Below are 144,179 nucleotides of genomic sequence, written 5' to 3' on the forward strand. Positions count from 1 at the left end.
TGAGATAGTAGTAATAGCAGCGGTGGTGAATCTTGTAGGAACTGGCGTCTTTGTTTGTGGTAAAATTAAAGATTATCTCTCCATTATACGATATACAGTTGTAATGTTGCTGACTGCGGCTGCTGACTGCAGCGTTGGTGGTAGTAGTAGAGATAGTAGCAGCAGCGGTGGTAGTAGTAGAGATAGTAATAGCAGCAGCAGTGGTGGTAGTTGAGATAGTAGTAATAGCAGCGGTGGTGAATCTTGTAGGAACTGGCGTCTTTGTTTGTGGTAAAATTAAAGATTATCTCTCCATTATACGATATACAGTTGTAATGTTGCTGACTGCGGCTGCTGACTGCAGCGTTGGTGGTAGTAGTAGAGATAGTAGCAGCAGCGGTGGTAGTAGTAGAGATAGTAATAGCAGCAGCAGTGGTGGTAGTTGAGATAGTAGTAATAGCAGCGGTGGTGAATCTTGTAGGAACTGGCGTCTTTGTTTGTGGTAAAATTAAAGATTATCTCTCCATTATACGATATACAGTTGTAATGTTGCTGACTGCGGCTGCTGACTGCAGCGTTGGTGGTAGTAGTAGAGATAGTAGCAGCAGCGGTGGTAGTAGTAGAGATAGTAATAGCAGCAGCAGTGGTGGTAGTTGAGATAGTAGTAATAGCAGCGGTGGTGAATCTTGTAGGAACTGGCGTCTTTGTTTGTGGTAAAATTAAAGATTATCTCTCCATTATACGATATACAGTTGTAATGTTGCTGACTGCGGCTGCTGACTGCAGCGTTGGTGGTAGTAGTAGAGATAGTAGCAGCAGCGGTGGTAGTAGTAGAGATAGTAATAGCAGCAGCAGTGGTGGTAGTTGAGATAGTAGTAATAGCAGCGGTGGTGAATCTTGTAGGAACTGGCGTCTTTGTTTGTGGTAAAATTAAAGATTATCTCTCCATTATACGATATACAGTTGTAATGTTGCTGACTGCGGCTGCTGACTGCAGCGTTGGTGGTAGTAGTAGAGATAGTAGCAGCAGCGGTGGTAGTAGTAGAGATGGTAATAGCAGCAGCAGTGGTGGTAGTTGAGATAGTAGTAATAGCAGCGGTGGTGAATCTTGTAGGAACTGGCGTCTTTGTTTGTGGTAAAATTAAAGATTATCTCTCCATTATACGATATACAGTTGTAATGTTGCTGACTGCGGCTGCTGACTGCAGCGTTGGTGGTAGTAGTAGAGATAGTAGCAGCAGCGGTGGTAGTAGTAGAGATGGTAATAGCAGCAGCAGTGGTGGTAGTTGAGATAGTAGTAATAGCAGCGGTGGTGAATCTTGTAGGAACTGGCGTCTTTGTTTGTGGTAAAATTAAAGATTATCTCTCCATTATACGATATACAGTTGTAATGTTGCTGACTGCGGCTGCTGACTGCAGCGTTGGTGGTAGTAGTAGAGATAGTAGCAGCAGCGGTGGTAGTAGTAGAGATAGTAGTAGCAGCAGCAGTGGTGGTAGTTGAGATAGTAGTAATAGCAGCGGTGGTGAATCTTGTAGGAACTGGCGTCTTTGTTTGTGGTAAAATTAAAGATCATCTCTCCATTATACGATATACAGTTGTAATGTTGCTGACTGCGGCTGCTGACTGCAGCGTTGGTGGTAGTAGTAGAGATAGTAGCAGCAGCGGTGGTAGTAGTAGAGATAGTAGTAGCAGCAGAGGTGGTGGTAGTTGAGATAGTAGTAATAGCAGCGGTGGTGAATCTTGTAGGAACTGGCGTCTTTGTTTGTGGTAAAATTAAAGATTATCTCTCCATTATACGATATACAGTTGTAATGTTGCTGACTGCGGCTGCTGACTGCGGCGTTGGTGGTAGTAGTAGAGATAGTAGCAGCAGCGGTGGTAGTAGTAGAGATAGTAGTAGCAGCAGAGGTGGTGGTAGTAGTTGAGATAGTAGTAATAGCAGCGGTGGTGAATCTTGTAGGAACTGGCGTCTTTGTTTGTGGTAAAATTAAAGATTATCTCTCCATTATACGATATACAGTTGTAATATTGCTGATTGCGGCACAAAACATCAAATAAACAAAAACCTCATATCCCTGATTCATCGGCGATAATTACAATGGTATGGCTGTGGTCGGATAAATAGACACAGGTCTCTTTATTTCATAAAGAGACATCGTCGGTCTGTATCGTTAATGTTGCTGTCTTCACTCGGTTTGACTTTTGACCTGTTCCCTGTGACGCAGATGTCACTGGTCTTCCCTGTCGTCAACGTCATTGCTCACTGTGACATTGTTGACAAATAGTCCCCGTCTGTTGCTTACATTACACATCACAACAATTATTCGGCTCTGGGTATAGGTGGTAAGGCCAGGTACTCTTGCTTAAGTCCGAGGTTGGATACAATATTACAAACAGTACATACATGCTTGAAACTGGAATTCCTCGTGTAGTCTTGTGCCCCATTTCATTTTGGAATTTGTTTATTTCACACTCACTTCTTATTTGATTTTCGGTTAGAAACTAAACTGAGGGGCAGAAGAAAGTTAACACCCATGTTTGATGGTGGCTAAAATGAATCAAAGAAAAAAGAAATGAATATTCGATGGAAATGTATAACAATTTGTTTTTCAAAATTTTGACACTGGCAAAGTAAGGTTAAATGGGACACAAACTGATCAGGCTTTATGTGACCCTCATTGGTAAGGCTAAACGTGACACACATTGACAGGGCCAGACGTGACACTCATTGACAAGGCCAAATGTGATACTTAATGACAAGGCCAAATGTGATACTCTTTGACAAGGTCAGACGTGACACTCATTGACAAGGCCAAATGTGATACTTAATGACAAGGCCAAATGTGATGCTCATTGACAAGGCCAAACGTGACACTCATTGACAGGGCAAGACGTGACACTCATTGACAAGGCCAAATGTGACACTCATTGACAAGGCCAAATGTGATACTTAATGACAAGGCCAAATGTGATGCTCATTGACAAGGCCAGACGTGACACTCATTGACAAGGCCAAAGGTTATACTTAATGGCAAGGCCAAATGTGATACTCATTGACAAGGCCAAATGTGATACTTAATGACAAGGCCAAATGTGATGCTCATTGACAAGGCCAGACGTGACACTCATTGACAAGGCCAAAAGTGACACTTAATGGCAAAGCCAAATGTGATACTCTTTGACAAGGTCAGACGTGACACTCATTGACAAGGCCAAATGTGATACTAATGACAAGGCCAAATGTGACACTCATTGACAAGGCCAGACGTGACACTCATTGACAAGGCCAAATGTGATACTTAATGACAAGGCCAAATGTGATGCTAATTGACAAGGCCAGACGTGACACTCATTGACAATGCCAAATGTGATACTTAATGACAAGGCCAAATGTGACACTCATTGACAAGGCCAGACGTGACACTCATTGACAAGGCCAAATGTGATACTTAATGACAAGGCCAAATGTGACACTCATTGACAAGGCCAGACGTGACACTCATTGACAAGGCCAAATGTGACACTCATTGACAGGGCCAAATGTGATACTTAATGACAAGGCCAAATGTGACACTCATTGACAAGGCCAGACGTGACACTCATTGACAAGGCCAAATGTGATACTTAATGACAAGGTCAAATGTGATGCTCATTGACAAGGCCAGACGTGACACTCATTGACAAGGCCAAATGTGACACTCATTGACAAGGCCAAATGTGATACTTAATGACAAGGCCAAATGTGACACTCATTGACAAGGCCAGACGTGACACTCATTGACAAGGCCAAATGTGATACTTAATGACAAGGCCAAATGTGATGCTAATTGACAAGGCCAGACGTGACACTCATTGACAATGCCAAATGTGATACTTAATGGCAAGGCCAAATGTGACACTCATTGACAAGGCCAGACGTGACACTCATTGACAAGGCCAAATGTGATACTTAATGACAAGGCCAAATGTGACACTCATTGACAAGGCCAGACGTGACACTCATTGACAAGGCCAAATGTGACACTCATTGACAAGGCCAGACGTGACACTCATTGACAAGGCCAAATGTGACACTCATTGACAAGGCCAAATGTGATACTTAATGACAAGGCCAAATGTGACACTCATTGACAAGGCCAGACGTGACACTCATTGACAAGGCCAAAAGTGATACTTAATGGCAAGGCCAAATGTGATACTCATTGACAAGGCCAAATGTGATGCTCATTGACAAGGTCAAATGTGATACTTAATGGCAAGGCCAAATGTGATACGCATTGACAAGGTCAAATGTGATACTTAATGACAAGGCCAAATGTGATGCTCATTGACAAGGCCAGACGTGACACTCATTGACAAGGCCAAAAGTGATACTTAATGGCAAGGCCAAATGTGATACTCATTGACAAGGCCAGACGTGACACTCATTGACAAGGCCAAATGTTATACTCAATGGCAAGGCCAAATGTGATGCTCATTGACAAGGTCAAATGTGATACTTAATGGCAAGGCCAAATGTGATACTCATTGACAAGGCCAAATGTGATACTTAATGACAAGGCCAAATGTGATGCTCATTGACAAGGCCAGACGTGACACTCATTGACAAGGCCAAAAGTGATACTTAATGGCAAGGCCAAATGTGATACTCATTGACAAGGCCATATGTGATACTTAATGACAAGGCCAAATGTTATACTTAATGGCAAGGCCAAATGTGATACTCATTGACAAGGCCAAATGTGATACTTATTGACAAGGCCAAATGTGATACTCGTTGACAAGGCCAAATGTGATACTTAATTATGTGACCACTGTGGATAAGTATGATACGCTTTGGTGAGAATAATTGTGACGTTTGAGGCTGAATGTGAACTCATTGATGAGGCTGAACGTAACACTCATATATGAGGCTAAATGTGACATTTATGGAATAGGCTAACTGTGACACTCACAAAACATATTCAATAGTTAACAAAATATATTGTTGTGATTTGGTGAACTAGTCAACTTGTTGCTCATAAAATTAAAGATGTAATGTCGTTCGTCTTCATGGAAAGCGAATTTATAAAGTGCTCCTCATTTTCAACAAATACTTGTACTCCACCCACAGACGAATCTTTAGTCGTATATTGCCGCAAGATTCCCAGGGTTGATGACCCTCAAAGAAGCTGTGCTGGTTCCTTTTTGTATTAGCGTAAGATGGGGGTGCATGGGTACAGTAACACGGTGTCATTCATTGGTTGAAGACAGCGTTCATTATAAGGAAGAAGTGAGTGGGGTTCAACGCCGCTTTGAACATTATTCCAGTTAAATCACAGCGTGTGTTGCAGGTCTCAGACGTTTACCACTTTGACGAAACCCACGAGCACGGGAAAGGTGCTGACAAACCTAGAAACATAATCGGAGCTAACCGGAATTCGAACCCATGCTTTAAGGTGTCCGGTGAGCCGCAGGACGGAACTCTGCACAGCGAATTGCGGCGCCTTAGACGACTGGGCAAAACGTGCCCCTGTTTGACAGGACTAATCTACCGAGTGAGTGAGTGATTATGGTTTTACGTCGCTTTTAGCAATATTCCAGCAATATCACGGCGGGGGACACCAGAAAAGGGCTTCACACATTGTACCCATGTCGGGAATCGAACCCGGGTCTTCGGCGCGACGGACTAATCTACTGAAGTACGTGAGTGGGGCTTAGCTCTTTCAACAAAGTTACAGCATTATCACGTCGGAGAACACAAAGGGCGGTCTTCACACTATGTACCTCTGTGTCGCAATGCACTTAAGGGACTTAATCATATCAAGTTGTACGCTATTGTACGAATTAGTACACAAGACATGGAATGCGAAAGCGCATATCAAACAAAAGCGACAAAACCCTTCCCATAATCCTAATAAAAAAAAATTCCGCTAAGGGCACAGTCCACTGTACGATCCTGTCTGGCATAATGTTTATGAATACCTATCAAATTGTGATGATACCAGTTGTTCGCGAAACCATGCGCGTATCCTGCCCCACTGGTGGCACTCGTCACAAACACACGTAAAGGCAAGGCAATTCATGTTCACGTTAACAAGACTTATGGTACTAAAAGTCAAAACGAGTTTAGGATTTAAACCAGAGACCACATACCGGCGTGCGCTCTCTGTCTAAACACATTATTTACACTGCAATAGACCCAGGCAGTTACATATGGCTTGCGTTATCTATCCCGTATATTGCCTTGATACATGTCACGGAATCAATACGTGCGATACATTTGCCACGTGTTGTTCAGTACAGTCATCGCCAAAGTGTTGCATTGGCAACACGAGGTCAAAACTTAATGGCCTTTCCTCGTTCGGGGCTGGTTAACGATATAATTAAGACCGTTTCCTGGTTACACAACTTGCATAACCAGCACCATTAAAGATGACCTATATCACAGCTACATAATATATACGTTGTAGACGCTCGATACGGGCTGGTACGCTTCACAATATCGCCATGTGTCATGCCAAATGGAAAGCTGGGGTCGTTAAAGGTACTACACCTCATGTTAAAACTGCTTGGTATGGGCTGGTGATGTAAATCATATAGCCCCTCCTCGCTTTAGTATTCGTCAATCACGGTTCATGGAGCACACATACAATAGGGAAAGACACATGTATTATACATCGTGCCAAAATCATTAATGCTTTGATGTTAAGGTCTACCTTTAATCAATAGTAATTAATCCATCTTTCTTGCCTATATCGGTTCATACGTTCATCCTTCTGGTTTTTGTTGTTTGGCGTTGGTATAATTAGATTCATACAGATCGATAAAACCAAACAGGTGAACTGTTCTGAAAGAGTATTTTCATTAATTCATGATTTCCCACTGACATTTACATTCTAAATAAAATATATCTGAAGTTGTTAAGTGCTTCTCCTGTTATTGAGTGGTTGGGTAACAACTACAACGTGTCTTTACACTACACTTACGATAATTTCCCTATATCTTCACGTACGGTAACGATATTTTTCTTATGCTTATGCTTCTTTTCTTATACACCTCAAAAGAAGTTAAAGGCCCATAGCAGATTAACTACAGTAAACTACTGTTATAACGAACACGCTTATAACAAACTGACCCATATAACGAACTTATTTTTTAGTCCCGGCCATTTGTTTTATATGTTTATAACGAACTACGGTTATAACGAACTAAAATTAGTGGTCCCATAGAGTTCGTTATAACCGTAGTTTACTGTATAGTAAAATGAAAAAATTGAGTGGTTTTAACTTCTTTTGAGTCGTAACGATAATTTCCGCACGTTAACGATAATTTCCTTATATGTACATGCATATTGACAATATGTTCCATCAACATGTATATTAACGATATTATGTCTACATGCATATTGATGATAATTGTTTGTTTGCCCGTATATATACGTTATTTCACTTATGTTTACACGTATTTTAACGCCATTTTTTACTTGTTTTACCCGTATATTTAAGTATATTTTCCGTGTTTACACATCCGCTTACAATGCTTCCTTGTGTTCAGTACGCTTGATTTTTCCCTGGTGTTTACATGTTCGCTAACGATATTTCCTCTATGCTTTCATATAAACTAATGGTGTTTCCCTTCTGTTAAGACGTATTGTATACAAGTTATACATTATTGTCCATGAAATTATTACGACACGCCATATCCATCTGAGGGATGAATAGCTGCATTTGTACTTTATCATCTCGTGGTCAGAGTAGATGGATTAGGTTTAACGCTGCGTTGGTTTAACAGTATTGCATTTATATCACGGCGTGTCATCTTGATTTCGGAGAACAGCCGGAAGTGATGCAGACATTTGATGAAAGCCACGAGCGCGAGTATGGTGCTGACACACCACTCTTGGTAATAAATAAAAGCTACAAAATCCTTTCCATATTCACAGGAAATCTCCGTTAAAAGCAGAAGCGATTGTACGATTCCGATTACATCATGCATGTGTTTTATGAATCACTATCGCATAGTGATGATACCAGGTGTTCACACTGGCGATTAGTGAGTGAGTGAGTGAGTTGGGTTTAACGCCGCTTTTAACATTATTCCAGTTATATCAAGGCGTGTCAGCTTAATTTGGGAGGAAAGCCCGAAGTGATGCAGGTCTAAGACGTTTACCCCTTCGATGAAACCCACGAGCACAGGTATGGTGCTGAAAAACCAAGAAACATAATTGGGGCGAACCGGGATTCGAACCCATAATCATAGGTTTCTGGCGTGCCTAAGGGACGCAACTCTGCATAGCGAATCGCGGCGCCCTAGACGACTTGGCGATTAGAGAACAAGGGCTAGAGCTGCAGTAATATTGCTAGACAAATGGGAAAGTTGACTATTGGAAGGTTGAAGTGATCCCTCTTGAGTTATGAAGAGTGTTTTGTCATTCCGAATCTTTATGCACAGATCTAAATGTGAGTGAGTGAGTGAGTATGGTTTTACGCCGCTTTTAGCAATATTCCAGCAATATCACGGCAGGGGACACCAGAAATGGGCTTCACACATTGTACCCAGATCTAAATGTGAAACAGATGAGGCGGTCTCACTGGTCTCCTCTATTTCTAGTTCAGGTGGGTAAATCAGTGGAAAGGAAAAAGAAAGAAAGGAAATAAGCTGTTTAAGGAGTGAGTGAGTTGGGGTTTACGCCGGTTTTAACAGTGTTCAAATTATATCACGGTGTGTCAGCTTACTGTGGGAGGAAAGCCCGAAGTGATGCAGGTCTTAGACGTTTACCACTTCGGTGAAACCCACGAGCACGGGTATGGTGCTGACAAACCTAGAAACATAATCGGGGCGAACCGTGAGTCGATCCAACAATCATAGGTTCCTGGCGTATCCAAGAGACGCAACTCTGCACAGCGAATTGCGGCGCCTTAGACGATTGGGCCACCTATGTCTTCGCTGTTTCAGGAGAAACTAAGAATAATCTTTATGGAAATCATCCATTTGTTACTGTTATTATCGCAGTTTTGCAAATACGACCAGGCAAACCACTGACTGAAAGCATGAGCACCTCTTTACGCCATCAGGGGACGATGACACACAACCAGTAGAGTCTCAGCTCCGGCCACCCGATCCTCCTTTTAAGTCGGTCATCACAGGGGCCTATTCTGATGACTGGTCACATACATAGCCATCTCCGATTTACTTCTCAGCGGACCGCCTCCGTGGTCTAGTGGTAGAGCGTCCGCCCGGAGAGCGGAAGTTCCGGGGTTCGATCCCCGGCCGCGTCATACCAAAAGACGTTAGAAGATGGTACTTGTTGTTACCCTGTCTAGCGCTCGGCATTAAGGGGCTAAAACAAGAACTGGTCGGCTCGGAGTCAGTATGCTGTGTCTGAGTGGGGTATTTATGTTAAACTGCGGCACGGTATCTCAGTGAGCTAGCACTATAAATCGGCATCAGTCCGGACTAGTCTAAGCAGCCACACACACTCACCTCACCTACTTCTCGACGAGAATGAGGCACTACGATCCTTTGTCATGGGACCATGAATCCGAATAAAGGTCCCAGCCCGATTATGATCTGAAGTCTGTCATCACTGCACCCGTCCTCGGGGTTAAAACAGCATGTAGACGTCTTCGACCTAAGTCACTCGGGATTTCCTCGCACGCTATAATTGATATATTTTGAAAAGCAATGTCAAACCCCATTGAATTAGTGCGTTTAGTTCAACTCCGCTTTAAATATTAAGATTTGCATTCATGTCAACGCGTGTTAGTGTGACGTGGATTGAGAGCCCAAAGTGATGCAGGTATGAGACTTGAACTTGGTGAAACTCAAGAGCACGGGAATTGCGCTTAAAGCCTGCACATGCTCGCCTGTAGATGTCCTTGACAACAGCAGTTTCCTGAATAACAGCGAACTTATATCCTGTTGCAAGGACATTAAAACTTAACGCATTTAAATTCAATTTTCTCGTTATCTCCATGGCGCATAGTAATTGAAATCGGTTTCTGTATTCTATTGTTTGGAGTTGTCAAATGTTTCCACGTGGCAGGTGTGCCTATTTGCTTATTTAGATAAGAGTATTGAGTCAGTCACGACCATGAAAGAGGTGTGTGTGTGTGTGTGTGTGTGGGGGGGGGGGGGGGGGGGGGGGGGGGGGTGAAGGAGGAAGGAAAAGGGAGAGAGATAGAGATGGAGAGAGATAGAAACGAGAGAGATGTGTGTGAGAGAGAGAGAGAGAGAGAGAGAGAGAGAGAGTGAGTGAGTGAGTATGGTTTTACGCCGCTTTTAGCAATATTCCAGCAATATCACGGCGGGGGACACCAGAAATGGAGGAAAGGAAAAGGGAGAGAGATAGAGCTGGAGAGAGATAGAAACGAGAGAGATGTGTGAGAGAGAGAGAGAGAGTGAGTGAATGAGTGAGTGAGTGAGTTAGTGAGTATGGTTTTACGCCGCTTTTAGCAATATTCCAGCAATATCACGGCGGGGGACACCAGAAATGGGCTTCACACATTGTACCCATGTCGGGAATCGAACCCGGGTCTTCGGCGTGACGAGCTTACGCTTTAACCACTAGGCTACCCGACCGCCCCACAGAGAGAGAGAGAGAAAGAGAGAGAGAGGGGGAATAGTGTGGTTAGACAAACTATGAGAGAGTGAGAAAGTATGAGATCTGGAGAGTGTGACAATAAGGGTGAGAGAGAGAGAGAGAGAGAGAGAGAGAGAGAGAGAGAGAGAGAGAGAGAGAGAGGAGCATAGGCTGAAGACAGAGAGAGACGGGGAGACGAAGGTAGACATATGAAATGAACATTGTATGCACACTAATTCTGTATGTCGCATTTATCACAGTCACATATGTTGGGTAGTTGCTTGTTTCGTATGACCTAGATACAATAGCACTGATTCTGATGTCAACACCTGATATCAATGTTTGGCACTTTAAGTACACTTAACTTCTATATTAACATCTGTGATGTGTGGGCCAAGTAGAGCGCAGATGAAGAGGGCCAACGCAGATCCTGTACCCGCCGGGTGGTCGTGAATTCATCAACACACCCCTTTTAACACAAACGCAATGAGGGATGTATGTAATAAGGTTACATGACATGATATGTATATTATATTATAATATATAATATATATTATAATAACACGAACTTTGTCATGGCGATTTTGTTACGTCTTATCAGTGTTACCATGGATACAAACTCGACGCAATTCAATGTCATCATGTGTCTGCACCAGGATGTAGCCGTTGTCGTGACTGGCAACAAGAGCACGTGACATACAACACAATAAAAATAATATTTAAAGGAGCAAGTATAGAGTTGCACTTTTTATAACGATGCTGTATTGCTGATGAAGAAATTATATTTATTCCACACAATCAATTCCAGCACACCCCACCCTGTTCGCCAACAGTCGTGACGACGCATGTGGAAGCACCTCATTATGCTCCACACAGCGGTAGGTCATTGTTAACCCGCGCTTTCAGATTAGGTCACGCGCTGTCGATGAGCCCAGCTTATAAAGGCTGGTTCAAATCGTCCATTTTGCAATTTGATGGCTGTTTTAATGCGTAGATTTGCGACCTTGCTGGTTCATATTTTTTTTCGTGCTGGGATGACTGTTTGATACGAGATATCCAAGCACAGTGAACGCATTTGTAACATGTAAGAATGTTGTTGTTTTTTTTGTCACATTTAACCAGAGACCATATATTATATGGTCTCTGATTTAACGTAACTCAGATGAAAGGAGATCTAAAACTGATATCTGACGCTGAATGTTTAACATATATTGTTCACAACATAGGAAAGGTCATGGTAGCTCTCAATCTCTAGTTGAACATCCGCCATGTCGGAAGTAAATTTCCTCTATTGTAATCAGCATGAAGATGGCCTGTTATGAACAAGAGGATCTGTATGGTAACTTGATACGGAAAGAGCCGATACTGACCGACTTCCACCGAGGAGAAGTTCAGGCCGACACTCGGACGGATCGTCTGAGGGTTGGATGCCGACTGTCAGATAATATACTTCATATGATGTCATTGAAGTAAAACATTTATTAAACACCATAACACTTTTTTATCGGGGAAACTATATTACGGAGGAGAGAAAGAAACTACACCTCTCAGTTGAATTTATCACGTGTTTGCTTTTCGATTGAGAATATCTTAAGTTAGCGATATTATATCTGCATATGAACTGCACTGGCGCTTAGTCAGCACCCAAAAATACTTATAAATATTTTTGTTACAATATAATTTGATTTTTTACTTAAAAATAAACAAACAAAAATATGGCATAATACACATCTTGATAAAACACGATAAAACAAAATTGGTATACTTTCTTTTACCCCTCAGTTTATTACGTTCATAGTGAGTGAGTGAGTGAGTGAGTTGTTGATTTGTTCAATTTGTGAGTGGTTTATTTGGTGAGTGAGTGAGTGGGTTTGTAAGTGAATGTGTGAGTTGGTAAGCGGTATATTATGCAGTGAGTGAGTGGTTTATTTGCTGAGTGAGTTGTTGAGTGGTACGTTTGGTGAATGAGTGAGTTGTTGAATGGTATAATTGTTAAGTGATTGGTTTATTGAGTGAGTGAGCGAGTGAGTAGGGTGGTTTTACTAAGTATTTAGAGTAAATTATTACAGATGAAAACACAAACCATAAAAGGATGAGTGTCTTACCTGAGATTTATTATCTCACTGTATTTATAAGCTGAAAAATTAATTCAGTTATATCTAGCTATATGTAATGATATGTTATGATTATGAAGGCTTAGACACTGAATAGTTTAGCCTACATTATGCAGTAAGCATGCCCTGCACTACAGGGCATTCTGTATATAGTGTCATTCACGCTGTATTTGATAACACTTCTTTCACCTTGGAGATTATTTTTTAAGAGCTTGAAATACATTAACACCACCGGCATGTGCATTTATCTCAACGGGGTTCTGGAAAGATTAAAGAGAGCATTTTTGTTTTCTGTTGCTGTTGGGCTAACGGACACGCACATTCCTCGATACGACCACAGTCGTTAGCTTGTGTGTCGGTATTATTGTTGTTGTAAATAATAAGGTAGCTTATAGTGATAAAAGCTGCAGTATGTAACTTGCACTATTCCTACACTTCTGTTTAAACTAAACACAATTCGAAATGTTATCAATAAACCCCTGGGCAGTGTTAAACCTCGTTTGTCCGGACTCCGGTCAGCCGAAACACACGACTTCGGGTCACGCCGTTGGGGACGTCATTATATCTTTTATGGGGCATGCGTTGTACACATTATACATTAATCAGGAACACAAAAATTGCAAGTGATTCCGTGGCATTTAATAAGCTACCAAGCATTTGTTTTTTGCGGTTTTTGAAGTTCATAAGGATTAAATCAATATGTTTTGTATTTTGAGCTCTAAACGAAGTGTAGAGGATTTACTCCAAGTAAACAAGTGAACAATACCGTCCGGATTAACGGGGGTTCGCTGTATTTACGTCAAGACATCGGCTGATGACACTGCACCAGGTAAGGCAAACAAGGAACACATTGAGGGGAAGATCGGAGAAACTCTTAGGCAACTGTCTGATCATTGCTAGCAAGATGTGTCAGTGCTGTTTGTCTGCTATACACAGATACACAGACACACAAAACTAGTGCAAATCCCATAATTTCAGTGTTTGTGAGAGTTGGCATCATAGTACAAAATGGGGACTGTCATAATGCATGTCTTCGTCAGAATGTTCCGTTGGTCCTCCCACAGAATCACAAAATATTTGACACATATATATATAAATCAGAAGTATATAACAACAACATGTTTAACATGCTAAAAGTACAAACTACATTTCATTCAGTTACAATATCAAGGTAAATGTCAAGAAAAAAATAATATACCATAATTAATATACCAAATGAAATAATCATAATATTCTTCTAAGATTTAGTATACTGCCTCCTCGGCAGTAATGCCTGATAAATACCAGCAACTCCCTTATCTCATTAATCTGATGAAGCTTTTAATGCAATAATGCTGTGTTGACTTGGTGTAGGGTATACAGCCTCTAAATCCAAATACACGGGTTAATATAACAGGATATGCATTTCAGTTGCAATATTTACCTAATCTTTACAAAACCTACAATATATTAATGTTCTTGTTTCAGTGCTGTGGTGTAATATATAAATATATAAATTAATACATTAATAATAAACATTAACAATAAATTAAACTGATTTATAATTCAGTATGGTTTTACGCCGCATTTAGCAATATTCCAGGAGGGAAACGAACCCGGGACTTCGGAGAACGAGCAAACGCTTTAACCTCTAGGCTACACCATTGTCCCTTATACCATTAGTTTGAGACATAAGCATTGCAGGGGCGGTCGGGTAGCCTAGTGGTTAAGCGTTCGCTCGTCACGCCGAAGACCCGGGTTCGATTCCCGACATGGGTACAATGTGTGAAGCCCATTTCTGGTGTCCCCCGCCGTGATATTGCTGGAATATTGCTAAAAGCGGCGTAAAACCATACTCACTCACTCATAAGCATTGCAACAGCAACATATTATAAACTGCTTCCCTATGAGTGCACATATGGTTAGTAGACAGCCTGCAATTATGATTCAGAAATACGATTATGGATAGTTGGGAACTATATCTGAAAACAAATTATAACGCTTACTAAGGGATAAATTTAAACTCAGCATGGAGGTCTGTAAGTTTACTTCTGTAAAACGTGTACCGCCTTGACTCGTTGAGGTCGTGGTTGACAAACAACACACAAACAACATTACTCGCACTGTAAATATTTTCAGTATCAGATTCGTACACACCTATGCATTCACACTATGCTGAATCAACAATGATCACTGTCAATGGAAAGTTACTGCGAGGGGTCACTCGGGGACGTGTTGATGGAATCAGTGCATTGCAGTGGAGGCGTATTATGCTACAGGAGGACGGAGCCAAGTCTCCATGTACAGGGTCACACGAGACCTCCAAGTCCAGGGACAGTGGAATATTGGAAAGTATTGCGTAGTCGGGGTCATCTGATACTGGAGCGGTGTATCTAATCTCACATCAAAACGTCCGTAGAAGGCATGGGCGGATACAGATAGATGTTAATTGTGCACCCCCCCCCCCCCCCCCCCCCCCCTCCCCCCCCCTTTTCAATAAAGCTGTATCCGCCCATGGAAGGGAACATGCTATTGCATAGAAGATTGAATTTCTATTTTCAGATAACCTTATTTCATACCGATCGAAATTGCTGTGCTCTAAACACAGCTACATTTTCATAGGGTAGACGTTTAGGCTGGTTCCGCACCAATCCAAGAGAGCTCCGGGGCAGAATAGACGTCGCGGCTGAAATATTGCGGAAATATTGCTCGAGTATTGCGTAAAATAACATGCACTCACTCAATTAAAGGAATACAGTTTCACGCCAGTGTGCAAATATTTGCCGTATTTGACGCAAATAACATACATCTCACAGTGTATTTAAATCGTTCGACCAGGTAACTTGTCAGTGAACGCGCAAACAACTGCAGTAAGAGACACAGGACAGGTTTCCACTATGTAAACAAACATTTTGAATTACTGGCGGTCCCAATATGTTTCTTCCTTTTGGTATCCACAGATACGTCTAAATATAATTAATACAGTTCACATATTAATGAATACAATCGGATCCCGGTATCTCGAACCTCTCGGGAACGTGTTATATAACATTCGAGACAGATGTATGTATGTGTACAGTAAACTACGGTTATAACGAACTCAAAGGGACCACTAATTTTAGTTCGTTATAACCGTAGTTCGTTATAAGGATATATACAGCATAACTACAGCAGCGGGAACGTGTTATATAAGATTCGAGACAGATATATTTATGTGTTTTGCAAACCTGTGCTCTTAGCATATCAATGAATATATGTATGTTGCACACTTACTGATTTTACTCTGCAGATAGTTTCACATATCAATGAATATACGCATGCTGCAAACCTGTTTGCTCTGTATGTATGTTAATATGTACACAATTAAATGTGGGTATCAAAACGTTTTATTTCATTTCACAATTAATATTCCTATGAGGTAAATATCGACTTCTGATACGGTTTGAAGCGACTCGCCCTTTGCACAGTTTGACCTGACAGTACCCCGCACAAGTTACAATGCATATCATATATTACGATGCGTGTTTTGAATTTCATCCCTGCTTGTAGTTCATGGTATTCGGACGAAACAATAGACAAAATCAAAACTGGTATAATCAGGTTACAACGGTAAGCCCCCAATGTTGGGATCAGGAATGTGACAATATTAATTAACGCCGCAATATTCCATCTATATGACGGCGGCCTGTAAATAATCGAGTCTGGACCAGACAATCCAGTAATCGATACTGCGAGCAACGATCCGCGCAAGAAGACAACAAAGTCACAGAGCCTGACCACACGTTCATTTAGTCGCCTCTTACGACCAGCAGAATTTGCTGGGGACCATTTCTAACCCGGAAACCCCACAGGGTTAGTTGGCTAGTATTCATACTACAGAAATATATGGTGTGAGAGTGGGTACAGTGCGATAGATGAAACATACATTTTACATTCTGTAACTGAATATTTTAAATTAATTGGAAATTATGCTTGTAACATGGGCGCAAATAAAAAGACGACCCAATACTGGAGAACAAGTTATGACCTAGGGAATCAGTTTATAACAGATTCATATCAGGACTGCCATTTACGACCGAAGGTTAATGCGTTTGAACATGAGTGGTGTCTAAAGGACGGGAGTTATGTTTTTCTCAAAAGCCAAACTCACTGCAACCGAACCTGTGAATATCCGGAATGGAATAGGTCTTCAGCAACCCATGCTTGCCGTAAAGGGCTACTATGCTCGCCGTAAGAGGCGACTGACGGGATCGGGTGGTCAGGCTCGCTGACTTGGTTGATGCATGTCATCGTATCCCAATTACGTGGATCGATTCTCATGATGTCAATCTCTGGATTGTCTGGTTCAGACTCGATTAGTTACAGACCGCCGTCATATAGCTGGAATATTGCTGAGTGCGGCGTTAAACAACAAACAAACAAGCAAACTGCAACCGAAAGTGATACGCGATGCGAAGCCACCGTAAAGAGGTGGGTCCTGGAGTTTTAAGTGTTGAAGGGAGGACTTTTAAGACGACCCCTGTCTTGGAGGCCTCTTGAGTCAGCAACAATACAAATGATCCAGAGAATGCACGATATGGTTATGACCAACCGGCGAGTTACTGAGCGTCAAATGGCTAGTTCAGTAGGCATTTCCCAGGAGAGAATACACATCATTATCACAGAAACTAAGAAATTATCCACTTGTTGGGTTCGAAACTTTCTTACATCTGATTAAAAAACGCACCAGACACAAAATGGCGGACCTAACTCTGTTTGTAGTTGATCAAGAAAGGTTCTTGCAACGATGTGTGACTGTGGCTAAAACCTGGGTTCACCACTTCCAGCCTGGGTCCAAACAACAACTAAAACAGTGACAGCAGTTGACATCATCACAATGAATCATCATGAAGGCATCTGTCCCATCAGCTGGAAATGTTATGGCCTCCGTGTTCTTGGATGCCGAGGGTGTCATCATAGTGTCATCATCGCCCAAACGTCCAGGCAATAAATGTAACACACTGTGCAACACTTTTGAGGCAATTACGTGAGGAAATGAAGACTGCGAGATGTGAGAAGCTTAGTAAAGGCGTGCTCTTCCACCGGGACAACGCAACAGTGGACAAATCAGTCATTGCCATGACTACAATTCACTCCTTCAGCATCCACCTTATTCTCCTGATCCATCTGTTCCAAAACATGGAAGAGGCTCTAGACGGAACCATTTCGACTGGAATCGTAGCAGTTGCGCAGAGCGTTTTCGACAGCCAACATGACTTCTAAAATCCTTTAACATAGTCCGCAAACGTGTATCAATGTGGAAGGGGATTATATTGAAAAGGAAATTATTTTAATGTATTTAGGTCAAGTCTCTCTATATGAGATTCAGAACGTATTAATCACCCTTCGCTTGTGTGGATGTGTGTACCGTGCATGATATATCTGTCTATTAACTGTCATCAATTCTATCAAATGTAAAGTGTTATATTTTCTCCGAGAATTAATTACGTAATTGTTTACATATGATTCTTTCAATTTTCTTGTTTTCTGTTTAGATTAAAAATACAGATTTGTGTTGTCTGTGTCACTATGAATGTATGCTACTTAGCATACAATGTTCAAGAAATAACGGTTCATTATCGCACTTTATTAGCGGGCCGTGGTGCTTATCCAGCCAGAACGGTTATATATAACTCGTTAGTCTGTTGGCATGGTTTCAGCTGATACGCCAAACAGCCAATACTAAATGAACAATGTTATAACATTAGGGCTGCAGAACAGGTTATATCAATATACATATACATTCACAATTAACAACAGTGAGTGCTTCAATTCGTTTCTAGCTGATTTAAATAAACGACATTCAATGAAAAAATACTTGTGATGTAAATATTAGCCTGATGCTAGTTCTCAATGCAGTTTTACCTAATCATGTGAACGAAAGCATTTTGAGGAATGTACATACATATATAAAGAAAACAAAAAGGTTTGAGTGAGCAGTGTGAATGTACACACGTTTCTCTATTGCTTTTCTTTCCTTTCTGTCATTTAAATTATTAACTTTAAATAAGAATACATGTAAATCTATGGGTGAGGGCGTTCTAAGTTGTGATTACTTGTGCCCAATCCTTTTCGTGAGAATAAAATATGTTTAAACTAAACATATACATTGAGGGCAGTCGAGCTCAGTACTCACATTGGCTCATCTGAGAGAAGACGTTAATTCATGCGTACCATTCACCATCGCCTTTTACGCTGACAGACCGCCTCCGTGGACTAATGGTAGAGCGTCCGCCCGGAGAGCGGAAGGTCCGGGGTTCGATCCCCAGCCGCGTCATACCAAAAGACGTTAAAAGATAGTACTGGTTGTTACCCTGTCTGGCGCTCGGCAATAAGGGGCTAAAACAAGGACTGGTCGGCTCGGAGTCAGTATACTGTGTATGAGTGGGGTATTCATGTTAAACTGCAGCATGGTATCTCAGTGTGCTAGCACTATAAATCGGCATCAGCCCGGACTAGTACAAGCAGCCACACACACACATATACACGTGCATGCACGTCGCTATATAAGTGCAATAATCTTGGACGCGACGTTAAACCCCATTTCATCTCACCTATACGCTGACATGCAATCAACATATAGTCCTCAACATCATATCGACTGTTATTGTTGGGCATTTTGTTTTCATCTTTACAAACACAACGTTTGTGATAATTATGCTATGTACACATTATATAAAACCCACACATGTTGCAATCTCCCGGTTGACAGAGCCTCGTTGAGCAGTGTCACAGGCCTGATACTTCCTGAGCTAATAAACTAACGTTTGAAGCTGTGTCTCATGAACAGCCAGAAAATAAAAGCGGCAAAATATTTCCATGATCACAAGACATTTCTTGTGAAAGCAGAGTCCATTTTACGATTACGCGTTAGGTGAAATGGGGTTTAACGTCGCGTCCAAGATTATTGCACTTATATAGCGACGTGCATGTACGTGTGTGTGTTTGTGTGGCTGCTTGAACTATTCCGGGCTGGTGCCGATTTATAGTGCTTGATCACTGAGATACCATGCCGCAGTTTAACATGAATACCCCACTCAGACACAGACTCCGAGTCGACCAGTCCTTGTTTTAGCCCCTTAATGCCGAGCGCCAGACAGGGTAACAACAAGTACCATCTTTGAACGTCTTTTGGTATGACGCGGCCTGGGATAATCCGGACCTTCCGCTCCCCGGGCGGACGCTCTACCACTAGACCATGGAGGCGGTCTTTTTTACGATTACGACTGATATAAGCATGTGTTTATGAATCACTATCAAATAGTGATGACACCATGTGTTCGCGTACCCCTGCCCTACTCAACAGCCAGCACACAGTGGTGTTCCATGACGCATCGGTTTCATTTCTGAAAGTATGAATACAGTTAATAAGTCAAGTTTTTATAGTCTTCTTTTAACTATTTGTAACAGCATGACGAGGCCATCAGTTCATCAAGGCAATGTAAGAGAGGCTTATTGGGCCGATCATCAAAAGATAAATCCACTGATAACGTTCAGTATAAACTCTTTTGTATGTTTTGGGACGGTGCCGTGGAGGCCCGGGGCTAGTTTGTTATTCTGTGATCTTGTGTTAATGCATCACATTTAAGGACGTCAAAGGCTGGAAGTAGAGCGTGACTAAAATACGTCACAATGGTATTTCTTATACCAGTGTAGAAATTCCCCAATGACGCTAAAAATAGCACCATAATGTAAGTGTCTTTCTGGGTTAAAGAAGCGCTTGGAAAGAGCGACCTATGACTACCTTTTACCAAGAACACAATATTCGGATGAGACAAGTGGATTATCACATCCAGGTGATTGCTGGATGTAGGTCCTTAACTGTCAGTGTGTCTGCAAACACACATTTTCGACACAGCAGCTAGATAGTGGAAGTTCGGCAATGGAGGCAGTCTCGACGCAGCATCAAGATAGTGGATTCAGTCTCGAGACAGCAACTAGACAGTGGAAACAGTCTCGACACAGCAACTAGGCATTTGGGGCAGTCTCGACACAGCAGCTAGACAGTGGAGGTAGTCTCGACACAGCAGCTAGACAATGGAGACAGTCTCGACACAGCAGCTAGACAATGGAGACAGTCTCGACACAGCAGCTAGACAGTGGAGGTAGTCTCGACACAGCAGCTAGACAGTGGAGACAGTCTCGACACAGCAACTAGACAGTGGAGACAGTCTCGACAAAGCAGCTAGACAGTGGAGACAGTCTCGACACAGCAGCTAGACAATGGAGACAGTCTCGACACAGCAGCTCGACAGTGGAGGCAGCAGTCTCGACACAGCAACTAGACAGTGGAGGGAGTCTCGACACAGCAGCTAGACAGTGGAGACAGTCTCGACACAGCAGCTAGACAGTGGAGGCAGCAGTCTCGACACAACGCTTGACAGGGTAGACTGTCAGGACACAGCAGCTAGACAGTCGAGACAGTCTCGACACAGCAGCTAGACAATGGAGACGGCCCGACACAGCAGCTAGACAGTGGAGGTAGTCTCGACACAGCAGCTAGACAGTGGAGACAGCAGTCTCGACACAACAACTAGACAGTGGAGGCAGTCTCAACACAGCAACTAGACAGTGGAGACAGTCTCGACACAGCAGCTAGACAGGGTAGACTGTCTGGACACAGCAGCTAGACAGTGGAGGTTCGTCAATGGCGGCAATCTCGACACAGCAATTAGATAATGGAGACAGTCTCGACACAGCAACTAGACGGCGGAGACAGTCTCGACACAGCAACTAGACAATGGAGGTAATCTCGACACAGCAGTTAGGCCGTCGGACTGGACCGAAAGCACACGATCACTATCAAAAGAACGTTCATCCCCGTATCTCTGTCACATCATACGGGTCACAGCTGGTGACCAGATCGATCACTCTCATCGATAATATATGATACTAAATGTAAGGTTTGTTTGTTTGGCAAAGCGACTTTGTATACACATAATTCATTATACACAAATCCATTTCGACTCAAGACACAATGATGTGCACTGTAGAACTCACTGTTATATACGAGTGACAAATATACAAGCAACTGGGATAAAGAGCTTTAAAACAAAACATCTTCAGCATGTAGGTAACAAATATTGACGGTTCAGCTGTGACATGCCACTGTCAATGTGATCATTGCAATTGTGCGGGGAAGGACAGTTACCCATTTCATTCACATATAATACGTTCTCCACATTAAAACAAGCACTCAGCATTCCAGCTGCACGGCGGTCTGTGAATAATCAAATCTGTACCAGACAATCAAGTGATTGACATCACAAGTATCGATGGTGGTTTGTTGTGGTTTGTTGTTTAACGCCGCTCTCAGCAATATTCCAGCTATATGACGGGTGTGTGTAAATAATCGAGTCTGGACCAGACAATCAAGTGATTGACATCATGAGCATCGATCCGCGCAGCTGGAAAACAATAACATGCATCAACCAAGTCAGCGAGCCTGACCACCCGATCCCGTTAGTCGCCTCTTACGATAAGCATGGTATCCTTTTACGGCCAATATGGCTTGCTGAAGACCTATACTAACCCGGATCTTGACACGGGTCGGATATATATGAAGATATTGAATACCCGTAACATGTCAAATGTACACGGATATAAAATATTCGCCATTGTTATGGTGATGAGGTAAAGAATGTCATCATAAAAAATAACGCATTGCATCTCCGTGTTGTTCTCCCTGCCGTAGACTGTCACTTCCTCATTATGGAGTAGTTATATGATCTTAACATTACAAAGGTTGACATAACCCAGGACGGATAAAGGCCATGTCACTAGGTGGTTTTTCATTTAGAACCGTCTAAAATGTGAATAGTGCGGTCACACTGTCAGCTTGTTTCGACGGCATGGATCGTTGACAACGCCGTCTGTCGTTCGCGTGCCTCATCTAATTTTAGTCTTCATATATCTCGATACACGTCATACAATGACATTCACTCTTTAACTCAATTCTCGTTTAACAAGATTGGTCTGTTGGTGTATTGGTACACTGGTAGCCTCGACTGATAGCGCGCTCGCGCATCACAGTCACAGACACAGTCACACTGTCTGGTCCTTGATATCACTTTGATCACATTGTTGGTCTCAGTCACAATAATGTGTTGCTGTAGAAACAGGTTATGTTTTTAAAATCCACCTTTTAGGACATATGGATCAATACACATATTGTGTGGTACACCTGCATACTCCTGTGTTTCAATCTACCATGAAAAGTATTCATGATTTAAAAACACATTTATCAATATAATACCCGCCTTGTTAGCAAATTATATTGAAGACAATTACAATTTTCATAATTAAGTAGTTATCAAAATAAAGTAATGTTTCCGATTCAGTAGTCCATAACGTTCAGTCTATATGTACTAGTATCCATATTACAAAGACGCATTATATATCTGTATACAATATGACAACAAGCCCCAACAAACACAGATCAATAGATTACTCGAGAAATGGCCTTGCAGACAAAAACACACCATGTATACAAACAATATTCTGACGTTGATAACAATACTGTGCACACCCCTGCATTTAAATCGGATGATATGACGAAACGCGGCGCTGAGCGTTCACAGAAAGCCATCTAGCGGCGACCAATGGATTGAAAACACTCCGGCAAATGAAGGAAGCTTTTGGAGTCACGTGGTCTCGAGAACCAGGCCGGTTATTTTCCATTACCAGGGCTACTTTGTTTCATTGACGGGCTGACGCTCCCTCATAATCGTGGAACTCTTGTAGCGGCAACTTCTCAATTCCACACCGTATATTGTTGGCACACAGAAACAAGGTAAGAGATGACTTTGTGAAATATATGCAGATGTACATCTTACATGCTACTTAATCACGCCTGTTTCTTTCAATTAGTGGTCTTGTAATTATTATCATGATTCCAATTCATAAATTATGTTGATTATTTCAGGATGCTTTAAGCACAAAGAGCATCCATGTCCTACTTATGAAGAACAAAACTGATTTCGTTAAGCTCATTGTTATAAGTTTATATTATTATTTTAAAACGCACACGTATCCATTGTACGCTTGAAAAAAAGCGGCAATGTATTACCGTATTATAATAATCAGGAATAGCTGCTGCAATGTTTTGCTTTCAAATACAGATTTATATTTACAATACTTTTAATATTATTTGATATTTGCTAAATTATAACGATAGAACATAGTAAATTGTGTACTTTTACATAGCGAGCGCGAATCTATGAAGTGATCGTTAACGTCTAACCCGCGTGTTCAGTTGCCGGTATTCACAAGCGAGCGCCACATGTTTGTGCCGGCTGGAATGGGCTGGCTCGCCGGCTGGAAAAAGCCGGCGAAGCGTGGAGAATAGGGAAAATCCCCAGTGTATGTATTCCCGCTTGCATTCAGAGCACGGTCACACCCACAGAGCAGAAACGAAATATGCATCAAGTGTATGCGTGTACCATAGCTGACTAATATACGACATTCGATGCTGAATATGAAATTAACCTGCTTATGCCGGTAATCGATACTATCAGGTACGCGTTATGTTCTGTGACTAGCCGCACCATCCGGTGGGCACTAGATCTGTATTGTATACATCAGAGGGCACATTGTATTATTGTATTCACGTAATGCTGTTCAACCGGGGAATGGGCGGAGTGCACGTGTGGCGTGTAGCTGTATAATGTTGCATTTGAAGGCTAGTCCATAGGTAGGTTTACAACCCTCAGGAGATACATCTGAAGGCCTAAAGAACGAGCTATTTGATTTGCAAGCAGATATCAGGATGGATGGGTTCCTATGGCAACGGAAGCCGGTAGTTGCTGGTGAAAGACGGGCACCTGGCTCAAATATAGACCGCCAGCTGCCCCAGGTACTGTTCGAGAATAGCGAGGGAGGGTGATAGTGGCGGGCTTTCTTTTCGCTTTTTAACTTGCCGGGGAAACACTTCTCAATAGGGTTCTAGTTTGATGGGCGCGGCATGGTTATGAATGATATCACGGACGTAAAGTGTTTTACGTGTTATTTTATGACGTGTCTTTACGTGGATATATCAATAAATCACAGACCTGTGACGTGGTGTTTTCTCTGGTATAGGGCCTTTTGTCATTTATGGTAACGCATTATACGAAAAGCTCGTAACACGCCGGTCGGCCATTTTCCGGCAAGTCAATGGAATATTCCCGGGTGAGTCACCGCGAACCGGGAAATTTAACCTGAAACCTCTACCCTGACACGGGTGATTAAAGTGAAATAGAAACGGGGCACGTTTTGTAATTATCACGACGTGGGAGTAAGGCTACCGTTGTCGTTATAATTGGTTAACAAATGTACACAAGATGAAATCCTTTTCGCGACATTGATTATATTTTCACCTCGTAACGTGGCTTTCTTGATAACCCTGGAAATACGATGCAATGCTGAATATTATCAGAGATGTAAAGTCAAATATTCTAACACACGTACAACTTGTAGAGAACGTGTTATGACATGTACTAGGGTCATGTATCCCTTTTTAATAAATACACACACATGTCCGCCATGACGTCACAATAAGCCTATTATGTTCGACACATGGAGCGTGTGTTGTTCGCCAGAGAGGAGTACTACCTTTATTCTCAGTGTTGGTCTTAATAGAATTATTGTGGTACGTCTGTTGCAACTCTGGATAAGCATGGTACGGCTTTGTGGACTGAAGATAATTCCTTGATATACAAAGCTGACGCTGTGGAATAGGATATATTCTTTAGGGCTTTTGGGGCTCTCGCAGTTATGTGACTAGCTAAATTGATTTTGGTTGGTACATGGTTTATGAAAGATTTCAATACAAAACAGTTTAGTATGCAGATCAGTTACTTGGAGAAGGATTAAGGTAATGCTCTCAGCGTATGTCAGACATTCGGGGAATATTAAGGATGGCTATGCATCTGTTATAGCTGAAACGATAAAGGTAGCGACTGAATGTATACGTGCTATTAATGTAACGACTGACGTAGTCATACAGTTTATACTCATTATTAGATGTTTGTTGGTTGGTTGACGCCGCACACAGCAATAATCCAGCTATATGACGTCGGTCTGTAAATAATCGATTCTGGACCAGACAAGGTAAAATCACAAGGCTGGTGCCAGAATGATAGTTTTCACTGTAGTGCCATTGTGGCTAGGGTTTCGTCTGTCATGACGTACCACGCAGTGTGCCTATGAGGGAAATAAAACCCGGGTCGTCTGTGGAACAAGCGAACGGCTTAACCACTGTGCTATCATGCCGTCCCCATATTGACTGAATAATACAGTTTCCGTCATATGTTATCTCCATGTCAACAGAACAAATATAAGTCGCCGCGTCTGCAACGGGAACGTTTCCTGTGTTAAATAGCGCATCAAATCGGTAGCAAATCATACTTCCTCCATTAAACGTCAGGAATCCGCCATACAGTCTACTCGAGTTTATCCTGCTTGGTGAGGTGAGGTGAAATTGGGTTTAACGTCGCGTCCAAGATTATTGCACTTATATAGCGACGTGCATGCACGTGTATGTGTGTGTGTGGCTGCTTGTACTAGTCCGGACTGATGCCGATTTATAGTGCTAGCTCACTGAGATACTATGCCGCAGTTTAACATGAATACCCCACTCAGACACAGTATACTGACTCCGAGCCGACCAGTCCTTGTTTTAGCCCCTTAATGCCGAGCGCCAGACAGGGTAACAACAAGTACAATCTTTTAACGTCTTTTTGTATGACGCGGCCCGGGATCGAACCCTGAACCTTCCGCTCTCCGGGCGGACGCTCTACCACAAGACCACGGAGGCGGTTTATCCTGCTTGGAATATTATTGTTATATTATCTGCAGGTTTTGTCAGCGTCATGCCTCGCTGTATTGCCGTGCGTGGATATAAACGGTGAATACACTGCTACGTGTTAATAGCTTATCAGGAGATATTTCCATATCGGATTCTACAAGTAAAATATTCATGGTACTGTTTAGTTTTAATTATTCATAAGGCACATTGACGTCATCCAGATGCTGAAATAATGGAATAATATGACTTACCAAGAAAACATAATTTAGAGATGTCACTATTACTATAAATATCATATAACTTGCCCACGTTGTATTTTATCGCATGATTCAAGTCAAACTCTACCTACAAAGTACAAAGAAAAAAAAGCAAAAGAATTAGGGAATACTTAACACATTAAGTGACTCTGGCTTAAACTCAATTTCAGAACTATTTTTAGCTTCAAAAGATTCTGACCTTTTGTAGTATGCTTTCTTTGGTATTATTACTGAAGAATGAGATTGCCCTTTGAAACAGTCAAGACAAAAACGAACTTGTCTGTCACTGTTTGACTTCGGGCTAGAAGTGCGGATACTCTTTAAAAGGCGCGGATGTGAGCGTTTCCTCGAAAAAGCGTTTGTCGCGTTTCTGCCTGACGTAAAAAATCGAAGTAGGTCATAGGTGTCACCCCGACATTTTGACGGATTGTTTTCCCTGTCCCCGATGTCTGCAAAGCGGAAAGATTCACTACCATGTTAGTCACGTGCTCCGCACGAGTGAAAGAGGAAGACGGATTGCCACACCGGCGGTGTTACAGGAGTATGCTGCCTGTATAAAAGTGTTGGCCACTGACAGCAGTGAAATTATGACATGACATATCCACATGGTACATACACATCTCGTATAAGTGGTAATTTATTTTCTTATATATTTTACCAGATGACAAGTGTTTTACGTCAATCACGTGGACAGTAATGTATCACCACTATTAAAACAGACATTGTCAAATAGGTCCAGCGGGTGCTATTCCTATTGAGGGAAGAACATTAAACTTCATGTGGCGTGAAGGACATATATTTGAAATCTAGACAGCAGCAGTGTGCCGGTATTGTGTGCAACGTTCCCGTGAAGTGACGGTGGAGGTTGGCTCCGTAGTTTTTGTCCTCCACGTGGTCATTGAATCAGTTGAGTCCTGCCAATGAGTATCCAACCATATGTCGTCTTTTTGACAATGGCCCGTCTAACATGCACCAAGTGTTCAGTTTTGTAATTGTTAACCTCGGACCTTTTGTGCATCGTCTAGACATTACGACGGTAACACGCAACGTGGAAATTCAATAACATTCGAATAAATGATTTATGAAAGCTTTAAAATATTCAAACTTCATGATGTATTTTAGTGAAATTCAATTTCAGATTCGCGTTAGGCTCTTAAAACATTTCATAAACTGAAAAACGAATTTAGTGTGGTTGTTTGACGTTTTGGTAAATCAGAAAATTAAGTGATTAAACGTCGTCTGATCATTGCCGATCTTTCATGCTGATTATGTCAGCTCAAGATCCGACCAGTGCCCTTGACTGCAACATGCCCTGATAACCAATAACAGGACAGTGCTGACACGCAGATCAATTCTCGTATTGCCATGGTTACGGTCAAATGAATAGTCTGTCTAGACGATGGCGAGCGCGTGAATCACGAAACGCACGTGCGATTCTCAGTTTAAATCTTGCAAAGAGAATGACACATTCAATGAGTTCATTTGTTCGTCTTTCGTTAGCTGCAAGTCGGTAGATGCTCAGGTCATATGTGAAGGTCAGTTTGCAAACATTTTGAATACATACTTTATTAACTAGTCAGTGAATTATCAATATTCAATTAACAACTATGAGTAGATAGTTTAACTAAACATCAGGATTTAATCCATTTTGCGTCTGCGTTTTTGCTAGGTAATATTTGCACGTATAATGCATCAATATTTCTTCACATACACAGAGCACTGGGATTATATTGGAAAAAACAACAACGTCTTATCATGACGTTTTTGCTCTTGTTCACACATTAATAAGCGTGAAATGTAATGGTGATTACACTTAAGAATGCAAAACAGTCGCTCGCTGGATCTAATAATTTGCACGCGCTAAAAGCATGATCGGCGAACGCCAAAATGGATGGCAGTTTGCGTATTCAGCAGAATGTTGCGCGTGCAAGGGATATGTTTACCGTGTAGGTATGACTGTTGCCACGGGTTGTCTGTCTTGGTAAACTTGTTTCGCCTCTCGGAAGGTCGCACATGTTGAAAGTAGCATTGCTAAAGGGGCATTCACACGGTACAACTAGTGGTATACAACTTGTTGTATGCAATTAGTTGCACAAACTGAAGTTGTATACAACTCGGCATTCACACGGCGGCGAGTTGCATACAACTCGGGTCTCGCGAGATCTCTGACAAAAAGCTTGTGATTGACTACATTATCGCTAGAATCTTGGTTGCCGAGTTAATGTTCAGACGCATTGCTTTGAAAAATCAACGCTGTGCGAGAATTGCGGTCGCGCGGTACTGGACCAACCTCTGACTTTGCAATTTAACGGACTTGTATATTATTGAATTTTTAACCCCATGATGGAAAATTAAATGTATAACGTGACACATTCGATACGAAAACGTACTTGTTTTGTGTCGAAAACAAATTTTCCGTTACATGACGTCAAAACACGAGGGCGATGCCCACATGTACAAAGACACAAAAAAACCGCAATTCCTAGTCATTGCAAAACTCAGTATCCGTCATGTCCGTGGTGAGCATCTGCTTTGGCTCAGGACAATATATTCTTTTTGTTTATGTGTATCTACAAAGTTCCCACACAGCTATCGATTTTAATAACCACATCGGTTCCTTTTCTGGGACATTGAATCATTGTCATCCAAAATGTCCTGAAGACATATTTCAGATTTTGTTATAATATAGAAGAAAGAACTATAAAAATCCTGAAAGTGCCCTTTGGCCAGTTGATATCAGATACTTTTAGCTTATTTCCCAATTTATAAGAAACGTTGAAATCGGTAACACAAAAAAGTAACAGTATATTAGCAATTATATTCGGTTATAGTATGGAAAATTTCGATTAAAAGAACAGAATGTTGGGCTTATCACTACAACAGCTCCACAACCCCTCCACCCCCCAGCGACGCACACCCAAACCCCAACAGACCATGACCCACCTCCACCCATGAATCTCAAATGGTCGGCCCTTATTTTGAAACGCGCACCTGATGCAATCTTTAGCTGTCAATGTTCCGCCAATTAAACGTTAAAGTCCAAATGTAAGACAAGTAGTTGTCCACACATGAGTAATACATTAATAAAAATATAACGTGGCGAATTTCCTTCCTTCAGGTATACATTTACTTTAACTTAAGAAATGAAGTGCCTGTTTTATTTAACCTATCTATATAAATTTGCCACAATGAATATTTCACAATTCTCCAAAGGAAATATGTATATGCTGCAGTGTGTTACACTTACAAAGCATCTTATGGGAAGGATAACACGATGAATGTCTATGACCAAACAAACAGCTGATTATTATGAGTTTCATAAATTCTATGGCATTTTAGATTATATTAACAGTACTGCATACATGTATCCATTTTGCAGCAGTGCATTATTTTGCTGGGTGAAACGATATTGAAGAGATATTCAAATTATAATTCAGGATTGAAACAGTAAACTACTTCATGAACTGAATGCGTTGTGTACTAGTTCACCCGCACCTCAAAGAAAATAACAAATATGTACAACGATGTTGATGCTGACGTATACTAATATGACATCACTACCGGTAACCTCCCGTCATAACGTAGCGAGTTCACTGATAGCAGTACGCGGAATGTTTGGAGTAGTTTTACTGTGATGCTGGGATCACATACATACATAAATGGGTCATGTAAGTTAAGTAATCAGAATCAATCTGATATCAACAAGTTCTGTTTGTTTTTATGTTTCCATTCTCGCCTTGATACTACGTGGAAAGGCAGACCAATACCGTCGTCAGTGTGCGTGATTTTGCGTCAATCATGGCGGCACGTTGAACGATTTCTGTTGACTTTTTCCAAATAAGTATCTGGACTCTAATTATTAATTCCTCAATTCTTGCAACGATTATCGACCCATGCATATTCGTAATAAACTGAGCTAATGTATGCAACAAATTGACGACCGAATCTCTCGGAATAGTAAAATGTTAAGTAAAACTAGAAGTTTGCTTTGTTTACATTTTTAAATGAGAAGGCCCACTGGTAGGTTTCAGAGCACAGGGTTTGGTTTCACACTTGAATATTGCGGTTTATTTCATTTGGACCGTTTGTATTAGTGACTTAGACAAAATGTCAATTGATTCTTAATGGTATGATGAATTCAGAGATGTATGTATGGTAGCTGAGTGTGAAATACATGTGATGTGACAGGCATCTCGCCTGACGCGAAAAGAACCGTGATTTTGCAACGCTATCCAACATTGAGGTTCGGTCCAGAGTTTTCATATTTCGAAAACGAATATAGGGTTATTGGAGTCTTTTCGGAATGATGATTGGTGTTTTGACAAAGGGCAGACACCTAATGGTTTTGTAATGGAACTTCTCATGTAGCTATACGTTATTTGAATAAATAATCACATTTAGAACAGTGAATTGGTAAAATGCGAAAATGGCATTTTTTTCGTTGTACACTATTTTCAGATGTCGTTAGTGATACATATGCTTTTGCTAAAATAGTTGTTAATGGCATCATATTATAGATACTTTCCCACAGAATCTAAAACTGTGACGTGTATTTGTGTGTATGATTTATTTTAAGTTTTAGAAGCGTATTATGGACCTTATCTCATCTTGGTCTACACTACAGTGAACAGTCACACAGCCATCGTCGTTTCAAATAACACCATGAACAGTTTAACCAGGAGAATTAGACCGATGCAAATCTCAAAATATATAATTTGGTACAGTGGTATTCTACGTACCTACTTTTCATAGGTCCTTTATTGAGTGGTGACACTTAGGATACCGAAAAACAGAGGTTACCGACGTGAATCGGAGTCGCCATTTTTGTTTACAAATTGACGTGTAAATGTCACGTGATTTTCATACGCGTTTTGATTGGCTGCGTTCATACTAGTCGCATGAAAATAGAGCATGTCCTATTTCGTACAACTCGCGTCCAACAAGTTGCATACGTCAAAAGTTGGACCGACTTGCCCGTTCACACGATGCAATGTGTTGTATGCAAAAAATTGTATACAACTAGTTGTACCGTGTGAATGCCCCTTAAGCAATGCTACTTTCAACTTCTGTACGAACCATAACATCAACAAATAGGTCCAGGGACACGTTGATTGATATACCATAGATGGGTGTTTGCCTGAGCCATTGGTGTTTGATCGCAACATAATGCAGCTTCACAATCACCTCCTTATTGATTTGTATACGCATGTATTGATATGTCATAACGACACAAGTACCCATTTTTTTCAAATTCTCTATTATTCGTTTATTTAACATCCTATATACAATGTTTGAATAGAACTATGACAGTTAATGTTAATATTGAATAAGAAATGTTTACAGACTGACAAAACGTTGTACATTTTGTGTGATTAGTGTTTGAGTTGGGTGTTCCATGATTCATCGTTATATTTGAATTTTGTCTGCTTATTGCAATAACGTCATGTATGAAAATTACGCAAAGAGCTTTTGTGTTTACATCGTTAAGAAACTCGCACACCTGCCGCAAACCTGTCACATGACGCGTAATCAGACCGAGGACGCACTCAGTACGCAAGTCTATTGATCAGACATGCAAAGGAAATACACACATTGACAGACATGCGATATACGACCGGCGGAGAAACACTACCAACCCCAGGCGACATAAATAATATCCAACCCTAGTATAGGAGGCCACTCGACACCTTTGATTAATCTGAATAATTTATTTTGATTGAACCTTGTCGTCTAGGAGAGCTGGCAACAGAGATTATTTTAATACCCTTCTATTGTGAATGCCAAGGTCGTTGCCACCCCTTATGGCGGAATGAATGGCAGTCATGGGCCGGAGTCAGGTGCCAAAATCTACAGTGGCGCAAGCCATTGTTATTTCGCCCGAATAAGTAACCAATGGGAGAACACAGTTGTCGTATCTGCAATATGTAGTATGACGTCACAGCAGTTCCGGTTGCAGCTGGCAGATTCAAGGTGAAGCGCCAGACTTTCTTCTGCCTGGGAAACAGATCAAACGCTATCATCTTTACCACATTTGGGGCCTGCGAAAATTCTCTTACGCCTAGCAGAAGTTTCCTCCTCTTCACATTCCAAAGCGCACACATTCCTTTACCGAGATAAAAACTCACCGAAGTACCGATATAGTCAACATCGTTTCTCTTTTCGTAAAATATCAGCATAGGATTGGCTAAAATAGCAGCACATTCGTTACACAGAGATAAACCTGGCAGGCCCTGTAACATGGTCAATCCTGTCAGAGTGTTAGGAGAACCTAGTACACCTGCTTCTACAACTCCAACACATAGTGCTGTATAAATACCATGCCCGTACATCATGTTATCAAATTGCCAAACCAGAAAATCTGATCTTGAGACGGAACTATTTACATGGGCGCTAAGGGCGCAGGATCGGTTTACTCCAAACCTACGTGTCCATCCGCCTGCAGTTGTCTGCTGGGTATTTTCCGCGCCGCCCGTTGAAAGGATCTTCACTTGATTGTCGGCATGGTTTTCTTCTCTGGAACACATACACATATCGCGCCGGAAAGTAATTATTTCTGAGATTTGTGTTGGCTGGAGGATTACCTTTCGCAGCTGACACTTCAGTAACAGTGTATCATAAATAACAGCCACAATGTGTGCTGTTGTATCGTATTAACAAATTACTTGAGCGTAATGTCAGCACTTAATAGAAAAATCAGATCAAGTATGGCTGTAATGTTCCATTAGTTTACAATTAATTGGCAGGGAACGCGTGTCCAAGTCACGTGTGTGAATCTTTACGATATGAAATGGGTTCGTTTTCCTTCTCCTGCCTCACTGCCAAAACGAAAATTAAATTTAGCATAGAAGACTATATTTGTACTCCCTTTGACTAATATAGCCTGGCACTATCGGTGTAGGCCACAAAGTGTCAAAACACTATCTTCCTCCATCCCACAAACGCTGACGTGTTGATGAAGACTGCGCAGATGCTTATGTAGTCTCGACAGCGTTACGAGGTGATGTTGTTTGTATTGGACAACCGTGCTGTATCGGATGACTGCCTTGATAAGAAATAACTATCTAATCAATTCAAACATGGAGATAAAAACAATTGGCCTGTGATGCTTCAGGACGCACAATCGGCGCTCTCTGTGACTAAGTACAATGTTATGGAGAACACTTAAGTATAGCATTGTTGACATGTTATACATCATTGACACCATCGCTCAGTATCACTTTAGTACTCCGTTCCACAAAGCGATCTTAGCGCTATGGTTATCGTAATACAAATCGCTTCGTGGAAGCGTCGAACTGAATGCCCCAGGTTGGCCGAGGTCAGTTAAGGTCAGTTAAGGTCAGTGCACAAAAGGGTTTAACACGTCCCATTTTAATTCTGGAAACCCAAAGTCCAGAAACTCTACGGTCTTTTCCCAGTCTCGGTCAAAGGTATTTACAAAAATAAGCATGCTGTTTTCATGGGTACATACTAAGGAAGAAAAAATGAAAAAAAACCAGGTTAAAAAACTCAATATTTACACCATCTCGCCCCCATCATGGGCCTGCCCATGGACGAGAATATTTTCCTTTACTCAAAACTCATGTTTTTGTTTCGCAAATACTTAACTTGTATTCCATCAAGTATCATACTTTGCATTTCAGTATTATCCGGATATGTGGTAGTTATCGATAACAGGATAAAAGTATCCAGCGATTTAATGGCGGCAATCGTGAAATAGGTGTCACTGCAGTAATAAATCAGTGAATAAAACGTAAACGCATAATAATCAGTCTCGATTATCCGCTCAAACAGATTCCATCGCGCGTAAAAGGCAAAAGAGTGGTGACAAATATAGAATGGATCAACGAAATCAGTGATGACGCCAGGTACGCATTCCTTAAACATGCTCCACATCGTTTGGAGGTTTTTAGAATTATGGCATCAGTCTACATGCTGGTATTTAATTCGAGCGGGGCATTATATGAATTATCTTTATCGTATATGTAACCTCCGTGACAATAATGCAGTTCATTCGAGAACCGCACCGCCTCTAGTCTTTAATTTCTGAAAACAACCAACAAAATGTAGCAGTAAATATATTTTCTATCTTGCCAATGTGAATATCGAATTTTGGATTAAAACGAACTGGTTGACAGTGTCCGGCGTTGGCTGTTTGTCAAACAAAGATCAAGCAGTGACTGTAAGAAATGTGACATGTGATATTTCATGGTTCAAAATGTGACCAACAGTGACGACCAAATCGTTGTCCTCGCCCACTACAGTTAAAGTACACAGCTGCCCGTAGGCCGATGTCAACTCAACACAACGAAAAAACATCACTGCGACTATTTAAACAGACTCGTAAACACATTTGTGTTATGGAAGACGCATGTTCATACTAATACAACAATAATCCTTAAACAAGGAACAAATATTTGTTTGGTTGTCGATCTGAAAATGTCACGCGCGATGTTTGCGTTGCTGCAGTCGTCAAGTGTCGCCTCTTTAGTGATCATTGCCATGTTTTTGCACACGGTGGCATGTTTGGTAAATAAAGGGAAACGTGTCTGTTCCTTTTGTGGTATAATTACACTCATAAACAATTGCCAACGTCTTAAACGTAAGGGAACATCCTCCGAATGCATGGATTTGCGTTGTGTCAAATGTGCTCCTAGCGCTAAGACTTAATCCGTCATAGAGCGTGTTACGGTGATCGTAGCGCTGACATTTGTCTGTCTGTGTGTCATCGTACCCCGATATGTCCTTGCTCTTGCTCCTGCTCTTGCTCTTGCTGTCAACCACGGGTCTGCCTCACCAAGTTGTCAGGTCGCCCTATGGCCGAAATAATGCGACGTTAATTCTACATAACTCACTCTCCAGTTGTCTGAGACACCACAATTCATATTGCAGATTTGCGCCATTTAGACGTATTCACAACCACACGTTCCACATCCGTGAACCCAAACCCCGTTTTTTTTATTATTTAAAAACACAACTATGTACATCGACATGTAACAACAACGAATTCGTTTTTTGCAGATGAGTACGGAAAAAGTTGATGCCTCTCACGTTCTGATGAACGGCGAATGCCCCGGATGGAATGTTAACCTAGACCCAGCGTCATCGGACGGGTCATCGTCGACGGCGGACGCGGGTGATGAGAAAATGATGAAGAGGGAGACATGGACCAATAAATTCGACTTCCTGTTAGCCTGTATAGGTTTCTCAGTCGGCCTAGGAAACGTTTGGAGATTCCCTTTTCTGTGTTACCGAAATGGGGGAGGTAAGCATCATATCTTATTCTAAATTACCATTTCGCAATTTGTTGGCAACATTTTCTTCAGTAATGGGTTTCATTACCAAATTCCATACCCGAGAGGGTTTCAAGGCAGAATTGGTTGCAATCCTAAACCACAACACGCACCCCTATCCACCACCCCTACCCACACCATAGCCTGTATACCAGTGAAGACCCGGGTTAGAATATGTCTTCAGTAACCCATGCTTGTCGTAAAAGGCGACTATGCTTGTCGTAAGATGCGACTAAGGGGGACGGTTGGTCAGGCTCGCTGACTTGGTTGATGCATGTCATCCTATCCCACTTGCATGGATCGATGGACATGATGTCAATCACTGGATTGTCTGGTCCAGATTCGATTATTTACTGACCGCCGTCATATGCTGGAATATTGCTAAGTGTGGCGTTAAACAACAAACAAACAAACCACAGCCTGTAAGGTAAACCTGGCGTTGCAGTCGCTATAATGGGTTGTATGATATATAGCGGCGTTAAACAACACCTTCCCATTTCTTATTTAGGGTGATGGGCACGGGTGGCTCATTCGTCTAAGGCGCCGCGATTCGCTGTGCAGAGTTGCGTCCCTTGGGCACGCCAGAAACCTATGATCGTGGGTTCGAATCCCGGTTCGCCCCGATTATGTTTCTAGGTTTGTCAGCACTATATACCCGTGCTCGTTGGTTTCACCGAAGTGGTAAACGTCTGAGACCTGCATCACGTCGGGCTTTCGTCCCACATTAAGCTGACACGCCGCGATATAACTGGAATACTGTTAAAAGCGGCGTTAAACCCAACTCACTCACTCAATTATCTAGGGTGATATGTTTAACTACTGATGTACGGCTGAGGAGTTTGCCTAGAAGCAATATTGAGATGTAATGGGTTGTGTTTAATATCAGTACTGCGGCTTTAGGCAACCCTCGTCCATTCACATCATAAGGGTATATTTATCTATTGATGTATGCTGTGGGAAGAGGAATCAGAGTTTGCCTGGAAGCAATACGTTTCCGGCCCTTTTGTGAAAACAGCTTTTCTTTCAATGTCCTCTGAAGCATTGGTGACGTCACCCGGTGACCACTCGTCCTGTCGAACTCTTCCTTTGCCATTAGCTTTGGCTTAGATAGTACCGATCAATATACACACCGCGCTAAAAGAGTAACCAATACCACCGTAAACTGGCAGAAACCGGTACTTTCCTGTGTATAGAATTATCATGCCTCGGCAAAATCAGTTCTGAAAGACGGTTCTTGGAAATTGAAATATCTTGCCTCAGCTCAGCTCTCGAAATATCGAAATGGTTTCATCAAATGATACAGGACACAAATAGTGTTCAAGAAGCCCTTGATTTCCGTATTGTTACAGGTATAAATTCAATTATTTCGTAGTTTTAAAAGATAACGCTGGTATTCTGTGTATGTCTGCCCATACGTCAATGTACTCGGCGTTGCAGTTAACAGACTATTGGCGGCATTCGGATTGGAATTCGTCCAAAAAAAAACAGTCTAAGAAAAGCTAGTAATTTGATTAAATGTAGATATTGCCTGCGCATCCTCTCTGACATGCTACGCCGAGGAGTGATTATTTGTCAGAATATCATGATCTGAACACAATACAATCCGCGTGACCCCCCTTTGGGAATTCGCGTTAGAATTGGTCCCTTGTAACCTGTGCTGATCGTGTGAGGCAGATTGGGTGGACAGGGTCGATCGATTTCGTGACACTGTACCCTGACGGCGTGGATCATTGATCACAATATTAATCATAATATCGATAACTGGATTGTCTGACCCAGTCTGTTATCTAAAGGCCGCCGTCATGTAGCTAGAATATTGTTTAGTACGGCGTTAAACAACAAACAACAACAAATAAACAGACTTGCGATGGCACTAGACCAGACACTCTCCGTGTCATCGACGTCAGCATGCACTAGACCAGACACTTGCTATGAAAGCGGCTGCAGCGTGCACTAGACCAGACACTTGCTATGAAAGCGGCTGCAGCATGCACTAGACCAGTCACTTGCTATGAAAGCGACTGCAGCATGCACTAGACCAGACACTTGCTATGAAAGCGACTGCAGCATGCACTAGACCAGACACTTGCTATGAAAGCGACTGCAGCGTGCACTAGACCAGACACTTGCTATGAAAGCGACTGCAGCGTGCACTAGACCAGACACTTGCTATGAAAGCGACTGAAGCATGCACTAGACCAGACACTTGCTATGAAAGCGACGTCAGCAAGCACTAGACCAGACACTTGCTATGTAAGCGACGTCAGCATGCACTAGACCAGACACTTGCTATGAAAGCGACTGCAGCGTGCACTAGACCAGACACTTGCTATGAAAGCGACGTCAGCATGCACTAGACCAGACACTTGCTATGAAAGCGGCTGCAGCATGCACTAGACCAAACACTTGCTATGAAAGCGGCTGCAGCATGCACTAGACCAGACACTTGCTATGAAAGCGGCTGCAGCATGCACTAGACCAGACACTTGCTATGAAAGCGGCTGCAGCGTGCACTAGACCAGACACTTGCGATGACATGAACGACCCATGCGACTCGGCAATAGCTCCCGCAGAATCGATTCTTGCATTTGCCGATGGTTCGGCGTTTTTGCAGTCGTGTGAATTTCGAGTGGTTCTAAGTTACTGTTGCCTGAATCGATCGGTTTTGTAACTACCGGTGACTATTGTTACTAGGCGACTTAGACGAGAGTTTAATGTATGTTCTGGTAAATCGGTGACTTCCGAGAAACGTTTTGGCTTCATTCCAAATGTAAAACCAGATCTGGACAAATAGAATGATATTTGTTGACACACATTCCTATTGTCTATACATCTGTGACACATATTCCAGGCTGTTTGTTTGTAAATACACGCACACTTTGTTTACAAACACACGAACAACTCAGCCAATTCAGCCAATCATTGCTCAGTTAATATTAGTCAATCATTGCACAACATAACAACAGCAGTACGGAATCTGTTGTATTCTAAACACAACCTCGTTGTACACACGTTTCGGAACTCCTTCCTCGATTGGTTTTTCGCTGTTATAGGTAGAATCGCTTCATCTCCATCATTAGACCATAACGCAGAATAGGCAGGGAAGTGTCCCCTGCTGGATTGTCAGTATCTAGGTGCTAAACAATGTCCCAACCAGCCTTTGTTTGTTGTTTAACGCCGCACTCAGTAATATTCCAGCTTTATGACGGCGGGTTGTAAATAATAGAGTCTGGACCAAACAATCCAGTGATTGACATCATGATCATCGATCCACGCAATTGGGGTACGATGACAACCAAGTCAGCAAGCCTGACCACCCGATCTCGTTAGTCGCCTTTTACGACAAGCATGGATTGCTATTCTACCCCGGATTTTTACGGGTCTTAGAAAGTCGGAGGCATTTTTAAACTAGTTCAGCGGAATAGTTGAAACCACAAAGTTTGTAGCTTGTAATACGTGAAGAAGAAAAAAAATAAATTTTTTTATGTTTACATTTTCGGTCAGATTCACTCAGTTCTGGTTTGTCGCAAAATTGAGTCAGTAAAAGCTAGTTCAGATTTATACCCCCACCCAAAGGTTACGAATCAATGAGGGCTACCATCAATGTTTTTTTTGTTTGTCCACAGCCAATTTGTTAGTCTCAGGATAGTGCACTTTTCTGTTAATGGCTATCAACGTATTGTCAAGGGGTAAACGCTTGAGCTCAAATAACCTCATTCTGTTCCCCGATATCTATTTCATGATAATTCTATCCGCTAATGATAATATAGTAATGTCAATATTTCCTTCACGTTCATCAATTGAATTCGTGCAAGCCATATTAATGTGCGTGTTATCACACACAAAGGGCGTGCCTACATATTGCAGAATGCTGCGTCAGCAATCTTGTATTGGTTTGTTTAACGCCACACTCACATCAATATTGCAGCTATGTGGCGGCTGCCTGTAAAAAATCGAGACTGGGGCAGAGAATCCAGTGATTGATATTGAGAACAAAGATCCACACCACCTCAGTACGATAACACCCAATCAAGAGAGCGTGCCTGATCACCCGATCCATTTTTTCGCCTCGTATGTGAAACAGGTTCCTTGGCACATGTTCTCAGCCGAACCCCCACGTGGTCCTTATTTAAATTTACGAGCAATTCGTGTTCTGATTTTGATATTGCCACTTGCAGTTCACATTGAAACACCAGCGATGATGTTGATATTAAAATATATATTGATGGAAAACAAATTTACATCGGGATAAGTTACTACCTTGTCTTATTTTATCTATAATTTCAACTTATAACCCTTGGGCTCGCGAGAAACCTATGATTGTGGGGTCGAATTCCGGTTCACCCCGATTATGTTTCAAGGTTTCTCAGCATCATAGCCTGAGACCTGCATCAATTCGAGCTTTCACCCTTTGACAAGATGACACGCCTTGATATAATTGGAATATTAAAAGCGGCGTTAAACCCAAATCACTCTTAACATTTGTTAATTTATTTGTTGTTTTCTTCCAGGTGCCTTTCTCATCCCCTACTTCATTGCTGTTGTTCTTGGTGGTATTCCGGTGTTTTTCCTTGAGGTCACTCTTGGTCAGTTCATGTCCGAAGGGGGCATCGGCCCATGGAAGATCTGCCCTCTTTTCCAAGGTAATACCTGTTTTCATACGCCTGTAATGTACGATCATATTTTAATCTGAATCTTGTATACTCAAGGAAATGGAGGCTGATGATCTAGACTTTAATATAACACATAACAGATTCCTCTTGTTGCAACAATAGCATTGCACATGGTGCAACAATATTGCTCTTAGTGCAATATTGCTGCACGGGTCTGGGATTTCCATTCCCGTGGAACCCCACGTGACGGACCTAGTTCTGGTTTAATTGTGTAGTCAATAAGTCTCCTTGTTCCATCCTCGTGGATTCTGTGAACTAATTGTGACGTCACAGACTTGTCTGTGTCATCCTCATGAAAACCGGGCACAGTGATTCTGATGGCTTGCTCTCCATCCTCTTAGAGCCCGGATGACAGACTACATCCCCATGCCTGTTAAGCAGGACATCGGCATTGCTCCAGTCCAGATCCAAATGGTCTGACAAAAAATTGCCAATCTCATGTTTAACGAGGCACCAGTGGAATACATGGACTGGCTCGTCATGGTGTCATCGCGCCGTGTTGTCCATGTGGACCACAATGAACCATAACATAGCTGAAAGACTGCTTCCTTAAGACTTCCCTCCCACTCGGTACCACTGAGCCGTGTTGTGGTATAATGAGTACGGTGGTGCTCAGATGTAGACCATGTTGACGTCGACAACGTCTCCTCCCCGCAGGTATCGGCTACGCCAGCACTGTTATCGTGTTCTTGTTGAACTGCGACTACAACATCATCCTTACCTGGGCGTTCTATTACCTCTTCTCCTCCTTCACGGCCCGACTGCCATGGTCACATTGTGACAACGAGTGGAACTCGCCTAACTGTTCCACTTTCCGAAGACATCCGAATGCATCGGATTCCGAGAACTCCACGGAAACCATGTTTAATGCAACGGTTGCTAACGCCAGCTACAGCATCTATAGCAACTTGACTGGGGCCGCCGAAGTGTCCGGGAAGTTGGCACCACTGATGGATCCTGTAACAGAATTCTGGGAGTAAGTAATAAATTTCTATTTTTCTTGATAAATTCATGTATACCAAAAACTATGAATACATCCTCTATAACGCCGTCTCACTTTTAGGGGATAGTTAACCTTCCTTTGGCATATTTATCATATATTTTGACTTTCTTGCACCACAATTCTCAGCTTTCAGGGTTTTAACGAGGTAAGGAGTCTTTAGAAAAACAACGTTTTATTTTAGTCGCTTATGTTTTTTGTTTTTGTTTATGTTCATGAATGTTAAATATATGATATCATATTGGCATATGTCAACAACTTCCCCCAAAAGATACAATGCATGACTTTCACGGGTAATTATCCGGAAAAAGTACACTTGAAATGTCCTTATTGTAAATTTAATAGATCAAATGAAAATTAATTGTCATTTATTTTTTTTTTTAAAGAACGCCATGTTTATCCTCTTATCTTAAATTATAGTCGAAGCATTGTATCGTTATCATTTCGGCATTCCTCGGTAGTTGTCGACAAACTCCGCAATAGCCGTCCTTTGATCTGGTGAAGCATTAACTTGAACATATTTCCATGTTAAACTTACAAAACCAGCTAAATCTTTACAGTTTCTTATTAAGGTTATCTTTCCACAAGTTCCATGAGATTTCTGTAACAAGATTCAAGTTGATGTTTCGCCACGGGTCAGTTTGTTAGGCGAAAACTACCGAGTTTTACCGAATGACTGAGTGTACCTGTGATATGTTTCCATAGTGATCTGCTTAAGTTCTTTATTGTTTTCTTGATGTACTGTTGATACTGTTGGATTTTCTTTTCCTGATATACACAGAACAAACAACAGATATGTCTGTTGGGATTTTGCGGGAAGTTATTGTCATACTGGCCACAGACTATGTTTTATTGATCCACAATAATGGATAACATTACTACTGTACGTTTTACCTTGTTTCATAGCCACGTGATATTTTTACTGTGATGTTTTTATTCTTACTTCTTTGATCAAACAACAGGAATCTTTGTTATTGATTGAATACTATGACATCATTGTTATGAAGTTTGTACACAAAGATCGTAATACATTTCACCATATATACAAAAAACTATGCTCAAAGCACATTTGCTGAAATTGCGTTTGGCCAATTGTAAATTATATAGTTATATTATTGTTAGAAACGTTTGCTTTTCGTTTTATCTATCGTAAGATATACTGACATGTGCTTTGACCATAGTGTATGAAATATATCACTATCATTTTGTATGACAGAACTGTTTGTAAAGAGGGCTTGTGTTACACTTGTGTTTTCACTGGTAATTTAGGTTTGTTTGGTAAATAATTGAGATAAACGTCAGGCCTATACCACACGAATTGTTTCTAAATGTCCAAACAAAAGAGTATTACAATTCTACCCTTGGTTTTCTTTCGTTTAAATTATGCAAGAATAATTTTTTTCTCTTTCACGTTTGATTTAAATGCTTTCATCTTGAACTTTTGTAAAATTGTATATTTGTTTCCATGCCAATTCAAGCTGTTTTCACTAACTACGAGAAAATATATTATATTCCTGCTTCCCTGCATAGAGTGAGTCATCTAGGATACTGATGTTAGACATTGTCCTTTAGTGTAATTATCTATGCTGTCGAAACCACCAGCGGCAAATCTTCACCAACGATTTACATGTAAAGGTGGACAGCACATTCTCATCAGGGCCGGTAACTCTGCTCAGAAGTTTACGGGTTTTGATGGGCATATGGATTGTATATATTACTTTTATGAGACTTGAAGAGTGATTTTATAACTTTTTAGGGTGTTTGTGCTACAAGCCTGCACCACCGGCCCAGCTAGTTTGGGGTAAAAGACGTTAGGTTATCTCCCCTTGTGGGAGTAACCGATACGGTTCGTGCTTACAGCTAATGTGCATCGTGCAATACCTTCATGATACAATACATTGTACAAAATTAATCGATTCTTTTTAACAGGTTTGGATTTAAGTTTGTTGGGCATTTAGTATTTATCCAAGTACCGACAATCAATTATCTCCCCTTACAGGCATTGCTTCTGCCCACTTCCTGTATGGGTCGTGGAAGCCATGTTTGGTAGTTGTAGAGAGTGGGGTCACACCATTACACCCGACCAGTTAACGATGGCCGCACTCGGTCCGGGCCCGATGGGAAAGCCCTCCTGGCGCTCCCTGACGGCTGATCGTGACTGGTCGGCTTCCCCATAAGAGGGTGGCTGATTAGGAACCTGTTATAGAGGACTCTTCAACGGTTGCACTATTACTACAAGTCAGCATCTAAACCTACACTTTTGCCTCAGCAATAACATTTGGAGTGCGGTTCAAAACCATCTTAAATCATAAACAGGTAAAATTGTAGGAAAATAATCATCTCCGCAAAAGTAGACTTCAGATTGACGATCTCTCACTCTAAGCCGCCATTTTGAAATAAGGAAAAACTAACCCTGCCCTGTGCATGGAACGCCGTGTCTCATGGGCAGAGTATTTAAATAGCCACTGTAGTGTAGCACTTTCTTCAGGCGCAAAGTCCTGCTTCTCTCCAACGATGTCGGGTCACCTGGCAGGATCAAGTGGGACCTGGCCCTCTGTTTGCTTCTCGCATGGATCGTCGTGTATTTCTGCATATGGAAGGGCATAAAATCCTCCGGAAAGGTGATCACTCACTCGCAGTGAGCGTGTGAAAGCTAGCTCATATTGCCCATACTCTTGTTCAGGTCGTCGGGCTACCTTTAGAATTTGACCTTGACCTACACGAGCTGTGGTGTCGTAGAATAACGGGAAACAGTATAGAACACGCCTCTTCTTCCATTCAATAATTCTCATTTACTATGGCGTGGGTAAGCTCTTCGTGGAATTTGAAACCAGACTTCCATTATTTTTTCCCCTATTGCACTGACAATCAGTTTCAAAAGGTTCACTTTCCTGAAATGGGGAATTTGACAGTAAAGGATGGAAATTAAACTTGTAATCACCTTGTTGTTCCACAGACACCACCAATCTAGAGACTCCATAATCTAAACTATCGTTTCATATATCGAGTCCCTTCCCCAAATGCTAACGTAGTTTATTTTGCAGCAATGATTTTGTAGAATTTCTTGAGAACTGCTCTTTTTTCCTTTCTTCTGTTGCTAGGTTATGTATTTCACTGCAACCAGTCCGTACGTCCTCATGTTGGTGCTGTTGATTCGCGGAGTGACGCTAGAGGGCGCTGTAGATGGTCTGAAATACTATCTGCTTCCTGATTGGAACAGACTCTTGGACACTCAGGTATGGAACTTCTTGATGTTTGTTTGTTTGTTTGTTTGTTTGTTTGTTTGTTGTTTAACGCCGCACTCAGCAATATTCCAGCTATATGACGGCTGTCTGTTCATAATCGAGTCTGAACCAGACAATCCAGTGATTGACATCAAGAGCATCGACCTACGCAATTGTGATACGATGACATGCATCAATCAAGGCGAGCTTGACCACTCGATCCCGTCAGTCGCCTCTTATGACAAGCATAGTCGCCTTTTACGGCAAGCATGGGTTACTGAAGGCCTATTCTACACGGATCTTCACGGGTCGAACTTCTTAATGAACGATACGGTCACACTGAATATAACAAGTATGACCGATGTCGCTACTTATCACATAAAATTAAGATATTGTAATTATACTACTCAAAACAAGTTAAGGACCACGCGATGCTTTCATATAAACTGTAGGTAATCTGTCATGGCATGAAACGGTAATTCGTTAACCTTATCGAGTAGTATATAACACGTGTATTTGGTATACTATAAAATATCACATTATTTAATTTAAATTAAGATTTTTGATTTAAAACAAATATAAATTTCGGATTCCATGTACGTGCTTAAAAGCGAGATTTCCTGGAACCTGGATTCCCCCATTTTCTGTCCTGCGGTGTATTTAACATTGCTGTTGCCTAGTTGTCACGGAAGGGGTGAACGTGGCGAGTGTGTAGATTTGGTTTTCATGAGACCATTCCGACATCTGGCTGATATATGCGTGTGTTATGTGGTCTTACTTGAACTGCAACAAAAACATGCTTTGTTGCCCTGCCCTGGGGGCTGATATAAACGCCCTATGCTTTAACCAGTATCTTTACGTTATCTGTGTCTTGATATGCTAATGTTGTTTTTATCTAACTTTATAAATTCGTTAATTGAATATTCCCACTACAAAGTTTCGTCTCGACATTATACATTAGCATTCCCCAAGATGGCAACCGTATTCCTGCAGTTGATCTAGTTCTTAAATCTTATGAGCATGTATTGTAATTTTATGAGATGACTGTCTGCATTAATTGCCACAATAGAGAAAGAGAAATGTTTATTACCGCCAAGAGTACGATCTTGTGGACACTAAGGACTACAGACTATGTTATAAGGAATATTATATCATTATAAGATTGTAAATATTGCATGGCATCTCATTCCATTGTTCGAAACAAGTTCTGTGTCATGACAAGTATCTCTTCCTCGGGCTATCCAAAATGTGTTTTAATTAACCATATACGGAAATATTCACAATGATTCCACACAGTGACATCGTTTGTTGAATGTTATCAAATATTATCTCGGCTGAGCCGGTACAATAGGTTTTTTCTTCCGCTTTGCGGTATTGAATGTCTCGCGTTTCTGTTTTGTCGTCTGCTGTTCTGCAAACGCAGCAGACGACAACAGCGCGCAGACGATCGGCAATTGACAGTTAGCTCCCGGGAAAGTCGCAGTGGAAATTTCCACTTACAAAAGGGCGGATTTTATGGAAAATACTAAATAGGACGCGGGCAAACTGTGAGATCGATAAAGCCGCGGCAAGAGAAGGTCGGCTGTAGTATGTTCTCCGGTTTGTCACAGATGCTCGAACCTGATAAATATATCCGCTACGATTGTAGTAGATCGATACAATAATCCGTTTTGTTGACAAGATAGTCGGTTACCTCACACAAAAATATCAGGACTAGAATTTGCCGCTCTGTACAGAGTCAACTGGCTTGCTCCGCTCTCCACCAGCAAGCTCCAACACCGCCGTCTAATCGATCATGTTTGAAGAGAATATGTTGATCGATGCGAAAATCCGTTTAATCTGAGCAGATGTGTTTATATGGATTCAACATCACGGAATGTAGGTTATAAGTCGGGGTCCTATTTTAGGCCTTCTTTTCAGATCCTTTGCGAGACATTATAACCCTTTGTAATTGGGACGACGAAAACATGACAGGTTCATTCGTATTGTTACCCTTGACGATGGTCTTGACATGTATAGCAAAGTTGAAGTTTAAAAAGAAACATATTTGACTAAGATTCAGCCAACTCCCAAAATCATTCAATTATTAATATTAAGCTCCAGAAAGCTCGATCGTAATTGTCATTTGAAATGGAACAATCTTAATCCTTAACCTATGAGAATCCCATTCTGATGACCAGCGGGCGCGGGCTACCCCCCCCCCCCCCCCCCCTTACGAATTGACAAAAGTAACGAAATAAAGAAGGGTTCTATACACCTACTTTTTGAGGGATGGGTTGGTGAACATCAACTCGATCAGTGATAATAACATACAGGACATCTGTCGGGGCTCCAAATGATATACGATGCAAGAGCCATCTGTTTCCGTCACGTATCAGAGAGCAGATGCATCTATGATAAAGAACACCTTATTAATGTTAACACCTGCCGCCATGCGTCCGATAATCATTCACAATCATGCGTTTCGTATATTCAATCAATTAATATAGAACATGAGTTCTAGAGACGTAATATGATTCTTGGTGCAGATAAGCTTAAAATGGTTATAACATGCATGTTTGGGTGTACTCCTTTTACAAACTAGTTATAGACTGAGCACTCCGATGTGTCATATTTCCATGTAACAGAGGTCACCTTGATATGAAGATCGATATGTCGTTTTAGAAACGCAGATATGGAGACACGAAGGATAACGACTTCTGTGTATGTTCTCCAAGTAAACAAGCTAAAACAAACCCTGTAACGATCAGTTTCGTGTTATGCAAATTTTTATTTTGTAAAACAAAGTTATTTTTCTCCTTATATATATAGTTTTGATACCTTTTTGATACTGTTTATGTTAAGGCTGGTTGTATCCTCATTTAACAATGCTATTTTCCTACGGCTATTCCAGGTGTGGGTGGATGCTGGAACGCAGATCTTCTTCTCTTATTCCATCTCTTTGGGAACACTCACTGCTCTGGGGTCCTACAACAAGTTCCACCATAACGCCTGGAGGTGAGTATTTGTTGTAGAAAACAATAACTTATAGGGTGGCCAGGTTAATAGTTGCGTCGCTTAGCTGCCTCAGGATCATATGCGGGCGGTGGGGTAGCCTAGTGGTTAAAGCGTTCGCTCGTCATGCCGAAAGCCCGGGTTCGATTCCCCACATGGGTACAATGTGTGAAGCCCATTTCTGGTGTCCCCCGCCCTAAAGTTGCTGGAATATTGCTAAAAACGGCGTAAAACCATACTCACTCACTTAGGGTTATGTTTTTTTCTTGATTTGTCATGTAGGACCCTTGTCCTGAACCTCATTGATTGACTGTTGGCGTGTGACATGTCACAATGTATGCCCTGGCTGATTGTCAGCGTACACTGCTTTGTCTGGCCCTGAGTCGATTATTTACAGGACGTGATATCATCATCATCATCAGCAGCAGCAGCATCCTAATGTTCATCTTCATCTACTGACACGGAGTGTTTTCTATTTCCAGGGATACTATATGTTTTGCCCTGGTGAACAGCGTGACCAGTTTCCTGGCTGGGTTTGTCATCTTCTCGGTGTTGGGATTCATGGCGTTCAAGCAGGGTGTATCTGTCGAAGATGTTGCAGAGTCGGGTACGTCCACTGACGTCTTTTGCGATGCCAGACAATGATAACATATATTTAGCTTTTTACTTGTTTGCTGGGAACACAATGACTCATCTTTACACAGGTGGAGTCTTCGGTGTGATTTGTGTCCAACACATGTTTGGATTTCCTGATGTTATACAAATAGCGAGAAATTATCGTTGGAAATGCTTGGCCCTGTCGTCTAAGGCACCGCAATTCACTGTACAGAGTTGCGTCCCTTAAACGTGACAGAAATTAATGATCGTTTTTTCGGATCCCATATTCGCTCTGATTATTGCTATTTTTCCGCACCATACCCGTGCTTGTGGGTTTATACAAAAGATGTATACGTCTAAGACCTGCATCACTTCGGTTTACCCTCCCACATTTAGCTGACAGGCTGTGTCATGACTAAAATGTGGTTCAAAGCGGCCTTAAATCAAAGTCACTGATTTGTAGCATATACTATGTCTGATTAAGGTTGATTTATTTCACGAATGGACTGTTATCGTAAGAAGAGAAATTGTTCATATGACCGTTCACATATTTCAACGGTGTTGACCGTAAACGTTGATAATTTAATAATACGAGAACCGAAAACATGGCGTTTACCGTATGGAAATGAGAGCAAACGTCATCTTGTGTGTCGGATCAATGTTTTATAATACATGGTAATTTTAGAATTTATGATTAGAAATACGTGACAGTCTCGGTGTGCATAGCGCAACAGCTGCAACTGATAATGTGTCTACAATGGATATTTCGTTTTCCTACAATTATGTACATATTCTTGAACAAAATAATTAGTTGACACATGCCTCCCCGTTCGCTCTTCTTCGAACAGGTAAAATAACAATCCTTCTTTTTGGTTTACCTCATGCAACCACGCTCGACTTAAATGCTGCAATAAACACGAGTTAATGCAAAATTGTAACCATTTATGTTTGAAAACAAACGAAAACGCATTTCGATGGCAATAAAGGCGTATGTAACGAACGTCGTTCAGGTGTGTGTCTGTTTATTGCATTAGATCAGATGCAGAGATGACTCGTGGAGCTATTTTAGAATATTGGCAGAAATGAGATCGTTTGAAGGATCGCGGTGCACGTGTTTTCTCATTAGGGAAATTATAACGGTAAATGGGGATTCACCCTACGATAACAGCTGATGAAGGGCAGGTAATTAGGAACATCTGCGCAAATATTTTCCCGCCTTTCATTTCATGTTGTTCTCTGACTTTGGCTAATGTTGCTGTAGCTATGTGTTTATGTATATTAGAAACATGCATGGCATGTTTCGTAAATTACAAACAACTTATGATTGCCTGTTTGGCTTGTTTATACTTTTTCGAGTTCTTTACAAATGTGCCCATGATTATTTCAAAATTGCCTTAATTTTTGGTATTTAAATTCTGTTAAGAGATTTGTTATTCTTCGTTTTCAATATTAAAAATCGGAAAGTGACTCATTTCATGACTTTATACACCATGTGTTACATACATGTACGTGAGTTGAATTCATGACAAACTCAGTATATCTGAGTCCTGTGAAGTTCCGGGATAGAAAAGTTAAATAAAATTATCCATAAATTTTTGAGTTGCTTACATGTTGAAGATCTGATTATGGACCAAGTATTGAGTCAGCAATTTTATTTCGCAGGTCCCGGTCTTGCGTTCATTGCCTACCCCGAGGCTGTTGCACAGATGCCCGTTGCCCCTCTCTGGTCCTGCCTGTTCTTTGTGATGATCATCCTCCTAGGTCTTGACAGCCAGGTGAGCTTCAGCTTCATAGGACCGGCTTCGTGGTCTAGTGGTGGAGCGTCCGCCCGGAGAGCGGAATGTCGGGGGTTCGATCCCGGCAGCGTCACACCAAAATACATTAAAGGTGGTACTTGTTGTTACCCTGCCTGGCACTCGGCATTAAGGGGCTAAAACAAGGACTGGAAGGCTCGACGTCAGTGTGCCTGCACTACAGCATCGGCATTAATCCGGACTAGACAAGCAGCCACACTCACATGTGCATGCACGTCGCTATATAAGTGCAATAATCTTGGACGCGACGTTAAACCCCATTTTACCTCACCTCAGATTCACAGATATTCCATGATCTTTGAAAATAAACCTTTCATCGTCTTGTTAGAACTTGATTGTTTTGGTGAAACTCCTTTTACAGAGTTTAGCGCGTGTGTCGGTAGTGTGCCCCTCTATATCAGAGTTAGGTACTAAGACACTACTACTGTACCATCCATGTCACACAGTGTCCAGGTAACCACATTTTAATTATGATTGCAGTTAGGATGAAGAGACTCATTTGACTCAAATGAATATTCAATATAGTTATAAAACTCTAAACACTTTGTTCAAATATCATGGTGACACTTTTAAGTTCATTGAGACAATTACAAATCAGATGATATACTACATAATTATCTTAAATGTGTTCTCACCAACATCTTCATCTATTTTGTACAGTTTGTTGGCGTGGAGGGCTTTGTCACCGCCGTGGTTGATATGTTCCCGCATTTCCTGAGACAGGGGCACAGGAGAGAGATATTCATCGCCTGTGTGTGTACAATGTCCTTCTTCATCGGACTCTCCATGGTCACTGAGGTACGTACCAGCTTCCGCATACCCCCAGCTTAATCCTGTCATTTATCCAGTTCCCAAGATAAAATGTTTACTAAAATTTATTTCAGGTTAATTCAACAAGACATTGAAACTTCCCGAGTTAATTCAAAAACATAAAGGCCCATTAAAAACAGTTTTTTTATTTGGCATCTAATTAATCCATTTCAAAAAAACAATTCCAAACAGTTGTTTCTCGAATTCCAAATTATATTTTCGGTTGAAACGAATTAATATAAGGCGATGCATTCGCCAGATTTCATGATTTAAAAATTGACATTTGAATAAAAAAAGGGGGTGGTATATGATACTGTTCAACATGATTTATCTGCTCTGGAACGTCCAGTATTTCAGCCCTCTTAATACCGACTGACCCATGATACCCGCACCTTTGCAGGGCGGGATGTATGTCTTTCAGTTGTTCGACTACTACTCAGCCAGCAGAATTGTGCTCGTTGTGGCTTTCTTCGAGTGCATCGTGGTCTCTTATATTTACGGTATGTTGAACAGGCAGGTACAGGTTGTATGTCCTACCCGACTTAGGGCTGCTCCCATGACCGGAAGGAAACACGGGATGCGCCCTCTGCCGGACAGTTACTTCCCCTTGCGTGATGCTTATCCCAATCTGAGCATGCGCATTTCCAGAGATAGAGTGTGCCTGAGTAAACGTAGGAAACATTCAACGTAAGATGCCCACTAGAGCCGTCAGGCTTAGAAGAACACGTAATCACCATGGCAACCATTGTTCACAAAGATCCGCCATTGATGTGCCCAAGGCCTTGATGTACCCGGGAATCAGATGAGGGATGTGTTAGACGGAGGGATACCATCAAACGCCGGCTTTGTAGAACCTTCCAACTAGCACCATGGCCTTCTCACTCTGAACACTCGGGGCCTCCCAGACCCTCCCCTCCCTTCCCCTCCCCCACATTTGACTGAAATGCACAAGAAGCACCTCTGAAATGTTCAAATCTTCACACCGAATTCCTTCTGGAAATCTCGTTAAAAACCTCATTGGTTTATTCACTTGATGCGGGTAATATTATGGTTCTGCGGAAACGTTTAGTACGTATTTGTACAAACTTAAGAAGGACTTCTGTGAAGAAAACGGACATTTTTGAAGTGTTAATTCCTGTTTTCGTAGGCTCTGGAAATGCTCATCAGTGCAGTTACTAAAGGGAGACATTGTACATCACGTGTATCTAGAGAGAGATTCATTCAATTCTTGTCCATCGCTGAAGTGCCATACAGTGTTCTATGTGCATGTACAGTAGTCATAGTAATTTTAATGCAACTTGATCCTCGTTGGGAGACCATTTCAAAATTTCACTTAACACATCATAATTAGTTTTTCTTAATGCTTTTGGAGACGGAAAAGGATTCTGATTGAGAAGCGGTGTATTTAATGTAACATGTTCGAAATTTATCACTGAAAGTTTTTTTGTGGTCGGTTTAATTCACTTTTACAAGTAGTATGGAAACTTGTTCGGAACATCAGCTGATTCTAGAGGCTTGAAAATGTATGGGAGAATGTTTTGAACAAAAGGATTCTGGATTATGACAGTATAGTTTGAATCATGACAGTTCGCAATCATGATAATCTCATTCTCGGTCCTTCTCCAAACTCATTCGGTTTTGGCCAACACACTTCCTTAACTTATAACACTCTAAATCCCGGAGAGGTCATCACTGATTTAACATTTAACAATCATGATAAGAAACATTACCCTTCTCCATCATCTCAACCTGGTCCATGAGGAAAGAGACATTAAACAGAGATTTGGGAGCCCAATTTTCAACAATCTGTCACACTGTTCTAGGACTTTCCCCCTGGCATGGAAGTATTAATTCAACGTAAATGTTGATTTCTGACAACATAGTTCGCATTTTTCGCATTTTCGCATTTTGATGTACATCCTTGTGAATACCCATACGCGATCGCATTCATTTCGCATTGTAATGTATTTTGGTTATTTAGAAACGTCAATAAAGCATAAAGTCATTGTTTGCAGTGACTCAGGACTGGTTTAGTGTTTAGAATAAGGAGATCGGCTTTGATCTCCAAAGCAACGAAATTTGTCATCAAAATCCACGTTTTTGTATTTCAGGAATTTTTTATATAAAATGTAAACAAATGGTAGCCACGAGCTTTGTATGTTTGCTTTTGTGTTGATATTGCTGTTCTAGAGTTGTGTCTCAGTTTAAGTATATTTGCATGGACTACACATTTTTTGTTTGACTAATTGTTTTTTTCTTGGTTTTAACAGTCTCTGTTTAATTTACCTACACGTTTCACAACATAACGCGCTCTATATTACCACGGATTTCCTTTCATCAGATCATGCCCACTAATTTGAATATTGGTACATATTTTTCTAACCAAACCAACGCGAAAATACGCAGCATTGCTGGATCGTATTGTAACGTACGTGTCCTCCCCCAGAGTAATATACTACGCCCGCGGGTTTTACCGCCGTGACATTGAAGTTTCATTTTCTACTTTTTCGTTTTTACAGGAGTGAACAGGTTTTATGATAACCTTCAGATGATGTTGGGCTTTTACCTGAACCCCTTTATGAAAATCTGCTGGATGTTCCTGACTCCGGCCTTTACTCTGGTAAGTTTGTAAGATAGTGGAAGGTAGCCTAGTGGTTAAAGTGTTCGCTCGTCACACCGAACGCCCGGGTTCGATTCCCCACATGGGTACGCTGTGCGGAACCTATTTCTGGTCTGACCCGTGAAGACACGGAGTAGAATAGGTCTTCAGCAACCCATGCTTGTCGAAAGAGGCGACTAACGGGATTGGGTGGTCAGGCTCTCTGATTTGGTTGATGCATGTCATCGCATCCCAACTGCGTTGATCGATGGTCATGATGTCAATCACTTGATTGTCTGGTCCAGATGTGATTATTTACAATACGCCGTTATGTAGCTGGAATATTGCTGAGTGTGGCGTTAAACAACAAACAAATAAATAATAGATATTTCTGGTCTGATATTGCTGGAATATTGCTAAAAGCGGGGTAAAATCATACGCACTTAGTGCAAGGTGAAAATTGGGATCAGGACCAGTGACACATTGAAGGCAAATTATCAGCAGTGTCATTGTTATAGTGTTTAACATAACACGAAGTGTGGCGGGACAATGAAATTTCTGGCTTCAGTGATGTTGAACTGTAACATTGTCCTTTCTTGGTGCGACCTTCATTGATTATTGAAATGTCCGACATCTATATGTAATTATACTGTTCCAGATCGGTCGATGATAATATTAATCCATTGTCCATTATGTACCATGTCTTTAAGGATGATTATATCACACCAATGATTGTAACAGCCTCTGAACCGGATAGTAACTGCAGTGATTCCTGGGTAGAACAAGTCCCCACACCCCATGCTTGTAACGGCAGACTAAAACGTGGGTGCACAATGTTTGGCATGGCAGATGGTGAAGCATCGAACATCGATGACGTGTCGTTGCTCATACTTGTTTGTCAAAAGGGCAGCCATGATTTAGGTGGAATGGTGCTGATACATGTATTTGAGAAAACATCCACACGCCCGTTGTCGTGGTGTTCTGTTAGCGTCATGACAAAGCATATACATGTACTTATATCATGTTAATTTCTGATCTTCAGGTGATTTTCATCATGGGTGCTATCACGTATTCGGAGTTGATCTACGAAAGGAAGACCGTCAATTACGTCTACCCCAACTGGGCTATCGCAGTCGGCTGGATGATGGCTTCATCGTCTATCGTCTTCATCCCCGGGGTCATGATCTTCAAACTTGTCACAGCCAAGGGAACGTTAATGGAGGTACGAACTAAGAGGACACTGAAACCTCCTTAAACTAAACACCCGTGAAGATCCGGGGTATAATAGGTCTACAGCAACCCATGCTTGCCATAAAAGGCGACTATGCTTGTGGTAAGAGGCCACTAACGGGATCGAGTGGTCAGGCTGCTGACTTGGTTGATGCGTGTCCTCGTATCCCAATTGCGTAGATCGATGCTCATGGTGTCAATCACTGGGTTGTCTGGTCCAAACTCGATTATTCACAGATCACCGTCATACAGCTGGAATATTGCTGAGTGTGGCGTTAAACAATCTAACTAACTAACTAACTAACACTATGACACTGGTCGTCATGGGATCAACATTTAATAGTATTCATATTTCTTGCAGAGAATAGTCACTCTGACCAGACCCAGACTAAGGAGGTACCAGATTCGTGAGAATGAAGATCTTGCCAAAATCGAAATTATCGATGATATTTACCAAAACACCAACAATGTGAGTTCTAGCATCGCTGGAGATCAGATACAGGTGACGATGAGCCTTTTAAAGACGTCCACAGGAGCCGACGATTGTGAGAAAAACCCAAGTCTGTTTGGTTCCAGGACAGTCACAGACTCTAGTCCTGCGATACAGAGCTAATATTCAAAAGTGAAAGCACGTGTTACAAACTCATGATTGATGACGTCATGCATGACGTCACATCCGCCGGTGGTGTAGACAGCTTAGGTACTCATTGCCATTATGAATAACAATTCCTGTTCAACACCTGTCAACAAGCTAGATCATTATTTGACAAAGGCTTTCTGTACTTTCAAAGTACTATCACACTGCAACGAAGTTCATTGAAAGAGGAGAATTTGAAAAAAAATGAAGTTGCCAAAATGTTATGAGGCAAAACAACCGTGACCTTAAACTTGTTAATTTTTAATGCAGAAATATTGTAATATTTACCCTTGCTGGCTGTACGTAATTCTGCTTGTATATGCAAATATTGTAAATATTTATTGCTGAAACAATCAGGTATTCCGATCCAATTAGAAGAAAAAACCCAGCTTGACAGGTGTTAGCCAGTCTAGCTATTTGTTTCCTAACGAAGGGGGCTGTTTCCTGACACAGGAGAAACAACTTCTCACAGACGCTAGCTAGTCGCTCTGCTATTCCAGTGTGACTGGTAGGTCATCATCCACCGGCCACCCATGTATTATGACACCGCCGTCAACTAGTCTTTAATGTCACGTGGGGTAAAATTTGGGAACCACGTGATAAGCTGCATACATGAATATTCATAAGATCGACACTACGTCACCATGACATTGCAGCTAAGTTCGCCAAAGAGAGACAACTCGGGCGAGACTTTTTGGGAGATACAAATTATTGAATTTGGCTGTAAATTTTGTACAAAGTATTCATGTCGATGTTTTTTATTTTGTAAAAAATGAAGGATTTATTTAAAAGCAAAAGTTCGATTTGGAACGATGTGATATCACTGGGAAACTAGATGCATGTAGAGTTGCAATACATTTGAATTCAGCGTTCTTCATTGTTAATATCATCTAAACCTAACGAGTTTTACTGTCTTTGTATCATCTAGACTACCGTGTTCACCAATATTAGACCAATTGTCTCAGATTTGGAACCTAGTACTCGACTACCTACAAAGAAGACATTTGAACACAGATGTAATGCAGGCGCATATCAGTTTCACGAGGGCAAAACAGGACATTTTTATACCGTTGTTATTGTTGAAACGAACAAAGATTTTATTTTTCTTTAAAATGTTTCGGACATTTGATCTGAAGTTCAACCCTAGCAAAAGTTTGTAGCATAACTAAACGAGGAATACACTTTCAGGCTTCAAAATTTAAAGCGATACATTCTCATTAATTTACTATTTTTGCATTTTTAGACTTTTCTAGAATGAACAAACGAAACAAACATCTGGAGAGTGATATATTTTAGCTTTTCTTTTTACGAATGTGACTGTTTTATTTGATAAAAAGTTGAACTTTGATGCTTTCTGTGTTTTTATTTACTCAACACGCATACAGTGTGCGGAGTTCGGGGGCACACATCGCCATTTACTTACGTATCATGTATCTGCCATATCATCCATATTCAAAACATTGGTCTCTCGGTTTACTGATAACTTCAGAGCATAAATTAACAGAGGTAGTGATGAAAGTTAAATGTACAGAATTTCCACGCCCTAACTTGGGATATCATACAAAGTAGCAGTGTCAATATACACTGCCAAGGACAGTACGATAGTGTCAAGGACAGTGTCAAGATACACTACCACATAAACAGACAGGGACAGTGTCAATAAAAAGTACCAATTATAGGACACTACCACCTAAACAGACAGGGATAGTAGGGTAGTGTCAATATACACTACCACATAAACAGATAAGGACAGTAGGACAGTGTCAATGTGAAGTACCAAGGCTAGTAGGACAGTGTCAATACAAAGTACCAAGGATTGGAGGGCAGTTTCAATATCCACTACCACATCAACAGCTTGGGACAGTAGAGCAGTGTCAATATAAACCACTTTCAAGTACCAATGATAGTAGGACAGTGTCAATATACACTACCACGGATAGTAGGACAGTGTCAATATACACTACCACGGTAGTAGGGCAGTGTCAATATACAATTACACTACCAAGGATAGTAGGACAGTGTCAATATACACTACAGCATAAACGGACAAGGACAGTAAGACAGTATCATTACAAAGTATCAAGTATAGGAGGACAGTGTCAATATGCACTACCAGATACATAACAGGGATAGTAGGGCAGTTTCAATATACACTACCACATACACAGGCATGGATAGTAGGGCAGTGTCAATGTACACTACCACACAAACAGGCAGGGATAGAAGGGAAGTGTCAATGTACACTGCCAAGGATAGGAGGACTGTCATTACAAAGTACCAAGGATTGGAGGGCAGTGTCAATATCCACTACCAAGGATATTAGGACAGTGACAAGATAAAATGCCACACAAACAAACAGGGGTTGTAGGACAGTGTCAATATACACTACCGCATACACGGACAAGGACAGTTGGACAGTGTCAATATAATGTACCAAAGATAGGACAATGATAATGTACACTACCACATAAACAGACAAGGATAGTAGGACAGTGTCAATATACACTACCACGGATAGTAGGACAGTGACAAGATAAAATGCCACACAAACAAACAGGGGTTGTAGGACAGTGTCAATATACATTGCCACGGCTAGTAGGGCAGTGTCAATACAAAGTTCCAATGATAGTAGGACAGTGTCAATATACACTACCGCATACACGGACAAGGACAGTTGGACAGTGTCAATATAAAGTACCAAGGCTGGTAGGACAGTGTCAATATACATTGCCACGGCTAGTAGGGCAGTGTCAATACAAAGTTCCAATGATAGTAGGACAGTGTCAATATACACTACCACGGGTAGTAGGGCAGTGTCAATATATAGCACCAATGATAGTAGGACAGTGCCAATATACATGTACACTACCACGGATAGTAGGAGAGTGTCAATATACACTACCACGGATAGTAGGACAGTGTCAGTATAATGTACCAAAGATAGTAGGACAATGATAATGTACACTACCACATAAACAGACAGGGACAGTAGGACAGTGTCAATATACACTACCACCTAAACAGACAGGGATAGTAGGACAATGTCAATATACACTACCACCTAAACAGACAGGGACAGTAGGACAGTGTCAATATACACTACCACCTAAACAGACAGGGACAGTAGGACAGTGTCAATATACACTACCACCTAAACAGACAGGGACAGTAGGACAGTGTCAATATACACTACCACCTAAACAGACAGGGACAGTAGGACAGTGTCAATATACACTACCACCTAAACAGACAGGGATAGTAGGACAATGTCAATATACACTACCACCTAAACAGACAGGGACAGTAGGACAGTGTCAATATACACTACCACCTAAACAGACAGGGATAGTAGGACAGTGTCAATATACACTACCACCTAAACAGACAGGGACAGTAGGACAGTGTCAATATACACTACCACCTAAACAGACAGGGATAGTAGGACAGTGTCAATATACACTACCACCTAAACAGACAAGGACAGTAGGACAGTGTCAATATACACTACCACCTAAACAGACAGGGATAGTAGGACAATGTCAATATACACTACCACATAAACAGACAAGGACAGTAGGACAGTGTCAATATCCAGTATCAAGGATAGGACAGTGTCAATATACACTACCAAGGATAGTAGGGCAGTGTATCTATGCACTACCGCATAAACATATAGGGACAGTCGGACAGTGTCAGTATATCATACCAATGACAGTAGTGCAGTTTTGTCTGTACAATAGTGTAAAGCGTGACAGACACAGTAGAGAGTGTATATATGCACTTACGTAAAATGCGCCAAGGTTACTAGGTCAAATTTTCCAAACACTGCCTGTGGTCTTAAAAAACTGGCGTCATGCCTTGCAGTGTATTCAATCATCAGCTTTTGCCCTAGTATCGATCGCCCTCTTGAACGTACTGTGTCCACAGTTCCTATTTTCTAACGTAATAAGGCTTGTCTCGGGAAATGTTCTTACACAAATATCTTCAGTGTCAGTCTCTTAGTAACAAATCCCTGTTGGACGATTTTCTCATTTGGGAGACTTATTTATTAACCTGATGTTGTGTAGACAGTATGTCTTGTGCCTGGATGACATACTTAACGCCAAGTCATCACGATACATTAGTCTAATACTGTGATGTCTCAATCTACACTGAGGACATCGCGTGTATCAGAGTATTTACGTCATCGTCCAGCATCGCTGACATGTCATGAAATTCTTACAGAGAACATCACGTCTACATTGACATTCAGTTTGATTAAAGACGTATACGGATAGTATCTGTATACGTCTTTGATTCTATATATATATATATATATATATATATATATATATATATATATATATATATATCCGTACCCTGAAATATAAATTGAGTGCATTAATGGGGATTATATTAAAGTCAGAAATGAAACATGTCGGACTAGTTTCATCGAATGATTTATCAGGGAAGGAAATTCACGAAATGTGAAATCTAGGTCACGTTTTGTGGCAAAATGCCCGATCCTTAGATCATGTAGAGTTAAAATGTCACCAGAAGCAAATCTCTGAGAGTGTTTACTGTATTGAAGGTTTCTCAAGGATTACTTGAGTTTACTGTATTGGAGGTTTCTCAATGATTACTTGGGTTAACTGTATTGAAGGTTTCTCAATGATTACATGGGTTTACTGTATTGAAGGTTTCTCAATGATTACTTGGGTTTACTGTATTGGGGGTTTCTCAATGATTACTTGGGTTAACTGTATTGGAGGTTTTTCAATGATTACTTAGTTTTACTGTATTGAAGGTTTCTCAATGATTACTTGAGTTTACTGTATTGGAGGTTTCTCAATGATTACTTGGGTTTACTGTATTTAAGGTTTCTCAATGATTACATGGGTTTACTGTATTGAAGGTTTCTCAATGATTACTTGGGTTTACTGTATTGGGGGTTTCTCAATGATTACTTGGGTTAACTGTATTGGAGGTTTTTCAATGATTACTTAGTTTTACTAATTTGGAGGTTTCTCAATGATTACTTGGGTTTACTGTATAGAAGGTTTTTCAATTATTACTTGGATTTACTGTATTGAAAGTTTCTCAATGATTACTTAGGTTTACTGTATTGAAGGTTTGGGTTTTATTGTGTTTACTGCATTGATGGTTTTTCAATGATTACTTGGGTTTACTTTATTGAAGGTTTTTCATTGATTACTTGGGTTTACTGTATTGAAGGTTTTTCAATGATTACATGGTTTTACTGTATTGAAGCTTTTTCAATGATTACTTGGGTTTACTGTATTGAAGGTTTCTCAATGATTACTTGGGTTTACTGTATTGAAGGTTTTTCAATGCTTAGTTGGGTTTACTGTATTGAAGGTTTTTCAATTATTACTTGGGTTCACGGTATTGAAGGTTTCTCAATGATTACTTTGGTTAACTGTATTGAAGGTTTATCAATGATTACTGGGGTTAACTGTATTGAAGGTTTATCAATGATTACTTGGGTTTACTGTATTGAAGGTTGTTCAATGACTACTTGAGTTTACTGTATTGAAGGTTTCACAATGATTACTTGGGTTAACGGTATTGAAGGTTTCTCAATGATTACTTGGGTTTACTGTATTGAAGGTTGTTCAATGACTACTTGGGTTTACTGTTTTGAAGGTTTCTCAATAGTTACTTGGGTTTACTGTATTGGAGGTTTCTCAATGATTACTTGGGTTTACTGTATTGAAGGTTTCTCAATGATTACTTGTGTTTACTGTATTGGGGGTTTCTCAATGATTACTTGGATTTACTGTTTGGGGGGTTTCTCACTGATTACTTGGGTTAACTGTATTGAAGGTTTCTCAATGATTTCTTGGGTTTACTGTATTTAAGGTGTCATCATGATTACTTTGCTTTACTGTATTGGAGGTTTCTCAATGATTACTTAGGTTTACTGTTTTGGAGGTTTCTCAATGATTACTTGGGTTAACTGTATAGAAGGTTTTTCAATTATTACTTGGATTTACTGTATTGAATGTTTCTCAATGATTACTTAGGTTTACTGTATTGAAGGTTTGGGTTTTATTGTGTTTACTGCATTGAAGGTTTTTCAATGATTACTTGGGTTTACTGAATTGAAGGTTTCTCAGTGATTACTTGGGTTTACTGTATTGAAGGTTTTTCAATGATTAGCTGGGTTTACTGTATTGAAGGTTTCTCAGTGATTACTTGGGTTTACTGTATTGAAGGTTTCTCAGTGATTACTTGGGTTTACTGTATTGAAGGTTTTTCAATGCTTAGTTGGGTTTACTGTATTGAAGGTTTTTCAATGCTTAGTTGGGTTTACTGTATTGAAGGTTTTTCAATGCTTCGTTGGGTTTACTGTATTGAAGGTTTTTCAATGCTTAGTTGGGTTTACTGTATTGAAAGTAGGGGTTTTATTGTGTTTACTGTATTGAATGTTTTTCAAAGCTTAGTTGGGTTTACTGTATTGAAAGTATGGGTTTTATTGTGTTTACTGTATTGAAGGTTTTTCAATGCTTAGTTGGGTTTACTGTATTGAAAGTATGGGTTTTATTGTGTTTACTGTATTGAAGGTTTTTCAATGCTTAGTTGGGTTTACTGTATTGAAGGTTTTTCAATGCTTAGTTGGGTTTACTGTATTGAAGGTTTTTCAATGCTTAGTTGGGTTTACTGTATTGAAAGTATGAGTTTTATTGTGTTTACTGTATTGAATGTTTTTCAATGATTACTTGGGTTTACTGTATTGAAGGTGTCTCAATGATGACTTGGGTTTACTGTATTGAAGGTTTCTCAATGGTAACTTGGGTTAACTGTATTGGAGGTTTCTCAATGATTACATGGGTTTACTGTATTGAAGGTTTCTCAATGATTACTTGGGTTTACTGTATTGAAGGTTTCTCAATAATTACTTGGGTTTACTGTATTGAAGGTTTTTCAATGATTAGCTGGGTTTACTGTATTGAAGGTTTCTCAGTGATTACTTGGGTTTACTGTATTGAAGGTTTCTCAGTGATTACTTGGGTTTACTGTATTGAAGGTTTTTCAATGCTTAGTTGGGTTTACTGTATTGAAGGTTTCTCAATAATTACTGGGGTTTACCGATTGAAGGTTTCTCAGTGATTACTTGGGTTTACTGTATTGAAGGTTTTTTCATGCTTAGTTGGGTTTACTGTATTGAAGGTTTTTCAATAATTAGTTGGCTTCATATCACAAGTTTTTCTTTGTTTTAATCTTCTGTGACCTGACAGCCCACAACAGTTGTTATCCTACATTGGCTGTTGGAAACTGACAGCCCTAACACTTACCACTTCAACACACGCGAGACTGGAAAGACGCTAAGTCATTTGACTGTTCATTTCGGCGAACATAGAAATAATAATTAAAATTCACCACGAAATTATAACTTGGACACGAATAACAATGGGGATTCTCTAAAAGTCGGATTTCAGAATATTGAAACGAAAAGCGAGTATCCGGATAATTTATGCGAGTACCGACCCTTACCTTGAAGTGGACACTACGGATGGAGTTGGTGCATACTTCTGTGTTCCTGGTAACGTACGAATTGTTGAGAGAGTAATGTTTGGATGTAAAAACGCATGACATTTCAGCATTTTCATCAGAACGTTGGATTTCTGTCGTGAGATTCGCCATTGAAGTAGTCGCTTGAGACCGGCGTCATGCTCAACTCTCCTGGCTGAAACAGGGTCGTCTAACTGGAGACTTTACAAATCAGCGGTAGACGAAACCCATTTGTCGTCTAAGGCACCGAACTTCACTGTGAAGAGTTGTGTCCCTTAGGCGTGCCAGAAACCTGTGTTCGCCCTGATCATGCTTTTCAGGTTTGTCACAACTACTGTATATGCGTGCTGGTGGGTAACACCAAGTGTGAAACGCCTTAGGCCTTCGGACTTTCCGCACACATCAAGCTGACATGCCGTTACGTTTTTTCAACTTTAATTGCATATCCGAGACAGCAATGCTGTTTCATTATGTGTTTAAAACACGAGCTAACTGTTGAGTGAAACATGTCATTCATAAATCAAAGTTATATATAAATATGACATACATATTTTTACACCACAGTAATAATTATTTCTTTTTAAGAACGTTTACAAGCCACTGGCAGCCAAAGCTAGGCCGCTTTGCTGACGAACGTAGTAGCCGTGGTTTGTAGTTAAAGAGTCCAAGGTAGGGCGGGACAACATAGTGAGAGTGAGATTTAACACAGCTTTTAACATTATTACAGTATTATCACAGCGTGTCAGCTTCATGTGGGAAGAAAGCCCGAAGTGATTGAGGTCTCAGACGTTTACCATTTCGGTGAAACCCTCGACCACGGGTATGGTGCTGAAAAACCTAGAAACATAATCTGGGCGAACCCGGATTCGAACCAACAATCATAGGTGTCTAGCGTGCCCAAGGGACGCAACTCTGCACAGCGAATCGCGGAGCCTTAAAGGACTGGGCCACCCGTGCCCCTCGGAACAACATAGAAATAGCCAGCTGTCCGACATGACTGTACCGAAGAAATGGAGCTTCATGAACATATTTCATATACAGTAAACTACGGTTATAACGAACACGCTTATAACAAACTGACGGATATAACGAACTTACTTTTTGGTCCCGACTACTTGCTGTAGTCATGCTGTATATGTACTTATAACGAACTACGGTTATAACGAACTAAAATTAGTAGTCCCTTTGAGTTCGTTAAAACCGTAGTTTACTGTAATTGGAAAGCTCTGGATGTGACGTGCTCATCTAAGTGATGTCTCAGTTTGTATTCGTGGCCATTTGTCCACATATGAGCTTAGTGAATATATTTCTTCAGACACATCTGGCAGATTTTTGTATTTATTTGTATAACTTACTTAGAAATATCACGGCAGTAATTTTGTTTATATATTTTGTTGAATAATCAGTCTCGATTGTCTGCCGAAACAGATTCATTTGGGCGTAAATAGCAAAAAAGAAGAAGATGACAATTATATGAATAGATCACTGAAAATGATGTGATGACACCAGGTATTCTTGACAAGGGTAATCTTGTGTTTTTTTCAGTGACTAGGGGCGGCCGGGTAGCCTAGTGGTTAAAGCGTTAGCTCGTCACGCCGAAGACCCGGGTTCGATTCCCGACATGGGTACAATGTGTGAAGTCCATTTCTGGTGTCCCCCGTCGAGATATTGCTGGAATATAGCTAAAGGCGGCGTAAAACCATACTCACTCATTCATTTCAGTGACTAATTGACTTGCCTTTGCATGTGTTTGTGACGGGTGCCACCAGTGGGCGGGATAAGCTCACCTATTCGTGAACCCTGGTGTAATCACTATTTAATAATGATTGATAAACGCATACTCATGATATAATCGGAATCGTACAATCATTCTTGGTTATGGAAAGGATTTTGGGGGCTTTTATCTAAATCCACAGTAACACCACTTATGAGTGACTTTGGATTAACACCGCTTTGAAAATTTTTTCACTTTAACTAGGCAAGTCAGCTTAACCCTTCTGTGACACGGGGTCATAAAGGAGGACAGGCAACAGCTCTTGTGGACAAAAGACCCCATACATCAAACGCCAACAGAGACATAATCTCCATAGGATAATCCCTAGCTCCACTGGGATAAAGCCGCTTATTAAAACATAAAACATAAAATATGTTGAAATCAGAGGTATTATGTTATTTTTCAACGCGGATGTTGTGCCATCATCAGTCTTCAACACAAGCGAATGTTGTGCCTCACAACATTCAGAATAAATTGTTATTTCATTGTCAACACGAATGCAGTGCCAACGAAATAACATTAGACAAGCCAGCACCCGATTCGTTATTCAAAGGCTGTGTATCAAAACAAGTACAGTAATGTGGCCGAATACGCAGTTAATCAGTACTTTTGAATGACGAAAAACAAGCCAGCACGGAGTTCGTTATTCAGTTTATGTCCTGAAAATCTATGAAATTCCAGACAGTCTTTCAACAACTGTTTAGTTATTCAGTACTTTTAATAACAAAAACGTGTTTAGCAGAGCGTGGTTTCGATCCACGGACCTCTGGGTTATGGGCCCAGCACGCTTCCACTGCGCCACTCTGCTGGTGTACCTTCAGGGATCACATACAGGTTATAGCTTAATCAGACAGGTATGCGTCAGTCGTCGACCTTCATATTGATGATGACGTCATTATTGTTTGTTTACAATTGATCATGGTAATCCGTCGCTTCGTTAAACAAAATCAAAGAAAGTTATAGAGAATATGTATAATCCCTAAAATAGGCATAATATTGTAAGAATTGACAAATTTATTTGTGTATAAACGAAAGGCATTTTGAATTACACAATGTAACAATAATATTGCTATTTTTAATTGAGGAGATACATATTTTCTTTGCATGAACATTTTGTAAATTAATGAAAGGAGACATCATTTTTTGCAGAAAGTATTATATTATATTAGTTCCAGTCGCAAGATCTTTATAAAGAAGGCATTTCTACAGAAAGTGTTCTTCATCTTAAAATTCTTTATGTTGAGAGTAGGTACATATTATTAACTGCTGATGATGTGTCAGAGTATCTTCATCTCTCAATTAAAGCCTTGTAAGCTTTTTGCGGTGTTCTAATGAGGTGGTTACATTTAGATATATACCTGAGGTGTCTGAGATTATGTGGTTTAGCGAAGGGAGCTTGGTCACTCTCAGTGATGTGCATGGCTTTGTATATTTGTAATACAAGGGAGGTCACTCTATGTTAGTTTGTTCGATGGAGCTAGCGTCAAAATGGTGGAAGATATTCAATGCTGTTCGGTTTTGTTTGTTTGTTGTTAAAAGCCGCACTCAGCAATATTCTTGCTATATGACAGCGGCCTGTAAATAATCGAGTCCTAACCAGACAATCCAGTGATTGATATCGTCGGGCTAACATAACCCTCAACCAACTGAGTCCAACTGGACTTGCGGATCCAGTAAGTCGTCTTGTACGGCAAGCACAAGTTGATTGAGAACTATTCTAACAAGCAATCCCAATGGCCATAATGGCAATGTGTTTACTCCTTAATAAAAGTAATACTGGGTTCAAATGCCTGCACCCATATATAATATAGATAGATATAGATAGATATATAGCACATTGCTGAAGCTTAAGGTAAACCTCGTTGATAAAAACGTATTTAGCAGAGCGTGGTTTCGATCCACGGACCTCTGGGTTATGGGCCCAGCACGCTTCCACTGCGCCACTCTGCTGTTAGAGCTTCAGGGATCACATACAGACTAAAGCTTAATCAGACAGGATTCCGTCAGCCGTCGATTTTCGTGTTGATAATGACGTCATTCTTGATTCATATTAACCTGTCGTTTCGTTAAACAAAGTCAAAGGGTGTTATAGAGAATATGTATAATTCCTGAAATATTGTAAGAATTAACAAATTGATTTGTGTAGAAAGGAAAGGTATGAACTTTTGATATACACAATGTAACAGAAATATTGCTATTTTAAGTGAGGAGATGCAAATGTGCTTTGTATGAACATTTTGTAAATGAAAGAGAAGGAGTAAGCATAAGCTCCGAAACGTTGTGTTCCTCACAATAAAGAAGTTGACATCCATAAATTCTCTTCCTTGTGAATAGTACTTGGTTCGAATGCATCCCGGGACTCAACATCGCAGATTACTGAAGGTTTAGATTGTCATTGCTGCTAAAAATGTTTAGCAGAGCGTGGTTTCGATCCACGGACCTCTGGGTTATGGGCCCAGCACGCTTCCACTGCGCCACTCTGCTCTTGTTGTTTCAAGGATCACATACAAACAGAAGGGTTGCATCAGCCGTCGATGATGACGTCATTATCGTTTTCTTACAAAATCGATGTCAAAACTGAACTCTTGTTCTTGTGGACAACAGATACAGATGCCATCAAAACAGTCTGTGTACCAAGGTTGTCTTGATTTGCCTTTCGAACAATGTTCATGTAAATCCGAGTACATTCATGTTACTTAAGTTTCCTTACTGTTAGACCGTGTCCTAGTCAAACCTAAACAACAATATATCAAGTAAAAGATAAGCGACCGGTGAAGATCCGAGGTAGAATAGGTCTTCAGCAACCCACGCTTGTAAAAGGCGACTATGCTTGTCGTAAGAGGCGACTAACGGGGTCAGGTGGTCAGGCTCGCTGACTTGTTTGATGCGTGTCATTGTATCCCAATGACGTGGATCGATGCTCATGATGTTAATCACGGGATTGTCTGGTCCAGGCTCGATTATTTACAGACCGCCCTCATATAGCTGGAATATTGCTGAGTGCGGCGTTAAACAACAAACAAACAAACTGCAACCGAATGTCGTACGCGATGCGAACCCTCTTTCTATGCCACCGTAAAGAGGTCGGTCCTGGAGTTTTAAGTGTGGAAGGGGGAGCTTTTAAGACGACCGCTGTTTTGCAGGCCTCTGACGTCAGCAACAATACAAATGATCCAGAGAATCCACGATATGGTGATGACCGATCGGCGAATGACCGACCGTCAAATGGCTAGTTCAGTAGGCATTTATTTCCCAGGAGAGAATACATAGCATTATCACAGAAACCAAGAAATTATCCGCTTGTTGGGTTCGAAACCTTTTGACATCTGATAAAAAAAACGCATGGATCGATGGTCATGACGTTAATTAACTGATTAATCAGTATATCTAGGCCGAATGGATTATTCACAGAGTCATAAAGCTGGGATACTGCTGAGTACTGTAGGTTCTTAACGGCGTTAAACAAACAAACAAACAAACAAACAAACAAAACCAAAATAAGCGTGCTATTTGGGAAATAGATGGACAATACAGTTATAATATTCTAAAATAGTTAGTCAGCCGGAACAAACAATACCTGTATCGGAGGTTTGTTATGAAAGCAAGGGTGGTGGTTCAGAGATGGGGGCTTGTGGTGGTACTGACTTTTTCTTCAACATTATTTGACATTGAGATTAAAAAACTCACGGAAATGAAAAAACCCTGTTTTTCTCAATTTAAAAATCGACACAAAGTGTTACGTAGCTGTAAATACGAAATAACAAAACAACTCGAAAAGTACTAGTCTGGATTTGCTAGTTTGATCTCAGTGAACAATACAAAATGTACTTTACAGGAGGTAATTTGTCGGCACTTTCAACATTCAAAAATAAAACTAAGTCCAAATTGACATAGCAGAAACAGACTATAGGCATTAGGCACCTGTTCTCACCTGTCTTCAAGGTGTCATAGGACACCTTGATCTACTTACACCTGGTTATGCCCTGTTTCACAATAGTCTGTTTTATTCACATTTTTACACACTTTTACGTGTAAAAAGGCATAAAAACATTTGATACGCTGTATTTGTGCCACGGCCCAATTAGTACTAATGTAGTTGTTTGAATATTTACATATTTTGTATATTAACTGCAATAATTTAAGATCTGAGGTCGAAAAAACAGGTTTTTTTCATTTCCATGAGTACTTTAGTGTCGATAACGATATGATTTGTATACTGTCCTTGCAGATGTATAAGAAAAAGTCATGATGCAGTCATCGACAAGTATCCTTTTTCACGGGAAAATAGGTAATTAATATACGGATACATAATTAATGTTAAAATGTTAATTTGTTAGTTTGTTATACATCCAGCTGTGTCTATTTATCATAGATATACATGTATGACCTTACGCAACTAAACTTTTTATTCTCATCTTTACAGGCTCCATACACACATATATATGTAACCATATTCATTTAACAAACATAAATTACCAAAGTTGCCCCTTTCTTTTCCGGGAGCATCGCAAAGGTGTCACTCGCTGGAAAGGAGTGTGCATATTTCTAATGCAAGGGAGGCTACTCTGCGCGTAGATGCTTTCGGTAGAGCGCACGTCTAAAAGCTTCTTTTATCAGTGGAGACAGTGTCTATACAATTTATGTCGGCGGCTTTGTTTGTTTACCCACAAGTGGCGACGTTCACTTTTGTTGCGTAAACTTGGTGATGGTCATGTGGTCGGTGTGTTCCTTAATCACATAAAGGTATCAGGTTTGAATCCCTGCGTAGAGGCAGTTCGGGAGCGTATCAACTCTAGTCGCGCATTACTCGTATTTTTACAAATTATTCGAAAACTAAATCAGTCCTTCCTTCAAGTCAGCTGTTATGACAACAGTTTCACTTAGATGTGCGACTAGTAGTTATAATGCTTGGCCACGGCCTATATACTAAACTGAGTTCTAGTCTGATATCTTTATTTCGGTGACTCATCAACACTAAAGGATAAGATACACATTGTTGCTATAAAAAAAACATTTAGCAGAGCGTGGTTTCGATCCACGGACCTCTGGGTTATGGGCCCAGCACGCTTCCACTGCGCCACTCTGCTGTTATAGCTTCAGGAATCACATACAGGTTAAAGCTTATTATAATCACATCGGATTGCATCAGCCGTCGATATTTGTAGTGACAATGACGTCATTGTCGTACTTTTACAAATTATTCGTAAACGTAATCAGTCCTTCCTTACTGTTAGACCGAGTCATTGTCAAAACTTCTAAACAAGAACATATCAAGCACCAAGATGAGCGCGTGCTCCTCGGGAAATAGACGGACAATACAATTACTAATATTCTAAAATAGTTAGTCAACCGGAACAAACAATACCTATATCAGAGTTATGTTATGAAAGAAAGGGTGGTGGTTCAGAGATGGGGGCGTTGTCGTGGTACTGGCCTTTTCGTCAATAAATTTGTCAGTGAGATACGTGTTCGAATAACGAATATGATTGATATATTGTCCTTGTGGATGTGGGAAACATTCAGGAGGCTGTCACCGACGTATTTCCCTTAGATGGATACATAGTTAAACTGTTAGTTTCATATACATGTAACTGTGTATGCACCTTGGATAAACAAGTATGACCTAATGCAAAGTAAACTCTTTATTTTCACCTTCACAGGCTCTATCCACACTGTTTATTTCAACCCATTCATTTAACAGATATAAATGACCAAACTTGCAAATAGGGAATAAACTGGATAATAAAGGTTTTAGGGTCGGCTTAATTTTTTATTTTTCCAACTTACATTTTTACACGAAAGATATATATTCAATCAGTTAGTCTTTGAGATTCGTGTTCATTGTCGAGCTTGAACGAAATGTTCATCGTTTGCTGTGTGTGGATCCTCGGGGAGCCATGATGTGTGGGTAGAGACGGTGATTGGGGTTGTGCTGTCGCGTGTAAATGAGCTTAAAGCCGATTCCAACTATATGACGACGGCCCGTAAATAATCGAGTGTGAGCCAGACAAACCAGTGATTGATATTATGACCAACGTCCCACGCCGCCCGGTTACGACACGCAATCAACCAGATCACCGAGCTTGACCAGACAGCCGGAGGACCCATCTTAACCTGGATCCCCACGGAGTATTCGCACTGACATCTTAACTTTGTCTGCTCCAGATTTCATCAAATATGTTTGACAGAGTTGAAATATCGCTGACTAGGAGAGAGAGAAAATTGCCACTGTCCCTTTCACACTCACACGACAGTGACCTAGAGATGAGGATGTTGAAACAACTCAAGACATGTACTGTAAAGATGATATATGGTTAATGCTATTTATCCCGCTCCTCACAGCGATAGGTCGTTCCCGGAGCTTTCTATAGTATCGGGATGATACTGATAGGGTAACGATGGGAAGGAGTGTGCATATTTCTAATGCAGGGGAGGTCACTCTTTAGTATACTTTGTCGGTAGAGCGCACGTCTAAATAGCTTTGTTTATCAGGGGAGACAGTGTCAATACCAAATGTGTCGGCTTTGTTTGTTTTACCACAAGTGGCGACGTTCACTTGTGTTGAGTGAACTTGGTGATAATCATGTGGTCGATGTGTTCCCTCATCACATAAAAGGATCAGGTTTGAATCCCTGATAAGGGGCAGTTCGGGAACTTATCTACTCTGATGGGATATTACTCGTATTTTCACAAATTATTCGAAAACTAAATCAGTCCTTCCTTCAAGTCAGCTGTTATGACAACAGTTTCACTTAGATGTGTGACAAGTAGTTATAATGCTTGACCACGGCCTATATATTAAACTGAGTTCTAGTATGAAAATATGTTTATTTCGGTGACTTATCACCACTTATGGCACATTACTGAAGGATAAGATAGACATTGTTGCTATAAAAACATTTAGCAGAGCGTGGTTTCGATCCACGGACCTCTGGGTTATGGGCCCAGCACGCTTCCACTGCGCCACTCTGCTGTTATAGCTTCAGGAATCATATACAGGTTAAAGCTTAATCACATCGGATTGCATCAGCCGTCGATATTTGTGGTGACAATGACGTCATTGTCGTACTTTTACAATTTTTTTCGCGAACGTAATCAGTCCTTCCTTACTGTTAGACCGAGTCATTGTCAAAACTTCTAAACAAAAACATATCAAGCACCAAGATAATAAAGGTTTTTGGGTCAGCTTAATTTGTTTTTTCCTACTTTCATATTTACATGAAAGATATATATTCAATCAGTTAGCATGGGCGGTCAGGCATTAGCCACAAGGAATGGCTATCTCTAGCTGGCTCTTCGATAAGAACAGATTTTTACAAATACATCATTCCTTTACCTATATACATTCAAGAGCCAGTTTGTGCAAGATGGTTTTGCCTTCATTGTCGAGCTTGAACGAAATGTTCATCGTTTTCTGTGTGTGGAACTTGGGGTAGCCATGATGTGTGGGTAGAGACGGTGATTGGGGTTGTGCTGTCGCGTGTAAATGAGCTTAAAGCCGATTCCAACTATATGACGACGGCCCGTAAATAATAGAGTGTGAGCCAGACAAACCATTCATTGATATTATGACCAACGTCCCACGCCGCCCGGTTACGACACGCAATCAACCAGGTCACCGAGCTTGACCACACAGCCGGAGGACCCATCTTAGCCCGGATCCCCTCGGAGTATTCGCACTGACATCTAAACTTTGTCTGCTCCAGATTTCATCACACATGTTTGACAGAGTTGAAATATCGCTGACTTGGAGAGAGACAAAATAGCCACTGTCCCTGCCACATTCACACAACAATGACCTAGAGAAGAGGATACTGAAACAACTAAAGACATGTACTGTACTGATAGATATACTAGTATATGGTAAATGATATTCATCACGCTCCTCACAGCGATAGCTCGTCGATACTGGGAGGGTAACGATGGGTGTCACACACTGGGAAAGAGTTTGCATATTTCTAACAACGCAAGGGAGGTCACTCTGTATGTATACTTTGTCGGTAGAGCGCACGCCTAAATAGCTTCGTTTGTCAGGGGAGACAGTGTCTATACACTAGTGTCGGCGGCTTTGTATGTTTTACCACAAGTGGCAATGTTCGCTTTTGTGGAGTAAATTTGGTAATGGTCATGTGGTCGATGTGTTCCTTTATCACATAAAGGTATCACGTTTCAATCCTTGATTAGGGGCAGTTCAGGGACTTATCTACTCCAGTCGCACATGACTCGTATTTTCACAAATGATTAGAAAACTGAATCAGTCCTTCCTTCAAGTCAGCTGTTATGACAACAGTTTCACTGAGATGTGTGGCCAGTAGTTATAATGCTTGGCCACGGCCTATATATTAAACTGAGTTCTAGTCTGATCATATCTTTATTTCAGTGACTCATCAACACTAAGGACAGATAACTGAAGGATAAGATACACATTGTAGCTATAAAAACATTTAGCAGAGCGTGGTTTCGATCCACGGACCTCTGGGTTATGGGCCCAGCACGCTTCCACTGCGCCACTCTGCTGTTATAGCTTCAGGAATCACATACAGGTTAAAGCTTAATCACATCGGATTGCATCAGCCGTCTATATTTGTTGTGAGAATGACGTCATTGTCGTACTTTTACAAATTATTCGAAAACTTAATCAGTCCTTCGTTACTGTTAGATCGAGTCATTGTCATAACTTCAAAACAATAAAATATCAAGCACCAAGATTAGCGCGTGCTCCTCGGGAAATATATGGACAATACAATTACTAATATTCTAAAATAGTTAGTCAAACGGAACAAACAATACCTATATCAGAGTTGTGTTATGAAAGAAAGGGTGGTGGTTCAGAGATGGGGGCGTTGTCGTGGTACTGACGTTTTCGTTAATATAATTTGTCACTGAGATTCGTGTTCGAATAACGAATATGATTGATATATTGTCTTTGTGGATGTGGGAAATATTCATGAGTCAGTCACTGACGTATATCCCTTTGACAGGAAAACAGGTAATGTATATATTGATACATGTTTAAACTGTTTGATATATATGTAACTGTGTATGCAGCTTGGATATACAAGTATGACCTTACGCAAAGTTAACTCTTTATTTGCACCGATACAGGCTCTATCCACACTGTTTATTTCAACCTATTCATTTAACAGACATAAATGACCAAAAACTCGCCAACAGGGAATAAACTGGATAATAAAGGTTTTAGGGTCGGCTTAATTTGTTTTTTCCGACTTCCATTTTTACATGAAAGATATATCTTCAATCAGTTAGCATGGGCGGTCAGGCATTAACCACAAGGAATGGCTATCTCTAGCTGGCTTTTCGATAAGAACAGATTCTTACAAATACATCATTCCTATACCTATATACATTCAAGAGCCAGTTTGTGCAAGATGGTTTTGCCTTCATTGTCGAGCGTGAACGATATATTCATCGTTTTCTGTGTGTGGAACTTGGGGGAGCCATGATGTGTGGGTAGAGACGGTGATAGGGGTTGTGCTGTCGCGTGTAAATGAGCTTAAAGCCGATTCCAACTATATGACGACGGCCCGTACATAATCAAATGTGAGCCAGACAAACCAGTGATTGATATTATGACCAACGTCCCACGCCGTCCGGTTACGACACACAACCAACCAGGTCACCGAGCTTGACCAGATAGCCGGAGGACTCATCTTAACCCGGATCCCCACGGAGTATTCGCACTGACATCTAAACTTTGTCTGCTCAAGATTTCTTCACACATGTTTGACAGAGTTGAAATATCGCTGACTTGGAGAGAGAGAAAATAGCCACTGTCCCTGCCACACTCACACGACAGTGACTTGGAGAAGAGGATACTGGTTGGTTGGGTGGTTTGTTGTTTAACGCCGCAATCAGCAATATTCCAGCTATATGACGGCGGACTGAAACAACTCAAGACATGCACTGTAGAGATGATATATGGTAAATGATATTTATCAAGCTCCTCACAGCGATAGCTCGTTCCCGGAGCTTTCTATAGTATCAAGATGATACTCGGAGGGTAACGATGGGAAGGAGTGTGCATATTTCTAATGCAGGGGAGGTCACTCTTTAGTATACTTTGTCGGTAGAGCGCACGTCTAAATAGCTTTGTTTATCGGGGAGACAGTGGCAATACCAAATGTCTCGGCTTTGTTTGTTTTACCACAATTGGAGACGTTCACTTGTGTTGAGTGAACTTGGTGATAATCATGTGGTCGGTGTGTTCCCTCATCACATAAAAGGATCAGGTTTGAATCCCTGATAAGGGGCAGTTCGGGGACTTTATCTACTCTGATGGCACATTACTCGTATTTTCACAAATTATTCGAAAACTAAATCAGTCCTTCCTTCAAGTCAGCTGTTATGACAACAGTTTCACTTAGATGTGTGACAAGTAGTTATAATGCTAGACCACGGCCTATATATTAAACTGAGTTCTACTATGATAATATGTTTATTTCGGTGACTTATCACCACGTATGGCACATTACTGAAGGATAAGATAGACATTGTTGCTATAAAAACATTTAGCAGAGCGTGGTTTCGATCCACGGACCTCTGGGTTATGGGCCCAGCACGCTTCCACTGCGCCACTCTGCTGTTATAGCTTCAGGAATCATATACAGGTTAAAGCTTAATCACATCGGATTGCATCAGCCGTCGATATTTGTGTTGACAATGACGTCATTGTCGTACTTTTACAAATTTTTCGTAAACGTAATCAGTCCTTCCTTACTGTTAGCCGAGTCATTGTCAAAACTTCTAAACAAGAACATATCAAGCACCAAGATTAGCGCGTGCTCCTCGGGAAATAGACGGACAATACAGTTACTAATATTCTAAAATAGTTAGTCAACCGGAACAAACAATACCTATATCAGAGTTGTGTTATGAAAGAAAGGGTGGTGGTTCAGAGATGGGGGCGTTGTCGTGGTACTGGCCTTTTCGTCAATATAATTTGTCATTGATATACGTGTTCGAAAAACGAATATGATTGATATATTGTCCTTGTGGATGTGGGAAACATTCAGGAGGCAGTCGCCGACGTATTTCCCTAAGACAGGAAAACAATTAATGTATTTATGGATACATAGTTAAACTGTTAGTTTGATATACATGTAACTGTGTATGCACCTTGGATAAACAAGTATGACCTTATGCAACGACATAAACGACCAAACTTGCAAAGAGGGAATAAACTGGATAATATAGGTTTTAGGGTCGGCTTAATTTGTTTTTTCCGACTTCCATTTTTACATGAAGACGGTTTAAATACACCAGGCATTGACCACAGGGAGTGGCTATCTCTAGCCGGCTTTTCGATAAGAATAGATTTTTCATATTGACCTTATTCCTATACCTATATACCTTCAAGAGCCAGTTTGTGTGAGATGGGTTTGCCTTCATTGTCGAGCGTGAACGAAATATTCATCGTTTGCTGTGTGTAGATCTTGGGGGAGGCATGATGTGTGGGTAGAGACGGTGATTGGGGCTGTGCTGTCGCGTGTAAATGAGCTTAAAGCCGATTCCAACTATATGACGACGGCCAGTAAATAATCGAGTGTGAGCCAGACAAACCAGTGATTGATATTAGGACCAACTTCCCACGGTGCCCGGTTACGACACGCAATATAAATTTAGCTTCCAGATGGGTATTGTTTTTGTAGCAGCAGATTTAACGATCTTCTAGTTGTTACCTGCATATGTAATACAACGTAATCAACCAGGTCACCGAGCCGCACCAAATAGCCGGAGGACCTATTCTAGCCCGGATCCCAACTGAGGGTTCGTACTGACGTACATACTTTGTCTGCTCCTGATTTCATCAAACATGATTCATACAATTGAAATATGCTGACTTGAGTGAGAAAAATACCCACTGTCCCTGTCACACTTAAACGACAGTGACTAAGAGAAGATGACACTAAAACATCTAAAGACATGGACTATAGTGGTGGATATATATTGTGAATGATATTTGTCGAGCTCATTACTGCAATAGCTTGCTCGCGGAGCATTCTATAGGGTGGCGATGATACTGGGAGGGTAATGGAGGTGTCAGTCGTTGGGAAGGAGTGTGCATATTTCTAATGCAAGGGAGGTCACTCTGTACGTACACTTTTTCGGTAGAGCGCCCGTCTACAGAGTTTTGTTTATCAGGGGAGACAGTGTGACAACAGTTTCACTTAGATTGTGACTAGTAGTTATAACGCTTGACCATGGCCTATATATTAAACTGAGTTGTAGTATGCTATTATTTGAATCATTTATCAACACTAATGGCAGATTAAGGAAGGATAAGATAGACATTGTTGCTGTAAAAAACGTATTTAGCAGAGCGTGGTTTCGATCCACGGACCTCTGGGTTATGGGCCCAGCACGCTTCCACTGCGCCACTCTGCTGTTATAGCTTCAGGAATCACATACAGGTTAAAGCTTAATCACATCGGATTGCATCAGCCGTCGATATATTATACTTACGATGACCTCATTAATATACTTTTACAAATTATCGAAAACTTAATCAGTCCTTCAAATTCTGCTGTTATGACGATAACTGCATTCAGATGTTTAACCTGTAATTGTTATTCTTCGCCATGACCAATACATTTATCTGAGTTCTGGCATATTATTTCAAAATCACACATGTTAGCCCGAATCATACTTTAGTATTGCCATGTACAATATATGAAATGGACAGGTATTTATCATCCAAAACTGGCTCCCACAGGAGATATCGCTTGGATGAGATCAAGCGATATCTACACTGTAGATATCGCTGCAATGAAATTACATCACAATGCTTTGCAGACCATTGTGTCGTCACTGGTTACCATGACGTCACAATCAAATGACACCACTAATGGCTCTGCTACTGAAGCTGTTAGCAGTACTTTTTACATTGAAGACACAGCTAATTACTGTCTACAAATTGAAAAGGTTGGAAGAATGATGTTGGATGATAAATAAAATCGCACCCTCGTGTCTTTTGATATCAAATATATCAACACTCGTTGATAAAAGTGGCAAAAATCCTCGGCAAGCCTCAGAATTATTCCACTTTTATCAACTCGTGTTGATATATTTGATATCAAAAGACACTCGGGTGAGATTCTCTATTTATCATCCGAAACTGGCTCCCACAGGAGATATCGCTTGGGTGAGATCAAGCAATATCTATACTGTAGGTATCGCTGCAATGAAATTGCATCACAATGCTTTGCAGACCATTGTGACGTCATTGGTTACCATGACATCACAATCAAATGACATCACTAATGGCTCTGCTACTGAAGCTGTTATTAGTACTTTTTAACACTTAAGACACTGCTTATTACTTTCTACAAACTCAAAAAGTTGGAAGAATGATGTTGGATGATAAATAAAATCTCACCCTCGTGTCTTTTGATATCAAATATATCAACACTCGTTGATAAAAGTGGAAAAAAATCCTGGGCAAGCCTGGGAGTTTTCCCACTTTTATCAACTCGTGTTGATATATTTGATATAAAAAGACACTCGGGTGAGATTCTCTATATGTTCACGTGTTAATGAAAGGAAAAATAGTTAAAATATTTTTTCAATATGAATACATTACACGATAAAACATACATAAAGGAATGGTATTATTTAGGGGGATCATTCAGAGGACAAGTTGAGTGGTTTCCGTGGTATTGACATTTTGTGTCAGATAGTCTGTTGTGTATATTTGTTGCAAATCTACGTTTCTTTGAAATCTGTTATATAGCTTTTATTGAATACAGTTCAGATTCCAGGTATGTGTTGTTTATTGCAACTGTGTATTGAATGCAATATAGACTCTGTGGGTGTATTTGCTATTATTACTGTATATTGAATGTCATCTAGATTCCAGGTGTGTGTTGTTTATTATAACTGTTTCATTGATGCAATATAGATTCAAGGTACATGTTTTGTTTAGCATAAATGTTTATTGATTACAATACAGATTCCAGGTGCGTGTTGTATATTACAACTGTGTATTGAATACAATATAGATTCTATGTGCGTATGTTTTTATTACTGTATGTAACATTTATGTTATGATACATGATTTAAATAATTTTATGTAAAAACGTGTAGCAGAGCGTGGTTTCGATCCACGGACCTCTGGGTTATGGGCCCAGCACGCTTCCACTGCGCCACTCTGCTGTTGTACCTTCAGGGATCACATACAGACTAAAAGCTTTAAATCAGTCCGGATTGCATCAGCCGTCATATATTAATGATGACGTCATTATCCATCATTCACAAACGGTAAATAAATAAGTCCTCTTTTGTGCAAAACCGATTTATATGATATACATTTATCATTCATTGAAACAAATCAACATTACATATGTCCCAATGAAATTAAGTTAGATATTAAATATGAACATTTCCGACTACATTCGTGATCAACTCGTCCCATTCCGGAACAAGCCGATTGTTGTAGGTTACGGAAACATGCGAGTTGTGACGAATGTTCCGACTGGTAAGACGATTTAAGGGAGGTAACTCTACACAGACTATTGTTCCTGCGTTCAGTTGGCCTATAAAACATGCCGCGCCGCTTTCAACTTATGTTGGTGTACTTTATTTAGCATTTTGTTTTCTCTTTGTGGTGGTGATGAGTATACGGAATGGAGAGTTATTATTGTTTGCATTAATTATATATTTTTTTATGTTTATTGTTTATATTAAGTGGTCTGTTTTATTTTTTTTGCTGCTTTATCACTTTAAGGACACTGATCTGAAGCAATTCCCCGGGACTGGTTGTTGCCTTTGTTATTGTTTTTCCCCCGTGAGTACCCGGATGATACGCAACGCAACTGAGTGTGACAAGAGACTGGGCTACCGTCTACAAGGACAGCTAAATAATCTCGGAGGCAATATTTGTTTTACTCATTTTTGAACACTGACTGGTTAACCGTGATCTATAAAGATTTCGACAAAGGGCGCATGTTAATTAATTTCTTTAGCCGAAACAAACAGACAAAGAGAACGGCGGAGCTCATCGGATGTCGTCTTTTTTTAAATATCCCTGATTGTTATAGTATAATAATAATTAAAAAAAGTTTCCATGCAGTGAAAGCATTTTCGGATTTCGAATTGCGTCGATAATACGATTACTACTCCCTTGTTGTCATCCATATTTTCTGGTATAACCCTACACTTGTGTATTTGTCGTCATTCACTTGATGTTCAGTTAATGAATTTATTACAGGTATAATTAGTGGTAGCACTACTCAGAATACCTGACAAAGGTTCCCATTTGGCATATATTGTGCCTGGGGCAATTATTTAATCTAAATCCAGGTTGTGGTGAAATGTGTGTTGTGTAATATGCACGTGGCAGCCCAGCAAGAGATGAATGATCAGTTGATTTACTTTTGTGTAAATCAACGGATCGTTCCTAGTCATCCAAGGATTAACAGAAAATAAATTGATTGATTAATCACTGTTATATTGCACAATTGATATGTCAAAAATGAGTGTTTACATGTCTAGGTTTACCAAAAGAAAGGGAATACATTCATATCATGGCGTGAAGTGCCGATGTAAAAACAACATACTTTGTTCAAAGAGTAAACTGATAATACGTTAATTGATTGCTCATTGTTATCTAACACAATGCTATTTTTAGGAACCGTGGATGTTATGAAAATAGTTGTCACGTGGGCTTTCTCAGCCGACCTTTGAGACTTGACACCTATGTGAAACACCTGAAACAATGTAAGTGACAGCTGAGAAACGAACACGGGTTTTAATATCCCGAAACGATATATATATTTTAAAATGTTTGATTGTTACAGAGACACGTAACATCGAATAAGTTTCTTTGTACAGCTACAGACGTATGGGATGTTGTTCCTTCGTGTTGGTATTCACGGATATATTCCTCGAACAAGGAAGCTGCCTAAAATCATAAATTTGGTAGGTTGTAATTATATTTGCATTTTGTTTTCCTTCATTTTCTGTAGCATTGGACAGATTCATTCTTGTTCCTCTGCGTCTTGGTTGGGAAATTCTTCGATGCGCGATAGACTATTTTTCACAAGTCATTTCCTTTGTATATTTTACAGTCAATTTGTAAAATGTGATTCTCGCAGGCAATTTATAAAATGTGTAAATATTTCAATAATTCTGACTGAAAAATCTGTCCATTTCATTAACAGACTGACTAAATTTAATTAAGGTGAGGTGAGGTGAATTTGGGTTTAACGTCGCGTCCAAGATTATTGTACTTATATAGCGACGTGCATGTACGTGTGTGTGTGGCCGATTTATAGTGCTAGCTCACTGACTCCGAGCTGACCAGTCCTTGCTTTAGCCCCTTAATGCCGAACGCCAGACAGGGTAACAACAAGTACCATCTTTTAACGTCTTTTGGTATGACGCAGCCGGGGATCTAACCCCGAACCTTCCGCTCTCCGGGCGGACGCTCTACCACTAGACCATGGAGGCGGTAAAAATATCGATTGAGGCGATCAAAAGGGCCTAAAAACATCACAATAGATTCTTATGTAGGATTAGAAACCAAACAATATAGAAATGTACTTTTCACCGTAACATTTTCAGTCTCTTGGTGATGATATTAAACATAAAATATTTGGAATTCGTTGTCATAATAATACAGATGGACATATTTTTCAGTCAGTTTGTAAAATAACTGAATATTCAGGCGTTTAATAAATTTCCTAAGTGAAAATTTTGCACATTTTGACTGTAAAAATATAAACACGATACAATAAGCAATGCTCAGGAGAAATATTTACTTTGTGTTGCAAGTCAAAATAGTGTAAGCGAAAATCGCACAGTTACCAAGCAAGTGACTTATCGAAACTTCGTCACCATTACCGATGCTACCCACAAAGATACCTACATTTCCTTATTATTTCCAAAACTGTATTTCATTTTGTTGATCAGTGTGACCATACGCCCTTATACTATCAATAAAAGTGACAAATGCGCTTGCGAATGGCGCAGCACAGGTCGCGAACTAGTCTAGGTTTCTGCTATATCATCCGGGTACTCAGGGGAAAAAAACCCCAAAACAACAACAAAGGCAACAACCAGTCCCAGGGAATTGCTTTAGATCAGTGCCCCTTTAAATATGAGAAGTGTTTACGGCTTCACGTCAAAAGGGGGGCGGTCGGGTAGCCTAGTAGTTAAAGCGTTCCCTCGTCACGCCGTAGACCCGGGTTCGATTCCCGATATGAGTACAATGTGTGAAACCCATTTCCGGTGTCCCCCGCCGCGATATTGCTGGAATATTGCTAAAAGCGGCGTTAAACTTCACTCACTCACTCACTCACTCACTCACTCACTCACTCACTCACTCACTCACTCACTCACGGGGGACACCAAGGATTTGCTTCACAGTTTGTATCAAAGATGTGAATCGAATTCAGGTCTTTGGCATGTCGAGGGGTTGCTTTCACAAGTAGGCCACCCACCGCCCATATAAGGCAATCGTGGTCCCAATGCAGTTGAGTGTAAGCGAGGACCTTTGAAAGTGTAAATTCTACAGATTTTGAAGGAACCCACTGAGTTCTTAAGATCTCGTCCCACTTTCACTTTGAACGCGCACATGACCTTCACTCCTTACACGCCTATTGCATCTACATCTAGGGCAGGTATTTTCGAAAAAGTAAATACTTTTGTCACCTGTCAGCGAATGAAAGACGCCTAGCATTTACATTTAACAGGCCCAGGGCATATGAATGTGTCCAAAATAATAAAAAAAGATGCATAATGAATGAGAGAATGTATCCTTTAATAGTTATCAGTGTAGCACTCATTCTATAGCTATTGGCATGGAGTATTATTCATTACATTTTCTGTACAACAATACCTGTAAGTCAGCAGGAGCCCCGATACACGGTAGGTACTGTACCCACACCCTCTCCAATGACACATCCTACATATTCTGTGTTGGTTTTAAAAATAGCCGTTACAATTGAGCCTAAGCTTATTGTGTATGTTCAGGCATGCAGCATACTACCCCCTTGAATCAAGAACGGTGACTTAAGGTTAACGCGTCCTTGTAGTGTTACATTTTCAACACTGCTTTGTGCACGGCGAGTAAATGACAATTTAAAACGATTCCTACTGGGGTGCCAGTATGTGGACCATGACGTATCGTTATATAATCAGTGCTCAATAAACAGCTTCTGAAATGCCCAATGTGGGGACATGTTACGTTAGCGACAGCGTTACAATAGAAGCGCTATAAATATTGCTTGGGTAGAACGACCGGTGTATAACTGTTAATGCGACCCGTGTATAACCATAGAAACGACCAGTGAAAATCTGTAGAAATGACCAGTGTATGACTGTAGAAACGGCTAGTATATACGTTTAGAAACGACCAGTGTATAACTGTAGAATGACCAGTATATACGTTTAGAAACGACCAGTGTATAACTGTAGAATGACCAGTATATACGTTTAGAAACGACCAGTGTATAACTGTAGAAACGACCAGTGTATAACTGTAGAAACGACCAGTGTATAACTGTAGAAACGACCAGTGTATAACTGTAGAAACGACCAGTGTATAACTGTAGAAACGATCAGTGAATAACTGTAGAAACTACTCGTGTATAAGTGACAAGTGTATAACTGTAGACATGACCAGTGTATGACTGTAGACATGACCAGTGTATAAGTGTAGAAACGACAAGGGTATAAGTGTAGAAACGACAAGTGAATAACTGTAGAAACGATTAGTGTATCACCATAGAAACAACCAGTGTATAACTGTAGAAACGACCAGGGTATAAGTGTAGAAACGACAAGTGAATAACTGTAGAAACGACCAGTGTATCACCATAGAAACGACCAGTGTATAACTGTAGAAACGACCAGTGTATAGCTGTAGAAACGACAAGTGAATAACTGTAGAAACGACCAGTGTATCACCATAGAAACGACCAGTGTATAACTGTAGAAACGATCAGTGAATAACTGTAGAAACTACTCGTGTATAAGTGACAAGTGTATAACTGTAGACATGACCAGTGTATGACTGTAGACATGACCAGTGTATAAGTGTAGAAACGACAAGGGTATAAGTGTAGAAACGACAAGTGAATAACTGTAGAAACGATTAGTGTATCACCATAGAAACAACCAGTGTATAACTGTAGAAACGACCAGGGTATAAGTGTAGAAACGACAAGTGAATAACTGTAGAAACGACCAGTGTATCACCATAGAAACGACCAATGTATAACTGTAGAAACGACCAGTGTATAGCTGTAGAAACGACAAGTGAATAACTGTAGAAACGACCAGTGTATCACCATAGAAACGACCAGTGTATAACTGTAGAAACGACCACTGTATAACTGTAGACACGCCCACTGTATATCTGTAGAAACGAGGGGGCACGGGTGGCCCAGTCGTCCAAGGCGCCGCGATTTGCTGTGCACAGTTGCGTGCCTTGGGCACACCAGAAACCTATGATTGTGGGTTCGAATCCCGATTCGCCCCGATTATGTTTCCAGGTTTGTCAGCACCATACCCGTGCTCGTGGGTTTCATCGAAGTGGTAAACGTCTGAGACGTGTATCGCTTCGGGCTTTCCTCCCACATTAAGCTGACACGCCTTGATATAACTGTAAAACTGCTAAAAGCGGTGTTAAACCAAACTCACTCACTCACTGCAGAAACGACCAGTGTATAAATATAGATACGACCAGCGTATAACAGTAGAAACAGCCGTTATATAACCCTAGAAACGACCAGCGTATAACTGTAAATAAGACATTTATATATCATGATAAACATTAAAACGACACGCGCTACCAACCTGTGGGTCATATAATCGCATTTGACTTCACTGTTATTGACAAAAACAATCCTTGTCATTTATTCAGATGGCTCAGGATATCGTGAACAGCCTGCTACCAATTGGGATCACAACATTAAAATAATTTCGGATTCCCAAAGAAGGGCCAATAGAGAAGGGGACCTGTTGGATACCCTTCAGAGTGGTTGTGTGATGTTACTTTTGATAGAACACACACTGAAAAGAGGAAACAGAATACACCCATTCTGACTGAGCAAGTCTTCCAAAATTTGGCTGCTATTCATGAAAGGTTTGTAGCTGTTCCGACTGACAAGGCCTCAAATAACATAACTGTTATATATAAGCATCACTGCAGTAATTGTTTGAGCAAAGAATTTCATAAGTAACATGTCATAATGCCAAATCCACGCACCCATACTATCAACTTTGGGCATGTACTCTCCCTTGTTGCCCTGGATTAAAAACTCCATACAAATCCGTACAAATAGTAATAAGTCGCTATCACAAACATCAACCTTAATCCTTAATACACCCAAAGAATGATTTCCTTCATACACTGTGAATTCTCAAAAACGCCATTGTCCTCCACTACAAAGCGAAGCGAAAACCTCATTCCGCGTTTCACGAGTCAGTTGTTACTAAACGTGGCGATCATTGCTATAGTTGCATCTCTATCTTCAAATGTTTAGGACAATTTATGAAAAATGAAAGCAATTGCCACTAGAAGTTTATCGCGATAACTGTATGTGAGATGATGGAATCGTGGGTGACTCGTAGGGCATTCAGGCAAGTAGTAGCATCCCTATTGGCACCGAATGTAGGAATTTCTGCTCAAAATGTCAACGTCAACTTATAAAATCTTTTTCTTTGTGTCAAGTAATATTCCTGCAGCTCCGGCCTTTGGTGTCTTCATTTCACAACTTTTGATGTAACACCGAGCAAGCACTTTCTACGAAGATGCGAACCCTGCTCAAACGTTGTTTGATCAGGTGAGGTGAGGTGAAATTGGGTTTAACGTCGCGTCCAAGATTATTGCACTTATATAGCGACGTGCGTGTACGTGTATGTGTTTGTGTGGCTGCTTGTACTAGTCCGGACTGATGCCGATTTATAGTGCCAGCCCACTGAGATACCATGCCGCAGTTTAACATGAATACCCCACTCAGACACAGTATACTGACTCCGAGCCGACCAGTCCTTGTTTTAGCCCCTTAATGCCGAGCGCCAGACAGGGTAACAACAAGTACCATCTTTTAACGTCTTTTGGTATGACGCGGCCGGGGATCGAACCCCGAACCTTCCGCTGTCCGGGCGGACGCTCTACCACTAGACCACGGAGGCGGTCTGTTTGATCAGGGTTTGATCAGGGAAGCACTTTCAAAATTTGTTATGGTTATTTCCAAATGCGACGCGCCAATGACACAAATTGTGTCTAATGCACTTCCCTAGTTTGACTTGTACCATACGTTCCCGTGTTGTGTTTCAGGTGAACAATTCACTTTCCTTTGCATGTGTTTGTGACTGGTGCCCCCGGTATCATCACTCTTCTTTTGACGGAGATTTTTTATGATTATGGAAAGTACCTTTCGCTTTTGTTTACTGTTGACACAAACAACCAGTTGCTATTGAAATAACCAGTGTTACTTGTAAAGACCAAAGATGGCGGGTTTATGGCTGCGGCGTTGCAGGTACACACACATTCATTGACAGCCTAAAGTCCTGGGTGCCGTTGTTCAAAACAACGTTAGCGCGACGCCTCTCGTAAGTCTATGTTAAGGTATGGGAGTTACGACCACCTTAGCGCTAAGATCGCTTTGTACAACGACACCCTGGGTATTTGCATATTTCCAGTCATGGCATTCCAATACTATAACCGGGTCGGACAAGCAGATGCGTTCTCTGAGCACATACAGTCACAACGCTCTTCCCACACCTTGAAACGCATGAGTGAATGTGAACTCGCCGGGTTAGCGTTGTAGTCATCTGGACAAACGTGTCACCCTGTGCCTTCTACACGCCACAGCTTTGACACATCACCTTGTGCAACAGTGCATGCAATTCACATCTTATTGCCGCACACAGTAATATATTTGTGTCCCTCTGAAGTGACTATGTATGTAACGCTTGGATTGAAGATGTGGGTAAAGTGTATGTCACTTTGACATTATTGACCGTATAAACGCATAGAGGCTTTCAGACTGTACAAGTCGCAAACATGCCATGTCATGCCGTTTGTATGTTCAATATATAGCAGGCCAGGGCTGAGCCCCTTAAGAACAAGCAACATATATGTATACGTCAATATTCCCGTCCAGTACTACCTTACATGGTCTCAGGTATCTGGCCAGAAAATATGCCCTTCAATTATCCGGCCACGTATATGCCCCTATAGTATCAGGCCATCAGCATCCCCTTTCTGGTATCCAGCCACGCATATACTCTTATAGTCCCCCCCCCCCCCCCCCCCCCCCCCCCCCCCCCCCCCCCCCCCGCACCCCCCAACGACAAACCCTCCACCCCCCACCCCCCCCACCCCCCACACCAGCATATACTCTTATAGGTCTGGGATCCGACCGGTATATGCCCTTCTCGAGTCCGACCCGTAAATGCCCTTCTCGTAGCCTTCCATTCCATTCTTCAACACCCTCAGATACTCTATAAGCATATTCGACTACATTTTATATGCATTGAGGTCAACTCCGACATGAAGTATCTGTTTCATCGTGTCAATATCCCTCTGTACTGAGGGGTCAACTTTGCTGTGCTTCCAATGTGTTGGCCCTGCGTGGTTGGAGATTGGGTTGTACATCTTCTTGTTGACGATAGTGTTACAAAGCTTCACATTTAACATCCCTACTACTTAATTCAGCTCTTACGTATCTTCTAAACTGCGGGGTGAGTTGACATGGGTGTATAGGTTGGACATGGTGGGGGTGGGGGCGGACATGGCTGTATAGGTTGGGCATGGTGGGGGTGGGGGCGGGGGTAGGGGTGTATGGGTTGGACATGGTGGGGGTGGGGGGCGTACATGGGTGTATGGGTTGGGACATGGTGGGGGTGGGGGCGGACATGGGTGTATAGGTTGGGACATGGTGGGGGTGGGGGGCGGACATGGGTGTATGGGTTGGACATGGTGGGGGTGGGGGCGGACATGGGTGTATAGGTTGGACATGGTGGGGGTGGGGGCGGACATGGGTGTATAGGTTGGACATGGTGGGGGTTGGGGCGGATAGGGGTGTATAGGTTTGGACATGGTGGGGGGTGGGGGCGTACATGGGTGTATGGGGTTGGACATGGTGGGGGTGGGGGCGGACATGGGTGTATAGGTTGGGACATGGTAGGGGTGGGGGGCGGACATGGGTGTATGGGTTGGACATGGTGGGGGTGGGGGGCGGACATGGGTGTATAGGTTGGACATGGTAGGGGTGGGGGGCGGACATGGGTGTATAGGTTGGACATGGTGGGGGTGGGGGCGTACATGGGTGTATAGGTTGGACATGGTGGGGGTGGGGGCGGACATGGGTGTATGGGTTGGACATGGTGGGGGTGGGGGCGGACATGGGTGTATGGGTTGGACATGGTGGGGGTGGGGGCGGACATGGGTGTATGGGTTGGACATGGTGGGGGTGGGAGCGGGACATGGGTGTATAGGTTGGACATGGTGGGGGGTGGGGGCGGACATGGGTGTATGGGTTTGTGCATGGCGGGGGTGGGGGCGGACAGGGGTGTATGGGTTGGACATGGTGGGGGTGGGGGCGGCAATGGGTGTATGGGTTGTGCATGGCGGGGGGTGGGGGCGGGCATGGGGGGGGTGTATGGGTTGGACATGGTGGGGGTGGGGGCGGACATGGCTGTAATAGGTTTGGACATGGTGGGGGTGGGGGCGGACATGGGTGTATGGGTTGTGTATGGGGGGAGACGGGACATGGGTAGGGGTTTGTACATTGGGGAGAGAGAGTGAGTAAAAGGTTTTCAACATGTTTTTAGGATTTTTAACAGATTGAAACAGATGAAAAAACAAATGTAATCTTTTTAATGAACTGTGTGTAAGATATGACAAATGTGACGCGCTTGACCGCAAGGAACTCTTGGTAGGAAAGTTTTATATACAATTACAAAATCCAAATAGTCTGTACAGTTTAAGAGAAGATATAACGATTGCCCATGGGGGTAAAGCGGGCGTTCCACACCGTGAAATATGGAATAGTCCCATTTAGCCGTAAAAACAATACTTATAACAGCTCTCCGTCAGATAGCTTTGCCATGGCAGTGTGGACACGGGATCTTACTTACACGGGGTTCATCAATAATAAGTAATGATTGTCGGCGGTGCAGGTTAGGAACACTTTTCATCACACAAAATGAGGGAGTTTTAAAGATTTTCGGACGGTATTTGTATACTACTTGAACATGAGCAGTTCGGGGTCATTTGGGAAAAGCCTTGCAGACGAAGCTTAAGACAGTACAAACAAATGGTAGAAATAGTCACCGTGGATCAGAGTGAGATACAGAGAGAGCGGAAGAGAGAGAAAGAGAGAGGGGAGAGATAGACGGGGGAGAGCGGGGGGAGAGGGAAGAGAGAGGGCGAGAAGGAGGGAGAGTGGGAGGGAGAGGGAAAGGGGAGAGAGAGAAATGAAAGAGGGGAAAGAGAGGGGGAGATAGAGGGTCGAGAGGGAGAGAAAGAGAGGGGAGAGAGATGGTGAAATGGCGTTTAACGTCACGTTTCTTATATAGTGCCGTCTATGCATGTGCTATGCGTGTGCGTGTATGCGCCTGTGTCCTGTGTGTATGTCTGTGTGTGCGTCTCTGTGTTTTGGTGTGTGTGTCTGTGTGTGTGCGTCTCCATGATTGTGCGTGTGTGTTTGTCAGAATATGTGTGTATGTCTGTGTTTGGTGTGTGTGTGTATGGATGCGTGCCTGTGGGTGTGTCTGTATCTGTGTCTGTCTGTCTGTCTCTGTGTGTGATTGTGTATGAGTCTCTGTGTTTGTGTTTTGTGTGTGTGTGCGTCCGTGCGTGCGTGTGTGTGTGTGTGTGTGTGTGTGGGGGGGGGGGGGGGGGGGGGGGGTGTGTGTTTGCGATTCAGATTCAGATTCTACGCCAGGCAGGGTAACAAAAAATACATTTAAACGCCTTTTGGTATGACGCGGTCGATGCTCGAAACACCTACTTCCAGCTCTTATTCTAGCACCTTATATGGGCAGGTGACGTCACAACTGTCCCGCGTTGTCAACGATTATTCAGCACTGATCACCTAAGCCTATTAATTACACTGTAACACGTGTTGCTAACACGTGGCCTCTTCTTCTTCTTCTCTTCTTCATCTCCATATCTATTTGCCTCTCACGTGACATTTCAGATAATCCCATCACGTGATTCCTGCATGCACGAGTACAGTACGCTTGCCTTGTGAGACTAAATCAACTCATCTTTATGAAATATAAGCAACACAGAGGTTTCCACAACAATAAGAAATATCTAACAAAAGCAGGTACCATTTTACGATTCAGCATTTCCTGGCCCATCGATGGCACTCGTCACAAACACATGCAAAGGCAAGCACAGTTTCGATCCCTTGCACATAAAATGTTCTTGTACCCTCTCTCCTGTAACGACTGTAATTTCCTAAATCACGTCGGTAGGCAGTCTGCGATAATATAGCTAAACTGAGGGGCAGTAAAATGTTCTTGTACCCTCTCTCCTGTAACGACTGTAATTTCCTAAATCACGTCGGTAGGCAGTCTGCGATAATATAGCTAAACTGAGGGGCAGTAAAATGTTCTTGTACCCTCTCTCCTGTAACGACTGTAATTTCCTAAATCACGTCGGTAGGTAGTCTGCGATAATATAGCTAAACTGAGGGGCAGTAAAATGTTCTTGTACCCTCTCTCCTGTAACGACTGTAATTTCCTAAATCACGTCGGTCGGCAGTCCGCGATATCATAGCTAAACAGAGGGGCAGAAGAAAGTATACAGAGTTTGTTTTTTGTGTAATTGAAAATTAAAAGAACGGTTGTTAAATTTGATTATGACTATTTAACCACCACTCATCCCTGCAACAGTTTGTAAAGTTTGGGTCATTTTGTTTAAAAACAAATTGGTTCAATGAAGACTGGGGTAAGAAATGAATTTTGCAACCACATGACCCCTACCATGTTTGAAACTTTGTAAATTGGTGTTAGTTTGATTTTCCAAGATAAAATGCCTAATTTACCAATCAGCAGTTGTGTATCGTGCGAACATGTTTTATATGTCACAGTCGTCTGTAGGCAGCTATATTTCATCTATGTAACAGTTGGGTAACTTCTCTATCTGCCCACGGTGCAGTCTTCGGTGTTTTCAAAACAACTTCATGGTTCAGGGCACACATTAGCAAAACCTTTATCCCTGTACTGTACTGTAATGAACTTATCCATTGTCAACAAACAAGGAATATTTTTAAACTTGTAGTTTATTGCATACATGTATACAAAATACATATTTGATAATGAAAAACATTTGATATTTTTAAAATCCTCACAATGAAAACATGAAATACATTTTTAACATTGAAAAGTATTTAAAATTTTAAAATCCTTACAATATTTAAATATCAGTGACACTGATGAATATTAGACACAGACGTTTGCAGACATTGATCACAATCTGATTTAGTCCAATTTTTAGCAGTCGCCCAGGTTCATCAAGGACCTGGAGCGGGATCACTCTTTCTTTGTCCCAACAAATGCACCGCCAGTAGTACATTTTCCAGACGGCCAGCAGTAACACACTTCCAGTGGATGCATGTGAGCCGTTTGACTAACATCTAGTCTGTGAAATGAACATATTCTACAGATAAAAAGAGATGTTAAATTATAGTTAAGAAATATATAAATATAATAAAAAGGAGCCTAGAGGCTCTCTTTAATTTCCGATACTGATATTTCAAGAAGCTAGACTAGCCAAATATTATAGATTTGGGCTGTATTGAATAATCCTTATAATCTATATAACAGTTGTCTGTAGTCACCAAAATAACATCTATATAACAGTTGTCGATAGTCAGCAATATTACATCTATATCACATTCTCTGCCTGTCCATCAAGTCAATACAACCACATTCTCTGTCTGTCCATCAAGTAAAGAGAACGACATTCTCTGTCTGTCCATCAGTGCAATACAGCCACATTCTCTGTCTGTCCATCAGTTCAATACAGCCACATCTTCTGTCTGTCCGTCAAGTCAATACATCCACATTCTCTGTCTGTCCATCAGTTCAATACAACCACATTTTCTGTCAGTCCATCAGTTCAATACAACCATGTTCTCTGTCTTTCCATCAAGTGAAGACAGCCACATTCTCTGTCTGTCCATCAGTTCAATACAGCCACATTCTCACTCTGACCATCAAGTCAATACAGCCACATTATCTGTCTGTCCATCAAGTCAATACAGCCACATTATCTGTCTGTCTACCGGTTCAATAGAGGGACATTTTCTCTCTATCCATCAGTTCAATACAACCACATTCTCTGTCTATCAATCAGTTCAATACAGAAACAGTCTCTGTCTGTCCATCAAGACAATACAGCCACATTCTCTGTCTGTCCATCAGTTCATTACAATCATATTCTCTGTCTGCCCATCAAGTCAATACAGCCACATTCTCTGTCTGTCCATCAGTTTAATACAGCCACATTCTGTCTGTCCATCAATTAATACAGCCACATTCTCTGTCTGTCCATCAAGTCAAGAGAGCCACATTCTCTGTCTGTCCATCAAGTCAATACAGCCACATTCTCTGTCTGTCCATCAGTTCAATACAGCCACAATCTCTGTCTGTCCATCAAGTCAAGACAGCCACATCCTCTGTCCGTCTATCAGTTCAATACAGCCACATTCTCACTCTGTCCATCCAGTCAATACATCCACATTCTCTGTCTGTCCACCAGTTCAATAGAGGGACATTCTCTGTCTATCCATCAGTTCAATACAACCACATTCTCTGTCTGTCCATCAAGGCAATACAGCCACATTCTCTGTCTATCCATCAGTTCAATACAACCACATTCTCTGTCTGTCAATCAGTTCAATTCAGCCATGATCTCTGTCTGTCCATCAAGGCAATACAGCCACATTTTCTGTCTGTCCATCAGTTCAATACAGCCACATTCTCTGTCTGTCCATCAAGACAATACAGCCACGATCTCTGTCTGTCCATCAAGGCAATACAGCCACATTCTCTGTCTATCCATCAGTTCAATACAGCCACATTCTCTGTCTCTCCATCAAGGCAATACAGCCACATTTTCTGTCTGTCCATCAGTTCAATACAGCCACATTCTCTGTCTGTCCATCAAGACAATACAGCCATATTCTCTGTCTGTCCATCAAGTCTATACAGCCACATTCTCTGTCTGTCCATCAGTTTAATACAGCCACATTCTCTGTCTGTCCATCAATTAATACAGCCACATTCTCTGTCTGTCCATCAAGTCAATATAGCCACATTCTCTGTCTGTCCATCAAGTCAATACAGCCACATTCTCTGTCTGTCCATCAGTTCAATGCAGCCACAATCTCTGTCTGTCCATCAAGTCAAGACAGCCACATCCTCTGTCCGTCCATCAGTTCAATACAGCCACATTCTCACTCTATCCATCAAGTCAATACATCCACATTCTCTGTCTGTCCACCAGTTCAATAGAGGGACATTCTCTGTCTATCCATCAGTTCAATACAACCACATTCTCTGTCTATCCATCAAGTCAAGACAGCCACATTCTCTGTCTGTCCATCAAGTCAATACAATAACATTCTCTGTCTGTCCATCATGTCAAAAGCAGTCACATTCTTTGTCTGTCCATCCACCAAGTCAATACATCTACATTCTCTCTCTGTCCATCAGTTCAATACATTATCTGTCTACCCATTAGTTCAACTGTGCCACATTCTCTGTCTATGCATCAGTGCAAGACAGCCACGGTCTCTGTCTGTCCGTCAAATCAGGACAGTTAAATACCCTGTCTGTCCAGCGGGTCAATACAGTCACACATTGTATCTCTCCATCAAGACATGGCAGCGACATTATCAGTGTGTCCATCAAGGTCATACATGGACTTACACTCACTGTCCTTTGGGTCAGTGCTGCCACACACTGTATCGCTCCATCAAGTCATGACAGTGGCATTCTATGTCATTCCATCAAGTCAATACAGCAACATCCTCTGTCTGTCCATCAAGTCAATACAGCCACGATCTCTGCCTGTCCATCAGTTCAATACAACCATATTCTCTGTCTGTCCATCAAGTCAATACAGCAACATCCTCTGTCTGTCCATCAAGTGAATACAGCCACATTCTCTGTCCGTCTATCAGTTCAATACAACCACATTCTCTGTCTGTCCATCAAGTCTATACAGCCACATTCTCTGTCTGTCCATCAAGTCTATACAGCCACATTCTCTGTCTGTCCATCAGTTTAATACAGCCACATTCTGTCTGTCCATCAATTAATACAGCCACATTCTCTGTCTGTCCATCAAGTCAATAGAGCCACATTCTCTGTCTGTCCATCAAGTCAATACAGCCACATTCTCTGTCTGTCCATCAGTTCAATACAGCCACAATCTCTGTCTGTCCATCAAGTCAAGACAGCCACACCCTCTGTCCGTCCATCAGTTCAATACAGCCACATTCTCTGTCTGTCCATCAAGTCTATACAACCACATTCTCTGTCTGTCCATCAGTTTAATACAGCCACATTCTGTCTGTCCATCAATTAATACAGCCACATTCTCTGTCTGTCCATCAAGTCAATATAGCCACATTCTCTGTCTGTCCATCAAGTCAATACAGCCACATTCTCTGTCTGTCCATCAGTTCAATACAGCCACAATCTCTGTCTGTCCATCAAGTCAAGACAGCCACATCCTCTGTCCGTCCATCAGTTCAATACAGCCACATTCTCACTCTATCCATCAAGTCAATACATCCACATTCTCTGTCTGTCCACCAGTTCAATAGAGGGACATTCTCTGTCTATCCATCAGTTCAATACAACCACATTCTCTGTCTATCCATCAAGTCAAGACAGCCACATTCTCTGTCTGTCCATCAAGTCAATACAATAACATTCTCTGTCTGTCCATCATGTCAAAAGCAGTCACATTCTTTGTCTGTCCATCCACCAAGTCAATACATCTACATTCTCTCTCTGTCCATCAGTTCAATACATTATCTGTCTACCCATTAGTTCAACTTTGCCACATTCTCTGTCTATGCATCAGTGCAAGACAGCCACGGTCTCTGTCTGTCCGTCAAATCAGGACAGTTAAATACCCTGTCTGTCCAGCGGGTCAATACAGTCACACATTGTATCTCTCCATCAAGACATGGCAGCGACATTATCAGTGTGTCCATCAAGGTCATACATGGACTTACACTCACTGTCCTTTGGGTCAGTGCTGCCACACACTGTATCGCTCCATCAAGTCATGACAGTGGCATTCTATGTCATTCCATCAAGTCAATACAGCAACATCCTCTGTCTGTCCATCAAGTCAATACAGCCACGATCTCTGCCTGTCCATCAGTTCAATACAACCATATTCTCTGTCTGTCCATCAAGTCAATACAGCAACATCCTCTGTCTGTCCATCAAGTGAATACAGCCACATTCTCTGTCCGTCTATCAGTTCAATACAACCACATTCTCTGTCTGTCCATCAAGTCTATACAGCCACATTCTCTGTCTGTCCATCAAGTCTATACAGCCACATTCTCTGTCTGTCCATCAGTTTAATACAGCCACATTCTGTCTGTCCATCAATTAATACAGCCACATTCTCTGTCTGTCCATCAAGTCAATAGAGCCACATTCTCTGTCTGTCCATCAAGTCAATACAGCCACATTCTCTGTCTGTCCATCAGTTCAATACAGCCACAATCTCTGTCTGTCCATCAAGTCAAGACAGCCACATCCTCTGTCCGTCCATCAGTTCAATACAGCCACATTCTCTGTCTGTCCATCAAGTCTATACAACCACATTCTCTGTCTGTCCATCAGTTTAATACAGCCACATTCTGTCTGTCCATCAATTAATACAGCCACATTCTCTGTCTGTCCATCAAGTCAATATAGCCACATTCTCTGTCTGTCCATCAAGTCAATACAGCCACATTCTCTGTCTGTCCATCAGTTCAATACAGCCACAATCTCTGTCTGTCCATCAAGTCAAGACAGCCACATCCTCAGTCCGTCCATCAAGTCAATACAATAACATTCTCTGTCTGTCCATCATGTCAAAAGCAGTCACATTCTTTGTCTGTCCATCCATCAAGTCAATACATCTACATTCTCTGTCTGTCCATCAGTTCAATACATTATCTGTCTACCCATTAGTTCAACTGTGCCACATTCTCTGTCTATGCATCAGTGCAAGACAGCCACGGTCTCTGTCTGTCCGTCAAATCAGGACAGTTAAATACCCTGTCTGTCCAGCGGGTCAATACAGTCACACATTGTATCTCTCCATCAAGACATGGCAGCGACATTCTCTGTCTGTCCATCAAGTCAATACAGCCACGATCTCTGCCTGTCCATCAGTTCAATACAACCATATTCTCTGTCTGTCCATCAAGTCAATACAGCCACATTCTCTGTCCGTCTATCAGTTCAATACAACCACATTCTCTGTCTGTCCATCAAGTCTATACAGCCACATTCTCTGTCTGTCCATCAAGTCTATACAGCCACATTCTCTGTCTGTCCATCAGTTTAATACAGCCACATTCTGTCTGTCCATCAATTAATACAGCCACATTCTCTGTCTGTCCATCAAGTCAATAGAGCCACATTCTCTGTCTGTCCATCAAGTCAATACAGCCACATTCTCTGTCTGTCCATCAGTTCAATACAGCCACAATCTCTGTCTGTCCATCAAGTCAAGACAGCCACATCCTCTGTCCGTCCATCAGTTCAATACAGCCACATTCTCTGTCTGTCCATCAAGTCTATACAACCACATTCTCTGTCTGTCCATCAGTTTAATACAGCCACATTCTGTCTGTCCATCAATTAATACAGCCACATTCTCTGTCTGTCCATCAAGTCAATATAGCCACATTCTCTGTCTGTCCATCAAGTCAATACAGCCACATTCTCTGTCTGTCCATCAGTTCAATACAGCCACAATCTCTGTCTGTCCATCAAGTCAAGACAGCCACATCCTCAGTCCGTCCATCAAGTCAATACAATAACATTCTCTGTCTGTCCATCATGTCAAAAGCAGTCACATTCTTTGTCTGTCCATCCATCAAGTCAATACATCTACATTCTCTGTCTGTCCATCAGTTCAATACATTATCTGTCTACCCATTAGTTCAACTGTGCCACATTCTCTGTCTATGCATCAGTGCAAGACAGCCACGGTCTCTGTCTGTCCGTCAAATCAGGACAGTTAAATACCCTGTCTGTCCAGCGGGTCAATACAGTCACACATTGTATCTCTCCATCAAGACATGGCAGCGACATTATCAGTGTGTCCATCAAGGTCATACATGGACATGACAGTGGCATTCTATGTCATTCCATCAAGTCAATACAGCAACATCCTCTGTCTGTCCATCAAGTCAATACAGCAACATCCTCTCTCTGTCCATCAAGTCAATACAGCAACACCCTCTGTCTGTCTATCAAGTCAATACAGCAACATCATCTGTCTGTCCATCAAGTCAATACAGCAACATCCTCTGTCTGTCCATCAAGTCATGACAGTGGCATTCTATGTCATTCCATCAAGTCAATACAGCAACATCCTCTGTCTGTCCATCAAGTCAATACAGCAACATCATCTGTCTGTCCATCAAGTCAATACAGCAACATCATCTGTCTGTCCATCAAGTCAATACAGCAACATCATCTGTCTGTCCATCAAGTCAATACAGCAACACCCTCTGTCTGTCCATCAAGTCAATACAGCAACACCCTCTGTCTGTCCATAAAGTCAATACAGCAACACCCTCTGTCTGTCCATCAAGTCAATACAGCAACACCATCTGTCTGTCCATCAAGTCAATACAGCAACACCATCTGTCTGTCCATCAAGTCAATACAGCAACACCATCTGTCTGTCGTTCAAGTCAATACAGCAACACCATCTGTCTGTCCATAAAGTCAATACAGCAACACCCTCTGTCTGTCCATCAAGTCAATACAGCAACATCCTCTGTCTGTCCATCAAGTCAATACAGCAACACCCTCTGTCTGTCCATAAAGTCAATACAGCAACACCATCTGTCTGTCGTTCAAGTCAATACAGCAACACCATCTGTCTGTCCATAAAGTCAATACAGCAACACCCTCTGTCTGTCCATCAAGTCAATACAGCAACACCCTCTGTCTGTCCATCAAGTCAATACAGCAACACCCTCTGTCTGTCCATCAAGTCAATACAGCAACACCCTCTGTCCGTCCATCAAGACAATACAGCAACACCCTCTGTCCGTCCATCAGGTTACAGACGTCATAATGGAGATGACATTGTGTGAGCTACTTCTCGTGGTATAACGTACGCTCTACTACCAGAACACCAGATTACAGCCGTCATGATCTTGGACGTCTGTCTGCATATTTCTGCTCATTAATCAGTCAAATGTGACGCAGGTCAAACAAGTCAGTAATGCTAAAATGCGCCACGCTTCAGTACAACCGGTTCCTTAGTCATTCGTGGCCACAACTATTTTTCTCTCACAACTACCCTAGGAGACCTACCCGTCTCACCACGCTGCACAACGACAAACAAACCCGCCCGTCACCTCAAGTTTACAATTTCAGAGACAGAATAAAACCCCTAAAATGAAAAAAAACACACACAAAGTACTTTACACTCCAAAGCAAAAAAAAGCTTGCTTAAAACGCCCAGAAGAAAAATCTCAGACAACATAATATGATCTTGGTTAACTATTGCATGTTTACAAATCTGATATACCTTTGTGGCTACCAAAACCAATAAGAGGCCCAGGCCAGTCAATTCCGACACAGAGGGGTGACAAGTCCGAAAGCCGAACCTAAATCTAATTCAGTCGACAGTGTCGTGACTTCCCGGTAATGACTTTGATTTACGCTTTGTGTACCTGAGCGGGCATTTGCAAATGCCTACAGCAGACATCACGTACACCGGGACAATTCAGCTAACCCATAACCCGTCACCCCCATGACGAATGGGACCTGCTTGAAGTTGTTTGACAAGCTTGGAAAGATCATCCTCACAGGGGCCAAGTCGGTGTAGTGGTCGTACATGGGTTTCAGTGTTTCCTTTTTCTTTTTCTGGTTCTAAGGAAACAAAGATATGGAGAAAGAGGAAGAGTCAAACAATCTGGCAGTAGCGACGCCCCCCGTTGTGGAACTAGAGGAAGAAGAAGGGGTTAACAAGAGAGAAACATGGGGAAGAGCTTTTGACTTTCTTTTGGCTTGTATTGGATTTTCCGTTGGCCTTGGAAATGTGTGGAGATTTCCATACCTTTGTTACAAAAATGGAGGAGGTATGTAAACTTTATATTCTTTATCTAACTTAACCAGTGCAGTTTTCGAGTTAAGTTAGATGCAAACGGATGATACACCTGCAGATAACATATATGCGTTCAACACGCAAATTTTTGCTATTGCCTCTGAGTACTTAATAGTAACAGTGTCATGTATGTGTACAGTAAAGAACAATCTTTTTCTGTACACGACTGGGGTTTTATCGGATACGCTGACACTTGAAACAAACTGACGAACGTAGCAACAACACACCACTTTCACGACATCACGTTCAAAGCGCTGTGCAACACATCCAAACTTATTGTCAGTCTTTTTCAGACCCTCAAGCCGTCACGCACCAACAACCACACCAATGGCAATGCAAATTAATAACCCCTGTTAATTTGTAGTGTTACACGGAAGCGTTGCTCATATCGTATGTAATTTTCTTACAGAGAATCGCGGTAGACATGAAAAGTACATTTGCAGCGATCCTTGCTATTTGATTAAAGCTTGTAATTTGATCTTATGCACATTTGGAGAATTGTTTGGAATCTCATATCACCACTGGATCTACATGCGGTGGTTGAAAAGAGCTCCTGTGACACAATGTGTTTGGTATAGTAAAGAACGTATCATGTTGCTTAAGTGAAAATGTTCATGATTATCTTTCACAAAACAACAGATTTACGTTTTTAAGTTTATCACCATATGGCAAGACTGTATCGCCTTGTTTGAAATCAAGGTCACATCACTTGCATATATCCAACGCACGCACTTGTTGCGGTTACAAACTAAAAACTCGTAAAAAAGTAGATAACGTGGGACTGCTGAAATATATCATTTTACTTTCACGTCACTATTAAACAATAAATGTAACTATTAAGCAAAGATATGAGTATAATAAAAGCCACCACAGCTTGTGAGAGTATGATTTATACCACAACAACTGACTTTAATAACATTGATTCCAAGCCATGCTGGTCAATTTGTACTTTCATTTATATATACATGAACGTCAAAGGCGTGAGGTCAACCAAACTGTCGTGCAGAGTTACGTCCCGTAGGCTAATCAGGATACTAGGTCAGAATTATAGATTCGACCTTCTTATGATTCATGGTTTGTCTTGGTAACTTCGGGTATCGACTATATTAATCCAACACGCCGTATTAGGATTGATATATTGTTTTCTTACGCAGACCATACCACATTCCAAGTTTGATGTCATCGGTTTCGTGACGGTAATTCATCAGCACGAATCTTTACCGCTAAATTATACATCCCAAGGTCACAGCGGCGGTTAATATATTCCCTCCCCAAGGAATAAACATTCTAGACGACAGCTGTAACACAACACCTATTTGAACAGAATAGCAAATATTTAACCGAGGTAGTTTCAATACGGTGTACATCGCCGAATACTGTTTCAGGCTAAGAATAATTTGGTCTAAGTTAACTAAGAGTTACATCGCTAGTTCATTTGTGTGTCATGTCAATTTGGATATTTTTATGATTGTACATATAATTTTCAAATTTTCTTTCGCGGATGTAAGGATGAGTTTGCCGCAACCCGACTTAATGGCGTCTCATGTTGTCGACCACAAGCTGAACGTGCGTTGTTCATGTCCCTGGGAAATTAATCTGCCACTGTTCTTGATGTTTAATGTTCTTAATGGCATTCAGGGGTGCAGGTTGGGGTCTTTGGGGTACACGGGGTCAAGATTAAAGGAGAAACCGACATGACACGTGGTGATTGTGCCGATGTTGTTCTGCATGATTGACGTGGTGATGTTGGTGATGTTGTTCTGCATGATTGACGTGGTGATGGTGCTGATGTTGTACTGCATGATTGACGTGGTGATGTTGGTGATGTTGTACGGCGTGATTGACGTGGTGATGTTGGTGATGTTGTACTGTATGATTGACGTGGTGGTGTTGGTGATGTTGTACGACGTGATTAGCGTGGTGATGTTGGTGATGTTGTACTGTTTTATTGACGTGGTAATGTTGGTGATGTTGTACTGCATGATTGACGTGGTAATGTTGGTGATGTTGTACTGCATGATTGACGTGGTGGTGTTGGTGATATTGTACTGCATGATTGACGTGGTGATGTTGGTGATGTTGTACGACGTGGTTGACGTGGTGATGGTGATGTACGACATGATTGACGCGGTGGTGGTGCTGATGTTGTGCGACGTGATTGACGTGACGGTGGCGGTGATGTTGGCCGACATGGTTGATGTGGTGACATGTCAGGACACGAGGAGTATATTCATGACACGGTGAGCTTTGAGTTGGGTTTAGCTACCGGCCAGTGTGTATGTGATTTACATGTCTTGAACGGCATGAACACAGCGGTTGTTATGAATGTGTGTCTTTCTGCAGTGTGCCTATGTCTTATAGTGAGGGAGTAGAGGGTACGTCCATATGTCAGTGTCATAGCGAGATTGCAGGCAGAATAGGCATTATTCTCATGGTGAGGTGGTAGGCTCGTACAAATATATCTTTGTATTATTGTGAGGTGATGGTGAGCTGTGACTGGTATGTAGTATTGGAATGTAATCCCTACAGCGAGGAACATAGATGACGTAATGGAATAAGACGAGAAAGTACATTTGATGATTGCAATGTTGAGTGATGGATGGATAGACAGGTCTGAATCGATGTGGGATGAATGGATTGACATACACATAGATAGGTATGACTCGATGTTGAATGAAAAACAACAGGCAGACAGTTAGCGGCAGGTATGACTCGGTGCTGAATGAATGGATGGATTAGCAGACAGGTAAATAGGCATTGTTGTTGCATGGAGACAGACAGATTGTTTATTTGAGTCTGACCGCACAAAAATATTTATGAAGTTACATATAACAGTACATACAAGTGAGCCATCCATTAAGGGGTTGCGAGGGACTTAAAATATATCACAGTATATACATCATATATAAAATATACTACCGGTCACTGGCCATATACAATATTTTTTCTTCGTTGGAGAATACAAAAGCAGGTTTTGGCTGTAAAATATACATACTATTAAAAAGGGTAAGAAGAATAAGTTTATCAGTATTACATAACTCGGAGAAGTTGGAATAGCTAAACCTGACCTTTTCGGATAAACTTTCACGTTAATCGTCGTACAAAGGGCAATCCAGCCATACACAACGTTCATCCTCAATACCATTACACTGAAAACACACTCATTCATTTACTTTCATATTCGTATATCTGGCTGTTTGCAACTTTAAAGGAGCAGTCTTGATTTAAATTTAAGAAGGCATATGCATACTTACATAACTTTCACACCCATACACATCTTTAAACATTCTATAAGTACGTAATTGATAACCATCCATTCTTCCGCCTGGCCTGCGTAACAGTTCATTCCAATGAGACACCTAACTTCCCCATGCATATATCATGCACACGAACATCTACATTTTTCACGCCAACATTCTCAGGAACATTCAGACCCCATTCGTTCAGCTTTGCTCTCACACGAAAATTTCAGTTTTCACACGTCCACCAGCATACCGTTCAGACCACATAAAACATATTTATATAATCTGAAGGACATTTTAGAAAAATGACAACAATGAATGAATGAATGTATTGATGCACAGGTTGGTAGGTTTGACTCGTTGCATGAATATTTTGACAAACAGGTAGATATGTTTGATTGAATGGATCAATGAATTAAAGGTAGGTAGATATGAAGCAGATATGTGGGATTATGTTTGAGTCAACATTATCTTCCACACACATAAAACAAACGAAACTTTAAAAAATAATTAAAAAAGCTTTATCAGACTTCTCCGTCTGTTGTTTAATGAGGACCGGTGTCAAGGAACATCAGTTAAGACGCGTGTAGGTATAAATCGGAACACACTGCGTTGTATATAGCGTGCAGTGGCCTAGAAGGAAGGAAGGAAAATTCCGTTGTGTCATAATAAACTTTGTGGACCTACAGGTGCAGTTTACCTCCAGAAAGCACTGACCCAGTAACCAATGCACGCCCCTCAGTACCCATTGCGCAATGCAAATATCAACGTACTAATTTATATGTAAAAAAAATTCCACTGGAGATAGACAGTGTGTCGCAATGCTGGTGAGGGGATTCCCCGTACTTTTGAGAAACATCCTTTGTGAAACCGCATGACGTAGGTGTTTTTCTCTAGAGGGAGTGACGAACTGCCATAATGATGGCAATAAAATAGGAGTGTGTGGTTTGCCGTTAGGTGGTGATTATAGGGGATGTAGGCACAGCTTGTGTGTGGGTTGGAATGAAACCTTTTGTTCTAAGTGTCGGGCACTATATACACCGGGCTACATAGCCTAAGTGAAAGATGAAGATGGAACAATTACATCCTACAAAAACTGTTTCTTCTGACAAGTTCAAATTGAATGGACAAGTAACTTCAATAAGGGCGTTTCCTGGTTTCATATTTAGAATTTTGCTATTGATATGGGTACATTTTCGTATGTAATTCTTAAGCTAAATGGGGTTCACCGTATATAATAAATACAGGATGATTCGCAATAAAAACAGCTGATCAGTCGGACAAAAGAAAGTACACACTTGAAAATTGGATTTGACCAAGAAACTTTAAACGTTTTCAAAAAGTTAATAGGCTGAAAGCAGCTGCTGAAACACTGCAAAGTCCAATGATACCCGTAGTTATCTATTATTATCTATAATCTGCCTTCATTATTATATGATGATTAACCGGAGTAAAACTAAAGTACTTTCTGTTTCAAATTCTTGACATTCCATCTATATTATGAAAAGCTTAACTGTTTGAACTCTGCGATCTAGCGAACCAAAGCGAGGTTTACAATTGGAAGGCCCGGGGTAGGAGGTTTGGGGTTGGATTGACGCGGGGTGTTAATAAAGGCATTGATGACAACTGACACCCGACGAGCAACTATCGAGCAAAATCCCCTCGTTACAAGGCGTATATCGGACGCCCCCCTCCACGACAGTAATAGGTATCGGCAGGTCGGCCATTCAATAAGGAATATTTAATTGCTTTTCTAGTGTCCATAACCCCTAACGTACTGTAAATTTCAGGATTTACAGTATTCGGAAGCACTCAAGATTTTACGCTTCTCACTGAAGATAAATCTGGTTAAGGAGGAGGCCTTTTGTTCAAAGATACTCTCACTTAAATCCAATGAATTCGAACCCCTTCGGTGAGCCTCGCGACTTCATCATATTTCTCCCGATGTCGAAAGACATATATGGCCAAGTGAAGTAACAAGTTCTTTTTCAATACTGTGTTGAGATAGAAAGTAATAATTAATACTTTAAGGCATGTAGTACCTGTGTTCAGTGAATGCTACATGTGTACATTGAACACACTGTGTTTGCTACAAGCGGCGCATAGTTTGTGATAACAATTAATATAAAGACAAGACTTTAAGGAAGCCATCGATGCCGTAAGACTTAAAGGTACACGGGACCTAAGCATCTTAAAATTAAATTCACTTTCTACACACGTCATTAGTGTTAAAACAATCTGTTAGAATTAAAGTGTTGAAAACACTGTGATGCTAACAAATCTTCAGAATCTACAATGTATGCCTTGGGGTAATGACAGCGCTTGCAAGGAGCTCACGATAGCTACTTTTATAGAGATACAGCTAAACCACGTCACATTCTTTCTCACATTATTATGACTTTACATTGCACGGTGACTGTCATCCCAAACAAGTATCTATTAAATACTCCATTGCTAAGGTAATTCAAAAAATAAACATAACAATACGCCCTAACCGGTTCCCATTACCCAAAAGTCCTGCGTTACCCACACTACTATGACTAAATTAGTCGTTTTAGATCAATATCAAGCAGAGCAAAGACACAAAGTGCATTTAAATTTACATCGGTACTAGGCGAGACCGTGGACCTTTAAATATCCTTATTATCCTGCGCTACCAACTGTGACAAACAAAGTAAGTAGGCCCAACAACAACGGGAGTGGGACATTTTCCAGTGTGGTGTACATCAATGGCGACTCCTTTGTCCTACCCTTTTCACCAACATGAACAAACATGAACCAACCTAGCTCGGGTTATTGACGTTGTGCGTCGCAACAACGTTCAGAGCCCTACTTTGAAGTTCGTGACAGTATTTCAACATGACAAAAGTGACAGTTACATTTTATTTTGGTGTGGAGAACATGTAGAGCGAGACGAACATGCTAATAAGGGGGGTTAGCGTGTCATAATACTGGAATAGTTTGAACAACGCTGTATTTCGGGTCGAGGGATAACGGTACATATATTACACCCGATGTCAACAGTAAGCATTGTGTTCGGCAGCGCAGTTATGCAATTTACCAAACCTTATTGAACAAAAGCACATTCTAAAGCCAAACTTTACTGTATCTTTGTCGATTTTAGAAACGTTTGACACTATAGATAGAAATAAGCTTCTCTATATACATGGCAAAATCAACACACTTCGCAAAATGTACAGTAACGTACAATAGCAAGTTTAAGGTGACCGAGATCTTTAATTCAAATGCTGGAGTTAGACAAGGCTGTATTCTGTCACCTGTACTATTTATTTCATACATAGATGAACTTGTAAATGATACAGTAATTGTAAACAGTGAGTATGTGGAGTTTTTATTGATGAAGTCGTAAATGCATTATCCATACTTCTATTTGCTGATGATGTCGCCATTTTTTCTCATAGTGATATATTCATTTACAGACAAAAATTGATACCTGGGCAAAATATTGTACAAACTTGGGACTTAAGAGAGATGGCAAATTTGCAAAATGCGAAGAATGGTCTCATATTACGTATACCTTCTAATAAAGAGTTCATGCAGAAATACATTCTCAAGGGCGTGCGATGTACTTTGTCGACAAGGAGAAAAGGCTCTATATCCTATCAACGATACCTCCATATGCACTATTTAGGATATTTTATGGTAAAATCCAACCAATTTTACGTTAGGGCGCAGAAAAATGTGGAACCATTTACTGATACAACAAAGAAAAAGTACATTCCAAATTCTGTAAATTTGTACTAGGTGAAGGCTACCGTTCACCAAACAAGGCTATTCTCTCTGAATGTGGCAGATTCTTTACACATTGATTACAAAATAAGAGTTATTTCATATTGGATAACATTACTTAGACCACCAAAATCACGTTATTCGAAACACTGCGACAAGTTAAAGCGTTCAGACGAGAAAAGAGATGTAAACTGGACTTCGTAGGTATCATTCAGATACGGATTTTCTTGGATTTCTTTAGATGTTGAAAACCGAGAATTATTTTTGTCTCTTTTTAGACATTTATTATCAAGAATGGTCATATGGCATAGCAAACTATTTAGTCTTACACACATACTCTACATTTAAATCTAACATTGCTCCCGAGTTCTATCTACAAGCTCTATCATCTCCGTAACTACGAAGATCCTTAACGAAGTTCAGATGTGGTATCTTTAATTCAAATAATCAACTGTTCATAACATCAAAAGTTGACGATATTAGTATAGCTATGTGTCAGTATTGTTTAAACTTGCAGGAAGATGAAGTCCATATTATATTTGAATGTTCTCATAAACAGAAAAAAAATATATTCCTAATTTCTATACCCGTAACCCAAACCAACCAAAATGTGTACATCTTCTAGAAACCCAAAATACCAAAATAATTGTACGACTCGTGGAGTTTTGGATTTCGACGTGCAGATTACGGTCGACTGCAGGATTTGCAAAGCATGTGTACCGCCGATTGGGCATTAACAGATATTTTGCAAATCTTTTCATGTTTGTAATCAAGATGTTCAAGTGATTTGATGCACTTCGCGGGTTAAGACGCGTTATATTACTATATAGATCTTGGTTATCAATCAGATCACGATTTTGTTTGAAGCAAATGCAAGTGATGTGACAGATGGAATCTGATTGGTCAATAGGACATAGAAGGGACGTAACTCGTAACTGCTACTGGTGCGCTACGATAAAGCCTAGAAATTCCATCCTAGTTCATCAAGGGTGGAATCTGGACATTTATAGTCAGTGAACGCCCTTGCCTAGGGAAGATGCATTAAAAACTGTGTGGTCACTGTCCGCGTAGTTCGTGTTGTCGGTGGAGTATAAGTGCACCAGAACTTGCTATGTTGACTAATACCCAAGCTAAGTCGAGGACACACGCAGACATTAAGCACTTTAGTTTTATATAGCACGCCTCCCATTAAGTTACAAGTAAGGTAAATATCAATAGCATTATTTTGTTGCTTACATTAGTTTTATTCGTAAGACTAAAGCTATATAAACTAAATGATGCATGTGAGAAATTAAGTCTGGGCCGGACAAAGTAGGGGTCGACATCATGAACAACTGTCCACAACATCTACACGATGACATTCATTGCCCAGCAACGCCATATTGTGACACTTAGTCGTTCTTGAGCCCCTTTATGCTATCACCATCAACAAATACAAGCACACACCTTGGTGATTCAAGTTTCTTCTTTAGAGGAAGCATTGTAACGCTAATGGTAGCACTGTTATGTGACACTTAAATCAAGCTATCATTACGTAGAGAATTGTATCTACACATGAAGATTCATCAGCCATACATTTCAAACGAAACCGAATCCACGAAAAGCCTTAGATACAAAGGAGACGAATAATAAGCTTGAGCCCACGCCCTTCACACTGTAACGCAACTCGTTCAAGAAAGAGTTTATCAAGTATGAACCCTCGTCTTTCAATGGGCATAGGGGATGCGCGGGTTAACATGTTTTGTTGCACAGTGGTAACAAAATAAGTACACCTTCTATCAAACATAAAGAGAAGTGTGCACCGAGTAACATCACTTATACAAATCGAATCTGTGTCTTGTTCAATGACAGCCATACAATGTTAAACACCAAAACGAGTAATGTCATTCATATCAAAACAGGTTGGCGTATGTATATATTTTAAACTGTTTGCCTTCTTACAAAATATTGATATTAAACTTTGGAGTCCATGTAATTGTCTTCAGACAGTAAACATGGATGTTATGCTAATCCTGGACCGAATATTCACCAGGCTGATTGACAGCTTTGTGTTGGTTTACCAGTCAGAGACTAACGCAACTGTCATCTCGTGTTCCCATGGAGCACACATGTCCGTTGTATGTCTGGTATCACATGGCCGCTTATGTCTGTGTAATCGCCAGATAGTATCATCCCTCACGCATTGTGTACCAGTACCGACTGCACACAATACTAGACTGCATCTACTGTTATGTGAGATGACATAAGGGAGGCCCTTCTAAACCGGAGGCTATACTCTCCTGAGAAACCATCCCGATTAACAAGTTGACGGATTAATGAATCGAATCGGAATGTTGCGGTATTGGCGTTGCCAACAGTGTTGAGAGATTGGCCAGATGAACGTATTTTAACTGAATATGGATTAATGAATCATATGGTGTTTTGTTCTAAAAATGGCTTTAGAACAAGTTTGGATAATAACTATATTGTCTATGTAAGCTTCAAACGCTAATTCATCTTTCAAGACGAACGAGGGTTCATTCTAAACTACTTCTCCTTACCTGCACCCATTAGCAATGTATCAATTAAGACCTTATAAATAAATTTAAATAAATTAATTTTAAATAAAGTTATTCCGGGGCATTTGATTGGCTACGCTGATTAAAACAGCATGCACACCAGGTTCACGTTTATGCCTCCATAAACGCAAAACATTGACGTAAATCTTTAATGGTTTAAAAAAAATAATTTTTTGTATGCTCCCCTTGTATTTCTGAATGTACACAAAGTATGAACACTAGGTTCATACTAGAACATGACCATGTGGCCCTTCAACTTATTGTCAACTAAAAGTCTTTGCAGCGCTTCAGGGAGAGCCGTTAAGTATTTTCATGTACGATGATCTGATACAGACACTCCGCTTTGCTCGAAGTACGGATGACTCGATCTACAATAGCTGCTCCCTAGGAGGGAACGAGGCTTCCTCAGTTGCCCTTTTGACCTCAACGCAAAGAGTTAGCAAAGCCATTATTGACACGTTATTCACGTCCAGCAGGACGAGACGTCCAGTGTACTGCTGCCTGTCTGATGGATCCTTGACACCTGGTCAACCCGGTCTAGTGTGTTTGTCCCGCTGTGCAATGAGTCACAACATGTTCCCTCATATATATGTAAGCCGCTTTTGCCTCGACTCATTGTGTGTGTTTCAATAGCTCAGTCAACGTCATGGGAAATGTCTAGCGTCGCAGGGACTCATGCATAAATATAGACAGTAAACTACGGTCGTAACGTACACGCATATAACGAACTGACTGATATAACGAACTTATTTTTCAGTCCCGACCATTCGTTGTATTGATGTCGTATATATGCCTATAACGAACTACGGTTATTACGAGCTAAAATTAGTGGCCCCTTCGAGTTCGTTATAACCATGGTTTACTGTATTCTGAATACAGGAATATATGCTCCAGTGTCAGCCTTTTGGGGCGTTGCTCAAGTGCCAGCTTTTGGGGGCATTTGTGTTTGCGTAATATCTATCCTATGCATGCACAATATCAATTGGGCGACATAAGATTATGTATGACGCACTTAATTCAACACTGGAGGTTTGGTTTGTTGTGAATCACATACACAGTCTATCTTTGTGGTCTGCCTAGTTTCTGTTCAAAAGGTTAACTCAGTTACCTAACACTGATACGAAGTTCTTTCACGGTGTGCAGTCAGTGCGACGAATCTGGCTGTATAGGTGTCGTATCAGATGGGATGCGGTTGTAACGACAGGAGTTCACTGTGACCACAGTTGTGCTTTTAACATATACCGATGTTATTGATACTAGCGATGAAGGTTCCTTTGATGAAGCTGGGCAAGTCGTCTTCAAGTTGCGTCTCCAATGCTTGCTAGAAACCAACGATTGCTGATTCGAATCGCAGGTGCGCCTTAATGATGATGGTTGGTTTTTAGGCCCCTACTCGTGAGCCTCACTGATGTCATTAACGTATAAAACTTGCATCGTTATGGGCTTTACGCCACATTACGCCGAGACGTCGTGACGGAACTAGATATGGCGGGAGTTGGAATATGTTTACTATTGTCTGAAGATCGAAGACGCTCTTTGAGGTGGTCTAACGGGTGACATACCAGAATAAATCTGCGAACGTAGCCCAAGTGTTACGAGACATACCACAATAAAGCTGCGTACGAAGGCCAAGTGTTACGAGACATACCTCAATAATGTTGCGTACGTAGGCCAAGTGTTACGAGTCATACCACGATATATCTGCGTACGTAGGCCAAGTGCTACGAGTCATACCACAATAAATCTGCGTACGTAGGCCAAATGTTACGAGACATACCACGATATATCTGCATACGTAGGCCAAGTGCTACGAGTCATACCACAATAAAACTGCGTACTTAGGCCAAGTGTTACGAGACATACCACGATAAATCTGCGTACGTAGGCCAAGTGTTATGCGACATACCACAACAAAGGCTGCGTGGACCAAGTGCTGCGAGATGTACCACAACAGAGACTGTGTCGGCCAAGTGTTACGAGACGTACCACAACAGAGGCTGGGTAGGCCCTACGTTACGAGACGTATCCTGCTTTAAAGCCTGCGTAGGCCAAGTATCACAACAAGGGCTGCGTGTTACGAGACGTATCACAACAAGGGTTACGTGGGACAAGTGTTACGAGACGTATCACAACAGAGGATGAGTAGGCCAAGTGTTACGTGGCGTACCACAACAAAGGCTACGTAGGCCAAGCGTTACGAGACGTATCACAACAAGGGCTACGTAGGCCAAGCGTTACGAGACGTATCACAACAAGGGTTACGTGGGACAAGTGTTACGAGACGTATCACAACAAGGGTTACGTGGGACAAGTGTTACGAGACGTATCACAACAAGGGTTACGTGGGCCAAGTGTTACGAGACGTATCACAACAGAGGATGAGTAGGCCAAGTGTTACGTGGCGTACCACAACAAAGGCTACGTAGGCCAAGCGTTACGAGACGTATCACAACAAGGGTTACGTGGGCCAAGCGTTACGATATGTACTCCAGCAAAGGCTGCGTAGGCCTGGTGGTGTCATTTTCTCCGAAGTACTGCGAGACCTTAGATTGAAAGGCCACAAGGGACAGTGCTGCGGGCATATTGCCACGCTTCCGTGTTCTGTACTCTGCATTTTTTAGGCTTCGAGTATACACGGTATGTAGCATTGCGGAAATATCGTAGAGACGTCAACACGGATCTTTCGCCCTAGGTCTTGTGTAAGAGCAGTAAAGGTTAGAGGCCCGACAGGATTGTACATAAATACTCACTGCCTTGGGCTGATCACAAGCCATTGTGCAACGCAACATTTTATATCCGCAGTCTCAGAAGCCAAGTTGGAGGGAAGTTGAGGAGGAGGTGGTATAAGTGCCATTACACAATATTTAACAGTAGTTCAGCGAAATGAACTCTTGGTGACTTCTATACTAGGATAACGTGCAAGAAACATTTCTCTTCATACTGCTGTACACACACCTACACACGCAACTCGTATGACCTCGAACAGGACTCCACCAAGACGTTCTCTGATCCAAACGTTGACATTTACCTTAACGCTCGTCCCGAACTCAAACCTAACCCCCACCTTGCTTCTACCACAACATCCACCCCAATGTCGAACCCGACGCCCCTCCTTCCCAAACTTCAACATCCACTCCTACTTTAACAACCACTCCTACTTCAACATCCTCCCATACTTAAACATCCTCCCCTACTTTAACATCCACTCCTACTTTAACATCCACCCCTACTCTAACATCCACCCCTACTTTAACATCACCCCTACTTCAACATCCACCCCTACCTTAACATCCACCCCTACTCTAACATCCACCCCTACTTTAACATCATCCCTACTTCAACATCCACCCCTACCTTAACATCCACCCCTACTTTAACATCACCCCTACTTCAACATCCACCCCTACCTTAACATCCCCCCCTACTTTAACATCCCCCCCTACTTTAACATCCTCCCATACTTAAACATCCACCCCTACTTCAACATCCACCCCTACCTTAACATCCACCCCTACTTTAACATCTTCCCTACTTTAACATCCACTCCTACTTTAACGTCATCCCTACTTTAACATCCACCCCTACTTTAACATCATCCCTACTTTAACATCAACCCCTACTTTAACATCCTCCCCTACTTTAACATCCTCCCCTACTTTAACATCCACCCCAACTTTAACAGTTCACAAACTGACGCCAGAGTATTTAGTAACATACTGTCTCAACCATGGCGCGTGAATCGTGACGAAATAGCAATAGAAGCAGAGACGGAGTTCCCTTGTTGAATGCAGGGCCTGGGAGTACCTGTTGTCAAAGGGTAGGGGTGAGGGTGGGGGACTCGAACCACGTTCCCCCTACACACCATACTCATGTAGTTACATATGTTTGGCTAGTACATTACTGTTCTAATTAACTAAAGTATCGTTTCATGCTCCCTCTTCCGAGACAGAATAATGTTCCTGAATAAAGATGTACACATTTTGGTTCCTACAATATCAATGTACAAAAATTGCAACTTGTCTGCAAACGTTAATTCCCAAATTGTATTTATCTCCTTCAGGTGCCTTCCTCATTCCATACTTTCTATGTGTCATCTTCGGGGGAATCCCGCTCTTCTACCTGGAGGTCGCCCTCGGCCAGTTCATGGGGGTCGGAGGCCTGAAGGCATGGAACTTGGTACCTCTGCTGCAAGGTAAGGGGTGATCACATGTGTATCTGTCTCATGTTCACCGGGGATACGGTTGGCCCAGTTGCCTAATGTGCTGCTATTCTCTGTATGGAGTTGCTCCCCTTAGGCATTCCAGAATCCACTGAGCGTTGGTTCGAATCCCACATACTAGATTATGATCCTTTGATTTCATCACCATACCCATGCTCGTGGGTTTCACCAAAGTGGTAAACATTAAGTTGTTGTAACCTTTCGGGCGTTCCTCTCACGTGAAACTGACACGCCTTGATATAACTGAAAATGTGTTCAAGCAACGTTAAACCAACTTGCTCTCTCACTCAAACTTTAAGGAATGTTCTTGAAACGTAGGGGCGGTAGGGTAGCCTAGTGGTTAAGGCATTCGCTCGACACGCCGTAAATCCGGGTTCGAAAATGTGTGAAGCCTATTTCTGGTGTCCCCCGCCGTGATATTGCTGGAATATTGCTAAAAGCGGCGTAAAACCATACTCACTCACTCTTGAAACGTTAAATGGTTAGTAGGGGTAGCGAACTGGGTTTATTACATTTGAACGTTTTCTACTAGGCTTTACGTTTGCTATTATTGACAATAAGTAACAGTTTAAAGTTTCAGATCGTTTACAAGTAATAACTTTGGAATCATTTCTGTGTACACATTGTGGGGATTCGGGGACAGAATAGATCCCCAGCGACTATGCTTGTCTTAAAAGATGATTGATGGGCATTGATGGCCAGGCTCGGTGACATGGACGATTGTTTAGCACCGTACCCGACGACGTCGGACGTTGCTTACGTTATCAAAGTATTGGCTTGTCTGGTCAATACTCGTTTATGTTCAGTTCGCCGACATGTAGCTGGTATATTGCGAAATGTTGCATTTAACAACAACAACAAAAACCACAATGTGTGTCAGTGCGTTACGCCCAAAAGTAATGTTTGCATATTACTGCACTCTTATTAACTTACTTTAATTAGCAGTTAAAGTTTTGGTTAGGTTTGTTTTTTTCGCCGCACTGAGCAATATTCCAGCTATATGACGGCTGTCTGTAAATAATCGAGTCTAGACCAGACAATCCAGTGATTTACATCATGAACATAGATCCACGCAATTGGGATATGATGACATGCATCAACCAAGTCAGCGAGCCCGACCACCCGATCCCGTTAGTCGCCTTTTACAGCAAGCATAGTCGCCTTTTGGGTTGCTGAAGACCTATTCCACCCCGGATCTTCACGGGTAAGCAGTTAAAGTAATTACCTTGTAAGAATCAAGAAATACGTTGTGAGATTATCCAGGGTTGTACATCTTCGTCCTATTATGATAAATACCATGGAACCATTCAACACCAAAGCGTCTTTTCGCAAGTGCTGTGGCCTTCTCCGTACGCCTTGACTCCTCACGCGCCCTGAGACTGTTTCCTTGTATGTGTACAGGTATTGGTATGGCCACCGTCATCATCGTCTTCCTCCTCAACTGCTACTACAACGTGATTCTGTGCTGGGCCTTCTACTACATGTTCTCCTCATTCACAACCGAGTTGCCATGGGCAACCTGCAACCACGACTGGAACACCGAGAACTGCTCCGAGAACTTCGTGACAGCAGCTAACATCGTCAACGGCACCAACTCCTCCGACCCTGGAAACATCATTACCAACCTCACTGACCCCAACATCACACAGTCCTTCGTGGACCCCGTCACCGAGTACTGGGAGTAAGTAGACGTAGGAGTAGAAATGACATTCATTCCGCGGGGGTTTCATATTGATATACTTGACATACATTCCGCGGGTAGTTCACAATGATATACATGACACACATTCCGCCGGGGTTGATTTTGATGTAACTGACACACAGTCCACGGAGTGGGGTGGGGGGTGGGGTATATTGATATAACTGACACACTCTGCGCAAGTGGAATATATTACGGTCACTAAAACACAACCAGCAGGTGGTTAATACTGACACGTCAGACACACACTGAAACAGGGGGTTATATTGATTCAACTGAAACAGGTGGTTTATGTTGATTCAACTGAAACAGGTGGTTTATGTTGATACAACTGAAACAGGGGGTTATATTGATTCAACTGAAACAGGGGGTTATATTGATTCAACTAAAACAGGTGGTATTATTGATTCAACTGAAACAGGTGGTTATATTGATTCAACTGAAACAGGTGGTTATATTGATTCAACTGAAACAGGGGGTTATATTGATTCAACTGAAACAGGGGGTTATATTGATTCAACTGAAACAGGGGGTTATATTGATTCAACTGAAACAGGGGGTTATATTGATTCAACTGAAACAGGTGGTTTATGTTGATACAACTGAAACAGGGGGTTATATTGATTCAACTGAAACAGGGGGTTATATTGATTCAACTAAAACAGGTGGTATTATTGATTCAACTGAAACAGGGGGTTATATTGATTCAACTGAAACAGGGGGTTATATTGATTCAACTGAAACAGGGGGTTATATTGATTCAACTGAAACAGGGGGTTATATTGATTCAACTGAAACAGGGGGTTATATTGATTCAACTGAAACAGGGGGTTATATTGATTCAACTGAAACAGGTGGTTTATATTGATACAACTGAAACAGGGGGTTATATTGATTCAACTGAAACAGGGGGTTATATTGATTCAACTGAAACAGGGGGTTATATTGATTCAACTGAAACAGGGGGTTATATTGACTCAACTGAAACAGGGGGTTATATTGATTCAACTGAAACAGGGGGTTATATTGATTCAACTGAAACATGGGGTTATATTGATACAACTGAAACAGGGGGTTATATTGATTCAACTGAAACAGGGGGTTATATTGATTCAACTGAAACAGGTGGTTAATATTGATACAACTGAAACAAGGGTTATATTGATTCAACTGAAACAGGTGGTTTATACTGATATAAATGACACACACTATGCAGATGCAAGCAAAATGGGGGCACGGGTGGCCCAGTCGTCTAAAGCGCCGCGATTCGCTGTTCAGAGATGCGTCCCTTGGGCACGTCAGAAACCTATGATTGTGGGTTCGAATCCCGGTTCGCCACAATTATGTTTCTAAGTTTGTCAGCACCATACCCGTGCTCGTGGGTTTCACCGAAGTTGTAAACGTCTGAGACCTGCATCACTTCGGGCTTTCCTCCCACATTAGGCTGACATAACTGGAATACTGTTAAAAGCGGCGTTAAACCCAACTCACTCACTCACTCACTCGCAAGCAAAATAGTGATGAAAATTATATGAATTGCTCGATGAAAATCAGTAATGACACCAGGTGTTCGCGAAAAGGGTAAGAGTATCCTGTCTTGGCTTCCAAGAACACTAACGCCATGATTGGATTATTCTCTCTCGTCAAAACTGCGTTTGTGTCTTGCAGGCATAAGGTTCTGGGAATCTCCAGCGGCATTGACGACATGGGCTCCATCAAGTGGGATCTGTGCCTCTGCCTCATCTTCGCCTGGATTGTCGTCTACGCCTGCATCTGCAAAGGCATCAAGTCATCCGGCAAGGTATGTGGACCCCTCACCCCGACTGATAGTATTTAATATGTCAAAGACAAGCGTGAATGTGATCATGTACTATGAATTCAATGTTATATTAACCAGATTTCATACTCCGAAACTACATCATACCATGGATTTGTTTGGAAACAAACAGTTAACCCCGAGCTCAGCAATATTCCAGCTATTTGACGGCGGTCTGTAAATAATCGAGTCTGGACCAGACAAACCAGTGATTTACATCACGAGCATCGATCCGAGCAAATGGGGATCGATGACATGTATCAACCAAGTCAACGAGCCTGACCACCCGATCCCGTTTGTCGCCTTTTACGACAAGCATAGTCGCCTTTTACGGTTGGGTTGCTGAAGACCTATTCTACCCCGGAATCTTCAGGGGTCATATGTGTATGTACAGTCATGTACTTTATTATATAGCAAACACGTGTACGCATTATTTTTGCAACAATGAAGTTCAGTTCATATACTCAAAACAGCGACGACCTTTATTTTTTCCGTCAACTAAATTGCATTAAATCGTGAATATAACCGTTACTAATCCCGGGTGTTCATGCATGTTTCATAGTATACCCTATACCTGTGTATTTGTCATCATTCACTTGATGCTCAGTTAACATATAACTTTGGTTGTAATAACGATAATTGCATTTTGATTACATTCATTTGCTGTACCATTGAACAGAATCACTCTTGTTCCACTTATTAATGAAAAAAGACAAAAAAATATTAGGAAGTTCAAAAGGATTTAAAAACATCACATTACACCAATTATGTTGGGATTAGAAGCCCAAACTATAGACATGTACATTGACTTTCGCTTTCATTTAATCCTATCATTTTCAATCACTGGGTATTGAAACTAAACATCAAAAGGCTTAGAATTCGTTATCTAAATGGACAGATTTTTCAGTCATGTCATTTTTTTAATAAATTGCCTTTGTGATTTTTTTGGTCATTTTACACATTGACTGTAACATTTTCACACGATACAATAAGCAATAAGCAATAAGAAATATTCATTAGTGTTACAAGTCAAAATAGGGTAAACGAAAACCGCACAAGTCCAAGCAAGTGACTTACCAAAACATCGTCACAATTAAAGATGCTCCCCCAAAAGATACCTACATTTCCGTGTTATTTCCAAGACAAAAGTGTATTTCATTTTGTTGATCAATACGCTCTTTTCTATCAATAAAAGCGGTTGGCGCAGCACAGATCGCAAACTCGTCGATATTTCTGAGATATCATCCGGGTATCCACAGGGAAAAATCAATTACAAAGTCCCGGTGAATTGTCAGAGATCAATGGCCCTTTAAATGCATGCCATCGTATCTCATGCGTAGATCTGATGCTTCTGATCGATGCTACTGGATTGTCTGGTCCAGAGTCGATTATATACCGACAGCGGTCATGTAGCTGGAATAGTGCCGAGTGCGGGGTTAAACAACCAACAAAAGTCCACGTAACATCGACGTGTGGGCTCGTGTGGAGCTGTGAAACAGTTCTTAAAGAGGCACGAGGCGAGAGTATATTGTCCGTCCCTTGGTAAGGTTGAAGTCAGTCGTTCAACCATCACTGTAGTGTCTCGCAGTTAATGGTGAGAATGTTTTAACAGCTCTAGATTTCCACCTAACCCTGGCCACACAAGGTCTCTAGAATTATTAAATTGACGTGATTTACAGTAAGAAGCATTAGCCATGATGCCCAACAATGGGATATGACTAGTGACCGTTATGCATGAAGGTCAAGTTTGTTCAGCAGGGGCATTAACGCAATTTTCATAGGACTCCACCAGATGGAGGTCTTCGTGAACTTTTATGAGGGTGGCGAAACTCGCCAGACTGGTTGTTGCTCTTCACCGGCTGAATGCACACACCCACACATTGTCATTCAGCTATATAGGTCCTGTTGTGTTGGACGTTATGAATACTATCCATCGAAATAGCCTTACTGTTCCAAAAACCCGTGAAGATTCGGGTAAGGATTGGTCTTCAGCAACCCGTGCCTGTCGGGATTTTGTGGCCATGCTTAGTGACTTGGTTGATGCATGCCATCGTAACCAAATTGCGTAGATCGCTGCTCATGGTGTCTATCAATTGATTGTCTGGTCGAAACGGTCATCATACAGATGGGATATTGCTGGGTGCGCAATTAAACAACAAACCTAAAGCCCAAACTGTAGCCAAATAATTGTATATATATGTATATATGTACAGTAAACTACGGTTATAACGAACACGCTTATAACGAGCTGACGGATATAACAAACTTTATTTTTTAGTCCCGACTATTTGCTGTGGTTATGCTGGATATATGCTTATAACGAACTACGGTTATAACGAACTAAAAATAGTAGTCCCTTTGAGTTCGTTATAACCGTAGTTTACTTTATACTATATATATACTATATGTTTACTATATTACATTAAGAGGACAAATGGAAGATCATAAAAAAAACAATACACAATCAAACAACTCCTGAGGACTTCTTGTCTGACTCATCTGATGATATATTTTTCTTTGATGCACCGTCACCAATCGTCTTAGTGTTACGGGTGTGTCCCCTTAGTCACGGTTCGACTGAACGTGTCATTAACGATTGATGGGCAAGTCCATAGAATGTTCTATAACCATTAATAATAAGTTAAATGAGGCTTGGTTCATATCTTGATGCATATCAGAGCACCTCTTCTGGGTATAATGAAAGATTTCATATCTGTCTGTTACATAGTCCCAGTTAACCGGATTATATTAAGATTGAATGAGTAAGTGAATGGTGTTTCACGACACAGTCAGCAACACTACAGCAGCATCACGGCCACTGTATAATCGATATGGCTGTTATGAAGAAGAAGAAGAAGAAAGGAAGAAGAAGACAATTAAGAAGAAAGGAAGAAGATTAAGAAGAAAGGAAGAGGAAGAAGAAGAAAGGAAGAAGTGGAAGCATAATAAGAAGGAAGAAGAAAGGCAGAAGAAAGGAAAGAATGGAGAAGAAGAAAGAAAGAAAACAAAGAAGAAAGGAAGAAGACGAAGAAAGGAAAAAGAATAATAAGAAATGAAGAAGGTAGGAAGAAGAGGAAGAATAAGAAGAAGAAAGGAAGAGAAGAAGTAGAAAAGGAAGAAGAACGACGGAAAAAGTGGAAAAATTATAAGAAAAGAAGAAAGGAAGAAAAAGAAAAATAGTTTATTAAGATGTCACGTGTCTGTTAATACATCAGAGTTACATTGATATGATGGTTTATATAAAATTACATGCACCCGGCCAATTCGCCTATAAGACATCAAAAGTCATTTGAAAACATTACTAAAATTGAAAGTTAAAACCATTTGTTAACATGGATGTTACCGAGATAAAAGGTATGCATGCATGTATTACATACAATACAGCGAGTTCGTCTTTTCTCTCATTCCGCTTGAGAAAGCGGGATATATGTGTTTGAATGAGAATTGTCTCCCTTTTAAGAAGGCCTATGCACAACAATACTCCAACTATGCGATGGAGCCTGTAAATAATCAAGTTTTGACCAGACAATCCAGTGATTGGTATTATCAGCAACGACCCATGACGTAATCGACCGAGCCTGGCCATCCGATCCATTAAGTCGCTTCTTACAACCAGCATAGATTGCTGGATGCCAAGTCAGACCCGTAATCCCTACAGGTTCCCTAATTAGTCAACTCTTACTGACGATGAAACCCTGGGGACACATTCAGCAGACAGAAAAGTGATATGTATGGGTGTTTAAAATTTGCTTGGCCTGTCATATAGCCCGAGCATTGTCCCCCTTTAACGGTGAGTTGAGGTAAAATGGGGCTTCACGTCGTGGTCACAATTATTGCACTTTTGCGCGTGTTTGCATAGTGACTCTGAGCCGACCAGCCCTGGTTGTATACCCTGAATACGTATCCCCTTTAACGTTGTATATGTATATATATCACATATGTATGATGCGGCACCCTGCCAATGAACTCCCTGTCTCCCTCCCCAGGTGATGTATGTGACCGCCACCTCCCCCTACATCTTCATGTTGTGTCTGCTGATCAGGAACGCCCTCCTCGATGGCGCATACGACGGTGTCATTTTTTACCTGAGACCAAATATCTCCAAGCTAGCCGACATACAGGTACGTTTACCCTTCCTCTTTGTTCCACAGATAACATGGACTATAAGTCATCCTCAATCGTTTTTTGTCAGACTTTTCTCGCGTCTGAAATTTAGTTATGAGCAGGATTGGCATAGTCTTCTTGAAAAGGGTTTTAAATCTTTCTCTTGTTCTGTATTCAAGGTATCGTTAGGTACAGAGTTGTATTTTAGCTATGTGGCCGTTAATAAATTGAGAGTGGCGCTTGATCAGTTTAGATGTTCTGCGCATCAGCTATGTGTTGAAACAGGGAGATACGCTAATATCTGACGTAACAGGCACTGCTATCCCACGTAACAGAAGATTATGTTGTGTTTGAAATATATGCTGGATATGTGGAGGACGAGTATCATTTTCTGTTAGTTTGCCCCGTTATAACAAGTTACGGGTGGATCACTTACCAACGAAATATTGTGCATATCCGATCAAACAAACATTTAATATCATTATGTGATTGTATTTAATATCACAACTGACTGTAAATTAATTATACGTCCAGCAATCTTTATCTATCAAGTGATGTCACTTCGTGGAATATTATTGTCAGAACAATAACATCTGAGTATATTCAATTCTTTATTCATGTACATGTGTAGGCCAGCGGCCCATGGTACAATATTTGGTCCACCATTAACATTTACAGTCTTAGTGTTTGGAGTCGAACATTCATAGCATGGTATATAAAAGTTGCAACATTTCTAATATTATAACAGTTTCATTGTTTACCGCCATAAGCATATTGAATTTAGCAAGAGTAGGATGTACAAAATACTTCTGTGGTAAATACTGAAGACGAAGTTCATCATAAGCGTTACAAATTAATAAAAAATGATATTCATTCTCGACATATCTTTGGTTGTAACTATTGCACAATCTCTGCTCTCGTGGAGTATTAACGTATCTACCAGTCTCAATGTGGAAAGTGTGGGAGCTACAGCGAAACTGGGCTAGTGCAACACGAAATTAGTTGATAGTGATAGCAGACAAATACAACTCTAGACTAAATGAATTTTTGAAAAGTGTATTATGGAACATTTTAGAACTATTTGCTAAAGACCAATGCCAATCCTGTTCGTAAGCAAATTTTAACCGATCTTCACATTCGGAAAAAAATGATTCGGGGCAAATAGCATATTGGTTCTCCCATATTTATCCAAATCTAAGGCTTTATAAAAGAGTTTTGACTTTTGTAGCCCAATTAGTTTTACCATGTGTGGCTAGCTGAAATAACATATCATAACTTTTCTTAGGATATCGTGAATTTTAGAGGGACATAAGTTTACACCAATATTTTATACAGCGTTTATACGCAGAAATGTACAGTGGGTATCTGAGTACATCACGTCCATTGTAATACAAATAAGACCATGGGCTGCGGCCTACACTTAGGAATTGAATAAATTGAATTGATCTGATTGGTATACCGAAGTGAAAATCCTGGTTAAGCCGTTTATAGTCATACATTTATAAAAAAAGTTAAATAATATTTCGCATGTTGCTTTCGTCTCGGTATATGCTTTTTGTATTTTCATTTGTGACGTGACGATCCCGTGCATAAATGATAGTTATGGGTAGTATGTACTTACGTCTATTCCAGGTGTGGGTGGATGCTGGGACGCAGATCTTCTTCTCTTATTCCATCTCTCTAGGTGCTCTGACAGCTCTCGGATCTTACAACAAGTTTCATCATAATTCCTACAGGTAATAAATAATAATAATAATAATAATAATAATAATAATAATAATAATTCCGCTTGTAAACTCTATACGAAATGTATGCTCAAAGCGCTGCATATTAGTAGTAATGGCAGCATGGTAGTCCACGACAGACCATTTCAGTATTTCCAGATAACAGAGACTTATATATTACAGTGAAAAAAAAAAGTTTTCCTGTCTACACTCTTCTAAATAACATTGAAACCTTCGACGTCAGTATATTAGGGTTTTTAAAAAAACAAAAATACAGACCGAAAAAGTGTGGAAAGTCAAACGGTGCTGTCGTTCTATTTAAGACTGTTTTGATAAAATATAAAAAGTTCGCAGGGCTCGTCCGGGATTCGAACCCGGGACCTCTCGCACCCAAAGCGAGAATCATACCCCTAGACCAACGAGCCTCGCATGGATGTCATATCCATGTTAAGGGTCCACTTCGATAAGAAAGGCGGTAAAGTGCCAACCAAATGTCGCCGACAATGATCACAGTCAATCGTGTAATTTTAACAAAACACAGTGTTTGCTAACATATGAAATAGCATTACACTTGTAACCCCGCACCGCCCTACCTCATGGGTGAGCAAACACGATGGCTTTCCCGCTGTGCCGCAGCGTGAATATAACATACAGTTGTCTTAGCTTGTGTGAAGCATTGCAAGACAGTGTCGCTATATATTTCTGAAACACGAGTTGTCTACCTTTGAATCATGTGCTGTATGAAGCCGTGCATTATACAGGCTATAACATCTCTTCACTGCAATCGACAAAAATAAACGTTGTTTTTGTTAACTTTGGTTTACAAATACGTATGAAAAGCAACGTTTTTTTCTATTCCGACGACCAGATATAAGTAAAATGTCAATATAAGTAAGTTAATTAAAATACTATAAATTATAACCTGTTGAAATTCTATCTTTTTTAATAAACAAAATCGAGCCTACGAAACAGTTTGATGAGGTAAAACATCATTTGCTCTGGAATTAAACTGGAATTGTTCGGACTTCGACTTACCAACCTGAACATTTGGGCCAAAAATCCGTTAACCTTACAAGCTATATCATCCGATTATGTCCAAGACCCGGGAAGATCAGGGTTAGAACAGGCAAGATGCGATTAACGGATCAGGTAGTCAGGCTCGCTGACTTGGTTTATGCATGTCATCATTTCCCAATTGCGTAGGTCGATGCTCATGCTGTCAATCACTGGACTGTCTGGTCCAGACACGAGACCACCGTCATATAGCTGGAATACTGCTGAGTGTGGCGCGAAATAACAAACAAACAAAGTTGTAGCAAAATAAATCACAAAATTAAGAATTCAGATACTTAAAACAACAATATGCAGTCATACATCTCCCGAGGACCTTTAGTCAGGGGCTTGTTTGACCCGGGCTCGAATATTTACAGGCCGGCGTCATATAGCGATATGAAAATTAAAATGTTATTTAATGCCACGTGAAACAACATTAAGTCATTCATTCACTCACACTTAAACCAACAGTGGTTAAAGTTACACGTTTGTCGAGTGTGTTTAGGCTTGTAAAGATGTATGCACAAGTGCCCTTCTTTGGAGAGCAGAGAGATATCGTATCGGAGTGAAAGATCTGACAATATCAGGGACAATATGCCGACAGACGCATATTGGGTGTATGCATGATCACTACTCTTACGTACTTGCATTGGAGATTTTACGTGCGCTTTCCGACTGAGCGCGTATTTCGCACACGGGCCGCAAGTTCGAAAAGGGAATGAAAAGGGTGGGCGCAACCCGGAATGGGGCTTTTGAGGGTTGCTTATGTTCTAATTTTGAGATTTGGAGATTTGGAATGGATGCCAAGGTGGGGGGGGAACTACGGGAGCCGTGTGGGGTGTATGGTTGTTTGTTTATGTAGTTTTTGGTGCATTAGTGAGTTGGATGGTTTTTAGATGCGGTTTAATAGATCCGTTTTAATTAGGTATACGCCTAGGGCTTTGAAATGCATTGAGTTATTTAATGGGTTTAGAATTGTATCTAGAGTTAGTCCTTGCTGCAGGTTTAGTGTGGTTTAGAGTTGTTCTATGTGTCTGGTAGTGAGTGCAGTGTATAAGAGCGTGTTCTGAGGTTTCTTGTTGGGTGCAGTGTGGGCAGGTTCCTGTTGGGTGTCGTTTAATTTTTTTAAGGTGGTTATTTAGTTTTGTGTGGCCTGTCTGGAGCTTTGTTATGACGCTGATTATATTTTTGGAGGGGTGTAGAACTTTTGGTTTGGTTAAGTTTTTTTAAAAAATATTTTCCTATATTAACAGTCTGAGTTTTGGAAGTTTGTTTGCCATTTTTTTAATAGATTTTTTGTTTGGTGATCACTACTCGAAGTCTCCACGCCTTAAGTACTCGGGGACACGGGTGGCCCAGTCGTCATAGGCATCACCATTCGCTGTGCAGAGTTGCGTCCCTTGGGAACATGAGAAACCTATGATTGTGGGTTCGAATCCCGGTTCGCCCCGATTATGTTTCTAGGTTTGTCAGCACCATACCCGTGCTCGTGGGTTTCGCCGAAGTGGTAAACGTCTAAGACCTGCATCACCGGATTTCCTCCCACATTAAGCTGACACGCCGCGATATAACTGGAATGCTGTTAAAAGCGGCGTTAAACCCACCTCACTCCCTCATTTAAGTACTGATGAAGCGGCGCTAACTCCAACTCACTCACTACTCCGTGTTTCAGGGACGCTGTCCTGTTCGCACTAACCAACAGCGGTACCAGCTTCTTCGCTGGCTTCATCGTGTTCACCATCCTGGGCTACATGGCGAAGACCCAGGGCCGATCCATAGAGGATGTAGCCGAATCAGGTAAGCAGACGACAAGCGAGATCTTGTTTTCTATTCAAATGAATTTCTATTCAGTGATTCGGATCTGAGGATATAAACTAAGCGGCAAAAGAAAGTATGGGTTGGCAATTTGTAATTTTCCTAAAAACAGCGATAACTAGTGGAAATTGGGTATTGGGAATATGACTGCCCAGGAACAGGTACCAAAAAACACCTCATTCGAACGCGCCACCTTTGACGGCGCTCGTGCGGTGACAATAAAATGGTGAAACAGGTTTCCCGCCTATGGCATAAACTGCACGTGCATGTAAGCTGTATAAATGCGTTCGTCTCCAGGGTATAACCACACGTGATGAAAGCACACAAAAGAAATGCCACGTCTGTTTCCAAGCCTTTACAGTGTATCAATATTTAAGCACAACTGTACACAATTGTTTGATAGGCATTTCTTAGAAGTTGACAGATGACAAAGCAGTTGAAATAAAATATTATTGACAACAACTTTTTATACTGTAATAGCGTCGTTTCCATGGGCTGTCATTCAGTCAAAAAATACAAAGTTGAAAAAAACTACAAAAGTACGTAATTATAATCAAATGTAACTAAAAAAGAATGAATGTTACAAATAAAGGTCATTATTTACATACAAATAATGAATTCAAAATACAAAACGATACCAATAAACAATTCGCGAACAAAATACGTCATATATAAAGCCAAAACAATATGTGCTGAAGAATGTCTGTGCACACGAATCTGCCAAAGGACAACGTTGACAATAAATAACGCCAGATGGCGCTGCAATTTTTAAAACATCCATAGTTTAATCGGCATGTTCCACCGTGTAAATGATAAATGCATGCTGAAGTGCTGTGTGTGTATTCTATCTATACATGTTGCGTTAACTGTCACCGAAAAAGCAGCACGTTTTGAAAAATAGTACACTCTATATATGTAATCCTGTCGAGATGTTTTACAAATTGCAGCGCCATCTGGCGTTCTTTACTGTCAACGTTGTCCTTTAGCACTTTATTCTTTCGTGCACACTTTTCTTTCTTTACATATGACGTCTTTTGTTTGCGAATTGTTCATTGGTATCGTTTTGTGTTTATATTCAATATTTGTATTATACAATGAGCTTTATTTGTAACATTCATTCTATATTCGTAACATTTGAATATGTATGCGTACTTTTATCCCCTTTTTCAACTTTGTACGTTTTCACCGAATGGCCGCCCATACGTTTCGGTATAGGTCCCGACACCGTTATCAAGAAAGACTCGATATTACAGTATAATGCATACGTTTCGTCGCTACTACAGTGTCATAAAGAGTTTAAAGATCCGTACACCGTTGTCAAGTAAATCGTGCGTAACAACGGTATAACTATATACATGTATACCGAAACTTCGCTATGACAGTGGAATAAAGAAGTTGTAAGCGATAATGTATTGTCTGCTTTATCAGAACGTTTTGTTTTTGTGCAGTTTTTAAACATGTAAAGTGATATGAATGTATTTATAAATGCGTTTCTAAATATTTTCAGCTATTTTGACATAACAATGTATATTCTAATCCCCATCCTCTATGATTGTCAGGCCCTGGTCTGGCTTTCATCGCCTATCCTAAGGCTGTGGCTCAGATGCCTGCGGCTCCTGTGTGGTCCATCCTGTTCTTCCTCATGATCATCCTGCTCGGTCTCGACAGCCAGGTATGTGTCCACCATCCTTTTGGCTCGTATGTTATAGTGAGTGAGTGAGTGAGTATGGTTTTACGCCGCTTTTAGCAATATTCCAGCACTATCACGGCGGGGGACACCAGAAATGGGCTTCACACATTGTACCCATGTCGGGAATCGAACCCGGGTATTCGGCGTGACGAGCGAACGCTTTTAACCACTAGGCTACCCGACCGCCCCTCGTATGTTATAAGCAACATTCCGATAATAATAATAATAATAATGATAATGATAATGATAATAATAATAATTATAATAACAACGTGGATTTTTGTTTTTACTTCCATCCATAAGCATGCTCAAAGTGTTTACATTATTACCTCGGTCTTTTGGATCAGTGTGGGCTCATTTTTCACTCTCAGCTCCCTGGGAAGTGTACAACCCAAGCTGGTTAGTGAGGCGCTGGAAGGGTTAGTCATATCTCATCCTACCGGGTACCCATATACTGATGTGCGAACAGAGGCATATTTCGAACAAATCCACTTGCCAAAGGAGACATCACATGTGCTATATGTGCTTCTATATGAGACAGGACTGAAGCCCAAGCAACTCTGAGTCATATTTTGTTTCTGGAGGTGTGATTGTGTTCTGTTTGTTTCTGTTTCTAGTTCGTGGGCGTGGAGGGTGTGATCACGGCGGTGGTCGACCAGTATCCCAAATACCTGAGAAAGGGGTACCGAAAAGAGATTTTCATCGGCATAGTGTGTTTCCTCTCCTTCCTTATTGGTCTCTCCATGGTCACAAACGTAAGTAAAATGTTTCTATGTCTATCAACATGCCCCACCTTAAATCATGTGAGACCCAATCCTCGAGAAGACCCATCCCATACTATAACCCGACCTTACACATCCCTATCCAGTGGTAGAACCCTTTCCCACACAGCCCCGTCCCATGTTGGAACCCATCCCCATACAGCCCCATCCCATGTTAAAACCCATCCCATCACGTCCCCATCCCATGTTAAAACCCATCCCATCACGTCCCCATCCCATGTTAAAACCCATCCCCCATACAGCACCATTCAATGTTACAACTCGTCCCCTAACAGCCGCATCCAATGTTAAAACTCATCCCCCACACAGCCCCATCCAGTGTTAAAACTCATCCCCATACAGATTCACACCACGTTAAAACTCATCCCCACACAGCCCTAAGCAATGTTAGAACCCATCCCCATACAGACTCACCCCATGTTGAAAACCAACCACCACACAGCCCCATCCCATGTTAAAACTCATCCCCATACAGATTCACACCATCCCATGTTAAAACTCATCCCCACACAGCCCCATCCAATGTTAAAACCCATCCCCCATACAGCACCATCCAATGTTAAAACTCATCCCCACACAGCCCTAAGCAATGTTAGAACCCATCCCCATACAGACTCACCCCATGTTGAAAACCAACCACCACACAGCCCCATCCCATGTTAAAACTCATCCCCATACAGATTCACACCATCCCATGTTAAAACTCATCCCCACACAGCCCCATCCAATGTTAAAACCCATCCCCCATACAGCACCATCCAATGTTAAAACTCATCCCCACACAGCCCTAAGCAATGTTAGAACCCATCCCCATACAGACTCACCCCATGTTGAAAACCAACCACCACACAGCCCCATCCCATGTTAAAACTCATCCCCATACAGATTCACACCATCCCATGTTAAAACTCATCCCCACACAGCCCCATCCAATGTTAAAACCCATCCCCCATACAGCACCATCCAATGTTAAAACTCATCCCCACACAGCCCTAAGCAATGTTAGAACCCATCCCCATACAGACTCACCCCATGTTGAAAACCAACCACCACACAGCCCCATCCCATGTTAAAACTCATCCCCATACAGATTCACACCATCCCATGTTAAAACTCATCCCCACACAGCCCCATCCAATGTTAAAACCCATCCCCCATACAGCACCATCCAATGTTAAAACTCATCCCCACACAGCCCTAAGCAATGTTAGAACCCATCCCCATACAGACTCACCCCATGTTGAAAACCAACCACCACACAGCCCCATCCCATGTTAAAACTCATCCCCATACAGATTCACACCATCCCATGTTAAAACTCATCCCCACACAGCCCCATCCAATGTTAAAACCCATCCCCCATACAGCACCATCCAATGTTAAAACTCATCCCCACACAGCCCTAAGCAATGTTAGAACCCATCCCCATACAGACTCACCCCATGTTGAAAACCAACCACCACACAGCCCCATCCAATGCTAAAACCCATCCCATGAGTTCGCATCTTACGCCATTTGGAACAAGGTGAGAAGTGACCCTTTGTGTTGAATGTTTCAGGGAGGGATGTACGTGTTCCAGCTGTTCGACTATTACTCAGGTAGTCGTATCATCCTGCTGGTAGCTTTCTTCGAGCTAATCGCCATCGGATATATCTACGGTGAGTAGCAAGAACGTACAGAGATCCACTCCAACTATTGGAGCGAGTGAATTTGATGTCATATTGAACAGTATATCACTTATGCCACGATGTGTCAGCTTGATATAGGAGCATCCGTGAAGATCCGGGTTAGATTAAACCTTCAGCAACCCATGCTTGCCGTAAGAGGCGACTAACGGGATCGGGTGGTCAGGCGCGCTGACTTGGTGGATGCACGTCATCGTATCTAAATTGCGTGAATCGATGCTCAGGATATGAATCACTGAATTGTCTGGCCCATATTCGATTATTAACAGACCTCCGTCATATAGCTGGAACATTGCTAGTGCGGCGTTAAACAACAAACAAATAACCAACAAATCTGGAAAGAACGTCTGAGACAGCCGGAATCAGAACCAACGATAATACGTTTCTCGCATGCTTCGAGGGATGCAACGTTGTACATACTGCAGCGTCTGGGTCACCCATGTTTCCACTCGCTGACATGGAGGTAAGGAGAGTTAATACTTGTAAATTGTAAACCTTCACTTACTCTATCACCTGGTGTTGGCAGGCGTCAATCGCTTCCTGGCCAACATTGAGATGATGCTTGGCTGGAACATCCTCCCCTTCATGAAGGTCTGCTGGCTGGTCTTCTCGCCCATCTTCTGCATTGTGAGTCCTCAGATTACAATGTTCAATACTATGCTCAATGTTTGTTCAATGCTATGTTCAATTCTATGCTCAATGCTGTGTTCACTACCTTGCTCAATGTTTGTTCAATTCAATAATATGTTCAATGCTTTGCTCAGCGTCAAGTTCAATACACTGCTCAATGATTTTTCAATGTAATGCTCAGTATTAGGTTCAATACTATGCTCAATAATCTATGAACTATACTATGTTCAGTTCTATGCTCTATACTACGCTCAGTGTTTGTTCAATTCTATGTACAGTGATATGTAGAGACTATGCTCAATTCTATCTTAAATACTATGCTCAATGATATCTTCCATTATGTGCGCAATGCTATGCTCAACATTATGCTCAACTCGATGCAATTGTTAATACTTCGTTCAGTGCCACTATAGATAACATGCCCCCATGCTAAAACCAGTGCCGTTATGAATACTGTAATAAACCCAGTGTTCACGAATATATGCTCAGTACTAAGCCAGGCACTATGCTTAATACCCTGATTTATCCTATTTTGCGAAATAATGTTCAACAACGTGTTCAACAGCATGTCTAAGATTTTACCTTATTCAAGCCTGGCTCAGTACTCTTTATTTAATTGTGGAGGGAAACCTCGATCGTTTCTAATGAGTAAGTTGGGTTTAACACCGCTTTGAACACTACTCCAGTTTCGCTCACGGTGTGTCGGCTTGAGGTGGGAGGAAAGCCAGAAGTGATTCATGTTTCAGACGTATACCACTTTGGCGAAACCAACGAGCCAGTTCGTTTGCTAACGAACCTAGAAACATAATCCGGGCGAACTGGGATTCGAACCCACAATCATAGGTTTCTGGTGTGACCAAGGGAAGCAACGCTGCCCAGCGACTTATAGCGCCTTAGACGACTGCCCCCCCCCCCCCCTATTTTTGACAATGCTTATTTGAACCATGTCGTGTTGCAGTCCATCTTCGTGATGAGTGCCATCAACTACTCGGAGCTGACATACGAGAGGCCTTCGGGGGTGTACGTCTACCCCAACTGGGCGGTGGCCATCGGCTGGACAATGGCCTGTCTCTCTATCGTCTGGGTGCCCATCATTGCCGTCTACAAGTACATCAAGTGCCGCGTACGTTATAGAGCACAACTGGTCTTTAAATGTTCATAGTCTTGTACAATACTTAAGATTTCTACATGTTAAGGGCACATTGAATGCAGGACGTTTACTGTAGACAAGTACCTGGTATCACTGACACCCCTGACTCAACAGATGAGTGAGTGAGTTGGGTTTAACGCCGCTTTTAACAGTATTCCAGTTATATCGCGGCGTGTCAGCTTAATGTGGGAGGTAAGCCCGAAGTGATGCAGGTCTCTGACGTTTACCACTTCGGTGAAACCAACGAGCACGAGTATTGGGCTGACAAACCTAGAAACATAATCGGAGCGAACCGGGATTCGAACCCACAATCATAGGATCCCGGCGTGCCCAAGAGACGCAACTCTGCAGAACAAATCGAGGCGCCTTAGACGACTGGGCCACCCGTGCCCCCCTCAACAGATGACGTGTAGGGACTTCAGTCAACATCGTTTGTATTTCAGACGTAACGCGTTGTTCATTCAGGGCAACTAAACATCGGTACAATGCATTGTTTTAAGTTTTATCACAGCTTGATGTAACCTATGCAAAACTTTAAAACTTGTGTCACAGTGTCAGGTAAACAGTCACCGCATTTAGAACACGTCTCACAATATTTTTTTCACAGGACTTGATGGTGTTGTTACGTCCGACGGGTTTGAAGCAGCATCAGATGCGGCCTTGCGACTACGGCCAATTGACCTACGACGATGTCTTGAAACAGCGGCAAGGACTGCCCGTTAGCATACCCCAGTACGTGGCCCCGGCGACAAACATGGACTCGCCCCCACCCGCGTACGTGAACCCAGGTTACGAGAAGGACAAGGAGTCCTACTTCACTCAATTATAAATAACCCTTTTTGACATTTCGGGATATAGTTTATGTTTTAACGTTTCTAAGATGTTGCTCAACCGTAGCGTAAGTTTGTTCTTCATTTATTTTGTGGAATCCGTGTTTTGTGTTTTATAAATGTGAAGCAATTTTTTTACAACTATTTTATGTTAATTCAGCCAAAGTAACCTAGTGTCTCATAATGTATGTGGCAATATTTTTTACTCTCAGTATAATTTTCCCTGGTTCAACTGAGGTGTGTATACGAAGTTGCCTTATCAGCAATTGTTGACTTTTTAAAATACAAGTAACGGGAATATTTTACATTTCAGAATACCCTTTCAACTTTATTTATATTCATGAGTTGTAAAATGTAATACAGTATTTTAATATATTTGAAATTGTTTATTTTAACTGGAACTGAAATATTCTCCAATGTTTTGCCTTCATTCAAAGTCAAACTAAAATTGCACTTAAAAAAACAGTTGTGAGAATTCGTAAAAATGTTAATGCATGATTAAACGTTGGTTGGTTTCAATTAATAGATGGGGAATGTTTTCACAAAAATACTCAAAGAATATCAATGCTCCCATGATCGATCATCGTCAGGACTGATGTCAGAAAATATGTGTTGTCGATACTAAATAGGTACTAGTAACTATGGCACAGACCTCATAACGCTTGGTTAAATGTGTGGTAACGGCAGGTAAAATCAAAGTGTCAAAAACATATGAACTAGTGACAGAACTATCTTTTGGTCTCTCATTTCTTGCGAACCATTTTCACCGATCTCTGTTCAAATCGGTCGCCACTAACCCTTTAAAAAACATCACAGTGTTGCACGAATCAACTAAATTCGTTACTCATCCATATAGCCAAGTTGTCTTAGAATGTCTTTATGTAGGCTTTAGACGAGTTAACCTGTGTTAAGGGTATGTGCGTTTATGTAGTGTTTGATTGTTTTACGTGTTTGTCGGGAACATTGTTCGATCTGATTACTCCATCCGTTCTAATGAGTCGTCGCGTTATTGGAAAATAATATGAATAAAAAGATAGCTGCACGAGTTGTACCGTTTAAAATGCAACAGATCTGAACAATTATACACCTGGGAAATGGTTAAGCATCGCTTCCTGTATATTTCTATGTGAGTGAGTGAGTATGGTTTGACGCCGCTTTTAGCAATATTCCAGCAATATCAAGGCGGGGGACACCGGAAATGGGCTTTTCACATTGTACCCATGTCGGGTATCGAACCCGGGTCCTCGGCGTGACGAGCGAACGCTTTAACTACGAGGCTACCCGACCATGTAAAATAGCCATTTATGAAAATCGTATCTTGTAATAATGTTAGAACGAAAACGTTTGTTTTTGTTTTCGAGGGACACATTTGAAATGACAAACAGATAACCAAAATCGATTATTCAATTACATAATTTGCATCTGTACTATCGAATAATGATTTTAACTACTCGTTATTTCTACGACTCCTTCCCATCATATGGTATGACCCCATGTGACCATCTGAAGAAACGTACAGTGTTATTTACCAACTTGTCAGCAGGTATTGGTTGTAACTTTTCCATGTATATATAACGACATCTACAGTGACATTAATAACTGAGTGCAAAAATATTATAATATTACCCATAATGATACGGATATAAGTGAAATATTTTCAGTAATTCTTACTGAGCATCATGACAATTGTTCCATTTTTTTCATTAAATGCGAAGATGCCCATTGCAAAGTGACGTCATTGTCACGAATAATTAAAGAATACGTCATCCATTGTTCGTGACGTCATGATGATATATGCGACGTCGTTTCAATAATAGAATAATTGAGCTGAAGTCGACATTTGTGATCAGAAAACCCACTTTTTCTAATTGTCTCAGAAAAAGACGATGGGTTATACAAAGAACAACCAACGGGGAACGAGGAATTGGGGTCTTCTGTCCATCACGCATGAATGCATGTTGAAAGTCCCTCGCTAATTTTACATCGGACAGACACTCCTTATTTCTCAATGCTCATAGATTGTTTTTTTAAGTAATACCCATGCCCAAATTACTTATTCTTGTATGCTGTGATTTATCATTACTTTTTAGATGTACTAACTTTACTATAATTACTCAGATTTTAGATGGCAAAGCAATGACTTAATGATAGTCAGTAGATTAGAGCATTTATTGTGTTATTAGAACAGGTTTTTTAAAATTTTGTATAGCCCATGCAAATTATATTGAGAACATATTTGTATTTACATCTACATCATAATCTGAAATATGAATAAAGAATTTTATATTTTTCATTCTTGTTTTGTGGTTTAGTTAATTATGTAGCCACAACAGTGTATATATGTGTAATTAACTCTACCCGTGTGCAACACGAAGACATCATACAAAAACAGTAAAGTTGGAGAACACTTGTCTTTCTCAACAAAAAAAAAACTGTTCAGTTCTGTCAACACATTTGATTTCTCAACTATTTACACTACTGTACACCGCTATGTATAACTTCCTCATTTAAACATCAATGTACACATTTTGGGAAAGATATTTAGGCAAGAAGTAGGCACCACAGGGACACCATTTGTTTGTTTGTACTTTTTCTTGAATCAGGGATATGCACACGGATATCCTTAAGATTTTAACGTTGCTAAATAAATACAAAAAGGCGACTATGCTTGTCGTAAGAGGCGACTAACGGGATCGGGTGGTCAGGCTCGCTGACTTGGTTGATGCATATCATCGATCCCAATTGCGTTGATCGATGCTCATGATATTAATCACTGGATTGTCTGGTCCAGACTCGATTATTTACAGACCGCCGTCATAAAGCTCGACTATTGCTGAGTGCGGCGTTAAACAACAAACCAACCAACCAAGGGATTTTAACGCAACGATTACCAGTGCCGTTTCGAAAGGAAATGGATATAACGAGGTCAACAAACCAAGTTCCACGCCTTAAAAGACGAATATAACAATGTTCACTGAAGATACCATACACTCCTCTCAATCAACACATTTAGTTTAATAATGAGACATACAAGTATGTGAAAAAGAGCCGTACTTTGGAGGCTCTAGAAATCGTGATATGTTTTATTCCGAACCAAAATCCTTTCTGAAATCCAATCTAACCACATTTCGTGTTTGTTGGTCGTGTCTACCTTGCTGTGTAGTGTCCACGTGCTGGCATGGATCGCCGTGGAAGCCTCACTGCCTCGATTGTTAGCTCTGCCAAAGATTGGATGGAAGTGGGATGCAGATTGCCTGCTGGAACTGCGTTGCAGAATCGTTCCCACTGCCATTTTGTCAAAACATCAGCGACGATATTGCCATTTATTACTTGCCCGTGAAGAGATCACCCGTTTAATAAACATACAGCTGTATTACACATTGTGTAATACCAAAACGCGTGCTTATGTACCCTCGGAACACGTTTCATGAACAAATATTGAAAGCTCTCAACATCCCTTGGCTTAGTCAACGACATTGCGTGTGGAGTTGATAGATCACTGAGACGAGCTTATGCACACTAGATGACCCCCAGCAACCTTGTTGCTAGGCTGACGTCACATGGCATTGTTTCGCCGATGGATCTTGCAACAAAATTCCGCAAATTACGTCATCGGGTATTGTGACGTTATTGTAAACTTTGAGATGCAAGGCCCGTTCCACAAGGCGATCGTATTGTAGCGCAACGACAGTCGTTAGTCTAAGTTAAAGTATGTGAGTTGCGATAGTCTTAGCCCTACGATAATTTTGTGAATTCTAAAGGTGGACCGTTGTATGGTATTAAATTCATACGTTTCAACTTTTGACGTGTTTGAAGTATTATTCAGTTAAACTCAAATGGACTATGCCGTAGGATGGTGTAGGTGTCAGCCTATTCATACTCAACAGTATAATTAAAAAAGGTTATAAATGGCAAGTAATAAATAAAATACTAAACTCGCTCCCGTGTAAAACCAATTTATGAAACTCGTGAATAGTTGTGGTATCTGACGAGCGAAAGCTCGTTTAGTATTCTATATATATATATCTCGTCTTGAACAAAATGATGTTTTTGAGGCATTGAAGCACAAGGTGCCTGATCAGTGACATAATTCTGGGTGCCTTTGAAGACTGTTTATTGATGATTTACTCTACAGCTTGGTTATCATAAGAGGAAAGTACTTTCCTGCTGGCAGGATATTGCTGAGTAGGGTGGGCATAGTTTGCATCCACAGAACAGGCGACACCACGTGTTTGGGCTCTTTCGATGTGGGCTCTCGGACCAACTCGCGGGACAGCATTTGTATCACATATCCGCATAACCTGCTCCAAGTAGAAAGGAGAGGATATTTGCACGTTTTGCAATTGGGGTCTGTTTAATGAAGGTCTAGCTGATCTCAATGACTTAGCAATCGCCGATGCCCATGGCGGGACTGTTGGCTCCGTCCTTGGAGTCTTCCCATTCCTGACGAGGCGGTGATGTACGACAATACGTCTTTTGGGTAGCATTATTAATAAGAAATGCAAGCTCCTTGCAACGAACGGAAGATGAATGCAAGGATATTAAATACGTGTTGTGTCGGTTAAAGCTTGTGGGCGAGTGCCGCTTGAGCCGATGCCACGCCATAAGATGACATGGTAAATATAAACAAACTCTCTTAGACCGGAAGTGCCCAGATAGGATCGAGGCCAGAGACGATGGCGCCATGCAAACCAGCATGTAGACGCCCAAGATGAAGGTAATTAGCATAATAATAATAATAATAATAATAATAATAATAATGTAATCATAATAACAACAGTGAAAAACCTGACATAAACGTAATTATTATTTCTGAGCACTATAGCAAATCAGATTGCTGGCTTTTTCTCAGGTAAGAAATCACACTAAAAGCTTCGAAGATGCGGTTCCATTGAAATGGAAATGGTTTTGCCGCTTGTATTACATTTATTTCTCATTATGTAGCTAAATATAGTGGCTTGACATGAGTGTATAGTTTTATAGGAGTATTTAAGAGAACACTGTTGAATTCGTCCTCGAACTTCTTTCCTTGTATCTAGTACTATGACACTTGCAATGGTCACACATCTTGCAGCTGTTAATTGTTGTTCTACAATGCCCCGTGGGGGCGCTCGGGTAGCCTAGTGGTTAAAGCGTTCGCTCGTCACGCCGAAGACCTGGGTTCGATATGTGAAGCCCATTTCTGGTGTCCCCCGCCGTAATATTGCTGGATTATTGCTAAAAGCGGCGTAAAACTCACTCACTACAATATCCTGTGTCTGTAATCCAGATATGAGCAGAAACGTGAGAAACCGCGTCCCACGCTCTCGGTATATAACAAACAATGAACCAAATCACGATTTCTGAACCTGACCAACCGATCTAGTTAGTCGCCTCTTTAAGACAAACACCAAATTCCTGTGTCGTGAATTTGATTGAAGCGATAAAGTGTGTGTGTGTTTGTTTGTTTGTTTGTGTGTGTCTGTGTGTGTGTGTGTGTGTTTGTTTGTTTGTTTGTTTGTTTGTGTGTGTCTGTGTGTGTGTGTCACTGCGGGCTTGTCTCCCACATTAAGCTGACACGCCGTGATATAAGTGGTATACTGTTAAAAGCGGCGTTAAACCAAACTCACTCACTCCTTCACTCGTTGGTCGTGGGTTCGAATCAATACCTTCATCACTACTCTGGGCATTCATGGCTTTAAACAACTTCGCTCACTTGTTTGAATCGTGGCTGTCATGTCTTTGGCGATGTTTCCTTTAATGAGACAGCGAGGATCAAAGTACCTCAGTAACCAACGTTTTCATTAATATTAACAAGTTTACCTGACTATGTCAACGAATCAACTACGTCAACTTCAAATTTACACTCACAAATGTACTGCAGTACTTATATGATTAATTGATAATCATGAAAGAGCTAATCGAAATCTGTTTCGATACTTAAGTCTCGCACCGCATCACCAAGTAGGGATAACATGAACTTGACAACACTGGTTATAAACAAAGCATCCAACTCGGTTTCTTGAGATTTTCTTAATTATTAATAGATTATAATGGACAGTTAACAGACTAGAACAAGACGACTCAAGTACAATTGTAGCGAATTAGGAACACATACTTACATTGTTAGACAGATGTTAAGTGTAGCATTCGGTAGGAGATGGTAAACTATTTAAAACATCAGTGTTTGAAACTGGTGGGCTGGCTTTAGTGGTTTACCAGTAGATATCAAGGATGCTGACTGGCATCACTGGCATCCATTCATCCATTTAGTTTCGTAAATAAAAATGAATTGATTATCTATCTATACAAGTGAACGGGATACTTATATTAATATTGTGGGTAATTTGTAAAACTACCATGAGAGCTCAGCTGCTGTGTCTGACGTGTCGAGAGGACAATAGAAGCGGCTGTGAAAAGAAAAACTATTACAATACAAATAAATGTTCATTTAAAAGACAGTTTTCGACCAACTTTTCACAGACAATTCGCACCAAGAAAGTCCAACATTTCACGTGTCCACTTCAGTTTCATATTTTGACCCAGCCATTGAAACCATTGCCTCAGGACAAAACATGGATACAAGGTCAAAAACTTCGGCTTGTGGGTTTAACATCTGGCGATGCAGTGTCAATCCTGACTCCATAGTGAATTTACAGACCCCAACGCCATTTGGCCTTCTGTATTTCAGATGGCATCGTCGCGTGGCAACGGGAAATTTTGGTGGCTTTAAAAATGGTAAGTCATTTGGACAACATGACCTGTGTTAATTCAAACCTCGGTTCTTTTTGTAAAAGCAGTGAATATATTTTAATGACTGAGGTACATGTGCCATATGCACATTCAGATCTTTGCAACCTGAAATTACATATATTTCTATAATCTTTGATCCCTAAACATTAACTTGCATCACAATCCCATTAGAATGATAAAATTGTTATATCTATTTAATTTTTCATCTGTAACAGGTCAGGCGGTGAATTACCCATCAAACACAGACACACCAGACATTGCAACATCAAAGTTCTCAGCCTCTGAATCTGTTGCTGCAATGGCATCCACAGTGACATCTGCAGCACCTGTTTTTGTTTCAACAATGACTTTAACTAAAACTACACAATATCCTGGAATCACTTCCTCCCCAGTGAACACTCACGGAACTGGCTATACCATGAACTCAACATCAAATCCTCCAAATACTTCTCTTCCCTCCTCCGCTCCTGCTACAGCATCCACATCCCCTGTCACAACATCCACGACCACTACTGCATCATCTACATTCACTTCCTCCACGACTACAAATACGAGGGAAACGACAATTAAGCTGGACCACAATGGACAACCAGAAGGATCCGTGAGAAATGCACATGCTTCTGTAAATCGAAAGGTCGCCTGGATGTGTTGTCAGTCAAATGGTCATGGGCGCCCTAGTCAAAATGGCCACAGGTGCTCTCGTCAAAATGGCCACAGGCTCTCTAGTCAAAATGGCCACAGGCCCTCTAGTCTAAATGGCTACAGGCGTCCTAGTCAAAATGGCCACAGGCGCTATAGTCAAAATGGCCACAGGTGCTCTAGTCAAAATGGCAACAGGTTCTCTCGACAAAATGGCCACAGGCCCTCTAGTCAAAATGGCCACAGGCGCTTTAGTCAAAATGGCCTCAGACACCCTAGTCAAAATGGCCACAGGCGCTCTTGTCAAAATGGCCACAGGCCCTCTAGTCAAAATGGCCACAGGCGTCCTAGTCAAAATGGCTACAGGTGCTCTAGTCAAAATGGCCACATGCGCTCTTGTCAAAATGGCCACAGGCCCTCTAGTCAAAATGGCCACAGGTGCTCTAGTCAAAATGGCCACATGTGCTCTCGTCAAAATAGCCACAGGCCCTCTAGTCAAAATAGCCACAGGCGCTATAGTCAAAATGGCCTCAGACACCCTAGTCAAAATGGCCACAGGCCCTCTAGTCAAAATGGCCACAGGCACTATAGTCAAAATGGCCACAGACACTATAGTCAAAATGGCCACAGGTGCTCTAGTCAAAATATCCACAGACGCTATAGTCAAAATGTCCACAGGTGCTCTTGTCAAAATGGCCTCAGGTGTTCTAGTCGAAATGGCAACAGGTGCTCAAGTCAAAATGGCCACAGGCTCTCTAGTCAAAATGGCCACAGGTGCTCTAGTCAATATGGCCTCAGGTGCTCTAGTTAAAATGGCCACATGCGCTTTAGTCAAAATGGCCTCAGACGCCCTAGTCAATATGGCAACAGGCGCCCTAGTCAAAATGGCCACAGGTGCTCTAGTTAAAATATCCACAGACGCTATAGTCAAAATGGCCTCAGGTGCTCTAGTCAAAATGTCCACAGGTGCTCTAGTCAAAATGGCCTCAGGTGCTCTAGACAAAATGGCCACAGGTGCGGCCGGGTAGCCTAGTGGTTAAAGCGTTCGCACATCACGCTGAAGACCCGGGTTCGATTCCCGACATGGGTACAATGTGTGAAGCCCATTTCTGGTGTCCCCTGCCGTGATATTGCTGGATTATTGCTTAAAGCGGCGTAAAACCATACTGTGAGTTGACCAATTAAACATCCACCACACGCTGTGTTATCATAAAGCCAATCACTCGGCGACAGCTTTTTGGATCTCGCTAGGCTGTACTTTATCGTATGTTTAGAGATAGACTCTTAAAGTATAGATAAATAATGGGAGTATTTTCTATTTGAAAATGGAAGCCACATGTACACATGATCCGTTATGAAGCGCCACCCGCTTTGTCGAATATGCGCAACATTAACAAATGACTGGTGTGATTCGTTATTGGAACAACAAAACAGAGTTGTAAACTGACAAACAGCACGTCTGGCACTACCATCACACAAATACTGAAGCAATCGGTGCCGATTTATTGGCGTTATACAAAGAAATCTCACAACGTCTGTTTTTAAACATTGGGATTCCCTGCCAGTCCTGAATCACTGCCTGCGTCAGTTCATTCGGGTGTTGATTTGGTGGGTCTCAGCTATCACTCGGGGGCCAAGATAATCCCAAAGGTGTCCAGTGTACTTCAGATGAGGGTTTGTCATTATGTTTCGGAATTGATTTTGAATCAGTTGGTGCTTATTTAATGCTCACGTGTCCATACTTGTGTAAAAATGTGTACGTATTTATTACACGCATGAGCACGAAACTGATACTGGATCATTTACCCACTTGTACACTCCACACCGTGGGAATCATCTGTCAAGGGCAGATAATCCTGTTGTCTCGCAGGTCGAAGATTGTATGTATTCCGCATCAGGATAATTTGGTGCATTCCTCCTGATAATTGTCCTGCAGGTCGAAAAATAGATTTCCTACAGACAACCATTCGTTCTTCAGATCGAATATTGGATTTCGTACTGACAACCAACTCTACCGCAGATTGGATGTATCCGTACTGATAATCAGTTGTCCCGCAGTTAGAAGAGAAGTATATTGTATAAGATTCGGGATTAAGCGTCCATGCATTCCAAGAACCTTAAATATGTATTTCAAACATCTAATGAGATAGTTAATATATACGTGTTATCCGCCATACTCGCCATAAACCACATAAGTGTGTGTCCAACAGATAAGACTATTTTTCAGGCTAAAAGATGGAGCTTCTCGAGACGATCGTATCGCTAAAATCCGACTATTTCCGATCCATATAAAGGTATTGGTTGAATTAGGGCATCAAATAATTTTATATGTATATCCGGCGAAAAGCTCACACTGTCAGGGAACCCACATTAACACTAGTAAAAGTTTTCTTTGCACATGATGTGAAATCCTAAACACTTTTCTTGACGTTCATTATATGGATAATCATCACACCAAGAGATGTGTAATCATTTAAGCCATTACAGATTTACCATCACGAAACCATCTTTCATTCAATGCCACCGGACTCTCCTTCTGACATAGTAATATTGCAAAAACATTATATATTATTTTTGTAGACCAACAACAGAATCTGATATTAAAATGACACCATAGGCAAAAAGAAGCATCAACATGTATATTACACATGGGAAACTTTGAATGCCATGTTTACCTGTAAACCACAATTTCATGATACAAGTTGCTAATAAAAAATAAGAACAACATCGGGCTCAAAATACATCCTTGTCGTAGTCCAATAGGACAGACATAGAAATCGGTGAAACCGTACGCCACAACGTACACATGATTTGAAATTTAAATACATACGTAGCTGTCAGTATAGAGTATATTTTCCCCTATAGACCAGACGTCCTTAAACAGTGCCTTCGTTAAAAACGACCAAAGAGTACAAACAAATGTTAAAACGAATACAGTCTTCACACATTTTGTATTTACGACTTGATAGACATTCATATGTGTGAATAAATTATTTGATGTTGAACATTGTTTTTCTAAAGCCAGCCAGAGTTTGGGGAATATTGTCTCGCACATTAGCCCAAATAAGAAATCGTGGTATTGAGCACTGATGTAAAAATCTTTCCATGAATTCTCATTAATTGAGATGAAGTGTAGGTTGTTAAAGACGCCTTTCTTATGTATAGGTATAAGTACCGCTACTGGGAAGAATACTACTACCAAACATCCTATCGAAACATTTATCAAGAACAGGTATCATCTCAAGTTGTAAAGTTAACGTTTATCCTTTTAACCACAACATGATCAGGACCAGCAGGTTTCCATTTTAAGGTGCATTATTGCGTTTATATTTCCATCTCTGAATAAGGATGTTTCAATGTACCTGCAGAAGAAACACCCAGCATATCGTCTAACACATCACTATCAGTCGCACATCCATCATATCAATCGAAAAAAACTTTCATAAAATGAAAAACTACTCAGGTTTCTTGATAGTATCTTTTCTATATGACTGCTTCTTAAATAAAGGTATTTGTTTCCAAAATTTGGAGGGACAGTGGATAGAATCACTCTCTTTTTGAGCCTGTGCTTACACATCTAAAACTTATATTTCCAACAGCGGGCTGTGTATTGATTTCTCTTTTTGCAATAAATATTTCTATTAGGAACCGACCATTTGATATTCAGAATATTAAATGGTCGGTCCTTAAAGTAATCATCAACACCACAGTCATGACCAGACTAGGTATACTCCTAAACGCTTCCATATGCCCTTTGGTTAACAATGAATAACTACAAAGAGTGGCGCATATGTCCATCATATCGAAACAAGTCTGTAAACAAAAACTGTCGTGGGATTGACAATCATCCTTCATCTTCCTCCTCACTAAATGGAAAGTTGTGTTCACCAATAGTGTTATTAATAGGTATACCTACCTCTTATCTCGATGGAAGGTTGTGTGTACCAATTTCACCGCCAATAAGTATATCTTCCTCCTCACTAAATGGAATGTTGTGTTTACCAATATCACCGCCAATAAGTATATCTTCTTCCTCACTAAATGGAAGGTTGTGTTTACCAATAGTGTCATCAACAAGAATATCTTCTTCACTAAATGGAATGTTGTGCTTACCAAAAGTTTGTTGTTGTTTTTTCACATGTGCGTGTATAATAATCACTAATTTCTGAAAGTATTTCTGATAGAAACTGATCAAGCAGGTCAATGCTACACGTAGAGGTACTATTGGTTTACCAGACGGGAATGTAATCACATAACTGTTTTGCTATTTTTGTGCTTTGTATTATCGTCAGTGTATGACCTATGATTGTGGGTTCGAATCCCGGTTCGCCCCGATTATGTTTCTAGGTCTGTCAGCACCATACCCGTGCTCGTGGGTTTCACCGAAGTGGTAAACGTCTGAGACCTGCATCACTTCGGGCTTTCCTCCCACATTAAGCTGACACGCCGTGATACAACTGGAATACTGTTAAAAGCGGCGTTAAACCCAACTCACTCACTGTTACGTGAGTTGAATCTACCACAAACGTAAATTGCAGGGCCATAGAAGACATCAACGTCTCTACACAGCATACCACTATAAAACGGAGGAGCAAAAGAAACCATACCTTTCAGTCGTCTTTATCATATGTTTAATTTTCGATTAAACATATTAGAGACATTATATCAACAACCAAAAAATATATATATACTTGCACTTAGTCAGCACTCAATGCATACTTCAACATGGTGTTATATTTCCAAATCTATTCTGATTGAAAACTTTTAAAAATGAAAACAAAATCGCGCAACTGCTGATGGGTGTCTTAGAAAATAAATA

The 144,179-nt window shown here is 41.2% G+C and overlaps 2 protein-coding genes and 10 non-coding genes across 12 annotated transcripts; 2 read left to right on the forward strand and 10 right to left on the reverse strand.

Annotated features, from left to right (window-relative positions):
* The first annotated feature begins 23,311 nt into the window (after positions 1-23,311).
* Positions 23,312-56,933, forward strand: LOC124115030 (sodium- and chloride-dependent GABA transporter 2-like). The gene is made up of 14 exons (XM_046475835.2): positions 23,312-23,468; positions 35,738-35,981; positions 40,521-40,652; positions 41,340-41,658; positions 44,171-44,303; positions 44,784-44,918; positions 47,800-47,903; positions 48,383-48,507; positions 50,160-50,272; positions 50,972-51,109; positions 51,522-51,621; positions 53,641-53,741; positions 54,763-54,942; positions 55,312-56,933. The coding sequence occupies exons 2-14, from the start codon at positions 35,738-35,740 to the stop codon at positions 55,561-55,563; spliced, it is 2,076 nt and encodes a 691-aa protein (XP_046331791.2). The 5' UTR covers positions 23,312-23,468; the 3' UTR covers positions 55,564-56,933.
* An 8,679-nt stretch (positions 56,934-65,612) lies between these two features.
* Trnam-cau lies at positions 65,613-65,684 on the reverse strand. Its single transcript has one exon. It is a non-coding gene; the product is annotated as a tRNA-Met (tRNA).
* Positions 65,685-66,754: 1,070 nt separating this feature from the next.
* Trnam-cau lies at positions 66,755-66,826 on the reverse strand. Its single transcript has one exon. It is a non-coding gene; the product is annotated as a tRNA-Met (tRNA).
* Positions 66,827-67,288: 462 nt separating this feature from the next.
* On the reverse strand, positions 67,289-67,360 carry Trnam-cau. The gene has a single exon. It is a non-coding gene; the product is annotated as a tRNA-Met (tRNA).
* Positions 67,361-69,891: 2,531 nt separating this feature from the next.
* On the reverse strand, positions 69,892-69,963 carry Trnam-cau. Its single transcript has one exon. It is a non-coding gene; the product is annotated as a tRNA-Met (tRNA).
* Positions 69,964-71,777: 1,814 nt separating this feature from the next.
* Positions 71,778-71,849, reverse strand: Trnam-cau. Its single transcript has one exon. It is a non-coding gene; the product is annotated as a tRNA-Met (tRNA).
* A 1,472-nt stretch (positions 71,850-73,321) lies between these two features.
* On the reverse strand, positions 73,322-73,393 carry Trnam-cau. The gene has a single exon. It is a non-coding gene; the product is annotated as a tRNA-Met (tRNA).
* A 2,013-nt stretch (positions 73,394-75,406) lies between these two features.
* Positions 75,407-75,478, reverse strand: Trnam-cau. The gene has a single exon. It is a non-coding gene; the product is annotated as a tRNA-Met (tRNA).
* Positions 75,479-77,209: 1,731 nt separating this feature from the next.
* Trnam-cau lies at positions 77,210-77,281 on the reverse strand. Its single transcript has one exon. It is a non-coding gene; the product is annotated as a tRNA-Met (tRNA).
* Positions 77,282-78,976: 1,695 nt separating this feature from the next.
* Positions 78,977-79,048, reverse strand: Trnam-cau. The gene has a single exon. It is a non-coding gene; the product is annotated as a tRNA-Met (tRNA).
* A 19,860-nt stretch (positions 79,049-98,908) lies between these two features.
* LOC124115029 (sodium- and chloride-dependent GABA transporter 2-like) lies at positions 98,909-134,282 on the forward strand. The gene is made up of 13 exons (XM_046475834.2): positions 98,909-99,216; positions 112,853-112,984; positions 114,413-114,692; positions 116,379-116,511; positions 120,513-120,647; positions 122,263-122,366; positions 125,080-125,204; positions 126,782-126,894; positions 127,530-127,667; positions 129,253-129,352; positions 129,906-130,006; positions 130,968-131,132; positions 131,767-134,282. Exons 1-13 carry the CDS (start codon positions 99,024-99,026, stop codon positions 131,986-131,988), a joined length of 1,941 nt encoding a protein of 646 aa, XP_046331790.1. The 5' UTR covers positions 98,909-99,023; the 3' UTR covers positions 131,989-134,282.
* On the reverse strand, positions 122,708-122,779 carry Trnap-ugg. The gene has a single exon. It is a non-coding gene; the product is annotated as a tRNA-Pro (tRNA).
* Positions 134,283-144,179: the final 9,897 nt, after the last annotated feature.

This window comes from Haliotis rufescens, unplaced genomic scaffold (genome assembly GCF_023055435.1).
Source record: "Haliotis rufescens isolate VD_foot unplaced genomic scaffold, xgHalRufe1.0.p SCAF_7, whole genome shotgun sequence".
Classification (NCBI taxonomy): domain Eukaryota; kingdom Metazoa; phylum Mollusca; class Gastropoda; order Lepetellida; family Haliotidae; genus Haliotis; species Haliotis rufescens.

Coding starts and splice junctions, on each gene's coding strand:
- LOC124115030 (XM_046475835.2), top strand. CDS start 35,738: ATGAGTACGGAAAAAGTTGATGCCTCTCACGTTCTGATGAACGGCGAA. Junction 50,273..50,971: donor TCCTAGGTCTTGACAGCCAG/GTGAGCTTCAGC, acceptor TATTTTGTACAG/TTTGTTGGCGTGGAGGGCTT. Junction 51,622..53,640: donor CGTGGTCTCTTATATTTACG/GTATGTTGAACA, acceptor TCGTTTTTACAG/GAGTGAACAGGTTTTATGAT.
- LOC124115029 (XM_046475834.2), top strand. CDS start 99,024: ATGGAGAAAGAGGAAGAGTCAAACAATCTGGCAGTAGCGACGCCCCCC. Junction 114,693..116,378: donor CCCGTCACCGAGTACTGGGA/GTAAGTAGACGT, acceptor TGTGTCTTGCAG/GCATAAGGTTCTGGGAATCT. Junction 129,353..129,905: donor CGCCATCGGATATATCTACG/GTGAGTAGCAAG, acceptor TGGTGTTGGCAG/GCGTCAATCGCTTCCTGGCC.